Source organism: Manacus candei, unplaced genomic scaffold (assembly GCF_025592945.1).
Source record: "Manacus candei isolate 608988 ecotype Guabito, Panama unplaced genomic scaffold, ASM2559294v1 h1tg000014l, whole genome shotgun sequence".
Taxonomy (NCBI): domain Eukaryota; kingdom Metazoa; phylum Chordata; class Aves; order Passeriformes; family Pipridae; genus Manacus; species Manacus candei.
The window spans coordinates 37,049,660-37,169,026 of NW_026138062.1; the positions used below are offsets into that span (position 1 = coordinate 37,049,660).

The 119,367-nt window shown below is 37.7% G+C and overlaps 3 protein-coding genes across 17 annotated transcripts; 2 read left to right on the plus strand and 1 right to left on the minus strand.

The window, feature by feature from the left end:
- Window positions 1-1,187: 1,187 nt before the first annotated feature.
- PSPC1 (paraspeckle component 1) lies at window positions 1,188-63,035 on the plus strand. Of its 10 annotated transcripts, XR_007903057.1 has the most exons (12): window positions 1,188-1,689; window positions 3,254-3,555; window positions 5,682-5,777; window positions 6,814-7,010; window positions 12,097-12,181; window positions 13,097-13,205; window positions 31,204-31,261; window positions 35,251-35,420; window positions 57,661-57,763; window positions 59,472-59,516; window positions 60,654-60,770; window positions 61,040-63,035. XR_007903057.1 is itself a non-coding variant. In XM_051779128.1 (9 exons), exons 1-9 carry the CDS (start codon window positions 1,303-1,305, stop codon window positions 45,912-45,914), a joined length of 1,434 nt encoding a protein of 477 aa, XP_051635088.1. In that variant the 5' UTR covers window positions 1,188-1,302; the 3' UTR covers window positions 45,915-54,417. The 10 variants fall into 10 exon arrangements, 6 of the variants coding, with proteins under 6 accessions (XP_051635088.1, XP_051635089.1, XP_051635090.1 ...); XR_007903056.1 differs by lacking the exon at window positions 59,472-59,516; XR_007903058.1 differs by lacking the exons at window positions 31,204-31,261; window positions 35,251-35,420 and having other exon boundaries at window positions 1,190-1,689.
- Window positions 63,036-63,776: 741 nt separating this feature from the next.
- On the minus strand, window positions 63,777-86,736 carry MPHOSPH8 (M-phase phosphoprotein 8). Its single transcript, XM_051779119.1, has 13 exons — window positions 86,422-86,736; window positions 82,567-82,722; window positions 80,820-81,662; window positions 77,858-77,954; window positions 77,262-77,387; window positions 77,087-77,175; window positions 75,806-75,946; window positions 74,911-74,997; window positions 72,871-73,025; window positions 68,850-69,004; window positions 67,697-67,824; window positions 66,951-67,034; window positions 63,777-66,106 (listed from the first exon to the last, which is right to left on the minus strand). The coding sequence occupies exons 1-13, from the start codon at window positions 86,677-86,679 to the stop codon at window positions 66,065-66,067; spliced, it is 2,361 nt and encodes a 786-aa protein (XP_051635079.1). The 5' UTR covers window positions 86,680-86,736; the 3' UTR covers window positions 63,777-66,064.
- Window positions 86,737-100,160: 13,424 nt separating this feature from the next.
- CENPJ (centromere protein J) lies at window positions 100,161-118,840 on the plus strand. 6 transcript variants are annotated; one of them, XM_051779103.1, is made up of 17 exons: window positions 100,161-100,270; window positions 101,780-102,286; window positions 104,079-104,202; window positions 104,969-105,265; window positions 105,852-105,996; window positions 107,372-107,477; window positions 107,768-109,385; window positions 112,050-112,182; window positions 112,969-113,134; window positions 114,173-114,412; window positions 115,017-115,116; window positions 116,269-116,366; window positions 117,036-117,134; window positions 117,247-117,387; window positions 117,522-117,606; window positions 117,700-117,820; window positions 118,370-118,840. In XM_051779103.1, exons 2-17 carry the CDS (start codon window positions 101,909-101,911, stop codon window positions 118,560-118,562), a joined length of 4,044 nt encoding a protein of 1,347 aa, XP_051635063.1. In that variant the 5' UTR covers window positions 100,161-100,270; window positions 101,780-101,908; the 3' UTR covers window positions 118,563-118,840. The 6 variants fall into 6 exon arrangements, with proteins under 6 accessions (XP_051635063.1, XP_051635066.1, XP_051635065.1 ...); XM_051779106.1 differs by having other exon boundaries at window positions 105,942-105,996; window positions 116,269-116,363; window positions 118,370-118,839; XM_051779105.1 differs by having other exon boundaries at window positions 105,942-105,996; window positions 118,370-118,838.
- The last annotated feature ends 527 nt before the right edge of the window (window positions 118,841-119,367 follow it).

Consider the following 119,367-nt stretch of genomic DNA (forward strand, 5'->3'; position numbering starts at 1 on the left):
TCAGAAGAAAGTCATCCCCTTTATAATGAAAGCTGTTGCCCTGTAAGAAATTGTTCCAGAAGCAGCAGACATAACAAGGCCTCTCTTCACTGAGATTCGTCTCCTACATCTGCCTCAGTGTACATTTTTCCTGTCCTGTCCATCCTCAGGTCCTCCCATGCTCCACTGCAGTGCCCGGGTGGTCCTTCCTGCCCTGCATCAGAAATAGTGTGGCCAGCAGGACTAGGGAAGTGATTGTCCCCCTGTACTTGGCACTGGTGAGGCCACACCTTGAGTCTTGTGTCCAGTTTTGGGCTTCTCATTACAAGAAAGACATTGAGGTGCTGGAGCATGTCCAGAGGAGGGCAACAGAGCTGGTGAAGACTCTGGAGTGCATGTCCTATAAGGAGCAGCTGAGGGAGGTGGGGGTGTTTAGCCTGGAGAAAAAGGAGACTCAGGGGTGACATTATGGTTCTCTATGACTATCTGAAAGGAGTCTGTAGCCAGGTGAGAGTCAGTCTCTTCTCCCGTGCAGCTAATGACAGGATGAGAGGACACAGTCTTAAGCTGTGCCAGGGGGGGTTTAGTTTGGACATTAGGAGGAATTTCTTCACAGAAAGGATGATTAGACATTGGAATGGACTGCCCAGGGATGTGTTGGAGTCATCGTTCTTGGAGGTGCTTAAGAAAAGACTGGACATGCACTTAGTGCCATGACCTAGTTGGCATGTTGGTGTTGGGTAAGAGGTTGGACTCCACGATCTCAGAGGTGTTTTCCAACCTAAGTGATTCCGTAACTCTGTGATTCCCAGGGCTGTCCCTCCAGCCGCCTCAGCGTCTCTCGTGTCACGCCTGCCTCCCTCCCAGACACCCCACCAGGGCATCTCACCTCCCTGCCTTTCCCTCGGGACAGACCCCGTCGAGGGGCTCCTCTGCCTGGGGACCGGCTGAAGAGACCATCGCTCTAATATAACATGGCTGCGCCGGCGTCTGCTCTCCGTGCGGGCGAGTCACGCACCGAGGGAACCTCCGGGCGGGTTATCCCCCTCAGGCAGCGCAGCCGCTGCCACGCACTTGCCTCTGCGGAGCCGAAGACGGACCGCCGTGAGCCGTGGGCGGACCGCCGTGAGCCGCGGGCGGCAGCCGTAGGCGCAGCCACGGCCGTGAGCGGGAGCGCTGCCTCTGGGCGGGGCTTCTGCGGGGACGTTACAACTCGCCGGGGCTGGCGGCGGCGCCATTTTGAATCGGCCGAGGGTCGGAGGCGGCGGCCGTGGAGCTGGGATCCGCGTCACCCGAGCGAGAACCGGCGAGGAAGGAGCGGATATGGCCGCGAATAGGAACTTGAAGCAAGTGCGGATCGAGAATAGCTCCCCAGCGGCGCCGCTGGGCATGGTGGGGGGTGGCGGCGGCGGCGGCGGCAACCTGAAAGGATTGCGGGGCCTAGAAACGGAGAGTGAGGCGGCGGCGGCCATGGCGCTGGCGCCGAGCAAAGAAGGTGGCGGAGATGAGGAGCAGGAGGGTGGCTTCACCATCGATATCAAGAGCTTTCTCAAACCTGGAGAGAAGAGCTACACTCAGCGCTGCCGGCTGTTCGTGGGGAATCTGCCTACGGATATCACCGAGGAGGATTTCAAGCGCCTCTTCGAGCGCTACGGGGAGCCCAGCGAGGTCTTCATCAATCGGGACCGTGGCTTCGGCTTCATCCGCCTGGTGAGGAGCCGGGCGAGCCCCTGTGGCTGCCCCGTGACCCAGGGGCTGCTTCTGCAAGCGGGACGCTTCGGTCCATTGCCCCCCGCCCCCTTCCCTTCTTTTTCGACGGGTGTAAAAAATGGCAATGTCTGCCTCTCATTCTCTCCGCTCGCTGCTAGCGCTGGTCCCTCCCCCTCCTCTTCTTTCTCCCCCTTCCCCTGTTACATGCAAGCCAAAGCCTTTCGTTCTGAGTAGCCCTCCCGGCCCCTGGCGTTTCGGACCCCGCCTCACCCATCGGTGCTGGGCAGAATTATTTCGAAATACCGCTGCTCACACATCGTGAAAACAGAACATACAATCATGGAATTGCAAAGAACGGGGGACCTTGGTTTGTTTAAATCACTTGTGCCCAGATAAGACGGGATTTTTAGGGGTAATACAGTATTTGATCAAACATGCTCGAGTTGAGCATGCAAAAAAAGGAATCATCCGGAAAGTTTATGATATTATATTTAAATGTCAATTTAGTATGCAGTTTTGGTTTTCATGACTGCCGTGTCTAGAATGCTCCTATTTATATCATTCTCAGAATAGGTTTAGGGTTCCTTGGGTGTCTCTAAATATGATTTTTTCATATATTTTACTGGCTAGCAATTTTTTTCTTTTTGGTTGTCATCTTTAAATGCTTGTGGCATTCTGCCATACATCTTTTACCCTGAGAGTTCCCTAGCCTGAAATAGCAATTTTCTGGAGGAAGTGTGATGTATTTACATGCCATTATTCAGTTTTGTATGTAATGTAGATCAGATAGAGCTTTTATGTGAACTTCCCTTTTCCATTATGTTCAGGAAATGTTTATATATATATATCTATTAGCTTACCTAGTCAGTTGAACTGTGGAGAAAGATCTTAAGAATAATTTCTTTAAGGGATTGCAGGTATCAAACTCGGTGAAGTGAGGAAAAAAAGCAGTTGTTCATGCACACTCTCTCATGGATGTGGGTGCAGAAAGCCTGTAAATGTGAGAAGATATGAGCAGAGAAGGTGATTTCATCATTTGTTGATGAAATTTGAATTGGACATCCATTGAGGGCAAGTGTGGTATTTTCACTTATGAAAAAGCAAAACAAGAAGCCAAACCAAAACGTCTTAGGTGCTGTAGTGTAGTCTTTGAAAATACTGTTCCTGCTATGTGGAGCTAGGAATGCAGAATATAAACATCTGAGTAGGTAAATATGAAAAAGCATCAAGTTTTCAACTCTACTCAAAGCCTTTATGGGGCAGCACTGTCATAATGGAAATTTGTTAAGTCCTCAAATGTGCAACAAAGATTAGTGTGTGTGTAATTTTTTAGAATAAATCATAGGGGATGACAGATGCCTTTTTTTTTTTTTTCTTCAATCAAAGGACAGGAACTTCGGTGTTTTTTTTTTATAATTGGTGAGGGAAAAGGTTGAATGACCCTGATGCTAGTGTGGTCAAGTCAAAGAAAGCAACTTTGCTGCTTCTTGTGGGGGGACACATGAAAGTGGCATCTGTTGTCTTTGAAAATAAAATCTATGAAATATTTTATATCTTGATAAAGGAATCTAGGACCCTGGCTGAAATAGCGAAGGCAGAACTTGATGGTACTATTTTGAAGAGCAGACCACTTCGAATTCGATTTGCTACACACGGAGCTGCCTTAACTGTCAAGAATCTTTCACCTGTGGTTTCTAATGAGCTGCTGGAACAAGCATTCTCTCAATTCGGGCCAGTGGAAAGAGCGGTTGTTGTAGTAGATGATCGTGGCAGAGCTACAGGAAAAGGTTTCGTAGAGTTTGCAGCAAAACCTCCAGCACGAAAAGCTCTAGAAAGATGCAGTGATGGGGCATTCTTGCTAACAACGTAAGTTCCCCGGCTTTTGTTTGAATTTGTGTGAGTGTATCTTTCTGCTGTGAACAAAAGCTGTATTCGTGGGCATTTCCTAGTTCTTAAGAAGACTGAGATTCTGCCGAGGTTTATAACAATAATCTCTGGAAAACTTCTATTTCTAGGGCAAGCAAACTTACAAATTGCAGACCTTCTCCTACATCTCTTATTTCTGTAAGTGCTGAAGAGAGCTGTTCAGTGCTGTACTTGACCACATTCACAAGTGACATTTTCAAATGCTTTCTGAAAGACTATTCGAAATGATGAATAGTCATGTTTTTTTTAATTTTTATTTTTCTGATTCTCATCTGGGAAAATAAGACTGTGCTTTCACAGTCTGGAAACTTGCTGCCATTGAATTGGGGAAGGTGTAGTTCTTTTCTTACCTTGGCTGTGCTGTTGATCTTTTTGTCTGCTTGAGAACTTCATGATATTTCCGTAAGCCTCTTGTGCTTGCTAAAACAACAGAAAAGCATTCAGTTTTTCTTGGGCTCTTTTTGGTCTGTTTAAACACATGATGGTGCTTGCTAATGTCAGGTGCAGGAGAAAATGTTATCAGAAGGAGATTGCAGGTGGGTAAGGGGTCTGGAACTCCTATTTCTTGAGATAATCTCATAAATCTCGTGTGCCGCTGAGCTGATTTGGTTGCTACATAGTGAATTCATTCTGAATAGGTCTTTACTGTTATCAGGAGGTGCCAGCAATTTATTCTTATCCCCTGGGTTTTCTTGGCATTAGTATTTGAATGGAAGCGTGGTGAGCCAAACAAGGGAACTAATCTATTCCAGTGTTACATGAGTGTTATTTTTGGCGTGAGAGATGTGGCGGGGGGAAGAAGCCAGGATATGAGGGGTAGTAGTCTTGTTTTACCAGCTGGATAGATTAGTTGAATTGACCATCTAACTGTGGCCTCGGTGAATAAAAAGCACTTGATCTTTGTCTTGCTTAGGTGGCTGACATGTTCCCTAAAGCACAATTGCAAAGATAATTAACATGAATCTGGTGCCATGATATTTTTAAGTTTTGCTTCAGAGTCTAAATCACATTTATTAGCTGAAAACTCTTTGCCTGATGAGAAGAAAATCTTTAAATTCATGGGTTAAATGTATCAAACTAGACATGTGAAACAAGGATCTATAGATTTAAAATTGTTTTGAATCATAACTTGTTAGCACCAACAGTTCAGTTGCGTTTAAAAAGCAACTGTCATCAATTGCCACGCAGATACCATCAGAAGAAACAGTTGCTGGGTTGTGCCCTGTGATTCCAGACTTCATCTTTTTAATCTAGACTGGATGCACCAAGCGGTGGGTGATGATCTGCAAGGTGAAATAAAGGTGTGGAACATAATAAATGAGTGCTGGTGTTTCTAGCGGTTTAAAGTATGTTTCGTAGGCTCTGCTCCCAAGACTGATGCAGAGAGTTTTTTACACAGTTCAGGATTCTTATACTGCTATCTCTGGCAGTACTGGCTAGTACTTGCCTCTAGTTACTACATTTCAAGGATGTGATTTTCAAAGATAAATTAGGATTCTGATTTGTGAGTGTATGGTTGTTCAAAGAATGGGTTTTAAACAACTTAAGCAGAAATGTCTTTCTCATTATCACTGGAATATTAATGCCAAATTACCAAGGTGTTTTCAATTGTAGAAAAACTTTCAATAATAAGTTCTAAAAGTCTGTAGAAATATCAAATTAGGTTGTGTTATTCTGTTTTGAATTTGAGGCTTTCTCAGTATAATCATGGCCCCGGTGTTGCCTCACTGATAAAAACCAAAAAGTACAACATACTTAGTTCCTTCCTAAGTATGTTGTAATTGTTGGTAGATGGTTTTGATATTTTAAAAAATCTTTCTTTCATAGCAAACAGAACTATGTGAAGTAAGTTGTGGTTTCTGGGCTGAACAGCTGGTTTTGGGCATAGAAACAATTATTTTCAAAGGTAATTCTTAAAATCAGGATTCATTGACATTCTATGATTTAAGGCAAGATACAGGAATTATAGAGTACGTTTTAGCTTTCTGGAATGTTTCCTCAGAATGCTAAAATAACTGTAACTGCTTGATCTATGATTCAGTTATTAAATTGGAAATGTTTTCCAGAACACCTCGACCTGTTGTTGTAGAACCAATGGAGCAATTTGATGATGAAGATGGACTCCCAGAGAAGCTAATGCAAAAAACACAACAGTACCACAAGTAAGTTGTGGTTAGCTTTATTTTATAAAACATGATTTATGTACTTAGTTACCTTGATAAATATACACAGATTTATTTTTGGATTTGAGTAACAGGAAGTACTGTGTTGTATGTCATGCTGTTTTGTGTCAAAGGATTAAGCACAGCCTTCCCAGAATTTTTTAATCATAGTAAAATTCTGATTTGGCTTGTTGGTTTTACATTCTGTGTGTTTTTTAAAGTAGAGAGATTCTTGACCTACACTGCAGTCAGTGGGAGCCTGTTGCCAGACAAGCTGTAGTCTTTTATGGATTAGGGGTGTGGTCTAATCCTGCAGAGATTTGTGTACCCTCAGATTTTTATGTTCTCTGAACAGTCCCTTAACTGTTTGCAAACTCAGTGGATGGTACATCTTTGCAGCTTCCACTGTTCGGATAAAACTTTGAGCGTGACGTGAAAAAGTGAGTCTTGATCGTGAGGTAGAGAAGTCACCTAATCTGAAAATACTTATTTTTAGTATTGTAGTTTGCCATTAAAAATCATATTGCTTGAAACTAAAATGTGTATTCTGGTAAGGCTGTAGAATAGCACTTCCTAAAAATTGGTGACTGTTAGGTACAGTATTAGTGTTAGAACAGGAAATAAAATGTTGACACCTTTTAATGTGTACAGATTCTGGTTAATATTCTGAGCTGTCTAGTAAGCTTTGATAGTTATCTAAATAACTGGTTTTATGAATTGACTACTTGCTTTAGAAGGCTGAACACAGTTAATCTGGTGTTGTACCTTGGCATTTTGTACTGGTGTAAATATGAATTTTTATCTTAAATAAATTGGGCAGATCTTTATTGGACAGTTTTTGGAAAACTGTCTCTGTTACTTTGTTACTTGACTTAACAGCTGAATTAAGCTTTGTCTGGTTTGGAATATAGTCATCTGGCAGGTTGATGTAAGGTCAGATCTGCACTTGAAGTTATTGTTTATACATGCTCTGGCTGTTGCAGCTGTTGATCTAAACGTGTCCTTCTGTACATTTTAACTGCAAAATTTTTATTAGGGAAAGAGAACAACCTCCACGTTTTGCTCAGCCTGGAACGTTTGAGTTTGAGTATGCTTCACGGTGGAAGGCTCTTGATGAGATGGAAAAGCAACAGCGTGAGCAGGTCGACAGGAACATTAGAGAAGCCAAAGAGAAACTAGAGGCAGAAATGGAAGCAGCTAGGCATGAGCATCAGTTAATGCTGATGAGGCAAGGTAATACTGGATAATCTACTAGTATTAAATTTGTTTTGTCACAGATTTTTTTTTGTGTAGCATATCATGCTGTATGTTATACTTAAAGATTTTGCCAGCCACTATTCAATGAAATGCATTTAACTGAGAAAAAGGAGGTAATATTTCTCCTTACACATGTTTCTCAATGATTTGCAGAAATGAATTAAGAAACTGAGAAAGGGGCAATTGTCTAGGTCTGTTTTCTTCATTTAAATTTGTCTAGTTACATAGTTTGTGTAAAATAATTGAATAGTAGCTTCACACTCATCAGTAAAGATTATTTTCCACTTTTGATGTTCCTTATGGTACTAGATAGGACTGAGTACTATTTGCCGGTCATGTGCAGGGAAAAATAAAATGATAGCTTGTACTTGTAGCTGTTTTGCACACCTCTAGTATGATATTAAATGTTCCAGTAGCTAATGTTACATTTTTTCCTTTGAAACCCAGCTGAGAAGTCTGATATGTGCCTAGTATTATATGTGTGTAACAACTCAAAATAGCACACAGTTGCCGTGAATTTCTGTTGTTGTTCAAATTTTAAGATTATTTATCCCTTTTTTGTGATTATTTGAACATCTTGTCTTTCCTAATTGGGGCAAAAGATTCTTTAGCAATTGCTTTCAAACCTTATCTTTATGAATGGAGCAGGGTGAAGCTTGTGTTTCTTGGGCAGAGAGAACAGTAGCGGGGCAAGTACTAAAGGTTTTTGTTTTTTAAATCTAAAGGGAGATCATGGCTGCCTAAAAAAATTTTTATCCCTCAGAGTGTTAGATCATAAGACAGTACAACGAGTAGTTTGATAGACTGAATAAGAATGCCTTGTCATTTTGAAGTGATGTGAACTTGATGAGATTTTAAGTAGTGGATGCATTTCGAAACCTAAACCCAATTAACTGGCAGAAGTTGTTTGCTGCAGTTACTTGGCTTTACTTAAAGCTTACACTTACAAAGGGACATTTTTGTTAACAGTATGACCTCCCTGTGTGGGACTGGTCTAATTTTTTTCCTGCTTACTTGGAGGGAACGTTGAAAGTATATGGGGTAGATTAGGTTAGTCACTAGACTGGTGGAATTAGAGAACCTAAATGCTTGAATATATTGCATGTAAATGCAGAGTCTTCTAAAATAAGCTTTAAAACATTTTCGTAATTGGGAAGGAGTTTTAAAGGAACGTACTTCATTTTTTATATAGTATTTTTAAAACTACTGCAACTGAAAGTTGTCATTAGGAAAAAGTTTATTTAGCCTTTTTTTCCTGACTAGGCACAAATGCTTTCAGTGTGAAGCCATGCTGTTTTTATAAGGTCTTATATAGAGCATAATTACTAAAAACATAATTTATATATATAATAACATATAAAGCGTAAGATCTAATACAGAGCGCAGTAACATCATAAACTGTTTTGCAGCACCTGAAATGACAACTGTCATGTTGTTTCTTGGTTTACTTTCCAAGAAAAAATGTTAAAGTGTTTACTTTGTGTGTAAGCATAGCTGTATCTTACAGGTGAGGAATGTACATGTTAATGGGATATAACAGCAATGCCTATAATACACCATACAGCCCTCCCTTTTCAATTAGACATATATTTTTAATTCTGTGTGTATATGTGATAGATATTTCCTAAGATGGTTCCATGCTGAAGATACAGGTTGGATAAATTTACCATTGACTTACCTAATTGCTAATATTTAACAGTGTTAATGGTCCAGTTCTAGAACTCGTGCTCTTATATTTTCTCAGAATTCATTCACCTGTTGCCTGTATTTGAGGGCAAGATTAGGGATTACTTTTTCTTAAATTATCATACCTTAATTATGTTGAGTGAGACAATATGACAGTAGCCTATTTATTAAGATAGAAAAGCTCTGGATGGTAAAACATGGGAAAGCAGCTTAGATGTGTTTTGTAGATACTGAGGTTTCTTTTAAGTACAGTGTGAAGGAAAAGATATTCCTCTTTTGAAATAGCTGTTAAGCCCTGCTTTTATATGGAAAAGGAAGAGAATTACTGCTCCCATTAAAGGGTCACTAGAACATAAATGCATTTGGTGCTAATATTCCAGTGAGGAAATGTGTTTTCTGTTAGTGTGGGAGGAGGATTTGTTTTCCCCTCACAGTTCAGTTAGCAGAGTACTTTCTTGGTACCAGATAACTTGGAATTTTGTTCAGCTAATTAGATTTCTGCTGATTCACCCGCAGATGTTTTCCAAGATCTAGGGGTTAGTAAGTATTCCTTCTGTTTTAAACCCAATTCTCCAGCTTCAATATGTATAAAAATAAGGTTATGTTTTTGTTTTTGTTTTTTTCTTTTTAGAGATTAGCTGCCTCTAAATGTTATTGGTCTAAACAGTGTCTGTGGGTCTAAGTTTATACCATGCTGAGAATATTAGTTTTATTAATGAGATTGCATCACAGGGTTTTTAAGAAAGATGCAATGAAACTTCTAAGGCATCAGAACCTAGAATTAATATTTTTGTATACCTGATGCACTAAGTCAGATTTAAAGATGCATTAGTAATTATAAAATATGAAATGCAATATTTTAATTATGTAGGAGCTAAAAAGAAGATGAAATAATGAGCTTACTGGTCCCATATACTCCCGCAAGTGAAGGTTTTGTAGAAACTGCTTTGTGAGAGTTGGTAGGACTTGAACTCTAGAATGTGTTGGTTTAAGTACTCAGATTTTTGTGGTGTGGTATTAATACTGAAGGTAGATTTCATTCTTTTGATATGTGTAATTTTTCACTTTTAAGTGTCATGTTTTGACAGACTGAGTCAGAAGTAATTTGTAAAGCAGAATACGTGTTTCCATGTGTAAGTAAATTACATGATATTTCTGGTCTACATACTGTGGTATGTGTCAAGCTTTTATAAATATTCTCTCATAATGATGGTTAAATAGATTATGAAAATATTGGGAAGCGTGACTGAATTTAAGCAGAAGCTTAATTTTTATATCAATTAGTGGAAGCTTGGCATTTATTTTCCATTTTTAGAGCCTGAAAAATCAGCAGGTAAAACTGCTTAAAAGTCTTTGTGGAGTTGGTATTCCAACTTGTAGGATTAACTTCTGAGATAAGAGTACACTTTTACCTTCTTCCATCTGCTGTGTGGAAGGATGAGGATAAAATGAAGATGTTGTCCTTTTAGAAGCACAAGAAAGTGCAGAGGCTTTTTGGTTTTTTTTCCACAGTTGGTTTACTGCAGATTTTTTCAGTTCGGAGGAAGAGCCCGTGTCCAACATATGTCAGTAAAGAATTACCATAATTGCAGAGCTTTTAATACAAATGGCTCTTGTGCACAGCCCAAACCTGTATATCAGTATTTTCCCTTGGCTTGTAAGGCTTTGTGCCAAGATTCTGCTGTTGTCAAATGCTACTGAATCATGAATTGCTATGTTGAACTTTAAAATACTAACAATTTCAGCAAAGGCAATAATCACAGCTATACAATGGAAAAAAAATTAAGAGAACAGTGGGAAAAGTAGTGTGCTACACCTTAAGAGCAAAGGACAGTAGATGATAAATTTGTAGCAATTACTAATGGAGAGAAAGTAGGAAATCCTGTGCCGGTGTGCACGAGAAATAGGGAATGCTACATAAAATTGAAAGAACAAAGAACTGAAAAGGAAACATCTTGTCCCGCAGTGGACAGTGTTGAGTATAGAGTGGGTCAGTTCTTAATCTCTGATACCCTGAAGCAACCTAAAGGTTCATTTTAAAAGAAGAGTACACTTGCACTCTGAAATATTCTGAAGATTATTTAAAAGGAAAAATAGTGCGCTTGTGACATTCCTGAAGTATCAGGATAACAGTGGCCAGGCCTTTTATGGCAAGCACTGTTGGAAAGAAGTGGCTCTCAGACTTTGTGATTTGAGTGAATCTTTGATGTAGTCATATTCTGTTCAAGTGTGAAGTGTGTTAGTTTTGCAGAAGAGATTGGAAAAGCAATCCTGCAAAATGTGCTTGAGAAAAGACTTCTAATGTCAATAAGGATGTTGTGAGAGTAAAAATCTGATAATCTTTGTTAGAAATGAAAACAAATACATGATATTTGGACAAAATATACTGGTCATTGTAGTTTCGGGATATCAAAGTAAAATTTTAAGTTATGATAATTTATGTTGATGCAATTTTGAGGAAAGTGATTTGCATAGCTAAAAAGATTTTTTAATTAGTATAGTGAAGAAACACATAGAGAAACGTGCAGAATAGTTGAACTAAAACATAAAAGGCATATAATAGTTTGTATGGGTGGAATGTTCCTGGTGGTGTCTATAAATAATGTCTTGTGACCAATGTACTCTGAAGATAGAAAAGACAAAGAACTACTTCCTAACAAAAGGTGGAATTAGTATTCTTTGAAGAAAGGATAAATTTCCAGGCAGGAATCAATAATATGGCTGGTCAGCAAAAGTAATAACTATGAGTTGTGCCCTGCTATTTAAGAGCATTTTAAGTGCTTCTAAAGAGGCTATGGCTCTTCCTTTGTGGTGGGGTTAAAATACGAGTAATTTCTAAGTTACTATAGAGTCATGTGATAAATCTCCATGGAGGTTTGAATTTCATGCACAGAAATTAATATAATTTTTTTTTTCTGATGTATGCCATTATAGTGGTCTGCAATAGATAGTGGAGAGTATGAGTAAGTCCATATATATTGTACTAGTAGTGTACTAGGTGTAGTGTACTTCATAATTGGTAGTATGACTTTAGCAGTATACGGCATTGTGAGAACACTGATGCCCTGCCCCAGATGTAAAACCAGGATGTGATTTAAGGGATTGTGAGGTTTTTCTCCTTTTCTTTGAGGACTTCAGATTTCTGTTGTCATAACCTGCTGTGGAGACTTTGCCCATCCTGTACCTTTCTGCCTTTGTGAGCCATAGATCCAGTGTGTTTTTTCATAGCTTTATGGGAAGAAATGAGTTAAATGCATTGATGAATTTGTTTAAAATTAGAATATTATAACTGTAACCCTACAATAATAACAATTTTTATGTTGCCACACTATTAATTGACAGCTTTTATATTTAAATACACTTTTGATCCCGGTAGATCTTATGCGTCGTCAGGAAGAATTGAGGCGTTTGGAAGAACTTCGAAATCAAGAACTTCAAAAACGCAAGCAGATACAATTGAGGTATTTTGTCTTCTACTGTGCAAAAGTGTGGTGTGCAGCTGCTCTAGGCCTGTGTGAATTTAGATACTTCAGCTTGTCGAGCTTGCTATTTATACCAAATAGAAGTGTTTCTGCTGTTAAAAATTTGCTTTTCAAAAGCATAATATGTGCTGTTTCTGATAATGTTAATATAATGCTAAAGTAAAAGAATGGTTTCAAGTTTTCCTTGAATTTTTTCATTTGTATCAGCTCTACTAGTTCTGTTGTAAATTTCTGAGATTTCTAAATAGTGTAGAAATGTCTTAACATAGTTTTTTTATTTCATATTTATTTTAACCTTGTCACTGCAGCATAGCTGTGATAGATGTGAACATGCTTCTAAGATTTATGGGCAGGGGATCTGCATATAGAACTGTAGCATTGCAATTTTATAGTCTGACATGGGATTTTGGAGGGTGATTTCACTTTATGTTCTGGTATATTGCAAATACTGGTTTTCGTGTCTCTGCTAGAATTTAAGAAAATAGACATAGTATCATCATGCTGATTAAGTTTATACTTTTTGTGTTAAATATCACAATAAATGTTAAGAAAAAAGAACAACACAAACTCAGAGTTAAAAATGTGTTGGCAGTATTGAAATGTTTTAATCCATACTGACTTGTTAAAAAGTTTTAACCTGCTTACCAGTATGTACCTGAAAGACTACATAGTATATACTGGTATTGCAATTACCTGGATTCCAGTTTAAAAAAATTTAAAAATACTTCAATAATATTCCAACTCATCAAGTGGAGTAGATTAGTGCCTTACACTGTGTAAAAAAATAAGTAATGACCAGTTTTGTTCATACACTCGATCTTATGTCCCGAGACTGAGTAGCAGACTGAACAGGTGAAGATACTAAGTTGACATAATTTTTGAAAAATATTCTAGACATGAAGAAGAACACAGACGTCGTGAAGAAGAGATGCTACGTCAGAGGGAACAGGAGGAATTACGACGTCAGCAGGAAGGAGGATTTAAGCCAAATTTCATGGACAATGTAAGTCAAAATCTATGATGAAAGTCCAAATTGCAAAATAATTTTTTTATTGTATTATTTGTTGTATTAGCTATTGAATTGCCATCTTCATGTTTACTGTTTTTAATTTAGAATTCCGTCATTCTCCTGAGAGAAGTGGTGCATATTCAGTAGTGTAGTTATTCTCTTGTATGATGACATCACTGTTATTTTTCCTACGAGCTGGTGATGTAACACTTCAGTTACCTTAAGGTGTTTAGATAATTTGTCTTTTTTTATTTGGGAAAGGGGATGGGAATCAATGATGTTTCCATGAGGAGGTGCCTTAGTCTACTTGAAGGTTTAAATTTGAAACCAGTTTATGGTGTTAAGCTTGTTTGAATTGCTTGTTTTGGTTTATGCTTACCTTGAGAATAATATACTCCAGAAACAAAATGGGCAGTGTTAATTTCATATGGAGCCTGAAATCACTCTTCTTTTTGACTCTACTGTAAAACTAGATGAAGAAAATATAAAAATCTTTACTAAAGGAGACTGAAAGATTATAAAGGTGGGGAAAAATTGTCCTCTTCTATAATTTCTACATTATTTATATTAGTAATTTAAATATGCTCTGCCTCTGCAGGACTAGCAAAATGGTGGTATCAGAGGAGTCAGCTTCTAAATTTTCATGATGATCTGTTTTGGTAAAGGAATATGGCTCTCTCTACCAACCAATTCAGTTAAATGAATGCAACCTGTGTTGTAAATGCTTTAGTTTCATATGAGTAGGCTGTCTTTTACTGTTACAGCTATTCCTGGTGAGGAAGCAATGAATAAGCGATTCACACAATGCTCTTTTATGTTATTATAACAACTGTAGTCTGCAGGAGGGAAATTTGCTCCCCTTCACAGATACAACTTGATACATGAATCAGAAATGAACTGCTGATTTCTCAGCTACTTTCTGTTTTTGTGAAAGAAATACCTATTTTACATTCTATACCTTAAAATTTTCTGTGTGGTTGCAAAGAATTTATTACATATGTTCTGGGACATCCTAAGAGATGCTAGAAAATAAATGATTTCCTGCTCTTGGCAGGACATTTTTCCCATCCTCTGCCACTTAGTGTTTTTAGTAAAGATTGGGAGAAAGCAAAATAGTTCTTTTGGTTTTACTAACAGCTATCAGTTGATTTTTCACTCAGTGTTTTGAGGGACTTGGATCAGAAAGCAGTTAGTCTTTTATTTCTTTAAGTGCTCACACTGTAAAAGAAAATTGCTTTCAGCATGTCTTTTTTTTGGGCTGATGAAGACCAGGAGTTCAAAACTCATACTGTCCTTTAGTGTGTTCCAAATATTATTAAACAGACTTTGGTAAATCGCATATAACAGTTGCCTGACGTAATTTAGAAATAGTACTTACTGATTGTGACTTCTGTACTGCCAAATGTGAAATTTCATTTCACCTTAATATCTTAATGTAGCATCTTTTAGGGTCACCTGACTTTCTGACCCTGTAAGCTACCTGTCAGAATGCTCCTTTGCCTGTTGTGTGAGGCCCGTGCTTCTTGCTGCAGAGAACTGCACCGGCTGGAAACTGGGGAGCCAACCCACAGGCTTGGGGTAGCAGTAGCTCCCGCAGATTCCATTCCTGTTAGGAGGTTGTGGCCTATATTCTGCAGCTTGGAGTGCTGGGGAAAACCAGATAACGTTGGCCACCACAGCCATTAACTTGCTTTTCTTCTTACATCTGTCTTGAGAAAATGTTATTTAGTCTCTGTGCTTGAATTGCTTGCCACAGTTTGGCCATCCTCATTGCTTATCTACGTTTTAAAATTCCAAACTCTGTGTAAATAGAAACTATTCCAAGTTGCTGTGCTGGACTTGGCAAAAATGTCGGGTAAGAAGGGAAGAGGAGTGGTTCGAATGGAAAGCACTTCAATCACTATGCACAATTTTTGTGACTTTTATACGTTGAATTTTTTTGGAGGGGAAAGGCAAAGGTGGAAGAATGGTTTGGAAGAATGTAGCCTCCCCACTGTGTTGGGTTCATCTAGAACTAATTATGCACTACTAGAATATATATTTGTAGCTGTGCAGTAACAGCCCTACTGAAAGTGCAGAAAGTTATATGTAAAGGAATATGTAGTACAGGTGTATTTTTAAATGTCATATGAAGTGGCATATACAATAATATATGACAAAAATCTTTTATCTAGACTAGTCTTTAGTATTCTGGTCATGTTTTGACGTGTGTTTTACTTCTGATGTTCTTTGAGCCTTAAAAAAAGGGTAGAATGAAACAAAATTGAAAGTTACGTGTTTACTTACTTTCTTTAGCAGCAGTTTCTAATCAGGGCAGCTCTGTGACTAAGCTCGCCTGTCATTTTGTAGGTGTTTGTTACAACATTTTTTTAGATAACTGTACTTAGGTAGTGTGAATGGGAATTGAAAAAACCTTTGCATTTTGCAGCAGACAAAAATTGTGAACTATGTCTGGAGATTGCAAAATGATACATCAAATCTGTTTTCAACTTAGAATTTCTTATACAACTGATTTGTTTTTATTTGTTCTTACTAATACTTGTTTACTGGGAACAGATTCCTTCTGGTACTTACTTCTAGTCTCAGATTACCATTGTACATATACTGAAAAAGTTATTCTCTATTTTAAGAGTTTAAAAGTTGACTGTTTGTAAGAATTGCATTTTTTTATACTGGTGGATAGTTTTTTACCATATCAGGTCTTGATAAACTCTTTCGGCATAATCCTTATAACATATTAAATTCTCTTGCCAACCATTTAGAAGGACAATAATAATTGTTTCTAATCCTTGTTTTTGTTTCTTAAAAGCTTTGAAAAGTAAGCTTTCTTCGCTTATATCCTATCCCTTTTTACTGTTCAGTCTAAAAGAGGAAGATAAATGGTAAGTGCGACAACCAGAAATGGAATCTCTCATATAGGGCTGCAGCGTTACACTTTCCTGTTGAAAGTTTCTATCTCTATCTTTTCCCTAAGTCATTAAACTTTGATTCTTTTAAGTATAACTGCTTTTGAAAAGCATCTTGTAATCAAGTTTAATGCAGTGTCCAGTTACTTTGTTTAGTTACAGATGATAAAAATATTTTCTGTGGGGGGATTTCTTTTCCTGAAGCATTCTTGTTTCTGTTGATGTACACTAGAAATTTGATTGCATTGATTGTTAGTCTAATGGGCAGCCTAGTGATGCCTAAAGAATTTACTAATCTGGTTCTAGATAAGTTATTGATAAACACTTCCATATTGCTTAGAGATTTTCCCTTGCTTTCTAAAAGTCGGTTAGTTAAAATCTGTTGTTATATCTCAATATATATGCGTTCTAATTTCCTGGTATCTTAATTGGGAAATTTGTTTTCCTGTAGTATTTTGGTAATTTTTATTTTGTGTACATTCCTCTGTCTGAAAGAGGATCTTGCTGATGGTGATTGAAAACAATATTGTATTTTTCAACAGCACAAGTACTTTTTTAAAAAAAGTACTTCTGAGTGCTGGTTAATACATTAATTGTTCAAACATGCAGTGGTTACTATCCAGTTGCGAATCACTTGCTTAGATTTACACTGTTAAATCTCAGTTGGAACCTTTTTACCAAATAATTCCAGTGTCAGGAAATACTTTTATTCATGTCACCAGCTTAGAGTGATTTGGATTTAGTATATTAAAATAGTTTTCATGTATCTACGATATGTAGGAGTTGTAGTCTTAGTTTTATGGTGTACAGATTTAATTCTGTAGTAACAGTGTGAAATAGGTGATTATTGTAGTTGATGAAACAATAGTTGCAATAAAAACTTACAGGTCATCTTCCTGATAGTTTAAAGATTTTTGGATGTCCTTGCCCTCTTCCCTCCGTGGAAATTCCTCTTTTTCAAAGTGTAACTTGCATATGTAAGGAACTGATTCCTGTGAAATGAGTTTCAACTTCTGAATGCTTCGTGTTCTTTCATGTAAGACTTCGTATATTAAATACTTTTCTTTTTAATCTCATAGTCTTTTCAGGAATTATTTGTAGATGTTTTGCTTTTCTTCAGTTTTTCTTACAGGAGCACTGCTGCTCAAATATGTTGTGTAAGTATCGGCATAAAGTGGCAGCCACGAAAGCAGTGGAGATTGCTTCAGCAGTGGAGATTGTAGTGGACTTGTATCAAAAGCTGTAAGACAGATGAGAGGAAGGGAGCAAAAAAACACATTGCAAAACAAGAGTGAAGTTCATAGCTTCATATTCCCACCATATTTAGTTTTTCTTCTAAGAGTTTTGTCCTTCTTTGGAGCATTTATAAATGTAGCTTTCCATTTCTTACTGTTTGGAGCCTACTGAGGCGTGTCTTATCCCTCACCTCTACGTTAACTTGCAAGTTAAGCCATTAGACTTGTTTGAAACAAGACTGTCAGATTTCCTTGGACTTCTCTAATTCAGGAGTAGTTTTTTGCACTTTGTGCCTCTCAAGTGAATGGAATTGTATTTTTATCCCATCTTCTGATAGTATTATGCTCAAAAGCTCTAGTAGCGTAAGCAGTTTGAATTGTTCACAGAATCATTTCCTACCTTACTCTAGACTAAGGCAGATGCCCAGTGAAATTAATAAAAAATTTCCAAGGATCTTTTCAAATTTGATCTGTTTTCTAATAATGTTGGTTATTTTATCTTGACAGCTTAGTATACTTAGTGAGGCTGATGCTGGTGAAGTTTTGAGAGGTTGTATAAATAAAGTCTTTGTTTCTTGATGCTTTATAAAAGCTCTTTTTTATAGAGAGAGACATGAATTACCTCCTTACTGCAATCCAGCATACATACTTGTGGAAGCAGTAGCTCATGTTTGACACTTTAAAAGCCTTTTAAGGTAAAACAAGCTTGGAGAAAGGCAGATCATTAAACATGGAACTAAAAAACACCAACCTGACAAAACATTCCTGCTTTTCTTGGCAGTGGTTTTACTTCAGTGATCAAGTTTCTTCCTGTGCCTAAAGCAACTTGCTATAGGCCTTTGAGCAAGCAGTTTATAAATATGCAGTTTGTGGTTTCGTGGGTGGTTCTAGTTTTGGCAGTAGCATTAAATTATTTTTATTTTTGCAGGAGTGCAGTGATATACACCAGTGGAGCGATTCTTAAATCATGCGTTTCTTCTATTCCTTTGTGTTTTGGATACTAAATTTGTTCCTTTAGGCAAGAATAATACTTTCTTAACAGGCCTTAAAATATTCAACTCATATTATTTTCAGAAACTACATACATTATTTTCAGCCTTTAATTACATTGTCAGGTAGGAAAAATTATTTTAACTATCATCTGCTTTTAGTATGCAAAGACACTGCATGAAAACAATGCAGAACTTCAGCCATCTTTTTGTGGCATATTATGAGCTTATATACATAAACTGAAGCTATTTGTGGAATAAGATATCTTTGGGTTGTAAGTATTCTATGACCATTTTAGGATGGTTCATAATTGACTTTCTAGATTAAGTTTTTGTGTCTCAAGGATGCTGCTTAAAGTAATTTTTTCAGTAATTACTTGGAGCAAATTCGAGCAAATAATTGTTACAATGTTTAATTTATAATTTTGTATTTCTGTATGTATGAACTGTGAGTATTTAGGTGATATGATAAATTTTTTGTGCTATATTTAGACTAATCTTTTACTCTGTTGCAGTCGTTTTCTAGTGTTTGCACAAAGTGCTTTAGAAAATACTAATATGTACTTCATGTGAACTTGCAAACAGAACAAGTGACTATTCATAAGTAATTTTTGTACCTTCATGTGCTATCAAATGTGCATAAACCTCTAGCATGAAATTAGGCGTTGCAGTATGCTTTTAAGCATTTCCAGATTTGTTCTCTTCTACAGTAATTGATAAGGAATTTTTCTTCTGTGTTCTCTAGATTATCTAGTTTTGTTTATAATGTTATTTTCCCTGAGTAAGACTGATGATCAAGAAACTAAAGGCCTTTCAGATGTTTCAGATATTTCATATGTAATGGCAAAATGTCATCTGTCTTTGTCAGTCTTGGTGTTTAATGAGGCCTCAGCTTTAGCAGATGCCATTTTTGTTCAATTATTAATAGAAAGACCTCAAATGCATCTGGTATGCTTGTTTGTAAAATACTCTGTTTGCATACTTGGCTTTTCCCTGTTTCATAACAATTTTATCATAAAATGATAAAATCTCTTAAAGCGCAGATTTACTAAGTCTATATTCTATATTTTAATATTATTTCCAAAAATTATTACTGCTCACAATTTAAAAAAAATTGCCTATCCAACTTAAGTTCCTCAGATATGGAGTTCTTCAGTTTTTTATATTCTGACAAGTAAGAATGAGGCTTTTGTAATTTGTTTGATAAATGCCATAGATATTTTGAAGAAGCTAAAATTAATGTTTGCCTTAATAATTTTCATTTTTTCTTCCTCAGCTACTGCAGTTAAGTTTGACTTGGAGTTTGTACACGTATTTACCCAGACTAAGAAGAAACTAACTCTCAGTTTCAGTTGTCTACTTGGTACCTATTTTGGACTCACCCACCTGTCTGAATCCTGAGATCTTACTTGGTGGCATTGAGAATTGCAGCCAAAATAAGTTCCTCCAGTTAGAAAAGTCTGTCTTTATTCAAAGGGTCTATGTTTAAAGAAAGAGGAAAACACCCAAGAAGCAATAAGTGAAATAGTATTTTTTGGTGTGAGGAAACCTTTTAAAGGGTCTGTTGCGTAGTGTGAGGAAAGCTTGTTTATAGATCTGGTTTGTCTCTTACAGATAGTACCTTCTGAGTATTTTTTTTTGTGTGACCTTTTGCTTCACCTCTCACGTTTTGCTTCAGTAGCTCTCATAGAGCAGAAAATTTTAATAATGATAATGAAGTAAACTGAGACATAGAAATTAACTTGTCTTAGTGCAGTTGCTTGTCTATTGATACCAGCTAAAGGTTTTTTTAATTAAAATATTTATAATTTTTCTCCTGAATATTTCATAGGCCTTTTTGTGAGAGTAAGTTCATCTCATTACCAGAACTAGTGCTCTTCTTGTGTCTTCCCTGAAGAAAATGGATTTTAAATCTGATACTTCTGTCTTCCATCAAGTACACTTTAATTTTCCAGAGATTAGGTGTTAGATTTATTAGCATTTTTAATATGTAGTGATTTTTGGTAAAAAGATCGGTTTTGGTAGAGCTGTTTTGTAACTGTTCAGATGGGGAGTTCTATAGAAACTAACACTTAAAGAGTCAATTACATATATTTAAAGTTTGCCATTTAAAGATGAGTTTTCCTGAACGTTATCTTAGAAACATAGGTTTGGTTTGGAAGAGACCTTTAAAGGCCATCTAGTCCAACCCACTTGCAATGAGGAGCGACATCTTCAACTGCATCAGGTTGCTCAGAGCCATGTCCAACCTGATCTTTAATGTTTCCAGGGATGGAGCATCCACTGTCTGTCTGGGCAACCTGTTCCAGTGTTTCATCACCCTCATTGTAAAAAAAATTCTTCCTTACATCTCTAGTGTGAATATACTCACTTTTAGTTTAAAGCCATTACCCCTTGTCATGTCACAACAGGCCCTACTAAAAAAATTTGTCGCCATTATAATTTCCTAAAATGGCTACTGGCTCACTAATTTAGGCCTAGAATTGTGTAGGATGAAAAAGTGTTTGTGTTAGTTTTGTTTTATATGTGGCACAAAGCACACTGCTTTTAGTAGAGTTCCTGAATGCAGTTTTGTGTATCTTTTTTTTGGCACAATAGCTTCTAGTTGTCTCTTCTAAACATATTAACATAAAAGATCCAAAAAAGACATGGAATTAGATTCTTCAGGCTTTGTTTCTCTTCTGTACATGGTGCTGGTTTTTATAACTTTCTAAGTATTATTTACTTATCGAGTCTTCTCATTCATTTCCCCCACTCTTTCTGAATTATTAAACATTTGTTTAACTATAGGGGAACTTTTATGTTTAGGTAAGATCCAGCTGTTTTTGTTTGTCCCTAATGATTGTGATCCCCATTGTGTCCCTAACATGATTCTGACCTTTGGGTCTATACTACATAAATAAAATACTAGTCTTTGTTGGATATCTTTTGATGAAAGCAGACACTGTAGCTGAAGAGTTACTGTGTGTGGACTTGGGTTAGGGTATTTAACTAGAAAGCAATGTTTCTTAATCTTTTTGGATTTGTTTAGATTACCAATTCCTTAAACTTCGCAAATACTAGAATTGCCTGGTACAGTGTATTGTTTTCCTCAGTCAGATCTTCATTTATTCAAATGAATAAATGAATGAAGATCTATCTTTATTCAAGTCTACCTCATGTTGCTTCAGTTTTACAGTAACTGGCCTACAGGTTGTAAAAACTACTAGCTGGAAAATTATGGAGCCTGGTTTCATGCCAGAAAGTTTCATTTATGCTTCTCTGTTCATGTTTTTCTATGTTTTATGTGCTGTATTTGTGGACAGGCCAAAAGTTTATTGGAAAAATCTTAAACTGAACTATTCTGGTTGTAAGCAACGTATGTAACTATATAAAAGAGAGTGTTTGCTTGTTAGAAGTTTCTCCTACAGGACCTCTTTGTAGCATTGAAAAACTTCGGCTTTCAGCTTCCTTTTGGCAAATACTTGCATGTTCTCTTACTTGGGAACTCAGATGAGTTACAGGATAGCAACTACAAGTGGACTGGATTTTTTGTTATAATTTAGTCAGCGTATCTAGTATCTGCTTGGTGAGGAGAAATTGTTAATACAGAAGTCTGGCAAAGAGTCAGATTTAGTGCACTGTGACTATAAGTAGTGCTACTTTTAAAGTGTTTTAAGTTGATTTTGCTGTGTTATCACTGACACTTCAATTAAAAAGTAGGTAAGATTTTTACAGAAATACTTCATGATAAAGGATATTCTTAGGTGATTAATTTTTCTTCTAAGTAAACATTGAGGACTTTCACTACATCTCATCTTTGAATCATTTGGGGAAGGTGGTTGTTTTGAACCAATCCAGTGTTCACTCTTTTTTAATATTTGTATGGATTTGTTTTTTGTGCAAGGAAAACTTAACATTTGGGAAATCTAAAATGCAGCATTCTTTTATGACACCTGATTTTCATTTAAGTATTTTAGTGCATTTGTGCATGATGGTACAGTTAGCCCAGTCTTTGTTATCAGTTAAGCAGCCCTTCAAATCCACACCCACCAGGGGAAATTATGGAGTGCATCTTAAATCATTTGCAGTCTATTCTGTGAAAGTAAGAAATGCTCCCATGGAAGTCTGTTTTGATACTTACCTGTTCTCATGACATTTCTTTAGCTCAAATAAAACCAGAATAATTCTAAGATGCAGCATAAAATTCTCTAATATGCCCGTGAAGTTGTGAATATATTGTGAATGTAGCGTAAGTGTATTACATGTCTGAGTTGTGAACTTGGTGATATGATGGACATTTCTTCCAGAGAGTAGTTTTGTGGGTAAGTAAACAGTAAAATGCCTTTGAAAAAATACTTGTGTTATGTTCAGTTCTTGATCTGTATTTAATTTCTTTACTGTCATTGAAAAAAATAAAGCTAACAGAAATGGGAGAAATCGTTTTCATATGTTGGTTCCATGGATCTAAGGTGGCTCTTAGCTCCAGCAGAACCACATTAATTGACAGAATGTTGTAATGAGAAAGTTGCTATTAAGAGAATTAATATATTCTTCTCTCTTATTTTTCAAAGGATTTCCAGATCTGTTAAAAGTGGTTACCTTCTAAGCACGTTTGTCTTGTGAAAAATTATTTCTGAATTTTGCCTTAAAATATTTGACAAGAAGATTTTGACCTTTCTTGTGACTGTTAGCTGTTATATCAAGCGTAAAATTTGACAGAATATGTGTTTCTGTTTTTCTCTCAAATAATCAACAGCAAAGGCATTTGGAAAAAGCATCCTTCTTCGCAGTTACATCCTCTGAGAGTGCTTCATAAACAGTGAGGGGACATGGTAGGATTTTCCTTTACCTGGATGTAAATGATTTAGAGGTGATTAAATAGAGGCATGGAATTAAAATACTTGGATTTTTTTTCTTAGTTACTGAATATATGCAGTTTGTTTGGGGCCTGATTCTACCTTCTGTATACAGTCAATCTTTTTGTGTGGTGGATAACATTTTTCACAGGTTCTGAGAAAGTGAGATACTTTTTTAGTCAGCTTTATTTTGTAGACACTGTATATACAATATTTTACTGTATTACAGCAAATGGAAATGGGAGAGGTGGGAGAAAAGCTCAGAAATAATGATATATTAATGCAGTGGTTTAAATGCAGTATTAAAGTTCAGAGAAGGAGCAAGTAACTGCAAGACAAAATAATGAAGCAGGAAAGACACAAATTTCAATATGGGACCAAGTTCTATAATCAACAAACTAGGTTCTGTGGTAAATCTTGACTTATTTTAGACTATTTTCTTTTTATTAACAAGTTAGATTGTAATTTGAATTTTTGACCTGTAATACAGCATTCTGAAAGTATGAGTTCTGTAAAAACAAAGCTGCTGCAGCTTATGTTATAAAAAGTCTTTAAAAGGCACATAAGCTTTTGAATGAAAATAGAGTTATTTGTGCTTTTATTCTAGTTAATGGCTTTTGTCTATTTACTGTACAAGATTGCAATTCTAATGTTTAACAGTTTGAGAGTTGCAGATATTTTGGACTGTTTTCCCAATCTAGTTTACTTTCTTAAAGTAAACCTAACTTAAACTTAGAAAAAAACAACAAACAAACCTCACAGTTTTTGAACAGTTTTATGAAAGTGACTTTTTACTGCAGATGGATTTCACTCTAAGGTATTAACCACTTGCAGTTGACTGAAACTTTTGAGTTGTACTTGGCCCTAGTGAGGCCACTTTGGAGTGTTGTGCTCAATTCTGGTCTCAGAAAGACAAGATGCTACTGGACAGTTCAAGAAAGACAAGTTGCTACTGGAAAGGGTCCAGCAGAGGCCACAAGGGGTCTGGAGCACCTCTTACGAAGAGAGACTTGGCTGTCCTTCAGTTTAGATTTTGAGGAAAAGTTAAGAATTTTACAAATCACATTGAAACTAATCTTAAGAAAAAATATTTCTTGCAGTAACATATTTTGAGAATAATAGTAATGTAATGATTGTTCATTCTTTAACATTTTCAACACTTGTAATCAGATTGTGTTAATAGGACTTGGCACCTGCTATAGATGAGTGCCAATGTGTACAATGAGATTTACATTATACTGTTCAGTAAAAATGTGTTTCAGTTTCTGGAATCCTTCAGTCGCCTTGATGCTTACAAATTTGAGGGGCCTCTAGGTGGGCTTACCGCTTTAAAATATTAGCCTAGTGGCTAATATTGTATTAAATAGTATTTTATTAAATAGTATTGTATTAAATAGTATTTTCTTTCAGGAGATTGTTAAATGTTGCTATTAGTGAGGTATCCCCTAAAAGTCTTTGTAATGTGAGTAGTATTAGTGCAGTTAAACTGCTTCCTTTTCCAAAACTGTCAGTGTAGACCTGACTGAAACATCACGTGAGGATTAATGTATTGAAAAGAAGTCAGCTTTACTTCAGATTGGGTTTTACATCCAGCTGTAGGAGAATGGCAAAACCAAAGCTTACTGGGAAGTTCACAGTTGTTCAGCACCATACTGTCAAAAAAAAATAAAAACCCAGCAAGTTGTGTGTTTTGGGAAGTAGAAACTAGCTTTGCCTAAACAAAGATCCTGAACCGTCTTCCATTTTCTAAAGATCAGAAATGGCTGGTCTTAAGGTGAATGTGAGAGAAAATGTAACTTTTTGAAAATGATTTCTTCTAAATCTGTAAAATAGGAGTGTTGAGTGTGTGTGTGCTCTCTATCACACACAAAACTGCAATCCATTTCTGTCTTTTACAGTGTTAGTGTCAGGTGATATGCTGAGAGGCTTTTCAGTAGTTAATGAAGTTATATAATGGAGTACTCTCCTACCCAATTCTTTATTAATCTGTGTAAAATACACTAGTATATGTTACAGGGTATATTGACTGATGTTTTTAATATGTTGTGGTGGCTGTTTTGCACATTAATACGAATTTAGTATTAGTTTTTATTAAAATACACCTGTGATTTCAAAACATGGTTCAAGGTATAATATTTTTTTGTATTTTTAAAGAATAACTTCAGCTTAGAATAGTCAATATTTTGAGTAGTTTAATGACATTTGTTTGGTTAGGAGTTTTTTTTTCTGTGGGATTTAGATGCTGAGGACTATCCTCAGCAACTGATGCAGGAGGAAAATGAGGCCTCACAGAAGTAGAAGACTTTCTGTACTCAGAACTAAAAGCAGAAAGTGAAGATGTAATGCATGGAGGTTTTTCTCAAATACATTCCTATACTTTTGCTGTTAATTAGTTTTAAGAGAAATTTCCCTGTCTTAATAAAATTGATGCTTCCTTTGCAATCTTATTGAAATAATGGAAATAATTGATACACTGGACTAATATATTTTTTTTTTCTGTAAGGGAAAATCAGATTTTTTTTTTCTTATTGTCAACAACTCTAATTATAATTGTTACTACCATTAGGGATCTCTTTCCAATTTGCAGCATTTACTGGAATATATGTATCTGTGTGTATGTCATGTAGTGTGTATTCGTGGATTTATCAATGTGATAGATTTTTTTATGCTTATGTTGTAACTTAGTGAGTCGTCTCCATCAGTTCTTTTGATGACTTGAGTCACTAAGGAGTAAATTTCCTTTATCTCCTTAGCCCTCCTAGGATGTTTTTCTTGGAGGTTGAGTCCTGATTGAATAGTTGACAGCTATTAAACCTAGTGAAGATTCTTTTCATTAGGCTTCCTATTTCAAAACAGAGCTCTGTAGTTTACTGTATGCTATATGTTTTACAGCTACGTTTACTTTAGTTGTTACCTAGTTTAATATATTTGTTCTGCTTTCTGCGAGGTAAGAGAGCTTATGTTTTTCCAAACTCCTGGGTGGGAGCTATCACTCAGTTCATAGAGTTTTTGAGTCCTTAAGGCTGGAAGACATCTCTGGAATCATCTCATATGATGCCCAGCTCAGAGGAGGGATTAGCTCTGCGTATAGACTGCAGTGCTCAGGATTACACAGAAATCTTGGATTTTGAAAGATCAGTGGTTTTAATTTAAAATTACTGTTACTGTACGTGATGGAATAAACTGAACTGTTTGGGGATATTGTAACTTTTGGATCTTGCATACAAATCTTAATTGAAGGACAAGTTAAAGAGGGAAAGGTGACAAGAAGGGTGGATGGAAGAGGAGATGCCACTACTTTAACTTCTTGGTGGCAGCTTAGCTTCCAGTGAACTAGTCACTGGAGTGAAATAGACATTCTGAGGAAAAGACAAATAAGCACCATCAAAACTATCCTCCAAATTCTAGTTTTGATTGCCAACTAGCAATTCTAATAACTTTTATGATTTCTGTCATTAAAATATAGGTATCTTTCAGTAAATTACAATTTGTGTAAGGTTTATGGGCATTTTACCTCCTGAAGAGGTCTTCAGAAATAATTTTTCTTTTCTAGAAAGAACTTAATAAAATAAACCACACTAGAAGGGAGTAAGGAATTCTAGTAAGAGGTACAGAAATGTCATACCTGTTTCGACAGATATGAAGTCTGATAGAGACTCAAATTTCGTTTCCATGTTAATGAAAACAAGTGAGAATCAGCAGCACTGTGAATTACATTTTGCTCTAAATACTCAACCTAGATAAAGTGCTAATTAAACTACTGCGTGCAAGTTTATAGGGTAAGTGGTTTTTTTTGCTAAGGCATTTTTTGAATGCCATGTCTTGGCAGTACCATGGTCACCATTCCTTAGCTGAAAGGTGAGTAAATAGTCCTGTATTAATTGAGAAGTGTATCTCATGGCTACAAACACTTGTAAACTGTGTGATCTGTTATCTTAATATTTCATTGGTATCTTGCTTTTTGCTGTTCTAAAATATTCCATACTATATTTATTTCATACCATAATTTTTGGATAGCTTTGTTACCATGACTGTTGCATCATTTGGAGACAAGATTTTTAATTTTCTCTGGGGTGCTGCAATTGCAAAGCCTGTTTCTCAGGAAAAAAAGTAGTATTGCTTTGTCTATTAAAAAAGGTCAGTTTTATGACTATTTGTATTTTTACTTTTGGTGTGAGAAGGGATTTGCATCTGATACATTCTCTTGTATCAATTCTTAGGTTTCTTTTCAAAACATTTGGTTTCATGGTTTTGTAGAATGAATTTAGCAAAAAACTAATACATTTAAAAAACTGAGAAGAATCATCTTGGCAGTTCTCTGTGTACTTACACTGCTGTATCAGTGGTGTTTAAGGTATAAGAGCATTGTGCATGATACACCTCAAATACTAGAGAGACCTGGTTTCTAATACTTGTAAAAGGGGGAGAATCCATACTGTATGAAATGTAAAATGTATAATTTGAAAACTGAATTCAGTATTTTTGTATAGATCTACTTTTTACAATTGACATTAAAATGAGTTGGAATTGTGAGGAAATACAATTTTTCATGCTTGTATCTAAAGCAATTAGCAAGTATAATTCTGTATTTGCCATCATAGCAATTTTTCTAAAAGCAAATTGCTCAGATAAATCGGAGGATTGTTTGCATTAATGAGTTCTGAAGTATTATATAAGAATCCTGCAACAGAAGTAATTTGGAAAGCTTTCTTCTGAGTTGTGTAAACAGTGCTTTTACTATAGGACATTTTTTGGTGTTTTTTTGTTTGGGTTTTTTTTTTGTTTGTTTGTTTGTTTGTTTGTTTTTTCCTGACCTTCTCAAAAATTACCACACACTTTCCTACATGTTCTTTGTCTTATGGCTTTCTTTTCCCCCTGTATTGCATATCATCCGTTTTTCTTGTTCTCTTCCAATTTAAGTTGTTTTCCCAGGTACCAGGTGACTTCAGAGGTTCTTAATCGCCACATATTTCTCTATTAAGAGTTTAAGCCCTGCTCTCTTGCTGCTCAGTTTTAACTCCCTCTTATGGGTAGTTATGGGTGGCTTTTGGGAAGGGACTGATACAGCTACTACTCAACTGAAGAAAGGGCAGTCATATAGTGAGGAAAAGAAGCTCTGAGAAGGTAACACTCTCATTGTTGAGTTCTGCAAAGGGCTTGATTATCCAAAAGTGAAGCTCTCAGGTGGGCTGTAATTACCAGCCAGTACTGGTTCAGCTATTCTGTCAAACTGCCTGTTGGTACTTCTTTCTCTGTCATCTTTTGGGCAAAACCCATGGACTAGTTGACCTAACTTACTTGCAATAACATGTTTATGCTCACATAGTAAAGAGTTGTCTAGGACATGATTTGTGTGTGATAGGACTAAATTTTTGTTATCATCTGGACTCCTGCAAATACAAGTTGCTAGTATGTCGAGCATTTAATGACATAATGATACATACTATCAGTTAACATTTGAAATTGGGTATTTTCTCTGACAGAAAATTTGTGAATTCTGTGTTTAACAGTACAGAAGAGTTTTCCTGTGCTGAAAATTCAAGGAACCATGATAAGTTATGAACATGCAACAGTAGGAATAATAATAATAATTCTTGCAGGCACATTGATAAGCTAATGGGCAGCAGAGATCATAAGGTACATTTATTTGATTCTGTTGCTGAAATACTTTTTATACTGTACTAATTCAACACCAAAGTTAAAGCTACAAAAATGACAAATAATTAATTCATGGGTTTTGTTACAAATGTTAGACTAGACAAAAAAAAAGTAAAAATTGCAAGTTCTACCTGTCTTGTTGTACTTGTGGTTAACTGAAGACTGGTAACATTTCAGGCTGAGAAAAAATGGTTTATTGCTGGGAGGTAATGTGCTTTTTAAGGAAAGTGTACATTAAAGCTTTACAGAGCAAGCTGATGCAGCTTTATAGCTCGGTACTTAACATCCTTAGCTAGCCAGTGTTGTACTTGGCCCTGCCTTATATGGCACTTGTCATATTAAAGAAAGACCAAACACTAAGCAACTTGCGGTTGAACCTGACGTGAATCAAGTAAATTATGTGCACTAATGCAAAATCTGATACTTTGCCTTGTAGCTAAAGAGTATCTCACAACTGTTTGTGGCATGTCCTGTCGCATGTGCACATATGCCTGTATGTGTGCACACACAATCTAACGAATATAAATTGATAGCCATGGTGGTTTTCTGTCAGTTTGGGCTAGGGATTGTCATTAGGGATGATATACCACTTTCCTTTTTGCTTCCTCATGTCAGGGCTGAGGTGTACAAGCAGACTAATATCAACAAAGTTGTATCTGATTTCATGACGTTGCTATCACTTTATGGTTTGATCGATCCTAGTGGGGGTGCTGATTTTACTTAAAATGCCAATGGATGTTACTGTGAAAGGTCTGTCCAAGTAGTTGCATGCTCTGTTACAAATTTTTAACATGGGTTCTAGGGTCAAAAGAAGAGATCCTCTTTAGTGTTCCATCAATGGCCTTTCGTAGCTGGACCTTAATATCTGCATCTATCTCTTAGTTACCAGGCCTTATTTTTCCTCTCCACACTAAGTCATATTCTTTTGAAAATAGTGTGTAATCTTCTTATGTTAAGTACATTTTCTAGGTTAATATGAGCTACTAGAAACAAAGTTGTTAACTTGAGAGCTTTTTGTCGTATATCTTATGGCAATTTCCCATAACAGGATATTTTTACAAAATTATTGATTCTGTTCTGTCAAACAATGATGTCTGCCACTTGAAGTGTGTGGAGATAGAAGACTCACGTTTGGTATCCCAAATATGATTGACCAAAGTGGAGTTTTGTGAACCTGTAAAAATCCTGTGAATGTATTTTGGTTTTATTAATATTTCCATGTAAAAGTTGATTATAAACTGATTAGTTGCCTAGTATATGGATTTGTTTTCAAAGTGCATCTGTACTTATGCTCTTAAATCGTAAGTGGAATGATGTTCAAAATGAGGTAAATTGTTTTGCATATGCTTATTCTTAGCACACGTGTGTTTGCTCAAGCAGAATACGTTACCATTCTTGTAAAAAATTAAGGAGAAAATTTTCAATTAAGGAGAAGATTTTTAATTAAGGAGAAGAGTTTCTTTAGCTTTTGTTTTGAACTGTGAATTTGTTTCTATTTAATCCTTTTGATGTAATGAGTAATACTGCAATCCTTGAAATTATCTCTGATAGTATAATTTGTTTTCCTTTAAGTGATCATTTTTTGCCACTCTGGGTACTATCCTTTGAGTATTGTTTCACAGCAGGCCGTGGTTCATGGTTAGCAGTGTCAGAACTCTTCTGCTGTTGGGTGACTGAGCGTCAATTGAATCTGGATCACTTTGACTTACTTGTCCGTTTAGTATAAATGCATGTTATAGTTTCTGCTAATATACTACAGTTTTATGCTGGTTTCAAAAGCATGGTCAGTATCTGAACTAGCATATCAATAGCATAGTATCATTTATCAGAACATGTTCTGCCACCAGGTTAAGTCAAAACTATTGGAAAAAAGATGATCTGGCAGATTGAGTTTATATGCCATAATATAACACATCAGAGCTTGGTTTCCAGTCAACACAAACATTTTTGAATCATGAAGCCAGATTGACTATTATTGAACCACGGCCTTTAGGCAATACTGTAATAAGACTTTTTTATTTACAGTTAAATTGTAAATATACTTATTAGTGAAAAACACTGCGTGAAGATGGATTATTTAAAGTTGATCGCATAACTATTTGGGAGCTTTAGACTGCTGCATATGATGAATTAAACTTGTGATATTTAATCTTTAACACACAAAAATGTACAGCATTGCTATATTGAACTTCCTAATCCATTTGATATTATAAAAACAAGAGAGTATAGTTAACTTCGTTCCTTGTACTATTTTTAATCGATGGAAACTTTTGAAAATTTTAACGTTTTTATTTTTATGGAGTAAATGGGAATGTTTTAAGTTCTAAGAATGATAGGTTGATCATGAAAACTATGTTTACTTTCAGAGAGAACAGGAAATGAGAATGGGTGATATGGGTCCTCGTGGAGCAATTAACATGGGAGGTAGGGATCTGAAGGAAAAAGGCTTCTGTAATGTAATTTTTTTTCTTTGGGACTGTACATGTTACTCAAGCACTATTAATCAGTGACAACTGCTGGTAAAAAGGAGTAAGCAATATTAGGAAGTAAAAAATCCCACATATTTTGCTTCCGAACAGCTTTCCCTGCCCCCCCGCCAAGGTGTATCTTTATTTTATTACTTTGTCTGTACATGGGAAAAAAAATAAGATGTACAAGTTAAGAAAAACAAAAATCAGGGAAAGATGATACTTTGGAAATTATCTGATACAAAAGAGGAATTTTATGTTCAAAAAATATTTGGCATTCTTTTGGAGGGACTGTCTATTCAGAGAAGTGATTACATGCAGTGAAATGATGGAGCGGTCAAAATTGGCAAGTTCTTGATGAGATTAATGAATAACGTGGTTGGTGTTCTACTAATTTACTGCAAATTTGTATTTGCACATATTCTCAGTTTGCTCTTGTGACTTTAAGTATTGTCACTGCTAAGAACTGTTCCTGTGAAATCTGGAGAAGTATGATAATTAGTGCTTGCTCCATATATGCAGACCAAAACAGTTTGAAATCTTACGTATCCAGTATATCTGCTTTTAAACAAGACTGAAACTTAGAGTATTTCTCCAAAAACACCAAATCTTTCTAAACTTTATTAACTGTCAATATATATCTATCAGAAACTTCCTAGTGTTAATTTAAAATAAATTAAGATGGTAATTTAAGGAAAAGTAGTAGAACTATTTTTCTGTATTTTAAACTTGAAATTACATATAAAACTTAGTAAACATTGTTGCTTGACCTTTTTGAGTAATGAGAGTTTATAGACTAATGAATAGACTAACAAATCTGCTTGGTTCAGCTTTTAAAATATATTATTCACTATTTCCTTGCATTTATTAATTGAGACACATTTATAACTGCAATATAGAAATAGGTTTTTTCTTTCGGGGATGATGAAAAGCTTTAAAAATAATTCTAAAGGAAGACATTGTGAAGTTATCTATAAGTAATGAAATGAAGCATAAATTGTGACTAAATTTTTTATTTTATAGTTGTACTTTTGCGTATCGTTGCCGTATACTTGAAAACTTCATTTAACTAAGAGACTTTGTTGTGCAGATCCACAAGATACACTTTTTACATCCAGATTTTAAGTGTGTATTTACTGCAATTCTTGCCAGGTTTTAATGCTTAACAGTGATGTTCATGGTCTTGTTTTCTAGCTTTTAAACCTAATACTTTTAGAAATAAATTGCATAGTTCCAAAAGAAGTTATAGTAGCACTGAACAGCTATTTTAAAATAGCCATAGCAAATAGTCTAGATTTTAGGTTAGCTGACTATAGAGATTTTGGTTTTTCTCCAGTATTTTAGCAACTCCACAAGTACAACCAAAATAATCTGACCCCGAAACCTTACAGTAGACCTTTACGTAGTAGATCTTTAGTTACTGACCTTTGCATCCATTCTCAACATTGCTGTCAGAATTGTAACTTTATTTTTAACTGACCTTTGCCTGTGCCATTTGCAACATTTCATCATGTGAGACAGTAGAGAGCTGGAGTATCTTCACTAATGGAAACATCTGTATTATATTAATAGAAGGCAGAGTACCTCTGTGACAGATTTAATAAGTGTTGGGCTGACTTGTGCAGAACTGCTCCTTTTTGTAGTTTTCAGTGAGAAGTTCTGGGAGAATCTGTATGCCTCATCATAGCACTTAGCTGAATCTGTAATGCTAAGTGCAGCTTATAAACTTCAATATGGAAAAAAGGAACTTTTTTTGGGAACTGTCTCTGCATTGATGAGGATTGTTGACTGGCATGTTGCCAACTGTGGCAGACTTTGGTATGTGCAGTTCAGACATTTATAGTGTACTTTTTCAGCCCTCCAGTTTGCAGAAAAAGACTTTTTTTTTAGTGTCTGTGCATTGTTGCATGAACACCTGTGATGGCTTTCCATCTGTTACTAAACCTGGTCCTGTAAATTAACTGCTAACATCAGTGTCCCACCAAAAAGAACGGGCAATCAAGTTGTTAGGTTTTAGCGTCTTTTGGGCGACCTCTGAATTAAAGCTAAAATACTGTAGTGGCCTCTTGCTGAAAGTGTGCAGGGCCCCACTCTCTCCTTGTATTGCACTGTGTAATTTTCCTCCTGTTAGAGCTGACTCTGCCTGAAACAGGATTAATATTACAAATGTCATAGTATAGGTTGCTATATGTCACCCTAGAAGCACTGTGGGTGCATTTGTATGATATGGAGCATGAGAACTTTGTTGTAGTTGACAGCAAAGTAATGCTACCTGTGTGTGGCCAGCTGGCTCAGTTTAATTAGCCTGAAAAGCCAATAACAAGTAATTTAGCATTTAGGTAATGGCGCTGCTGCCCGCACTGATCGCTGCCAACGTGATAGTCCTGCAGAGTAGGAAGAGCATCTGAAAAGAAAAGGTTCCTTCTTATATTGGCAGTTTAGGCTTCTCCTTTTCCTTCTCTACTTAGCCACAGAATAGATGATACTAAAAGACAATTTAGGGGTAATTCTGTTTAATTGTAGCATGATCTTCTACCCACTTCCTGAACTAATCGTGTGGGTAGGTAAGAAGCATCCAGCTTGAGCATATCTTTGCTTTCAGTTAGTGTCATAGGGAGAGGTCTGGGAATTTCTCATTACTATGCTCAAAAGAGTTCTGCTTTTCAAAATTACAGGATTTTTATCTCTTCTGGTAAACTTGTTTAGCACTTTACAGGTGCTGCTGTGTTGCATGGATTGTTTTTGCTAAACAGTTTGCAGTTGACATAATGATCAAACCCAGCTCTTCAGTTTCAGCAGCAATATCTTGGATACCATGGTTTCACTGACTGTTTTGATATGTGTAATCAAGGCAGGTAATACAGATGTAATTTTGCATACTTGCAGATAGTAATAGTACTCTGTCTGTACTGAATGGCCTGCTTACAATGATGTACATTTATATATTCGTTACTGAAGAAGTACAGTTGTGATGAGAAGTGAGAGGGTTTATTTTTAAAATAACAAGCTTATTGGTCTAGCAACATATCCGACTTCTTTGTATTCTTATAGTGTATACTTTTAAGTGTAGGCTAGGTTCTGAAGGTATTTTCATTGAAAAGAATGGATTATTTGGGGCTGGGGGAGGATCACCAGTCTTGATGATATTTCATAATGGCAGATGTGAGCTATATAATCAGACTTTTTTCTTTCTTACCACAACAGGAGAAAATGTTATGAAGGCATTTTTACCTACATGTTGAGTATGTTAATGAGTACTGGCAGAGTGGTGTGTCCTAGTGCAATATTATAGCTAAATGATCTCCTCAAAATATGTTTTCAAACTTTTTTCTACCTCTTACTTTGAATCAGAATTTTGGAGGAGACTGTTCTGTCACTTTGAGTTCTAGCAAAATTTCCCATAGTTTTCTGGTACTTTTCCCATAATAAATTACAGCTGTATTACAAATAATTTATTGTGAAGCTAAGTACCATCTCTGGTATTGCTTTTACTGTGCACTATATACAATTAACATAATATTGATAGAAGAGTACTTGTGAATGTACATTTCATGTGTTAGGATCCCCAAAGAGCCAAGTTGCCTTATAGCTGGCAATATCTGTAAAATGACCTGAGATTTTTTGCTAATTTGTGCTGTGTATACTGCATATATATGCTGTATGAATGCTTCAGTTCCTGCACAGAAACAGTATACCTGTAAAGCTATAAAGGTTGGGATTTTCAAACACATGAGGCAAATTATGTAATGCAAAATACTAGGGATTATTGAGAATCTGTTTAAAAGCAGATGATTGAGATAAATGTACAGTCTCAAAGAATATATATTTTTTTTTATTTCAAGTATTTGAAGTCTTGTACATTTGGCTTTTTAAATATTGTAAATTGTTTGTTTGTTCTTGTAAAATTAAGCTAGGACAGCTCTAAGTATAGATTGTTTTGCATAGATGCGTTTAGCCCAGCACCTGCTGGTAACCAAGGCCCTCCTCCAATGATGGGTATGAATATGAACAACAGAGGAACTTTACCTGGCCCTGCAATGGGTCCTGGTCCTTCCATGGGACCAGAAGGAGCTGCAAATATGGGAACACCAATGATGCCAGATAATGGAACTGTGGTAACGTATCACAAATTTAATTACTTTGAATAGCTGTCATGTCTCATGGCCCATTTTTGTTACCAAAGGTATTTTCACGCTGAATAAGAACGTTATAGATTTTGAATCTGTTAAAAGTAATTGATAAAACTTGTTCATACAAATAATGTACAGCACAGAAGGGCAGTGGTTTTTTGACATTACTATGAAAATCCTACTTCCCGTAGGAATGGTAATCTGTAAATTTAGACTTTTGCTGTTCTTTTCTTTTGTAAAACTAAATTCTATGAATTAGCTTGTCAGAGGTTTTGAAGAGCTAAATGTTGGAAGCTATGTAGTGTGAAGATATCTTTGTGTAAACTATTTAATTTTTTGAAGCAACTTTAGTGTTCTATTTCTTTTCTAACACTGTAAAATGCATGAGAATTGTGACAGTAATTACACCACTTAGAAAACCAGTATGCCAACAGCTGTTGAGCATAACTCTCATATCAATACAGGAAAACTAGTATTGCCGAATTGCCACGGGTGGTAGGGAGTATCTTGTATATATCTGGAATTTTTAATCAGAAGCGATAGGCCATTGGGATGCAGTTAAAGCACTAGCCATTTTTGGTTTGTTCTCATAGCCAGATGGTTACTTTTCCTAGCTGTAATGTCTTATGTAGAGAAACAACTATATCATTTTAAAATCTGATTTTTACATATTTTTTCAATCCTATTCTGCTAATAGATATTTGGGTTACTGGTGGTATGATATAAAGTGATTCTGTTATAGTTTTATTGGAACACGGAAGCATTTTGTAGCTGCACCTTTTTATATATGCCTTCTCAACAGTAGCTGTCTGTGACTGAGCAATCTGTATAATGAAGTTTGAACAAAAAATTTTGTTCCTTAGAGGAAAAATGAGATTTTGATTTTGCACTAAATATATGATGAGTCTGGTCTTTACAAATTAAAAAGGAGAGGATCTCACTTCATGTTGTAGGAGCCGGCTCATTTTATCAGTTGTATAATTTCTCATGAAGGAGGGAAGATGCTATTCACAAAATACTGGTTTGGGAGATGCTTTTGCTGTAGACCACTGTGTTATTGGTCACCTCTAGAACATTCTCTTGTGATTATACAGACATAGAAAAAGAGGGGTATGGAAAAGAACACGGTATCGTAAATCATGGTATTTAACTTAAACTGTTGTTTTTCTACAAAAAGTCATTCCAGGTATGAAAATGTAGGGAATGTACTGACACTTCAAAATGCATGTTTTAAAAAATGTTTCTTTACTTCCATTTTCTTCTGCATGCTTCTGAAGGACAAATTAGGTTTTATTTTTTGCTTCATTTTGGACTTTGAGTGTTTTCAGTTTGGAGGACAGGCCCCTACAGAAAGGCGTAGCCTTATTGTATTGTTGCTGTTGGAAAGACACTTTAAAGATCCTGTGAAAGGTCTCTACTAAAACACTGTAACAGTTAATTTCCAGTGAGGGATATGGAGACCATGTTTTATAGACCAGAAATAAAAATTTAATTTTTTTAATTTAATGTTTTTCTGAAGTCTTAAGAGGAAAGTTGTAGTAATCTTCTTTTTGTTCCGCTGCAGTCTTTTGAACGACAGATTGTCTTTGAACATAACATTTTCAAAGTAGCTTCCCCCATGTGCTTTATTGGAGGTTGTTAATTACTGAAGTTTTCTCATTAGCTGGAGAGAGGTTTCCTTATTGGAAAGAGGACTTTACTTTTTGGCCAAAAGTCAAATGGTAAAAATTATCAGGAGTACATGATAAATTATTTGTTGAAATTCAAATCCATTGCTGACAAGCTGGCGTGAGTTAAAGATAATTTTTAAACAGATTTATCCAGTGCTGCAGATTTAAAGGTTCTTTGGCTCAGTAATAGTTCTTTATGCAGCTCTTGAAGTAACATTTCTCTTATTCAATGTCAAACACATATATACAACCATGATCTAAGTTGCATATATTTTTATATTTATAGATTTAATGCTGTTTTTTAGCAAAATATATGTGAACCAGCAGACTTGAGAACTGCAGAGCTCTGCTGCCTTTTCTGGAGTTAGGCTTTCAGAAGAATTCTTTTCTGATTCAGGCATACAAGTGAAGTGCTGGTCTTGAATGTCCTTGTCGAACTCTGAATACCTGGGCAGTTAACGTAGATCTCTATGCAGAAGGAATTTCTTCTGAAAGCATAACTGTCCTCACCAGCTGAATAATGAGTTATTTCCAGATCTGATTGTACCATGTATCTGTGCTTTTAATGGTTTATGTTATGTTGAGTTTAAATTTCACCATGTGGGGTTCTATTTTTAAACACTTACATAAATACTGAACTGTAAGTGCTCAGATGCACGTTTTCTGTTTTAGGTCTTAATTGCTAAGCAAATAAATTTGTGTAAGGATATATAACATTAGGCACAGAGCTAAGGAAAATAAATGTGGAATATTAACTGGATTTTTATCCTAGATTGATATTTCAGAATAAGCTTTAGATACATATGAAGTTTTTTTAAACTAAGCATAGTCTAGTTATGCATTTTGTGACTAATGTAATTTTCTTTGGATAGGGTTTTAAAAGTCTTAACTAAAGATTTCTTAAGTGCGATGTAAAAGACTGACTCCAGGTAGCATGGACTTGAAGTATCCACAGATATATGGATATAGAAGTCTTCATGTTATATTACTATTAAAAGAATAAATGTGCTCTATCTGGAAATAAAAAAGCTGATCCTCCCCAGCCCCCAGTTTGACAATGTTTCTGTGTCTAATTTTTTTAAGGGAGGAGCATTGTAGTTGGTATTTAAGGCAGAATAGCGCTCAGGTATAAAACTGTTTGCTGTCTCCTCTGTTACATAGAGAATATATATTGCTATAGATGTGCTTGTAAAGATGAAGTTACTTTTAGCACCAGAGTTGATCTTAAGTATTGCTTTTAATTTTTAATTTACTTTACAAAGTTGGAGCATAACATTAGCACTCTTTAATTTCCAGCTCTTTTCCCATAATAACTAATTGAATTGCTCCTTTCTTCCTTCTATGTGTGATCCTGATTCTGCTGGACTATCTGCTGAACTCCATGACAACATCACTTGTGGTTTTTGTTGTAACTCATATTTGGCATGTTCCAAATGGACTTGTATTAGCATAATGAGAGATTCCCTCAAGGAGGTCCATCACAGATGGGTTCACCTCTGGTTAGTAGGACGGGCTCTGAAACTCCTCAGCCGCCAATGAGTGGTGTAGGTGCCGTCAGTGGTGGACCTGGTGGCTTTGGTAGAGGAAACCCGGGGGGCAACTTTGAAGGACCTAACAAGCGTCGCAGATACTAAATCTGAATTCATTCCTTACTGTTTTAGAAATTCCAGTAAAACTATACAGTATATGCCTTTATAATTTTAGCTGTTATCTGGAAACGGTTCTATTGTTATTGTAGTCTTTAAAACAGTTTCTTTTGTAAAACTTTTTTTTGTATTCAGTCATAGGCTTTGTAGTATAGAGCAGAAATGATGCGGATCATTATGTAAGGCAATGTGTTTGTGACTAGCAAAATACAATGTGTGACTATGCTGTAAAACGTGCAGTTATCTGATAACAATAAAAAAATCACTGGAAAGTATTTTGAGAATGTTATTACTAATACTGAGTGAGAATAATTTTATGCTTAATTATAAGTGGCATCATTTTCATTCTTACGTAGTTCCTACTATGTGTCAAAAAAGTTCCATTCTTAATAGTGAATCTGTTTAGCTAAACTGCGTGGTGCAGTACCTACTATGAAAAACTTATAACACAGCTGCTTTTGTTTTGACTTTGGAAGAGCATAAAATTTTATACTAAGTGTTCTCAAGGCTACTGTGTCCTTGCATCTCAGTGTACCATTGCAAACTTAGTCACAATAGGTTTATCAACAGAGTATATCTGTTAAACACATTTTTAGAAAATTTAACCTGGGAAAGAAAAAACTTTGGAAAGGAATCTGTATGTATGCTTTACTCATAACAAATGAATGAATTTGCCTAAACCATACTTATGCAGAAGAAAATTTGTTGTGACATCTGTGTTCTGGTGATGGTTAAAGTATCTTGCCATTGTGAGGAAGGAGACATTTCTGCAAGCTAGTTTGAAGCCTTGCACTGTGTAGTGCATCATTATTAAAAAGTATACATTTTCCCCAGAAGTTGTTTTGAATAGAAACACATCTGTTATCAATGTGTAACTATTTAATAAGGAAGCAAATATATGTTTTCTAGTGAAAATAAGTGTTTGTTTATAGTTGAGTAATATGCATTTAGAAGGATTGCACTAGTGTTCTTCATAAAGGTTTTACAGAATGACGAATTTGAAAAATACCCAACTCAGGATAGACTTGCTGATTGAGCTGTAAGATAAAACTGATGGTAAAGCTGTTAGGAAGCTTACTGTGATTCTGATTTTGTCAGTCATGGAAGATGATGGAAAAGACCTATTGGTTCTATTCCTGTAATGGCAAATAAGTAGGGATGTAAGAACTGTTTTTATCAGTTCGCTCACATTTTCAGAGATAGAAATGACTTAATTTTATCTGCATGAATACTGATACTAAATTGATTAAAAACTGATTTGAGATAACCTGGTGCCCTAGTTATATCAAAACGGTATATACACAGCTGAACATGGAATGCACATAGCAGAGAGGGCATGTATGTGTTACTTGTTAATGTAGCAGCAATAGTCTTGGTGGCTTTAATATTGAGCAAATGGGTAACAAGAAAATTGCAGCATTGCTGGAATTTTAGGAGTACCCTGTTACTTAAATTGCCAGTGTGATAGGACTTAAGATAGCTATCGTTTTCATAGAATGCAGGAGCTATATGTAGGTCCTTACTTGTGATATCTATAACTGATAAGTGTTTTGCTCTAGACTGTCTTTAGTGTTACCATTTTTTGCTTGATTTGAGATACATGCTACACTTCATAGTTTGTAATACAACAGCAAATTATGCTCAGAGTGTGAAATACTCTTTCCCCTACTTGATCTATGTATCACATTATGGCAGTCATTCTTAAAATAAACCACAACCAAAACTGCAACTGGTTTTGCTTAGCAAGCTAGTCCTAAAACTCAGCTTTTGGAAAATTTCTGTTTTTTCACTAGTGTAAACCAGTGTTTGCATGTAGCAACTACTTAAGCTCTCTGCTTTGGTATCCTGCATTCAGTTGAAAATGCAGTTTACATTGATGTCAAGTAAGGTTTCTAAATATGAGATTACTTTTTTCTCATCTTTCTGGCCATGTCCATGACATTTTTTAGGGGATTGAGAAAGCATCGGTGTGAATTGGTAGTTCTAAACTGTAAAGCTGTACAAGGAACATGTTTTAAATATAACTTGACTAGATTCAAGAGATTTGTTCTTTTTTTTTTTTTAATGCAAAAGAAACTGTGTCATTCAGGCCTTTTAGCTAACTTCTGTGTATTTGTTTATGATATATAACCTCCTCCTTGTAGTGTCTTGAGTATGTTTCAGAAATACATTAAACATACCAAATCTGCAAAAGTGGTTCATTCTTTCCTTGCAGCTTCATACTATTTTAAATGCATGTTTATTGCACTGCATTTTTGCTAGCAAGTGGAGGTATGTATGTGTTTGAAAGTTACTGTACATTTTAATTAATATTAATGGTTCCACAGTTGTGAGCTACCCTTCCTGTAAACCTCTGCATGGTAGCAGTGGATTTGTCATCTGTCCTTACTGCATGAAATCATCTAATCTCTTACGTATCCTTGAACCAAGTGCTAACAAATAAATACTGAAGTGTTGACTTTGGGCACACTAAAGATTTCATGAAGAATGCCTTTTGTAGCTGATGACACACTGCCAAATTCAGCTCTTAATAAAAGCTTTCTTAGGACTGCCTGGCTGTGTTGATTGCACACAGCTCAACTCTCAAGGGAGGGCTTCTTGTTTTGCTGAATGTGCTAGTAACTGATTCTAGCTATACAATAAACACCTAATTTCCTTAAAAAAGGAATGGTCTCAGTTTGTTTCCTAAGCAGTGTTGTTTCTTAAAGGTTCTACCTTTGCACTGAAGTGATTGATTTTTCTTGCTTCGCATCTGGCTGATGGGTTTATAATTTTTTCTGTGTACACATGTACTTAAGTTGAGTACCTTTGCTCTGTTTGAGTAGAAAGCACAGTGGAGTCCTGACTCTCTTTGCTGTGTGCTGTGCTAAAACAAATAGGTTTGGAATGGATATGAAATTGATAACTACAACACACTTGCTTTTGTAACGTACTTACTGAGCTTTTACATTATTCCTGAAATTTCCATCTAAACTGCTTAATTTTCATGTGGGATACAATTTTAATACTGAAAAATAACAAAGCTTTATGATTCCATTTAAGTTAAAGAAAACATGTCGCAACCAGACTCTGGCTTGTCTAACTGCATTTGCATTTGTCACTGCAGTCATTTGAAAGGGAGCTATTGGGCACTTAAGAAATAAAAAATTCATTTTGGTTTTGAGTTACTATCTTTGTAGTTCTGTCCAGTGTGCTCATTAGATAGAGCATGTTGATATCTTAGGAAACTTTGTGGTGATTCAAATATACTTTACTGTATTTATTTCCTAAGAAAAATACCAATTACTATGGATTACCTAGGAAGAAAATTCCTGTCCTTAAGTTGTTTCGTTTATTGTCCATTTATATTTTACCTAGTTGTACATAAAGGCACTTATAAACTGGAGATTCGTACTGAAAAGAAGTCAAGAAAACTATGAACTAAATATTGCATTAATTTAATTCTAACCATAATCCGTTAGGATTTTATAGCACACCACCTTTGAGGAGCATTCTGATCTAAAATATCTTGTCATATTTTAAAATGTTATACCAAAATAATTTTCTCCCTTTTCCACTTTTGATGTCAGGTGTAGAATAATCTTTAATTGCAAATCTTTGAAAACGCAGTGACATCAATGAACTACACACTGCTAAACGGTCACAATCTGCCTTGAGATAACTTTGCTCAAAAATGCTGAAATAACCCATCTAAAGGCAGATTCTCAAGTGAAAACTAAAACCCATTAGGCCTTTTAAAGAGAATAAAATGCGCTTGGAGGTGAGATGTTCAGCAGATGAGTGGTGTGCTCTGATGGCATGAAGTTCGTTTTACTTAAGCATGTTGCAGAAACTAATTTTTTTCATACTTCATATATATTTATAACAAGTTGGATCATAATTTTTCCCTTCGCAAGTCAAACTGTAATTGAACTATTTAAATGGCAAGGAAAGCTGGGTAGCGACTGGAGTCAGTTTACATTGAAGACAAATGTGAAGGGATTATTCTAAATCCCATTCCCAAGACTCGAAGTGGTGCATATCCGTAGGTGGTTTTAAAGTCTGCATCCAGCATCTTTTGTTAGCTTGTGCTTGTGCCCAAGGCTGGGGGACTTTAGGGAGCACATACTTCAAATGAAATTTGTCTTCTCAGGAGCCCTGAAATTATTAATATTGGCACTGTGCTGTCATTCAGATGTAAAATTATCTTGGGATTTGGTGCTTTCTTTGGACTGTTAGCTCGCTTCTGTAGCATGAGGGAATATCCGTCCAAACTTCCCTGATTCATGAACAGTAAGGAGGGAGTGAGTGTGATCTGTGGGAAATGGAGAGGCTGGACGTTACTACTCCAGATGATTCCATTCAGTGCTAATTTAGTGGAAAATGTTGGACTGTAGTAACCCAAAAGTATTTGCTTTCTTAAAAATTCACGTATTGAACTGTGAGGACTTAATAACAACAGGGGTCGACTAAAAAGTAGAAATACCCAATGTTAGGTATAATTTTCCCCATTGAATTGGGGTTTTATTGCCTTTTGGGATATACTGCGAAATAGTCTTAGTAGGTAGTCTCACTAGTTTGGTGTTTTGTTGATAGTTTTGTGGTTTTCCCCATAAAGTATTTTTTAAAAATCATAGTTGTAGGCATTTCAGGTGTGTTTTCACAGTACTCCATAGAATACTGAAGTTTATAAAAATTAAGTTATCTATGTCTAAAATGTTACTTGTAGAATAGATAAAACAGAACATTTTCATGAAAACAGTACTTTTGATGATTTTAAATGCATGGAAACAAACCCTTAATTGTTCACTTTTAGTGGGATAGATTTAATAGGTCTTTTCCATCTTTAACTTCCTTAAAATACTATGAAAATTTATATAAGATTGTAATTTGGAGGTATTCTTATTAATGACCTCAACCTGACTCTTAAAAGCAATGAGAGATGGGTTTCTTCAGAAAAGAGTTTGGAACAGCAACCATTTTTCCCTAATTAAAGGAACTACTCAAAAAAGTTTAAATTCAGAGATGAGCGTAGCGTACTTGCAGGTAAAACCATTAGAAGAACCCCTGCTTTCATATAACAATTATTATATACCCAAATCACATTAAAAGAAAAAACCCAATTTTGTAAATGCAAGTAAAAACTTAACTGATTTGTATGTGGTCCCTCGAGTAGAGAACAAAATGCTCATAATGAGAGGTATGGGATTCAAAAGGAACTTGACTGTGTTACTACATACATGTGTTGATAAGGTTTTTCCATTTGTTTTGGTAAATGGTTTGTCTAGCGTTTCCATTGTTCCTAGTTTTACTAGTGTGCTTTTTTATCTCAATTTCTGTAGAGTAAAGCATAGCTGTATAATTTGATTGAATTTACATGCTAATTGTATGTGGGACATTAAGTGCTTGACTTAAAAGAATTGCAGTGAGAATAAAGATACTGTTCTTGCCTTTAAGTGAAAAAACCTGTGTAGATCCTGGAACAGGAATAAGTGTGAAGGGTCCTGTATGTAAATTGAAAAAAAAAATGGGAGAGAGGGAATAAAGTAATGTAATAAAATGGGAGAAGTGTGGTTCAATTTTATATCTACAGCAGATTCACAAAAGTAACTTGAAATCTTGTTCTACATGAAAACCACAAACCAACTAATTTTTAATGTAAAAGATGGAAATACCAGGTACATTCATGCTTGGATTTTTTTAAACTGAGTTTAGTGTTGTGGAGATGGCCAAGGAATAGCAGAAAAACTGAAATTAATTATTATTCTAAAAATACTTAATATTTTTTGGGCGAGCAGTGGGGTCACTGCAGTTGGCTGTGTTTCTTCTATGTTGTTATGAAGTTGTTCTGTAGGGCTTGCTTTTGCGGCTGAATACAGCAACTGTATACAGCACACACACATGATGTTGTCGTAAGTATGAAACAGCTGATTTTAAGATTGATAGCCTCTCATCAAACCAGTGAAACTCCAGTCTTACATCTGTGTCAGACAGAGAAGCACCAAACAGAAGACCGTGGTAAAGAAAAATAAAATAGTACATATTTGTTAGTAATGATGGGATGGGATTAAGGTATTTTCATTGATTTTTTTTTGCCTTGCAATCAATTTTTTATTTGTGTGACAGGGAATGTAATTTTATTATCAGTGAATATTTGAAAGAAAAAAATCTTTTCCTAAACAAAACACCTCTCTCAAAAAAAACCCCAAACCCAAAAAATCTCGGTGCAAATCCCACCCATGAGCAAAACAGGTCTTCCCTCTTTAAATGCTTAAGCAGGGTGGAAGAGAAAATGTAATAAATGTAAAAATATGTAAAAACCACAAGGATTTGTTGTAATTCTCTTTGCATCTGTTTGCTCTTGATGTTCTGGGCATTTTAATGTGTTTCTTTTTTAAAAAAATGTTCTATTACTGTTCATTCTTAGCTCTAAAAGGATTTATTTTGCAGTGCTGTTACTAAGCATTAAGTATTTTATCTAGTGTAAAATTGCATGAAAAACCACTGCTGCATAAACCAGCTCCCACAGTACTGTAGAATGCAGTCTTTGAATTACCAGCTGGAATTAGTCTTTCAAACTGCTTCCAAATGTTTTAAATATTTGTTTGCTAATGGGAAATTGGAAATATTTTTGTGCATATTTAAAATAATTCAGTACATGCATTGCTGCAGATATGAATAAGCCCTTTGCCCTCCTTGCTGCTCGGTCCTGCTTCTTGCCTACCCTGAGTCCCCCTTGCATCCCTGTGCCCAGGCAGTGAGCAGGGTAAAGGAGACCCAGTGGGAGTTACAATTCTTCTCATTTCAGTGTGGAAGGAAAAAAGAGCAAGGAACGGGCAGTAGAGCAGGACTCTTCATAACTGTGCAGAAATAGCTTAGTTTGTGCTGTAGACACAGAATGTAATTTTATATATGTTCTCATTAAGTGACTTTGGTAGGATCTTCAGTACTTCTAAGAAATATATATCTTAGAACAAATAGATAAGAAGCATGTTGAGGACTTTAGATATATGAATAACATGGTTATGTTTTATATTCTGAGTGATAATTGGTCTAAGAAGGAAAGTATTTGAAGTAATGAAGAAAAAAATGTGCACTAAAATGTTGAGCCAAATTTTTTGTGTGAGCTTGACCTGTCTGTTCACTTTCTGCAGTTACCAAGAAGGTTACATGCAAGCCAGTAAAATATGGAAAATAGTGTTCTCCGTGATTTCTCCAGAAAAGATGCTATACACAGTTGCTTTAAAGAAGCAAGACTATTCACATGTACTTTTTCTTGGAAGAAAATATGTAAACTGCAATTAAAAAGATGGAAATACTGTCTTTTAAAATGCTAACGGTCTTCATTCTTTGACACAATAGCACTGTGTTGTTCCATATATTATGTTTCGCTTTTAAGGGAAAGAGCATGTGAAAGGTAAGCCACAGCTCCAGTTCTAATCAACTTCAAATCAAAAGCCTTTTCCAGAAGGCACAGAAGGAGAACTGTAATAATGAAACAGTAGTTCATTTTCAGTTTTGTTCCAGTTTGGAACATTGTGCTTCTAGAACTTCCAGCATTGTATCAGTAGCAGTTCCACATTTTCAGAACCAGAGCCGTGCCAAATAATGTAAATAAAGTTTCTGCCTTAGTGTGTGAAGAGTGCAATTACTGCATTTCAAAAACTGAATGTTTATAGAGTTTTTAAAGAAAATGTATAAAAACATTGTTGTATATTGAATTGCTGGTTTAAAAGTGAAAATTATGTCAATTTGCCGGTTGGGATGGCTGTGCTTTTAGAACCATTTTTGGATATGTGTCGGGTTATCGTTGCCATGTTAGTCTTTGTGCAGTTTTTGTAATACCACTTCATGCGAGTTCACCATCATTCTTGCATCACAATTGTGTAGTTTCATATTTTAGTCGCATTGATGAATGCAAGTGACTGTAGAACGGGGGTTCTAGAGCATTTGTTTTGTAATATGTAAGTTGTTTAGGAGAATTTTTCATTGCTAAGCTTGCTTTCTGTTTGGTGTTCACTCTGCATGTTTTGAGCAAAATACATTTTTTCTATTGCATAGGGGGAAAAAGTAACAAGTAATGAAAAAGTATTTATTAGGACAGTAAATGGAAATCCTGTATGCCTCTTACAGCTTCTAAAATGGCAGCTGATTCAGGAGAATAAAATCACTTGGTATACTTCCTGCATCATTACTCTAGACTTTTTCCTGCTTAGGGCACACTTCAGTATTTATATTAAAGATAAAAAAATAAATCTGTTTAGTTTCCGTCTGCTTTTAATCCCAAGTATGTGTACAAGACAGTAAATTAAGTCCAAATGTCTTGATGTTTGCTCTGAATAGTACTCCAACACCCCAAGTTGCATAAAACATGAAAAAAAATCAGTTTGAGTTTCATAGTTTTTAAAACAAAACTTTTTAACTAATAAGTTAGAGTAAGCCAGTCCTCTGGGGCCCTGAGAAAGCACAAATCTATGGAGAAATCATGCTCTTGTTTTGAGTTGCATTATGTTACTGAGCATGCATTTTTTATTCTTTGGGACTATTGTGTGAAACTGTGTTACAAAGATTTAATAAGAAATATAATTTGTCTTATTTTATCCAGTTATAAGTATTAATTCATTACTAGCATCCTAAAAATAGAATTGGTAATTTAGCTACATATACTTTACTGCAGATGATGGCATGTAGTGTGAGTATCAGAAACAGGGTAATTCAAGTGTTGTTAGTTACTAGTAGTATGTTGTGCTTTTAGGCCTAGGTGGATAAAAGCTGATCTCGAGCATAGCAGTGTTTTGCCCAGAACCTTGAAACTATATTTATATTTCTGCTTTATTGCCGTGGTAGTCATGGAAGTACTCACAGGTTTGAAAGTGTATGTCTAGATATTTGAGGGAGAAGGAGATAAAGGATTGATTAATGTATGTTGCTTAATTCTTGAGGCATTGGTTGGGAGAACTGGTATTGTAGAATCTTCTTTGTATGATAATTTTTTTAAAAATCAAAATTTTTTAAACAGTCTTGTCTATTCAAAACTGCCAATGTGGAGGTGTATCATTAAAGAGGTGGAAAAACTGTATTTTACTAAAAGTCTTATTTGAGTTCTTGATCTTTCACTGATTAGACATTGAGGATATTGTGCCTCGACCCTAACCTTCTGTTACGATTATGGTGAAAATTCTGCAAACTTCTGCAAGGCTTTAAAAGGAGTGTGAGGATGTAAGGTGACATACTGACTACAGGATTGGGCCAAATCATTAGTCTTTGAAGCTTGTTACTGGCCTGCTCTGGTTATCCTAACCCATTCCATTTAAGACGCTGTTTTCTATTGTGTATTCCAGGTTTTCTTCTGTTGTAAAAGCATTAAATTTTCTTTATGATGTGGAAGATATGAGCTGTATGAAGTTTTATTTGAGGATTCTAACACTGAACTTGATGGAAATGGGTTAAAGAAAAGCATCAGATGTCAGATGCACAGTAAAAACAGTTCTTTATACAATTTGGCAGGTTGTTACGTATCTCTCCATGTGTGTTTTATAAGTATATGAATATCATTTATGTATTCATAATCTGTTGTGTCGTTAAAAAGAATTTGTCTCTTCCTAAGGGGGCAAAAAAAAAAAAGGACTTTGTTCTGGATTAATTAAATTTCAAAGTTTCTCTTTTGTGTAAATAAATACACAATAAGTAACAGAATACATGAGAACTTAATAGTTATCCTTTCTAAACTCACAGGTGTGTGGAAATACTAATATGGAAAAGTAAAAGTAGATAAGTGCTCTTCATAGATTTACAGATGGGGAGATAATATTGTGGAAAAACAGGAAGATGTGGTTTGACCTCATCTTTCACTTTACTGCATCTAAAAATTTAGAAACTCATAGAATTAAAAACCCCAAGTAATGACTCTTAGAAACTTCATCTAAAATTCTTAAATGTTGTTTCAAAATTCTGCTATAAATAAAACTAGTTCAGCGTAAACATAAATAAAACTAGTTCAGTGAGAACATTCAAATAAAATACATGTTTTAATGGACAAAGTAAGTCTGAAAGCCTGTGTTTCATTAAGATGTGGAGAAGAGTTAACGTTATTAGGGAGTTGGCTATATTTTCTTATATTTTTAGTTTTTATCTACATAACCTTAAAGGAAAAGAGGTGAAACTACATTAGTGACATGCAGGGAAAGGTCTAAATATACAAGACAAAACTGTGCTGGGAAAGGGCTGAAGTCCAAATATGTATAACTTATGTACCAATGCATCCAATAGAGGACTTCAAGTTCAGAGAGCTCCTGTGTAAAATCAGGTGCTACCCAAATCTGGTCCTGCTCTTACTGCAGGAAAATGTCATCTTTGCCTTGGTTGTGACAAAACAAGAATAGGGTTATCAGGATTCAGGTTTATGAAGAACATAATTATCTTGCCATAGTGATAAATCTGAATGGTTGAAGAGTTAGCATCTTAGGTAGCTTGTCTGATTAGTGGGTGTGTGTACAGCTGCATGATGGTCACAGCCTTCCCACTACTTGGAATATGGTAGTGCCTCTGGTTGTTTCAGCAGTTGCTTCATGTGCCTCAGTTAATGAAGCTCCTTTATGGCTACAAGGATGCTTTTCAAAGTCTTCATCTTTTCTGCTAAGCAAATATCAGTTACACAGTAACAGCCACCACAGATGGGGGTTTGGAGTGGTATAGTCAGGAGGTGCTTAAATCAGCATTTAGCTCTTGCCAGCTACAGTTGTCTTAGTTTACACCTTTTCAGTCATTGCAGTGCACTTCCAAATACTACTTTTCTTTAATTAGAAATGTGGTATTCTCAATTAGGCATTGATCTGAGCAAGCTTGAGTAGAGACTTAAGAAATATCATAGAAAATTTTCAAAAAATACAAACTGTTTATATTTTTACTGTCAGTGATACAAATTCCTTTAATAATTCAAGGTTTGGTACAGAAACTGAATCGTTGAATGACTCTGATTCCCTAATTTTGTAATAAAGATATGAAAACTTCATTCTCTCTCCATTTTCTAAGGATCGCCTTTAAACTGTGTGCATATCTGCTTTTATTTTAGCTTACATAGCTTGGTGTAAACTACAATCGCTCAAACTTTATGAATAAGCAAATCCTGTCAGAGCATACCAAGTAGTTAGATGCTGATCAGATGCGAGATTTTGCAGAGCTCAGAATGAAAGTAAGTTGACCAAAATAAGTTGTTAAATAAGATGGAAATAAAGTTACAAGAAGGCAAGAACAAAGTTGAGCAGAGTGTGGAAACAGAGTTCTGAAGGTGGTCTGTGAGAAGTAGTGTGAAAGAATCTGATAATGGGTAGCTATTCTGTTAACCTATCAAAGAAATGGATGCATCGGTATGCAGAACTTCAGTTTGAAATGTGGACTGCTTTGGAGAAGCTGCTTCTTGCTTACGTGGAGTTTCTTTTTCAAGACATTGCAAATAATGTTTGTTGTGTGTTGGAATGGATGTTTGTTCATTATGTACTTCAAAAGTCACAAACAGGTAACTGAAGTAAAAGCTTTTATGTTTTAGTCTATTTGTAACCGTTGTCTTATTAATGTTGATACTTACAAATTTGTCATTTGAAATAATTTTGATAATTTAGTTTTAAATTAATATTTTTAATGTAAGAATTATAGTATGAGCTTCCATCTTGAAATCTGAATGAGCCATTATGAAAAATAGTACCAAGAATCAATCTCTTTGATTAAAAATATTTAGTCTTGAATATGATGCCAACTGACTGCCTTTGCGTGTGAGATGATAACAGAAGGAAATTACCTGTTTTTTACCATGTGGTCTTGGCTTAGTCCTGTGCAAAGGGGTTTCATCACTGAGGCCTTTGTACTCTGCTCTGAAGTGAAAAAAATGGTACCCAACTGGAGTGTCTTTTAAGGGGGGTATATGGCAGAAGGGTTAATAGTATTCTTAACACTCACTGAAATGCCTGATCCATTATTCAAACTTGAAATTATTGCTAATACAGTCCTTTTCAGTCCTCTTTGTTACATGTTAGTAGGTGCTTCCTCTGCTCTGTGTATGAGACCTAAGGTTTAATGCTTTTTAAAAAATATTTGATGTTCACTTAGGAAGCTACTTCATTTTGGGTAGGAAGAATAACTTTATCTTGCAGGTGGTAGTGACTTCCACTAAAATAAGGAATGTGAAATGGTACTAGGAAGCTGGGATAAATCCTGCTTTAGTGCAGCATCAGCAGTATGTCCAGTTGTGCAAGGAAAGGACAAAAAACTAAGTTCAAGTCACAGCTTACCAGAAGATGGAGCTTGTACAGTAGTAGCAAGTAGAGAATCTTTGCTCTTCAGTTTTAAGCAGTTGAGTTCGCCACTTACCCTGTTTTGAAAATTTTCACAGGTTCCTTGTTGGCATTATGCTCAACTTTTAGCCCTGGTCTGAACTGTCATCTGCTAGACTAGGCAAGTGCAGGCTTGGTTTGTTGCAAGGTCTAGTTATGTCATGTTGAAACAGATCTGTAAATGCTTTCTTCTCCCCAAGACAAATTTTTGTGAGAAATGGTTCTCTATTCAACATTGCTGTGTGGTTTTGTTTGTAAACAGGTAAGTCAGTGGGCCAGTATGTGATAGAACATTTGCAGGATGCTCTGCAGTTTGTTATGGTTACTGCTGTTCCCTTGTCTTTGTCTTGAAATAAGATTCCATTTCCTGTATATTTCATATCTAATGTAACACTTTGTTTCCTACCAAATACAGCTTTATTGTGGTGGAAGCTAGAAATTGGTGTTCTGCTCTTGTTATGAAGTAATCTGAGTTAGAATTTGTCACCCGTTACAGTTAGCACAGGAAAGATGTTACTTAATTCCCACAATGAAGTACCAAATCTTTTAGGTACAAACAGAAACACAGGGGGTTCCTTCTGAGCATCAGAAAACACATCTTTACTGCAAGGGTGACGGAGCACTGGCACAGGCTGCCCAGAGAGGTTGTGGAGTCCCCACTCTTGGAGACATGGTTCTGGGCATTGGTTCTAGGTGGCCTTGCATGAGCCAAGATCAGAGGATCTCTAGAGGTCCCAGCTGTAACCCTTCTGTGATTCTGTCATCTAAATAAAATTTTGACTGTTAAACTTTATATGCTAAACCCTATTACATGCCTAGGTATTTGAATGCTTCCTTACTAGGTTTCATTTCAATACAGATGTACGTATTGAGTAGTGTTGTTAAATTTCACATTTTCAAATGAAGCACATCAAAGATGAAAGCTCTTTGAGTAAATCTTGAGTTGTTGATAATAAGGACTGTGTGACCACATCTTGCCCTACCCTTCCCCCAGCACAGTCTTATGGCTTCAGAGATTTTAGCCCCACAAAGTTAATCAGTTCTGCTGTCATTATTTTGGAAGAGGAGGTTAGGACACTGGCCTGACTTGGCACCTTCTGCAAAACTGACAGGTAAGGAACCCTACAGGAGGGAATGGGGAGCATTGTGTGAAATTGTGCCAAGCAGTATTGCTAACACTTCAGAGGCTGTGTATCAATATGTTTCACAATTCCTGAGGAATAGTGATCTTTTAAATTAGAGAAAATGGGATTATACACAGGCTAGGAAGTTTCCTGTGAAACTAGATTCCCCCTTAGTTTTTGGAAGATGCAAAATGTCCTCAAACTAGTGAGGTCATCACATCCCAACTATATCTAAGTATTTTTCTATAATACAAATATATGCTGGTTTTTTGTAGTCTTAAAACTGTAAAATCTGAGAAAACTATATCAGGCTTTGCCTATACTAATTTTTGATACTTTAAAACAAAAAACATTTTGAAATTAAATTGATATTAATAGAACCATGCATATTTAAATGTCTCTAAAATCTTAGTGGTTCTCTTATCTCAGATTGCATAATTGTAAACTTGTTTACTCAGTGTGTACCACAATGGTATCCTGACTTATGTTAAAGTAATAGACCTGTACTGATACTACTGAATTCTTTGCTAGCTGTGCTGGCTTAACTTGTTTACAAGCAGACTTTTCTAAATTTGTTTCAAATTCTATAAGTTTCTGTGATAGGTGACCTCAGAGTTTACAGAAGTTGGCAAAACAAGCTCATGAAATTTTAACTGTAGCTTCCAAAGCCGAGTGATGCAGCAGTTTCAGATGCTTTTGATCTGAGTTTCTTGAGTTTTCTTTGTTCGTGAAGTCGCATCTATACATCATTATTTTTAGGTGAAAGATGATGAGGGTTAAGGGTTAATCTCTTGCTTCCTTAACAATTTTGTACTTTTTAGCTGTTTGTGACAATGTAAAGCATCACAAAATGCTCAGAACTTCACATCCATGTAACAGGGCATGTGAGTACTGAATGGAGAAATTTATACCGTTCCTTGGAGGTTTTTCCAAACTGCTCAGCATGGACGCAGTCATTGAAAGTAGAAATCTGAACATTTGAAGATATTTCTGCTGTATTAATAACAACATAGGTAGAATGGATAATTATGAAAATCAGTGATTAGCCAGCTATTCTGGTGCTGAAGTTTCTTCAATATGGGAATGTCAGCAGTATAGGGGAGGGGGCCATTTTAAAAAATACAGGATTGAGTCGCTGTTTTATATAGGATTGTCTTAGTGACTTTGACTACAGCTTGGCAGTGCACAAGATTTTGCAAAAAATATAATTTATACATTTATATATATAATACTTAAATTATAGTGTGTGATAGGAGCCTGAGTGATGTTAAGAAGTTAAAGACTTCATTCCCTTCTGCTGATCAAACCCAAACTTCTTAGAAATCATGAGGAATCTTTTTTACAAAAAAAAAAGGGATCCTCCTTTTGTTTTAAATGCATGGCATCTAGGAACATAATGACTTGTAAATGAACAATTTTTATTAATTTTACGAAGTACTTACAAATGCCAGTATCTTTGAATTCAGACCTCACTTAAGCTGCTCAGTTGAAATCTTTGTCCTATATGTTTAAATACTTTCAGACATGGTCATCATTCCCTAAATACTGAAGTCCAGCTTCTGTATGGTGAAATATTGCAGTCCAGGCAAAACAAAAACAAATGTCCCTTAATTACAGTATTGCCACTGGCATGGGTTTATTGACTGGCTGCTAGAAAATGCCACTGTTCGTTCTTTTTTGAAATCTAATTCCAGAAGAGGAATATCACTACATTCACATTCCTCATTCTGTGTAACATGCTAACTTCAGGTACCCTACACCTTATAATTGAAAGTTGTGAAATAGATGTAAAATATTTTTAATAATCTTGTCAAGGGAATTGAATGCCTTGCTGGCTTGGTTGAAGTAGTCTTTGCCCTTTTGTTTCTAGGAACTTAATACTCCTTTTGGTAATGTTAATTTTTTTCCCTTAAATGCTTACTTGCTTCTCCTACTTTTCTGCAAATATATGCTCCTACAGGGAGAATTTGGCAAACATGAAATTGGGGAAAATTACATTGCAGTTTGTCTCCTATAATCCCTGGCAGCCATGCAGTGATGCCAGGTGATGACGTATTCTCTGATTGATCTATTGTCCTCAGCAGGGGCTACTCACAATTGAGGTGAGCAGGTTTGGCCAGACTTAAGTTAAAACTAGATGAATGGGGAGGATAAGATTGCTTGACCATTTAAGAATGTCTGTAGCAATGTATCTTTTGTTAGTATGTCAGCAGCAAAAATTGTTATCTGTTACCTTTTGATAGGTAAACCTGAACAAAAGGAAACACGAACACAGCTCTGCGGATCATCTCGGGTTCCCTTTGGAAACCCCAAATAAGTGGCCACAAGGGATTGTGTGTTTTCCTGAGAACAGCTCAGCATTGGAGTTCTTCCTTTCTGTGTCATGAATAGTGGTTCTGCTACTCTCAAAATGATACCTTATGCCCGCTGGTGCAAAATGCCATATGGTCACTTGAGGGGAAGTCAGAATTTACCCACGCTGCTGTTGTGTGTTGCTAGGTAATTTTTAAAGCAGACCTAAAATAAAGGGGGAAATGCAGGGTAATTTAGGGGGGAAGCCCTTTGTTATAGTGGCCACCAAAAATCCTGTTAATTAAAGAAACAATATCCAAAAAAACCCTAACCAAACAAATCTCAAAGCCTGTTGTGTCAGTCAAGCCAGTGAAGCTGCCCAACATGAACGTGCAAGGTAAATGTAAACTGTCCTTGGGTGTTGCACTGTCACAGCTGTTCCTGCTCAGTATGCAGCGCTGGCAGCTTGGAGCTCGTCCTGCACAGCTGTTCTCTATTGGAAAGACAGTAGTGCAGATACCCTGTTATGCTGAATATGTGTTATTACTTGAGATAGGAGAACTTAGGAGTGGGTTTTCAATTTTCCTTGATGATGGCACAGTATATGCACAGTATCACTCAGTTCATGTGTGATGCATCTGTTTTCTTCAGAATAGCCATGTGTATCATGCTGTTAGCCTTTTAGACTATTTCAGATTCATTTTGCTTGGCACCATATGCAGTTTGAGCTTTAATTTAAAGAAAAGCTTTATCACATGAATTAAAATTCAGAGTCTGTTACTTTGTAAATAACTTTTTGCTGTGTTCCTGCTCACTCTTAGAAATCCGCTTTTCATCACTGGCTGCGAAGATACGTTCAGGTCTAACAAAGTCATTGCTGTTAATCATAAACAGTAGGGTTTATATTGGTCAATACAGGGTAGAGAGTTTGGAATAATCTTAATTTTTTGTAGAGAGAGAATTCTGAAGAAACGGCATAGAGGCACAGACCCGGTAAAACCCACACATACTGTAGCACTACCAGCAGTCTTACTGGCTGGTTTCAGGGCCTGTCTTCAAAAACATACCAGATTTATGTGCCTACAACTTTTACTGATATCTACTAGTTGCCAAGAATATGGTTCACTGCTTTCTCTTCAGTAAATCTAGGTGGCCAAGAGCAGGTAGTATACACTGGCTGTTACAGAAACTGGAGAGACTGTGTTAGGCCTATGGTTGCCTGTTGTTAATAGGGGGGGAAAACTAATTATTGTGTTTTTTTCATATTAAAATAGAGACTGAAAGATGTGCAGTTTGTAATTATAGCTTCCCTTTAAGATGGGTACATAGCTATCAATAGCTGCATTAATTTCACCATGTGAAGGTAATGTCCCAGGACACTAAATGCTTGTCCAGATGGCAATTACAGCCTGGACCCTGTGACTGACAATTTATCACTGTGGCCATTATTGCATTTGACTTGCCAAGTGATTTTAATCCTGTTACTTGCAAAATTATAGCTGTAGTTAGAAAGGGTTAGTGAGCTATACTGTGTCATTTTTGCTTTAGGAATAAGGTAACAATCTTGATTAATGTACAGGACAGAATAGATAATGGAACTTTTGAAAAATGATAGATAGCAAGCTGCAGCATGGAAGCTGGAGGGTGCAGTAGATGAAAAGAATCAAATGGGAGAATTGATAAATTGACAGCACTTATATAGGACTCACAAGTTGTGCCAGCTTTGTATTTATTCTGAGCTGCAAGTCTCAGCCTGTTTTCAGCTGTGTCTGATAAGGTAAATGTTACTTTTATTGTAAATGTTTGTGGCTGTGTGCTGTAATTTACACGTATGTCACTTCTGAGTTGCTTTTTGGGGGCTGTTCTTGAAGCTAGCCTGAAAGGTGCTACCTGTGTGTGGCTTTCCAAAGGAATTCTTTCTGTAACAAATACTTTGCAGGGTGTGCTAAGTTTTATGATCAAACAGGACCTCAGGATGTTGGTAAATTAAGAAGTCTTTATCTGAGAACATACAAAGTTCTTCACTTCTTTGCGCTGCTGTAATTTGGATCTTTCCAGGCACCTTTCTGCAGGAATTTCATTAGGGCTCCTGGGCTCCACAACACATTCCTATGCTTGAGTAGTGGATTGTGTTAAGCCTGTCAAACATTGCAGTGGTCACATGTTCTTTTAAGTTGGAGGTATTTATGGAGAAGAGGTGATTTTAGCTGGGGGAGGAGGGAATGAATGTGTGTGTATAGGTGAGAGCTGTTTTGAAGCCTGGCTGGGGCATGGAGCTGTTGAATTTTAAACACTTTGGATAATTATTTGCACATGACTCTGTGAGGAGGCACACAGAGTTCAAGATGCATACCCTTATTAACACTTTTATTTTGGCATTTTTAATAGAATTACAGTAATTTTAATTATGATTTATTAAATGTAATAGGAATAAAATAATATTCTGACTAGCTGTTTGTTCTTCCAACTGTACTTACTGCAAATACAAGCAGATCTATTGCAGAAGTTGTAAATTTACAAAAGTCTTAAACTTTTGTATCAAATGCTTGTAGTATTAAAATGTATTTTAATGATACTTGTATGCAGTTCTCTTCTGAGATGTTATTATATAGTGGGACATTTCACTCCAGTTTAGTTTAGTTGTATTATTATTTTGATATACAGCTTTGCCCCTTATAAATGTCAGTAACTAAACCGACAGGAGGCTGTGGAACAAGGAGGCGGCTGCAATGAGAGCAGTTAGTTCTCAATGACTCTGTGTTGTGGGCAGGGATCCTGATTATTGTAGTGGCACTAATATGACAAAGATGGAATGTCACTTTGGCCAAGTGCATTGGCAGGCCTAGAAGACAACATGTGGTATGTCTTCTGTCACGTGAAGTATGTGTGGTTTAGAAAACTTCCAAAAAGAAAAGACTCGGGACTCTTTGGAGCAGAACTGCACTTAATCTACTCCAAGCAGAAGTATGAGAATCTAGGAACTTGTTAATACTCTTGGAACAGCTGTTGTTTAACTGCTAAGGCAGTAAAAATAAAATTGGGGGACAAATCTGTGTAGTAACAAGTGGTAAGAGTGGGTAGAGAATAAATGGATTTTTCTATAATTCTATAATTTACGGGTGTTTGAGAAGAGTATTTTCTAGTTTGTTTGAAGTGTCATAGTTATTTACTGTCTCCTTATTTTTTAGGTTACTATTAAAATCTTAAAATGCCAATGAAGACTGCCTTGTGCAGAATCCTCGTGTATCTTAAGCACACGAAAGAGAATCATAAACCAAGTTTTAGTACAAGGTATGTATTAGGATACATGGCTTTATTCAGCAGTTACTGAAATTAGGAGCCCACTTTTTGTTCAGATTGTGATTTGACATAGAGTAATTCTGCTTCCACACTTCAGCTAATACTTTATTTGAAATAATGTAGTTCCTTGCATAATTCCTGCCACGTGTTAACATGTTTTTAAAGGACTCGAAGTACATGTACACAGCCTCTAGCAGTCAACTCAAGCTCTGGCTAGCCATAATGTGTCTTACATCCAAAACTCATAGTGCCACATTAATAGGATGCCAAGTCTGAGCTACTGGATGTTACTGATACACTGCACTCAGAATCCAGTTTGCTTGTATGACCAATATAGTACTTGTGGATTTTGAACAGTCTTTGGCATGAGCCAGTAGGCTTGATCTGGAAGGCTGTATCCACGTGCTCTGTAAAACCTGGAGTAGAGTTCAGAGTGTGGTGCCATCTGCCCTGGCTGTTGGCAGCATCTCAGTGGGACTGACAGATAAGAAGGCTTTAAAGGGAGTTTTATGCAGCTTGGTTCAGTAGTTCTAAAATACCAGTTTTAAACACTGATGGGATTTGACCAAGATGTGCAAGTTCTACCGGTAAAGCAAGACAAATTTGGGTTAGTTCTCCTCTCTGTTTGTTTAGCCTAGTAAAAGGACTCAGATCTATTTTTTAATTATGTGTAAAATGTCCATGGCAGGGCAGTCAAACTATGTGATCATCTCTCTGTAAGCTGGCATCTGTCTCTGTAGTGCAGTGCAGGATGCCACTGACCACCTTTGTGGCCAGGTCATGTTCTTTGCTCTGGTGGTTCTTGGAGTTGGTGTTCATCAGGACCACCAAATCCTTACCTGCAAAGCTACCTTCCAGCTAGTTGGCCTTCAGCCTGTCCTGGTGCCTGAGATTATTCCTCCACAGGTGCAGGATTTTGCATTTCCCTCTGTTGAATTTCATGAGATCCTGAGGGCCCATTTCTCCAGCCTGTTGAGGTATCGCTGGATGACAGCGTGACACTCTGGCCTTAGCAGTCACTCCTCTTGGCTTTGTATAACCTGCAAGTCTGCTGAGGAAGTGCTCTGTCCCATCACCCAGGTCATAAGTGAAGATGTTGAAAACAACTGGCCCCAGTACGGGGATACTCTGCTACTCACTGGCCCCCAGCAGGATGTTGTGCCATTGACCACAACCTTCTGGGTCTGGCTGTTCAGCCAGTTTTCAGTCCACCTCACAGTCCACTTACTGAGCCTGTAGTTCTTATCTGTTTGTCAGTGGAGATATCAGGGCAGTGTCAAAAGCTTTCCTGAAGTCAAGGCAGACAATATCCACTGCTCTCCACATGTCCAAGGAACTGGTCACGTCATCACAGAGGCTAGCAGGTTAGGATCCTTAAGAGTTTACAAATTAACTCTTTGTAAGTCCATGCTGACTGCTGCCACCTTCTTGTCCTTCTTGGTCTGGAAATGGTTTTCTGGAATAGCTGGTCCATCACCTTCCCAGGGCCTGTAGTTTCCTGGGTCCCTTTTCCTGCCCTTCTCAAAGACAGGAGTGACACTTGCTTTCCCCTGGTCCTCGCACACCTCTCCCAGTTACCATGCCCGGTCAGCAATGGAGTGGCCTCACAATGCCAACAGCCAGGTCCCTTGGCATTTGTGGTTGTATCACATCAGGCCTAACACACGTGACTCATGTCTAGTCTTTGTTCCCTAATTAGGCTGGACTCCGTTACCTTTCTGATACTGGAAGGGGCACTGAGGAGGTAAGAAAACTGTTATGCACCTCAGTTTGTAGTTTACCTTGCCCTTTACTAAGGAGTCCCCTATTATTTTCTAGTTGTAGTAAAATCAGTATAAAAATAATCACACAATAATGTGTAATATAAGCCAGGCTATGGAAATAAGCAAGCTACAAGCATTTACTAACAAAATCTAAAAAAGATAAGCAGCTAAAACTCTTAATCAGAAAAGTAGTAGTAACAGGAAAAAACACTTATTTTTTTCAAAGTCTGACTCAAAAATTTTTTTTATTCAGGGGACATTTTGTTTTGGACATTTTGTCTTGACCATGTAGCCATTGGGAATTCAGTCTTGCTTATTCCTATGTATCAAGTGTTCCTGTGCAAGAGAAACATTTGGGAGCCTCTGTGTTTGGCAGGTTTCCCAGGCATCTCAGAATTTTTCTGTCCTCAACTTCCAGTTTCCTTCCTGTGAAGGGAAAAGCAGATGGCCAAGGTTCCTTGGAGATACAAGTGTTTCTTTGACTGGCTAAATAACAACTCCTTGTCTCAATGGAGTGATAAAATCCTTTCTTCCTCTTTCCCCATTATTCACTTGTGTGTGTGCACCTCAGACTTCAGTGTGAACCTGGCTGACAAAGCCTAATGGCCTCATGAAATTGTGTTAAAAATTGAAGGTAGATTAGATAAAAATGTGAGTGGATTACATTGTATTTGGGGCAGAGCATGCAAAGCAAACTGTGAAAAAGATGCACAAGACTGGAAGGGTGAGCCAAGTCAGTGACCTCAGTTGGATCTTCCTGAACTTGTAGAGACAGGAGCTGGCTTCCATGCATTACTGCAGTCTCTTCTTCAGCTCTGAAATAGATGTGTGCACAGTCCTGTTATACCAGGATATGCACCCCAGCCTGCTGCTGGGGTCCCTGAACAGAGAGAATTCCAAGTAACTTCTGGGGAGAGCTGTCTGGGAAAGTTATGGCATTTCTCAGCTCCTTATCCAATTGTATTTGTTAATGATTGCTCTATTATTTGCTGTCTCCTATGCTGTACTTTGATTACAAAAGTGCATTTTCAAGGAAGTTATCACTTAAGTTCTCTCATAACTCCTCAGCGTGAATCGTACTTAATTCCTGAAATGTTCCTCTCCATTGATTGCATTAGGTTTCAATGAAAGCTGCTGGTGGCTGCACACCCTGAGAAGTGAAGGTGGCTTTCTGCTATACAGTGATGATGTGGAAAATGCTGCTCTTCACCTTAGAGTTACAAGGACCGTCAGCGGTGAGAATTGTGGTGTTACCTGCTAGAGCACTTAACAGTGGCTGTGACTTTTGTGATGGTACCCATTTCCTTTGTGTTCGATTATTGGGCTCTTGGTATTATTTTTGTGCTTAACATGTAGTTTATTCTTCGTTGCTCTCTGTGCTCTTGGGCACACAAATAGTGCTGTTATCTAATAAAATAGTAATTAAATCTGTCACACATGCCTGAATGGTGGAGAGGGGTGAACTGATCACTCTCACTTAAAGCTGTTTTCCTTTTGCTTACAGACTGGGCTGTCCTGTGAGACCTGAGGAAAAAGGGCTGTTTGAAACGATAGGAAGGGACTCAGCCTGGAGGTGGTGCATCCTCACCGATGTCCCAGCTTGGAAAAGACACACTGGAAGAACGTGAATACAATGTCTGTTTGTGGGGGTCCAGAGACTTCTTCCTGTATGAGGATAGGAATTATGACTTGTGTGACATTACTGTCTTCAGCCTCTGGCAGAGACGGTGGTACCCAGGGAGAAGCCAAGTCCAGCATTTCATAGGAAAGCTGATGTTGGCCAAGTTTGATGTGTAACTGAGGTACCGACACCCTATCTAAACTGCACTGGAAGCACATTCTCTTTCTAGAAATAGTGCTAAGGAAACAGTGTTTGATAAAAGGATTAAAGGTTGTACATGCTACAGAAAGAATCAGAGTAAATGATATATTAAAAGACTGCTGCTTGGTTTCAGTTATTGCTTTTGGACTAAAAAAAGCCTTAAGAGTTAAATGAATAAGAAAATACTTTCAGGCCCTAAAATATATGACAAAAAATAGGAAAGGGGTGGGAGTTAAAAAAAAAAACGGTAGTGTGGATTGGATTTATGCTGCAGTAGTTTTGAAGAACACAGAAGTATTAATTACCAAGAGAAAAATGATCTGAGCCAGTGACAGCTGAAAAGAACTGGAAGGAAATAACATTGGGGTTATTAAGCATAGGGGAGACCACAGCTGCAGTAAGCTTTCCGTTGAGGTCTGTCCAGTTGAGGTGGAAGTTATGCTACAACTGCCTGCTGTCTTAATGTAGCCCAATAAAAAGATGAAAACCCATGAATGAATAATGAAAAATTAATTTTTATGTGATGCGATTAACATTGGCCTGTAATGTATCACCAGGGGTTTTTCAGTGTTCCTGTAGCTATTGTTAAAATTGTTTCAAATTAAATAACAGGATGTTTACTTTCTGTTTATTGAAATCAACAAGGCAGTGAACATGAATTGAAGGCTGGAGAGGAACCTCACCCAGTTCAAAAAGGCAAATGCAAAGTCTGCAGTGGGAACTGAATTAATGCAGTTTTTTATCCTGAGCACAGACTGTTTGCGAAGTAGCTTTGCAGAGGCTGATCTGGGGCCCTAAAGGACGAGTGAAGATGAAGGTGTCCAACCACATTCTAGCTCCCATTAGAAGAGCACAGCTGAGCAAGGGCCAGGAGAGCAGTCTGTCCTCTCTGTTCAGCAGGTCTGAGACTGCAGCTGGAACACTGTACACTGTGACCAGTTCTGGGCTCCTGAAGACAAGATATATTGGGAAAAAGTCCTGTGGAGGCCACTGGGATGACCAGAAGTTTGGAGCACAGGAGCTACGGGGCTGGACAGCAGGGTTTGTTCTGGCAGGAGAACAGGAGGTGGCAGGGCCTAGGAGATATTTTTAATCCAGCTGTGTAACAGAAGAGGGTAGGGACGACGGAGCCAGACTCATCTTAGTGGTGCACAGTAGTGTTTCAGTGCATGGAAGTGTTGCATCACACTGCTTATAGAAACAGTGCAGGTCAGTACTGTGTTGCTGTACTTACTTGGACTCCCTGCACTGTGGAACCATTGGGGGTTTTCTGGGAATCATTTTGTTTCAGGAAGGGTGCATGCAAGGGACCTGGTCTGTGAGGTTCTCTTGTGGTTTTAGGGATCTTGATTATGCTCTTCATAGAAAGAACTATTCCAATATTGACACAACAGATGTGACAGATGCAGGAAAGTAAGGGACCTTTCAAAGCTTTTAAATGTCCTGTGCAAGCTTTTCCAGAGGGATTGTCTCATCCAGCTTTGTAAAGCCTTTTTGAAAAAAAAACTCTGTATGTCAGCACAGCCTTCAGGCTGGGGCTCTGCTGTTACTGCTTGGGGCTGGGAGAGCAGCTTTTCTCCCATATGGATGATTGTGTTCAGTGTAAGACATGCAACTGCTGTAACAGACCTAACTGGGCTTTTCTTCCCCAAAATTAAAGATCCTTTTTAAACCTTAATTTTTCCTGCTGCCTCAGTCCTCCTCAAATTTGTAGTCTGTGGTGTCTTTTGGGTATTTTTAGGATTTTTTCCAAACTTTTATTTGTCCTTCACTTACTCAAACATTTAAGACATGCACAAGGTGAAAAATATCTTCCCCAGTGCATGCCCATGGCTGCACCAGTAGCCATGGGGCCTCTATAGTTCTCTTGCCTTGGAAAGGGCAAGACTTCATTACGGACTCCAGCAAAACTGAACAGCGCTATAGGAATGCACATGCAGGGTCATCACTGCTCCTGTGCTCTTGGGCTGCCACCACTCTGACACACTGACCTACGGAGAAAGACGTTACAACAGCTGTTTTCCAGTACTGTAAGGGAAGGCAAATGGCACTAATAGAATTAGAGCAAGTACAGACAGGCAGAACATTTTGGGACAGTCCTCATGCACTTGGAGCAATCCTAGCTGGCTAGGATGGCAGCTGCATTCTGTGCTGTCTCCTCCACATGCTGGAACAGCTTTCTTAAATTCAGAGTGATCAAAACCCATCTCATTTTTGAAAAATGGGTGCAGAAAGCACAGAAGACCTGTGATACAGTCAGCTGCATCACCCACCAATCCTCAGGACCTGAGAGAAGCCAGGAACACAAGTGCTGGTGATGAAGCAGGGGAATGATCCCGAGCATTCAGAACCATTTACTGCCATTGCAATTCATAGGAACTGCAGCTGCTGATGCAGAAAGAAGAAACTGAGCAAGTACTTAGAAGTATTTCTCCACATGGCCTAAAAAACTGGTTTTTATTGTAGCTACCTTTTCTTCAGCCTTTGTCCACTGAAACATTTTTTAGCCATTGGATTAAAAAAAAACCAGACAAAAACATGCTTCAAACAGCTTTTCATATGCCTTTTATGCATCTTCAGTAACGATTCTGGATTTATATTGCCAACTAAAAGAGAAAGCTGCAAAATATCCATCCTTTAAAAGCATCCCGAACCCAAATTTCATTCCCATGTCCTGTAGAACTCCCTCCCTTCCTCTCCTGTGCCTCAAGAGGAAGGACAAAGCAAACCCCCCAACTCTACAGCCTTTGAAAAACTGCTTGCTATATCAACTCTTGGAGCATTACTAGACATTTTTAGGTTACACTGTACAACAGTTTCTAAATAGCATCTATATCATATGGACATTTGTTCAGAAACCTCTTATCCCCGCCTTGAAGGGCTCCACCATTTCCCCAACAGAGGAGCACACACACACTGTGCTATTCTTTGTGGAGTGCCACAGTAACCGAGGGAGGGGAGCCACGACCACGAAAACTGTCACTCCAGCGTAAGGGAACACGAGTGTCCCCTTTCCTTATTCATCATCCAGAGTTATGCACAGTGACTAACATTACAGCTACACAAAGTCCCAAGTGCTGGCAGTGACACACCTGATTCTCAAACAGAGCTTTTCATGCATTTCAGGTGTTCACACTTGGCAAAGTGAGGTATCTAATGTATTTCACAGAGGTGGAGATACTAAGTCTGTACAGAACCCAAACTTGTTATCATCTCATCAATACTGTTTGCAAAAAGATACGCAACTATTCCAAATCAAAACAGAAATGAGTATTTCTATGTCATGTTGCTGTTCTAGTTTTATATAGCTTGATGTGAAATTCCACAAAATTGTAAGTGTCCTTTTTTCCTTACTCATTTGGCATCTCCTAAATAGGAAAGATTAAAACTTTCAAAACCAAAAATTAAAAACTCGTTAATTGAACCTTATATTAAAGAGTCACAGTTCTTTGAAGGATAATTCATACATCTGCATCATTGTGATGATGAGCACTCAAATACATTAAGAATTTATGCACAATAGTTTTGCTAATAATATAGGCACATAGTGGCATGTAAACTACACATGGCAACTAGAACAGCAAAGGCACGATCTGGTTTGGTTTCTTTTTTTTTTCTTTTTTTCCTACTTTTCAAGATGTTGGTTAATTAATTTACAAAGAAAAATATTCTATACTCCATGCAGAAGTATTACATTTGTATTTTACAGCACAAGACCATTACAAAACTGCTGTCATCTGATAAAATGAGTCATTTAAATAAAATAATAATAATTAAAAAAAATAGCAGCTCTTTGCACTGAGGAACTGAATTTCTGAATTAAAGGACAATACATGCTCTCATCTGTCAGGCTGAGAACATGTGAAATTCTCTATGTATCTTCTTGTCTACAAAAAGCACTGCCTCCACACTGAAGGCCGTTACACATTTTCTGGTTTGCTATTTTCAGTTTTGTTTTTCCAGATGTCACCTAAGACCTCAAAAGTTAAGATGTCTGTAAAACTACGAGCTGCTCCTCTAATACAAAAATAGCTTTAAACACTGATACAACCAGTAACCTGACTGCAACTCTCTCTGACTTGAGCCTATTCAGATGTCTTTGTTCACGCCTGCAGTTAACTGTGTTAGTTCAAAGGGAATCACTAAGCACAACTGCTGTCTAATTGGGAGGCAGGAACAGTTTTAAAACAGAACACAGCCCTCAGCAATTTGAAGTTAAATCTAATGCAGTCATTTTAAAGTGTAATTTCCAAGAATATGACAGTTCTGCATTTCACATAGAAACATTAGGGTAAGTAGAAAACTTTAGTTTACAAATGAAAAAGATCTTTCTATTAAAAAAGACATTTCATGTAGTTACCTTAAATAGTTCTTATATGCACCATTCCACATTGTGGAAAAGCTGAAATATGCAGTCTGGACTTCACAAGTAAAGAAAAACAAAATTATATGTATGGGCACAAATACTTACATCTACATCTGTACAAAGTACAAAAGCTGACAACCCTGTCCCACTACTGCAGCACATTCAGCTGCTCTCCAACACACTTTCCTACATGACTGCAGCGAGCAACAGTGAGCTGAGAACTAAGTCTCAAGAGAGTGGTGCTAAAAAGTTCCAAACTGCTTTGTCAGTCTCTGAACAGAAGAATCAGAAGTATATCCAAAAGTGTCAGTCCACTCAACACGCTCACAGCTGGGAAGTCATCACTGCAACTGCACTCTGTATGCTCCTATTAGCAGCTTCACCTGCAAAAGCAAACAAAGGTTTCATTTCAGCATTGTTCATGTCTAACTACTGTGTTAAGCACTTATAATGTAAGAACATCACAATTGCTAGTGACTGAGAAGGAAAAAAAATTTACTAAGTCTTTAATAAAATCAGTTTATAGTAGCCCTGCTGAGCTAACAATGGCTTGTAAATAGACTCCAGTAGAACAGAAGTGCATCAGGTGGTGTCTGAACAAGTCATCCCCAAATCTGAACTAGACAGAGACATATACTTCCATCTGAATACACCTTTTTCCCCTTAAGAAAAGAAAACCCAAAAAGCACAATAAAATTTAAGAGTGTAACTTTTAAATCTGAAAATGTGGAAAATTTACTGATGTATCTTCCAACGATGCATCTTGCAACATGTAGTAGGGAGTATTGCCCAAGCCACCTGTAAATGCAACAGACTGTACAGACTATTTAAAAGCAGAGTGCATACCCTGGTAAATACTTCCAACACACAAGCAAAAACATCTCCATGCAAAAAAAAAAAAAAAGGGACACTCCATGTATCCTTTAATTATTAAATTCACAATATAGATGGGGAAAATGTTTAGCTGTAACATTAGTTTATCCTGGTGCATGAATTATTCTGACTGCAGCATAAAACATTTAATTACAACAGAGCTAACCCTTGGCAATGTTCCTGAGTTCTGGCAATGTCCCAGGATGGAACTGTAACTGATGGGAACTGGGATGAGGAGGCAGTGGAAAATCCTTAGTTTTACATTTGCAACATACAACTATAAGGATTTAGACTATGGGAGAGTTACTGTACAACTAAGTAACATGCACATTTAATTTTGAGAACATTTTGTACCTTGGCAGTAGGAGCGTCTGCCAACCGTATGAAAAGCTTGTTAGGACCTACAGTAGGACTGAAGGAATAAATAAAGTGACTATCCTAAAAGGAAGAAGAAAATGGACAAAGTTAATGGCAGGATATGGTTAAAAGAACATTGCGAGAGGACTCATAGAACACAACATTTTCACCATGCATTTTTTTTGAAAGAACATTGTGTATACTGCAAAGAACCTTTGGTGCAACCACTGAGAAAACAAAGAGGACTTCAAATTGTGCATTTAATAGATTAAAAAAACCTCATAAATTAAGCATTAGAACTATGAGGTAGGTTGTTAAAAAAATATTTAAGAACTTATTTGGGTCAAAAGAACGAGAGACTTAGGTGAATTTGAGAGTGACACAGCTTTAAATTCAGAACTCTCACCAGCCTGTTCAAACCTGCAGTTCTGAAGTTCTGGAACACATGGGTTGAGGTTGGAGGAGACCTCTCAAGGGCATCTAATCCAACCCACTGCTCAAACCTAGAAGGAGGCTGTCCAGCCTTTTAAGTCATAAATTTTTACGGAATCTAGTATGAGCAAGGTTTGTAGTCCTCTCCACATACAAAGAAAATTAAGTTTTATTTAAAAAAAAAACATATGACCATAAAAAAATGCTTCATCCCAGTACTTGAAATCCAAATTACAGCACTGAGACTTCCCAGGCTGCTCCATGAAGAATTTATGAAGTAGTTTTACAGTCAGTTATACAAAAAGATTTACCAAAAATACAGGGAGCTGGAATTTGTCATTTAAAACCACAGCTTGCACACTGCATGGTCCACAAAGCCGAGCGCTGACTTCTTTACCACAGAAATTTGCATGGAAAACAAAGAGAAGAAGTCCAGATCCTGAAAGGGAAAAGCAATTCAGTCACACCAATTTGAAATGAGATCTATTATTTAGAACTGCCTACACTGAACCTTTCTAGACAGTCTGGTACAAATATATGTATATATTAAAAAATACTAGAAAAACCCTATTATATAGTATATACAAAACCCCAATGGATTTTCAAAGCAACATGCAAAAATCCCATTTCCCGAGCCAGTGGATCCAGAAAACAACTGACTTGGTCACCAAGTTAAGGTCTTTTGGCAGCAGAAATGATTTGATGTGGCTACTAGAAAGGAATGCAGAATTGAAACAGCAATCCTCAGCACAGTTCACCTCTGTGGCTTCAGGTTTTCCTACAGAGAGTTATGGAATTTAATGCAGTTTGGGTCTGGTCAAAGCGAACTGAGCCCAGTCAATTATAGATCCTTATGAACTGCACCAAAACTCAATAAGCAGCAACTTTAAATACCCGCAAATGCCTAATTTTAATACATAAAAATTCTATAAAATACGATACTTATAATCCAAAACTGGAAGACTTACACTACAGCTCTGAACTACCAGAAAACTGGGTCGACACTCCACTTTCAGTCTTCATTTAGGTGGAATCTAACAGTCACACTAATGTATTACTTTGTGAAAAATCGGTATCAGTATATATTTCCCTGATATACTCAATAAAAATGACTCAACTAAGCCAAGCAAGAGAGTATAGTATCTGAATTCCTGAAAGAATGAAGGTAAACCACTCCTTTCCTATAATGCCTGTCACTTAGCTAATGTAAGCCATGAACAGAAAGAAGCTGTGTATGGGGCAATTAAAAAAAAAACGCTTAAAAAAAAGATACACACAAACCCTACCCATGATACAAAGTATAATTGCTCTCCCTATGCTCCATGATCAGAGCATCTTTCCTGTAATTTACTGCAATGTCATACAAAAATAATTTTGCATAGTAGACTCTAAGACATACTTAGAATACATTGTTTTACCTTTTTTAAACAAACAAAAACCCCACCACAACAAGAAGTCTCCTACCTTCTGGTACATTTTGTGGGGGTCTATAGTGAAAATCCATGGAGAAGTCTGGCCCTTCACAGAGACGATGACAGGCAATTGGAAAGACTGGCTCCAGCAAAGCAAGGCGAGCTTCGAAGTACTTCCTGATGGTATCTTCTGCTACTTTTGAGAGCCTGGAAGACCAAACAAGTGAGGTCTCTACTTCACACAGTAAACTCTTTCACCAGGCATAGACATAGTGAGAGATTCTAGACCACCTTTTTAGATTCCTGATTTTCAGGAGTGAATTCCTTCATCATTAGCATTTATGCATGGACGAACCCCAGATTCCAATGCTTTGTTACTAAAATATCAGCAATCTGTTTGTGAAATGCATTTATTAGGTCCACAAAAATAAAATGGTAATACAAATGCATTGCAGCAGATTAAAAAAATTCCAACTAGCCACATATTTTGAAGGCTTTTTATGTAGAAAGATATCCCTTAAACATCAGTTTCTACCTGGTGGCTAAACAGAAACCAACCTGGCTGACTTATCAACCTGACTGTAAGTACGATGTAAAAATAAACAAGTCCTTGTATAATTTTACTGGCAATACTACTGGAAAAATGCAGTTCCCAGTTAAACTCTACGAATATCACAGTGAAAAAGTAGCAAGAAAATAGCCAAGTTAGGCTTTCTTGTTAGTTTTTTTTGGGAGGTTGGGGAGGTGGGGGCAGTGAGCAGCCTAGACTTCAGAGGAACCACATTAACCAACAGCATTTGGCACCTTTGCTCACAGGTTACTCAGTGATCCCCTTCAGAAAGCTGTTTGTCAGAAATGGGTTTTAAATCCTTGTGCACAGCAAAGGTCCCGACTATTGCAGCTTTATAGCTTTTATTCAGTTATTATTCAGAGCACAGTTTCCTGCCTTGCTAGCCAAGATTATCACCTGCAGAAACTAAAACTTAAGCGTTTACCTGGAAAGAAACCCCGGGAATTGCCATGCCAAAGCGAGCCTGGAAGTGCATGTAGCCTAGTTTCCAGTTGCTTGACAAAGTTGTATTAAACAGTCATCTTTTTTTTGGTACACTGTCCTATTTTCCAGCAACCTGATTTAGAGGTATCCAAAACTAGAGACTACAGCCAAATCACGTCTCCTTAGATCTACGTAAGCCATTCTAAAATCTCGTGCATTTGTGACCACAGCATTCTGCAACGAGATCCATAATTCAGTTTTTCTGTGCAAAAATATTCCTAAACTTCAAAGCTATCACTGAATCATTTACTAGGAGGGCCTGCAGAACCTGTCTCATGATTTTGGGTTATTGTCTGCTGTTGTTTTCAGATTTTAAGCTTTCAATCATTTTATTTTCAGCTCCACTACTACTGCATTATCCTCCTTTTTGACTGACAAAACCCACTGAACTGGTATTTTCAGGTAATGAGTCTAGAAGCTTCCTCAATTGGCAAGAGCTGCGTTACTCCTTGTATAGTTCACATTACCACAGTAACACCCCATGGACATCGCTTTGCAATTATCAATATTTAATTTCAACTGTCACTTCACCGGCAAAATTACACAGTCAAGGTCTTGCAAAACTCATTATTCAGATTAGATGAAATGGAAGGTGGCAGATGTTAAATGGGAAACAAACTGAAAAAAGCATCAAATAGCAAATGAGTGACAAAGTGTCAATGAAGTGAACAGCAGGTACCAGATCACTTCTCTGCATGCTTGCTGTTGCCTTCAAAACCTTAACTCACAAGTCACAATTTTCTTCCCTAGGGAAAAACCAGCATACTCTATTTATCCACTTCAGCTGCCCCTGCTCCCTTTAACAAGCTTTCTATGCTTGAAAAATTATTATTAGTTTTTATGCTTTTAGCACTTTTTTTCCATTTAGCCTCGTACAAGAAGAAAACATTTCCTATAGTGTTCACCTGCTCAGGACAAAAATTTGATGCAGTGATTTACAATACCTCAGACAACCTTTACATGGCATAAAAAACTTTCACAATGCTTTCCTCCCAGTATGAAACTGGATCAGAACACATTACTTCAGTAAAAATCATGAGCACAAAATCTAGCTGGAAACGAGTCACTACTGATGCACCCCTGAAGTCAATACTGGGTCCAGTCCCATTTAAAATCTTCATTAATGACCTGGATGAGGGGGCAGGGCACCTCAGCATGTCTGCAGATGAGACAGACCTGGCACTCCTGGGACCTTCAGTGTATCTCTGTCATCCACAGGAGACCTCAACAGGTTGGACAAATGGGCTGACAGGAACCTCATTATGTTCATCACGGAGCAGTGCAAAGTCCTGCCCCAGGTACCAGGACATGCTGGGAATCACCCAGCTGGAAAGCAGCCTGGCAATAAATGACCTGGTGGACACAAGGCTGAACTTGAGCCAGCAATCTGCTCTTGCTGTAAAGGCAGCCAACAGCATCCTGGGCTGCATTAGGCAGAGCACTGTCACAGGTCACAGGACGGGATCCTTTCCCCTAACTCGGCACCGGGGAGATCACACCTGGAGTACTGTGTCCAGTTCCAGGTTCCTCACCACATGAGAGATGTACTGGAGAGAGACCAACAAAAGGTCAAAGAGATGATGAAGGGACTGGAGCATCTCTCCTAACAGTAAAGACTGAGAAAGTTGGGACTGTTCAGCCTGAAGAAGAGAAGGCTCAAGGGATCTTAGGAACTCCTTTATGAAATTACAGAATCATAACAACACAGAATGGCTGAGGCTCGAAGGGACCTCTGGAAGTCATCTAGTCCACTATCTCTGGTCAATCAGGGCCACCTAGAGCTGATTGCCCAGGACCCTGCCTAGATGGCTTTTGAAAGTTTCCAAGCATGAAGACCTGATAACCCCTCTGGGCAGCCTGTGACAGTGCTCTATCACACTCAACAGTAAAAATGTGTTTCCTGATGCTCAGAGGAAGCCTCCTGTGTTTCAGTTTGTGCCCCTAGCCCCTTGTCCAGTCACTGGGCACTACTGATAAGTGCCCGACTCTGTCCCATTTGCCCTGTCACTTCAGGTGTTTTTTGATAGACACACATTGATCATTACAAGGCAGTTTCTGTCCAGATAGATTTAAGACATCAGCTGATGGGAAACACAAGAGATCAGAGCCAGAAAACAGCCAGGGCTCTCTAAACACTAAAAGAGAATGAGCTTGAACTACAAACTACTTGATACATTATTTCATACTATGTCGATGAATCACTAGGATTAAATCACTATGAAACAAGAGAAGAATCTTGCACTGAAATGGTGTTCTTCTAGCACTAACTATGCATTCATGGCAAAATCTCACCTGCTGCAGAAGTCCTGAGACCCTGCCTGAGTCTTCTCCAAGTTTGTAGATTGTTGGTTTTGATTTTCTGCCCTGATACAGTAACTATCAGTATTCCTCCAAACTGATATTTAAAGAGCATCCTCCTTCTCTTTGTCTCAGTTTAGCTCAGTATATTTTTACATGACCACACGACATCAACACTTCACGGATCACATACACTGCACTGCTCTTCAGTCATTCTGCTGCATGACAAAAGATTTTTATTTCCATCATCTACTGGCATGAAAGCTTTATCCCTGGCACTCTCAGTGCATAGCTGATTTTGAAAGGTCCAACATTACCCCAACTATCTGCACTGATTTTTCAGTGGTTTTGTTTGGTGTTTGTTTGATTTTTTCCTATGCTTTCTAGCAAGGTATTTTATTTGGCATGCCCTACTAAGAGTTTACATTCAACTGTCCAGTGCTTACACACTTTTTAGTTTCCATGATTGATGTATTTCTAGTTTAAGGAATCTTTTACTTCTAGTAATTACCTTTTCCTCCTTTCCATCTTTTTACTCAGTGTTTGAGCAAGTGTATGCTGATTCTGGTAGTTCACATAATTTTAATTTCATGTGATTTATTAGTTAGCTTTCTGCCCAAATCAGATCTGTTTTCTTTCCTGAAATTTTCCCCTCTTCCTCGTAACTTCAACCAAAACTATGACATGTCTAGTGTTACAAACTTCAAAGTAGTTTACTCACGTTTCCAAATGGCTCCTGAGCTGTTCATACACCAGTATGTTATTACACTGTTTAGCATAATGCATCGCATTGTTCTGATGCTTTGACAAAATGTTACAATCTGCTCCGCTTTCAATCATAAGCCGCACGATATCAGAATTCCCTCTTTTACAAGCCTGTGTAGAAAGGGAGAAGGTGGAAGGAGAGAAAACGACAAATCCCTGTCAGAACACAGCATAATGTGATGATAAGCAGAACCACAGAAATTAATTAAAATCCAAAATTAGTTACAATCCAGAAGACAAGTTTAGGTAGTTGGTCTCTGAATGGTAACAGAACTAGAAACTCAGGAACACACTCCATAATTATTTTATCTTTATCCAGACAATAGGACACACCTGATCCACAGAAGCAGCAATGATCAGGACTACCAGTGGACATAATTGGAAAAAAAAAAATAAATAGATAAAGCAAGCCCCAAAACTTCTGTGAAAACATGCAATCTGCTGGAGTTCAGCAACTGTTAATTTCGTTGCAATTGTTTACCTGAATAAATATGTTTCTGCAGAACTATTCAGAATGACTAAAGTAACATTTCCAAGTGCCTGTTTCTAGACACCTCAGTTCAAATGGTATTTTGGGTGTGCAGTAAATTAACAGAATTTGCCCCAGATCATTATTTAGCTACGTTAGACAGTCACTGTTATCCACTGCATTAGTGTCCAAGGCTGTTCACTGTGATTTACACCAAGAATTTCAGGGTATGTCAACCAAAGACTTAACAAAAGCACAAGGAAATCTAAAAAAGTGTTACTTAGAAGAATGCAAACACATGCTCTTGGTCTCTTGCTTTCAAACGCTTCACTCAGACAAATTAGGGAAAGTCACAAGTGATACAACTTTCTATCTCTGTAAGGCCTTTCAGAAGTTAACTTCTGAAATTTGTTTCCACTCTGAACTTTTATTTGTGCCTTCAATCCATAATCTTCCATTAATAAACCAACCCACTTACCTCCCTCAAACCAAAAAAACCACAAAAATCCCACACCACCTCACAGAAAGAAATTAAGTGCCAAGACTTCCCCCCTCCTCTTAAAAAGTATGATCCAACTCCTAACATTAGAGTGTAATAAACACATTGATATGTTTATCCACACAGGGCTAAACTTGTTCCATAAATTACTGGAAATGAAGATCCTATTCCTTGTGTAGCAAAACAAATATCCACAGTAAGCGGCTGCCAATTACAAAGTATGTACAGCTGTGCATCAAATCCTAACAAAACCTTTAAAAACAATGAAGGTCAAAACTGAGGTTCATGGAGGTAGCCAAATTATGAAGAGATTTTGGACTGAAGTGGCTGAGGAGACCACAAGTGTGATGTTGTTTTCTTTAGAGCAAATGTGAAATCCCCACAGTTCTTAAGCCTCGCAGAGAGTAGAAGAGAAACAATACCACATTGTCTGGACAGAAAAGCTTTTGTAACTCATCTGCAAACAAACTGCATAAATAACCTACATATAAATACAGCAAGTTTATCCAAAGGGGAACTTCGGTGAAATTATTTGATATAAGAAAAAATTATTAAGAGAACAGGCTGTTTTAAGAGTCTTAGAATTTTCCCATTACAACAAAACAAAAAAAAATTCCTTTGTGACCGGGGGAAGGAGACTGAAAACCAGCTATTTTATTTCTGGCTTGCAATGAAACGACAAATGTCAATCACAGCAACACCCAAGGGAAAGATTTTCCTTTCTGGAATTTTTCTCTTCCTGCTGACAATCTGATTATCTCAGTTTAAAGACCACATCTGCACTTCTTTGAGCCAAACAACAGAAGAAGAAGATGAGCCACAGCACTGCATGCTTGACAGCATCTACATTTATTGTTTAGATATTACACTACATGTAAAAAAAAAGGATTAAAAAAACACTGCTTGGAGTATTGTTATTTCAAATGTAGTATGTTCCCTAATTGAACTCTACAAATATGTTTTTATGTTTTATTAGTTTGCCAAAAGTATTTACAATTAAACTGTGTCAAGACAAACACTGACTTTACCTTCATTAAGGCAGTTTCACCACTGCTCTGCCGTGTGTTCACATACGCCCCAGCTTCCAGAAGAATAGCTACTGTTGTTAAAAAATTCTGAAAAGAAAACCAACCCAAAACCAAAAGACAAGTAAGTAAAAAATATTCTGGTTTTATTTCAGAGTATAAAATGACATTTACTTAAAATCCACCCCTAAAATTCAAAACATGAGTCATTATACAATTAACACTTTTCTCTCCCATGGCTAATAAAGAACAATTTAGAGTCAGGCAAGTAGGATAACTGTAAATATTCACAATTCTTACTTTTTTCTAAACCCTGCAGTAATGAACATTATAGGAAGAAAGCAGTGTGTTTGCATTAGTCACCAAACTGGAATCAAGCTTCCTTCTGGCCTTCTATATACTGTACGTGGGAAAGCACAGAAACCAACCTGAACAGAGGAGGACACCTGTGAACCTCTAACTTACTATGATTTTACTAGTTTAGCTGGTCTTAGTTTGAGAAGACCTTGCCACTGTGTCCATTGCCCAACTTTTAAACAGTAAACCCTACTTAATCAGAAATCTTCTCTCTAAGACTTCCCAGTTTGGATCCCGTGTAGCCAGAGAACATAACAAGCAATTCTAACACAAGGACTTCAACTCCCATGACAGACTAAAGTTCAAAGAGATCCTTTGCCTCCACTTTTCCTCCTGTGATATTCTCTACTCAGGGTAGGGTTTGTGATCAGAACTTATTTACACTACAGTAACCACAGCTGTTGAAATCATGCATTTAAGGTCACCCCGCTGTATCTTGCTAACTAGTTCTAGGCATCATCAAAAGGAAATAAATTGTGTCCCACCTTTAAACATAAGTAAAAGAGCTAAGAACCACAAATATGACAACAACCAGGCCAACCTTTTCAACTGCATGTATCAATGCTGTTGTTCCATTTTTCTGTCTGCCATTAACTTTAGCTCCTTTCCTGATTAGGATCCGCAGAAGGTCATCATGCCCACCAGCAGCAGCAAGCATTACTAGGGTCATTCCATTTGAGTCCTGTAACAAGAATCATTCCCATTAAAAAAAAAAATTATAAAAATCAAATACTTCAAGAAAAACCAAAGCTGCAAGACAAGAACTGCAAGCGTGCCAACAGGTTTCCCAAAGATTTCCCTCCCTGGCAGAAGAATTCACACATGCATGGCTGCCAGACACTGACAAACTATCACCTCTCACTTCTCTGGTCCAGAGGTCTCAGTCTGAGCTCCATCATCTGCAAAATTTATAACATTCTGGGGACCAGAACAAGAAGGAGGAAAACCAGAACGAACCAGGAAGTCAGGCAGTAAGGTATTTGAGGGTGGGCATGACAGACAGTGGGGAATAAAAATCAGCAGTCACTGGAAAAAAACCCCACTATGGCTCAAATCGGTTGCTACCACTACAGAGTTTCTTGATTTTATTAGAGTATAAGTATAAAGACACTTCTGTGAGTGGCCAGCCTCCTCACTCCTTCCTGCATTTTCCACCAGACACTGCAATTCAAAGAACACATGCTTGCCTCAGTAGTTCATTTGGCATCTTTTCTACTATACTACAGAAGCCTTAGCATAATGTAGAGCTCTCAAAACGCTACACAATACAACTACACGAGATCACCAGTGAAAATACTGCTATCAGAGATTTTAATACTAAAAAATGGAACTACAGTACTATTTCACAGGAAAATAGATCATTGAAAAGAAAATCCAGTAAGAACACAGATGATGCGATGGCAAACTGGAAGAAAATTAATTATGGAGTAAAGTGGTCCCAGTGTGCCAGACAGAACTTTCAGGTTTTCAGGGGGGTTTTTTTAGAATTTTTTTTCCTCCACATATAACGTTTCACATATTTTAGCCACTTGACCTAATGGTTATCATTCCTTATAGCATGCAAAGTTTCACATTTAATATTCAGTTAAACACAGTGGGCAAATTGGTCACAAATCCAGTTATTGTGACAGTTCTATCAAACTTGATTTTTTCCTTTGGAAGACATGGATAACAAATACTGAAGCCTCTAAGTCTGTACTCCCTTTTGTCAGCTTGTGCTTTTATCAAGGTGAGATACAACACCAAAGGGGAAAGCTTTTCAAACAAATCAAAATTTGTACTCTTCCCTCCCGCTCCAATACTTCTATTGCTGAAAAATTACCTCCTGATCCAGATTATATTCTTCATTTGAAGAAAGTGCCATTTTCACTGTCATGTAATCTCCACTTTTAACAGCATCCCTCAGGAGAGCTAGAAAATAAATTCAATGCACTTATAGGATATTTCCCTTTGAAATGTCAGCTAAGAAACACTCCTTTCTCCCGGCAAATACTCACTGCTTGATATTGGTTCCGTTAATACGTGATTCTCATCTTCTCCATCAAGATGCTTCTGGAATTCTTCTAGTGTCAGCCATTCTAACTGCATGTCCATACCCAAACTCAGGACTTGTTGCTTGCCATCTGTCATGTATTTGATTTTATGGATGAAAAAAAAAAGTAAAATAAGTAACATAACTTGTAAATTTCCAAACCATTGCTTGCCATTGCTTCAGTGATCAGCAGCTTAACCTGCTATTACTGCTTTTCATTCAATCATGATTATCAAAGGCGGAGTTACCTAGTTTTCCTCAGTTCATCCTCACCAGAGTAGTGAAGGAATTTATCCTGAATAAAGTAATCTAGTTTTTCTGAGATCAAGAGCAGTAACACTTATGTTCCATTATACTATTAAGAATACAAATACAATCTAGACATTTTTCTGTGTGTATCAAATAATTCAGTTCTGGAGAAAAGACTTTTGCTTCATAAAATAAAAGCAGAATTCCTTGTTTCTGGTGTGTGTGTTAGAAAACTATACAATATCCACCCTCATAGAAGTAAGAGGAGAATGTCCTGAAGTGTTGTTACTTTCTCTCTTTTAAAGCACTTACTTTTTAGGCTCTTCTGTTCTTTTCTGCTTTTTTCTTCTTTTTCAGACTCTTTTCTTTGAGATTTTTCTTTACTTTCCATTTTCTTTACTTCTTTCTCCTGATATTGAGAACAGACATCAAATTTCAGTGGTAGAAAAAAAATGGAAAATAAACTTTCACCACTCCAACAATAAAATATATTTACAATTAATACTACTGAAACCTGTATGCAACAGACTTGTGGACATTCCTAAGAAAATAATTAAATAGGTGAGTGAGGAATTAAGTCTGTGAAGGCTTCCTCCCTAAGAGAAGAGGTGTTATATCCAGCACAAAACAACTTCAATTAATATTTTTACAGAGCTGTGCAAGGTTGCTCTATGGCATGAGGTGCAGGTATGGCAAAAACAGCATTTTGAAGGAAATTCAAAATTATGAACTTTTCATTTGTTTCAAATACTGAACCTGAATACAATGTAATTATTTCAAACTATTTAACAATTTTGTATCACCCAATTCCAAAGCAATTATGACAACACTGACTTGAACCTCAACTGAGAAAACTTGAAATCTGGACACAAAAGGTGCTAAATTTTCCAATTTACACATACAGAATGTAATAGCAACAGTAATTTGTGAAAACGACACTCAGAAAAATCCACTCAAACTCATCCACACAGAAGTTCAAGCTTAGCAATACCTAATATCACAGAAAAAAAATTATTGTAGATACATAATCAAATTTGCCAAAATAGGGTTCAAGTGCCTCTACCAAAGTTTGCCTTTCTCCTCCTGTAATCATCTCTCTCCATTCAGACAGAAAATTCAACTGCAGAGTAGGCAGGACAAGTCTCCTTGGCATGGCTTTGTATCGGCCTCCAACCCTAACCTGGAATAACACTGGCATTCTGAAAAACTGCCCCAAAAGAAGTCCACACAAGAACTACAGACTGTATTCATCATTAAATGCTACCATTTCTCTGACATAGGAAAAAACCTTAATCAAAATACATTAGTTTCATGTATCATAATGTATTAGCAGAGCTGAGACATTTAATTGTCTTTCTTGCCACCTCCCTTTCCTCCACAAAACCTCAGCTTCTGATCCCTCACATGATTAACTAGTAACACAGAGAGCCGCTAATCCTGGCAAATGCTAAGTATTTAGGAGGAAACCTGTAACTTACTAAAGGGACTACTGGATATTCACTACAGTGGGGTTGGTAAAATCAGTAATCCTGAATTGTAGTCCAAATTTCTAATAATGATCAGATGCACAACATACACATTTATTTTTGGAGGTAAATCAAATTAAAAGAAGGGTTCAGCACGCAAACTGATTCTAAACAGAGAATACTGTGCTATAAATTGACATGATGGTGGTTCTACAAGCAGAGTTACACAAGGAAAGGCAGGTAGCTGAAACATACACGATGCTTTTACTTGAAAAGAATAATCTGCTTGAACCAACAATGTAGTGAACAAAAAAACGTCCAGAACACTCCACCAAACCTACCCATATAAGTCCACAGCTGCCCCAGAGAGTAACTAACCAGTTACAAAAACAGTGTTTAAGCTTCCTAAACTCAAAAAAAGCAAAAGAGTAGAATGCCTTCCCTGCTTCCTTGGTACCTTGGAGCATGACCTTCCGTGGAGCGTGACCACGTGAAAAGCACACAGACAACCCACTGAGAGTGCTGGTTGAAGAGCCATAAGTAAACCCACTTTCATCTGCTGTTATGTTCAGGGTGACAGGATTTTTATACCACTGGTAAATAGAACAGAACAGAATTCTAAAGACTGATCTGATTATCTTCTCTGATACAAATGCTATAGCCTTGAACAATGAGTAAAATACTTGGGTAATAAAGGGCCATACCATTTCAGGTAATTAAATTACCTTCTGAAACTGGGCTATACCTCATAGTACTTGCTTGTTTTCAAGAGCTTTCACCACTAAGACCCTGCAAAAACACTCTTCTGTGTAGCTCTACTCTGAGATTATGCCATGGAATTCTCTATCCCCAAATGAACTTACTTAGGTTCAAGGTGGCCTACTCCATACACACAATCATAAGCAGAGGACTGCTGTTGAACCCACAGAAGAAACTTCCCACCACAGAATCATGGCCTCAGAAGAGGGATATAATCCATTACGTATCAAGAAGTTTTGGCTGCAATCCTCTTAAATCAGAACAAGTTTTCTCTGAGCTGCCAATGTTTTATGAACTGCAAACTGTATTAGAACAGTCTGAAGCAGCTGAAAGGAGTTATATTCCCTGTATTAAATAAGGAAAAACAAACAGTATGGTATTTGCTTACCTCATTTCTTACAACAGGTAAAGCATTTCTAATTCTTATGAAACTGTGTCATGAAACTAAGCATTTTCTACAAGCACTCCAGGAATTCTGACACAAGACTGCTGCACAATTATCTGGAGTCTTGGTTTTAGAAGCGATTTCAGCACTCCAGTTCTCAGCTAGGTACTGTTGCATAAGGTACAATGGAATGGCCAGTGTCTGAGAGAGATCAAATGTGTGTTTCAGCTCAAAAGTGCACTTTGTGCGGTGCTGAATGGACTGTTGCTCAAGACTGTATCTTTTACTACACAAGCAGAAAAAAGTGAAACTGAGGCAACTGTTGAAGGTGGGCAGGAACAAAGCTAAAAACAACAGCATGCTTTGGAAGAACACTAGATTTCATTCTAAGAATGCATAACAAACAGGAGAAATTTATCCCTTCCTATTTAAATACACCCTTCTTTCCTAAAGCATTCCCCTTTTATAGCATTCCAAATCCAGAAATTCTCTGGTCTCTCATGCATTGTGCAGTGGGCATTTCTTTAGCTTCATGCAGCTCAATACCCTTCCAATTTGTACTTCTGTCTTTGCCATCCTGAACAGTCACTGTTTGAGGTATCTGTACCTCAAAGTTGACTGATTTTATCCTCAACACCCACCCTAATACCTTAATATTGCTTACCTCCCCAGGTGAATCAATGGTCTTGCACACCCTTTCATCAGCACTTAATTTCACACCCTTCCGCACTGGTGAAGGAGCAGGTGACACTTTCTCCAACTCTCCCGGTACTTTTTCTTGACTTGTTTGTTTTTTGTGCATGCTTTTTTTCTCTGAATAAGTATCCTGAATTTCCACTTTTCCACCTTCCTCTCTAGAGTCTTCTTTCTGATTTTTTTTCTTCTTTGTTTTAACCTTAACATCAATACTATCATCTTCATTACTTGCTGATCCATCAAGCTGCCTATCAGCAATGGCATCTTTTTCATCACTTTCTTGTTCCAATCTCTCTTCCCTGCTTATCACCTTTTGCTTCTCATCTTTATTTTCAGAATTTAAGTCTGAGTTTTCATTATCAGTTCCTTGAGAAAATGTATCATCTAGAGTACCTGATTCTGAGTCAAACTGAACATCTCCATGCTTTTCCCTTGGTGATCTTTTATTTTCTTTATAATCTTCTTTAGCTTTTATTTTTAAATCTTTAACTTCACCTTTTTTTTTCTTGGTTTCTTTAGTATCTTCTTTCCTTTGCTTCTTTGGGTCCTTTGAGTCCTCCTTGGTTTCTAAAGTCCTTTTTTTTGGTTTTGAATCAAAAACCAAAGCATCTGAGGAATTTTCACATTCTGTTCTGGGTTTTTCTTTGAGTTTTGCTGACTTTGATTTTTTCTTCTTCAGGTCATCTGGACTTCTATCCTCTACATCTTTTGATTTCTTCTTTTTCTTCTTTGGTGAAACATCATCTTTTGTTTCACTTTGCCGGTCACTGTCAGATTCTGCTTCAAATATATCATCGTTTAGAGACAGTTTCTAAAAGGTAAAGAAAAAAATATTTCTTTTCCCAATAAAGTATCATTTTGGTGCAAAGTCTACAAAACTGGTAGCGGTCATGTTTGGGAAAAGTAAATTTTTAAGCACTTTAATCTTTCGGTCACTGCCACGATCATTCCTCATTGCCAAATTGCAAAGTTCATAAATACAATTCTAGCTTACTTAACCAAGTTACATTACTAACTGCTTGGATGAGAATGAACACATAAACAAGTCAAGTACAATCAATTATACATCCAATAACCAGATTCCAGAAGACAACTAAATCTGACCCATTTTACACCAAAAATATTTAATACGATCCTGTAAAATTTACCTCTAAGTTTCCCAGAAGCAGGGTATCATTTTTCAAAAAAGATCCTTACGCTTCTTTTTCAAGTCGACTGAGCAGTTAAAAATGAGAAAAGAAAAAAGCCATATATTGCTTTCTTGCAACTAATTTTTCTGTATTCCTTTCTTACCAAACTTAAATGATAAGATGTAAAAATTCATCTATCTGCTACAGAAAGCAGGAGGGTGACGGGAGCAGTGCACTCAGCTTCACTGACAAGACAATATCCTTGTGGGTAGGGAAAAGGGGTTATTCACAATGTCAAAAACAAACTAGAATTGCCACACATCCTTTATATAGTCCCATTAAAAACAGAAGTAAAGTTTGGATGGATTCAGAGTCTACAAGCAAACTTGTCAGCTAAGAAAAATCCCAACCAGAGAACAGCAATAACATTAAGTTTCACAAGAAACAAAATCGTTTCAGATGAAAGAGAATCCTTAAGTCTTCTTAATTCCACATTTCAAATGTCTTCCCTTTTCCATCCTCCCATTAGCAGAGCCTAGACAGTGAATACATCTTCAGTGTAAGATACTGAAAGGTGAAACACACCTGTATGTCTTTTTTAGCAGGTTTAGGCTTATTGTCCACAAATTTTTTTCTGAATTCAAGCAGCACTTCTTTGCAGTCTTCCAGATGAACCTCTGGTTCCCAAGTATCATCATCAGAGGTATAACCTTTCCACCGTACTTTATAGAGAACTTTACCCTGTAAGAAAAAACCACAACATTTAATACAATGCAGCATAGTATTGCATCAGCTACTTAATTCTTGGGGATCTTTGTGGATATATCATTTTGTGTATATGGAAAGCCATGTGATGGGAGTTCAACCCAATGCTGAGATAAGAATTCCCAGAATTATTTCCACCTGCACCACATACTGAACTAAGAAGGCTGTAAAGTGTTTCTGTAGTTGGAGCAGTTTTATCCAAAATACTTGTAATATCTAACATTTGTTTAGAACCATAGCTATAATGTACATCACAAATTCCCGGTCATTTTATCAAAATGGACTGTCTGACACTTACAAAACTATTCTTTTTAAAGTTTTAATATGTATTCTATTTATATTTCAAGCTTGAATTGCTCTTCTTTGCTGAAGAACTTGATATAAAACAATAAGATTTCTAATGAATTAACACCATTCACTTAGTTCTATATTGGAACTCATAATTTATACTTGTAATCAATTCCATTTTTTATAAACTGAAACACCAACAATTCGGAAAAAGAACAAACCACCAATAAGATCAAATTAAACATAGACAAAAATCTGAGTGTGTGCATCTCAGAGGAGTTAATTACAAAGATTTTGGTAAAAGATTACATACAAAAAGCCGAGACCAATTGTTTCAACAGTATTTAACTTCACTGAGGAATAAAATTGCACCTTTTAGTCTCTCTGTACTTTTTTCTCCTAGATTAGAAAGTATTTTACTGTTAAAAATAAATTTATTAGCAAATGTACTGAAAAAAGCGCTTTTGGAGAGGCAAAACAGTAGTACTGCTTTCTTTCAAACATGGAGTGATAATGCTCTGAAAGACCTTACACTGCTAACCAAGTCTGGAAAAAGAAAGACTCAAAAGAACTGCCATTTGGCACTTACTGTTAAATGTATATCCATATACCCATACATTTTTTGCCTGAGCATCAATAACCTTTGACCAAGTGTATATACAAGTCATTAAACTTCAGCAATCCACTTCCAATCTTCTGTATTTTGTTTCACAGACATATAAATAAATAGCCTATATTCAGACACATTAGTTAAATACTTGAAATTTAGCAAAATGCCCTCTCAAAGCAGGACTAACTAGATCAGGCTGCTCAGAAATCTGCCCAGTCAGCGTATCTATTCAGGTTTCCCCATATTCCAGCTTGTGTCCACCGTCTCTCTCATCCTTTCACTCTGTGCCTCTGACAAGGATCTGACTCTGTCCTCTCTACATCCTCCCATCAAATAGATACAGATACCCCATGATCTCCCTTGATTCTTCTCTTCTTATGGCAAAGCAAACCCAGCTTTTAGCTCCCTAACTGTTTTCATAATCCTCCTCTCGAGCATGCCCATGTCTCTTCTGTCCTGGGGTGCTCAGAACTTGACACAGTAAACCAGGTGCTTTGATTGGAGAGGAAGCATCATCTCCCTCAATCTTCTGGCTACATTCTTGGATGCTGCCGGCCTTCTTTGCTGCAAGAACTGCTGACTCATGTTCAGCTTACTTGTCTGTTGGTACTCCCAGCTCCTTTCCTTCAAATCTTCTTCCTAGCCAGCTGGACTCTCACCTCTAGCCCTGGGGCACAGGGTTATTCATTTCAGATGCAGGACTTCTGTTAGCTGCAGAGTTAATGTTACACCCTTGCAATTCAGGTACAAAATGAGGTAGAAGTTCCTTTTCAATTAATTGAGAAAGCTGGATAAAATGAAGTCTAATAGAAACATAACACTGTTTGGCTGCTTAATGACTCTACATTCCATACATGGAGAGTGATACAAAAATGCAGCTTAAATGAAGACAGGATATTAATTATCACACTAAAGATACATAGGCAGCCTTACACTCGCCTATCAACATTATTTTACTCAATATTGTTATTTTTACCCTCTATTTCACATAGAAATAATAGAACACTTCCAAGTATTTCTATACTGCTGTAGCTTCTGTGTGAACTAGTGATGGGCTAGAACCAACTCCTATGGAAAGGGGTACCACCATGCCATTAAACAGCAGAGTTAAGGTTACCCATTTCCACTGGAGAATATCACAATTTGCTCTGGAGCCTGTTGTTTTAGTGTAACTGTGGTGCAGTATGAAGAGTTTTCTAGATATACTAAGAAAATACATTTTCAAACTTTCATTGCTTGTTCTCTTAAGTGGGACATGTTAATGTTTCATTTACCCACAGGTCTAACTCCCCAGCCCAATCCCAACCCAGGAGTGCAGTCTCTCATCCTACCACTACCACAAGGTCCAGCAAAACCAGGACTGTGCCTGAAAAGTGTATCTCCATACAGTGCTCTGTATGGAGCTCCTGTCACTGTGACACAGGGAACACACTGATGCTGCACTGGACAATGGCCAACCCAGTCTACCTGCTTGGACTTCATGTCAGATTTGGGAATCTGCAAGCTGGGAACCACTACTCTAAAGCAGGTTATGTGATACATACTCCACCGAAGGGTAACACACAGCTTTCCCCAGCCATTTTGGAAGTTAGAACGGGCGTGAGTTACTGCCTTGTCCTGTACTTCTGATGCACAGTAACACAGGACCCACTGCAGAGCAATGGAGAGAGGACCTGATGCATTTGGAGCTCAAACCACAAAACCACAATCAACACATGCTGAGCGAACCTTGTTGCACTGAACCAGCTCGGAAACTTTCGCTTGGAAGAGCATGGAAGCAAGACACCCTTTCACCAGCAAATGCCAAAGACATCTTCAAGAGATGGCACTTGATGTATTCTGGTACTCTTTAAAAAGTCTGTGGAATCATATGCCTCACCACCACCTAAACCTACAGATTTTAGGTTCCATCGCTGGGAGGGGGGCAAAGGAAAAGAAAAAAGGAATCCTCTTATTTTCAAGCCTGACTTATGCTGACCAACACTTCATACAGGTAAAGCTATAAATATTGTATTACCCCAGAAGCATAACATTCTTAAGCCATCAACATATTTCAGCCAAGGTACATCACATAACTCATAATAACACCACAAACATCTCAGAAATTACTGATCCGAAGATTCTCCAACCTAAGGGTTTCAAAACTCTGATGTTTTAGACAAAATAGGCAGAATTTTATAGCATCGTGTACCTGACTGAACCCTAAAATAAAAATAATAAATTAGTTAAAATAAAAATTTTTCAGACACAAAATCTTAAAAAAACCCTCTATATTAATTATTTTTTCTATTTAAGGTTTAGGAAATTTTTTAAGAACTTCAACCAGTCTAGGTTGCTTTCAAAGAAAGAAATGAAGGTCTGGTATTTCTGTTTAAACAATGCAAAGATACTACAACCAGTTATTTTAATTGATAGAAGTCTCTCTTATTTTAGGAGGTCTTCACGCGTTTTGTAACCCAATGAACACGGTCTCACTGAACATCTTGAAACTATCTCTAAATTCTCCTTTATATTCAATCTTGTCCATGTCTGCTCTCAAACATTTCACATCAAAACACTACTGCAGTTCAGCCGTAAAAGCCAAGAGCAATTTAACAATGGAAACAAAAATAAAAAACAAAAATAGTACAGGTACAGCTTTGGCCGAGGAGACAATCTGGAGTAAGGGGCAAAGAGCTTCTTTGCAAAAGCTGTGCACAACGAGTTTTAGATTACAATTGTAACGGGTTACTTTTTTCGCCTGGTTTCCGCCCAGTGTCAGAGATCCGCGCACTCACCCCCTCGGTCTTCACGTCAAGGATCTTCTCCACCTCGAACACGTCCTCGTCCTCGACGTCCTCCTCCTCCTCCTCTTCGCTCACTCCGCCGCCAGCCTCCCCGCCGGCACCCGCCGCTTTGCCCACCCCGCTGCCGTCTTCCTCCCCGTCCTCCTCATCCTCGGCCGCCGCGGCCGCTGCCGTCTCCTCCTCTCCGTCCGCCCCCTCCATCCTGGCCGCCGCCTGGGCTCCGCTCCCGCCCGCCGCCGCCGCCGCCATTTTGGGCCGCGTTTCAAGCGACAACGACGCAGAGCAGCTGCGACATCCCCGGCCGCGCGGGGGGAGGGCGGGGCCTCGGCCGCCGCAGCCAATCGTCGCGCCGACAGCCCGTGACGCACGGGGGCGGGGCCCCGCGCCCAGAGGCCCTGGCGCCCCCTGCGCTGCGGCAGACGGGCGGGACGGGAACGGGAGAGCCTGAGGGGCGGGGCTGGGCGGGACCCGAGGGATCTTGCAGTTCCAACGGCTCCTGCTGTGGGAGAGGGGAGAACTTCCGGTACACCGGGTTGCTCAGAGCTCCATCCTGGCCTTGAATACTTCCAGGAGTGGGGCATCCACAGCTTTCCTGGGCAGCCTGTTCCAGTGCCTCACCACCTTCACAGCAAAGAATTTCTTCCTAATGTCTAATTTAAATCTCTCCTCTTTAGTTTAAAACCATTCCCCTTTGCCCTATCTACCCGTGTAAAAACGTCACTCTTCTCTTTTCTATGCTCCCCCTTTAGGTACTGGAAGGTGCTGTGAGCTCTGCCCGGAGCCCTCTTTTCTCCAGGCTGAACAGCCTCAGCTCTCTCAGCCTGTCTTCGTAGGGGAGGTGCTCCAGACCTCTGAGCATCTTTGTGACGGCCTCTGGCCTCACTCCAACAGGTCCATGTCCTTCCTGTGCTGAGGACCCGGAGCTGAACCCATCACTCCAGGTGGGGTCTCATTAAGGCAGAATCCCCTTCCTCAACCTGCTGGCCATGCTGCTTATGATGCAGCCCCAGAACACCGTTGGCCATGCAAAGACTAAACAGCAGATTTACAAGTTGTATCATTGTCTATATTAAGAAGTCTTTCTAATTCTTAAGAAGTGCATATCCTAGCTCTTCTCAAATAGAAAGTGTAGTACAAATATTTCCTTGGTATTTTTACTAAAAAGACCCAGTATCTTACACATATGAAAACAACAATTCAGAACACCTTGGAAACAGAAGGATGTCAGGATATCCCTCTTGGCAACTTCCTCTACAAGATCAAGTTTATCTACTCCACCCTTAGCGGATGTTTGCTTCAATTCTCATGAAGACATCTATGAAAGAAATTCCACAGTTTTCCCTAGTAACCTCTTAAAACACTTCTCTATTACTGCTAGGTGCATTCTCCATTTGCAAGGGCAGTATAATGCACTACCTATGGTACTGTGGAATCTCCTACTTCTGAGTATTTTCAAAGGACGGACAAACAAGTGTAGACTGTGTTCTGTACACATTGATCCTGCCTCAGTGCAAGCCATTGCGCTGTCTCCAACTACATTTCCTCAGATCACCAAGTACAAAGTTCTTTACCTTAATTTAGAAGACGTAATGTGTTCACTAAACACCTGTGAAAAGCCCATTAAATCAAAATAAATCATCCTTAGTCTGGTTTTGTTATTAGGCTTGAGTGTTTGGTCCAGTATAAAATAAAATAAACAAGTCAGTTTTTCATCAGCATAAAATGAGAATGCAGAGTAACAGCAGGAAAAAAAGAGAGAACTCATTCCTCCTAACAAAACTGACCTATGTATTCACAGATTGACCTATGATCAATAAGAAAAGCAGTGCAGGAGAAAAATAACTGTTCTGCTGTCTGCATTTCAAGGCATGCTGTAGGAACTACAAAACCATCTGATTGAAAACTGATATGTTATGAAGATGTTTATTACTTCTTTGTTAATTATACTCTTGTATCTGCCAAAACATCTGCCATATTTAACTGGATTGCTACATTACACTTTATTTACTGTGCCATTAAAGTACATAAGATTTTAGCAGAAATCAAAATGAAGATATCATAAAAGTGCTTTATAATGTGCAATGAACCTGAAATTAATGTAAAAAATGAAGTATTAAGGTATTTTAAACAGTTACAGGCAAAGAAAATACTACATATATGTAAAATCAAGACTTACTAACTGCAAGACCCTTTGTTTTCATACCTTAAATTCTGTGACTGTGAAAATTATTATTTAGTAATAATGTAAGATCAAATGTCCTCAATTTAAGCACTGTATGTAAAACTGCAAGGAAAGATAACTCTGCAATTATCCTAAAGAATTATAAGGTTAAATATTTTATGTAGAAAGGTAATTGATGTTAGATAAACTTGATACCTTGTATCTTCTTCGTAGCATACTCCCAGTCTTTCCCAAGTTCAAGTTGAGAGCAAATAGACGGAAACTGCCTTCTTATGGACTCTATTGCTTTATTTGTAATCACAAAAGCCCAGTGAACACCACTGTGTGTAGAAATGAAGTTTTATTATAATAAAATCTTGTAAATCCACCAAAGAAGCAGAAAGAAAATAATTTCTTCTAATGATAATTATTCTGCAAACGGCACTGGATTCTCTTCAAGTTAAAAAAGTAATCACAGATATAATCTTTTACAATCATCACTGCCACCATCAGTTTGTGAGAAGTATTAGAATTAAAAAAATATGTAAACCAGAAGTGCATACAAGTTTCCAACAGGGAAGGAAAGGTTCACACAAATAAGAATCTCTTTCTTTCTCCTTTCCTTGGGGGAATTGCTCTATTAATGCAGTCCTCAGAAAGAAATCCCTAAACTAATACATTTAAACTAAGCAACTCTGAAAAAAAGGAAGAATAAGAAAGGACATCATTGTCAGAAAGAAAATCTTACCTGTCATTTTATTTACTTTAATCAATTCCAACACTGGATGGACAGAATAGTAATGTGAAGACTCTGCATATAGCCTCTGCAGCATTTTATCTTCTTTAAGAGAGGAAAAAAAAAAGGAGCTGAAAATAACAGATTGCCAGGGATTTGACAAAATGTGGAAGAATAATAACCTGGAATCACATATTTTAATGTATTCTCTTGAGTTTTAAATGTATTTCTCGGTCAAAGAGTTCCTGTGAGTGAAAGCACATACTCCTTTCCTACCTAATGTTTTATTAATGTTTTCCAGTGGTGGTAATGACATAGCCACAGATGGATTCTGTTTGTGGGTGCTCCAGAGCATTAGAAGTGCCAGCTGAGTCTTTTTCACCTATTAGTGAAAAAAGATTCAAATACTTTTGAGAAAAATCACTGCAGCAGCAATAACTACAGCAGAATGCAAAATCATCTAAGAAGGCCAGATGCCTTAGAATAAAATACTGACAGATTCTATAAATATTTGTGTGTAAATTCTAAATACAGTCCTACAAATTTAATAGTTTAATAAATTGCTTATTTTTAATTAGTATAGCAATAGCATGCCTCTGTAACAATTTAGTTCCAGTCTCAGCCATGACTTGTTCGTTCAGGTCCACTGCTGCAAATGCAACATCTGTATCAAACACTGTAGTCACATTTCTAGGAAATACAAACAGCAGCACAATAGTTAGAAAACCCCCATGATTTAACAGAAATGACTGGACAATGTGTTGAAACATTTACTTGTATGAGGCAAAAGATAAAACAAACTCCTCAAGATTCGATGCAACTGAAAAGAAAATTAATTTCTGGAGAATACTCAGCTTAATGAAGCTGATTAAATTGTCCACAGCGTGAAATTGTTCTTTATTTTTTACTCATCAAAACTAAACTGTTCCTGTTTATTTTGTTTTAGCATATTCAATATTGCCTCATGAACAGCACAAGTTATGCATCATGTCAGTCATCTTGTTGGGATGCTTCTCTACCCACTTCTGAAGGAGGCAGACCTGAGAAATCTAGATATCTAGAACAAAGCCTTGTTTTGCAGTCTGTTTTCTAGAAGGGGGGAAAAAAAGGCACTTAAATATTTAATTAATAACAATACAGTGAATATTATTTATTTGGTGAGGACAGGGAATGACAACAGCAGATTTAATAGAGGTAGTCCTAAAGCTTATTCCCAAAAAGGTTCTAGGAAGTTTACAAGATACACTTTCTATTTACATATTACATTCTTCAAAATATCACTTTCCTGAATGCATTTTTAGATAAGACGATAGCAAAACCAGAAAGACTTCAAGCACAACAGAAATTTTCATCTGAGAGAAACAGAGAACCAAGCTGTTTGCAGAATGAATGGTGCATAAAGCTAAAGAGATGAGGCATAAGTATTTCCTAGGATAAATTTTTAGGATGTATTTTTAAATACATGGCATCTGTTCAGCAGACACTCAGCTTCTGTTTCACAAAGGAGATAATATAATGTCTCTGCAAGCCAAAGGAGAAACATCAGCACAGATACAGCAGATAACTCCAAATATGAGATCTAATGTGCCAACTCAAGACAACTTTCCAAGTCCTGCAGGAGCAAATACACCCTCAGAGATAGTTAGGAGGCTTTTTACCCTACCACAGCACGCCTGAGTTTGTGTTTAGGTTGCTTTATGACAAGAATGATTACAATTATCTTCTAACAAAAGACAAGAAATTAAAAGAAAAACAATCATAAACTTACTGAGTTTAACAATGTAACTCTAGTGTAACTCCATTCCTGTAGGCACAGAACTTTTGCTTCAAAATAAGATGTTATTTTATGACTATGTTTTAACAATGTGTCTTCATTTAGTTCGTTGTTCTATTGCCATGGCGACGCAGAAGCAGACCAATGAAAGGTGACACAGCCATTCTAAAAACTCAGTTCAGTGATGTAGGTGTTTTCGATCACAACTGTAGAATTTGAAGATTAGGTTCCAACACTTATTACAAAAATATCCTAAGAAAACCCCAAAACAAAACCACAAACTAGCTTTAATGACATCATTAAAGCCTATGTTGCACCTTAGAAATGAAGGTATAATATTCATCAGTGCTTGACAAATAGATATCTCCAGAATTATATAGGGAGACGTAGAACTTTTGCTACCTAAATAATTAATCAAATCTCTTCCAGAAGAAGAGTAAAAAATTACCTTCTAAAAGTTATTTGATATACTGGCAGAACTGGAGGTGTCAAGCTATTACCTACAAAAGAAGTCAGCATTGCAATATGTCTATAATAGTAAAATAATATTATTTGCTTTTATGAAGCTACTTTGACACTGAAATCCCTGAATACAGATTACTGTGCAGAGATACAAGTGACAGAAATTAGTAAAGCCATATCTTCAGCACGATTGAGTCTACTCCAGGTAGAATGCAGTTGAAAGGGGAGGAGACTGTGGAATTATGCCCTGTGATTGGGAAAGACTTGTGGCTTGACAGAAAGTGTTCTTAGAGCACATGTACTAAAAAACAAGCTGGGCCTTATTTTAGCCTGCTAGGGTAACTTTTATTAACTTACTTTCAGGTTAGAATAGCAAGTTCTTCTGTATTGATTGATATTTCACTTGTGACAACTAATTTAGGTTGTCTAACCAAAGTCAAAACCAAAAGGGACAGAATGAGTACACTACTGCAGGAAGTTTCTCTACAATAGTCACTTGCTTACACGTAGGCAGAAACAGACTTAAAAATAAAGCCAAACCCTTCGCTGACCAAAGAACTTTAGGCACTTCTTTGACTCTACATCTCTAAGAATAAAAAATGTTTCCACTCAGTTTCCAGACTTGCCTTCATTTAGAGATTGAATTGCCTTTTTTTTCCAATTAACTAAACACTAAATAGCATTTTGACTGAAAGACTATTTAACAAATGGATTATTTTTTCAGGGCTGAGTTATGAAAAAGGACAATAAATAGCATACTCCATCTGTGCTACAAAGCCTATTATCCTTGCCTTGAGATAAACACCTTCCAGAGGGACAGGGTTTCCCAATCTGTCCTGAAGACCAGTTTTTACAGGATTCAAAAGATCTGCATTTGGTAATGCATAGTCTAAACAAAGAGCTTATGAAAGATTTAGAAGAATTTTTTTGAAATACATATTTGGGAAGGATGATTGAAACTAGTCCTGTATCAATGACCCACATTTATTTATTCAATTCAAAAGACAAAAGTAACACTCAGTTGCTGTTATAAAAACCTGTGTAGTATTGCTGAGCTGTAGGCTGTTTGTCTAAGGGATCATGAGTTCATGATAGCTCTTTAAGCTCTTACAAGGTCTTTGTTTAGAACCTTGCATTTTAATTAAAGACCATCTGATGATTTATGCAAAAGTACTTTCTTCTCTTGAGACACACACTGTGACAGAAGGAGTTGCAACTGCTGTTGCTAATTATGCCTGTAGTAAATATGTTAAACAGATGCTACACAGATGCCAGATGGTAATCACTAATCTAGTAACATTCACAAACAAACTACAAATTATTTTTTATTACATCATCTTCATACAAGTACTCAAAAAAGGGTTCTGATAAGTACTTAGGATACTCGAGGAGCAAGTCAATATACAAACAGAAAAATCTCTTACTTTCATGCTGTAAATGACATTGTAACTGTCTCATTGCTCTCTTGATTTCCACTCCAATTGCAGGCTGAAATGGTTTTAGTTGATCTCCAGCAAGGCAAAACTTCTGGATATCCTTTGCAAAAAGAAAGAGGTATCTCTGGCAGAATCTATGGAATATACATTATAATTGCAGTAAAATAAGGAAATTTGAGTTTGCTCTATAGTTACAAGAATCACGTAGCTGTCAGAGCCCTGCCTGCCTCTCACTTCTCCAGAGGTGCTTGGGCTCAGTGCCTGCAGGTATTAAGAAGCCAGACTGTAGGTATACACTCAGATGGAAAAGTGGAAAATCAATTTCCAAGGCAAATGGTAAAGGTTAAAAAAAAAAAAAAGGCAGCATTGTAAATTCATACATGCAGAATACAGAAAATTAAGAAAGAATAATTTTATTATTTTATCTTCCACTACATAAATAAGATAATGAGAGTAATCTCCAGAAGTCACTGAAACAGACTGGGAAATGGGCTACTTTTTTTTTTTTTTTAATTTACAGAAATATTAACATAGATGTATCAAAATACATCTTTAATTTTTATTTTATTTTACCTAAGTCCCTACTTTGGACTCAGTTTTTTTCTCATTGCCTTCAATAACAATAATGTTGGAATTGCTGTTTTAATTTTTCTTTGTGGCATTTTTACTTTCTGAAGATGACAAGCCTTCCACATATGCAACCAAAACATTATTTACTCAGCATAATAACTGTTTTATCTAACTTATGAATAGGTAATAAAAACATTACCATCTCCCCAAGGTGGATTAGAGGTAAGTGCTCTAATGTTATATTTAAGAGCTTGCCACAATTGTTAGCTATGGGAAGGAGTAAATAAATGCCACTTTTGAGTGGCAGAAGTAACAAGGTGTTATGCCTCCACTGTTAAGTTAGATAATGTTAGATAACTCCCAGTCACTGGCATGTGAATGCTCATAGTGTTAAAGTATTAGCATGTTCCTCGTCATACTTCAAACTTCTGCCAATTCACATCCTCCCAGTTTCTGGGTATGGTTTGGGAGACAGAACATCATGATGACCATTCCCATTAGGCAGGTTGGATATAAACACTCAGGCCTGAGGATGAAGGGGGTTCACTTGTTCAGGTGTGGGCCAAGCCACACCAGCCAGCCACAGTCTCTACCAGCATTCCTAGACATGTAATGTGCCAGTGTTGATGCAACCCACTGATTGCTGTGTATATCGTGCAAACAGGCTTGTTGACCTACCCATGCTGCATTTTCAGTGTATATTCAAAATAAAAATCCATATTTAAATTAAAAAAACCCTGCAATATCACAGACTTCTGACTCTAGAAACATCTTTTCCTCACTCTGTAATCAAATGCTGGCATTAACAATAACAAAACCAAAATCCAAATCAGTGATGCATTTTCTTATTCAGAATTTCCCCTCTCCGATAATGAGAGAAGAAAAACAGCATGGCAATTTTAGCCAGGGAAAAAACCTCATGGGTTCTTTTGTGGAGGGAGAATATAGCTCTTCATTTTCTATATGACATTTCAGTGCTGCAGAGTCACATGCATTAAAAATGTAAATGGAATATGTAGATGTAATCTCTACAGTTCTTATTTCTCTACATGAAGACAAGATTAACAGTACAACACCTGCACCACCTGGTATTTTCCTACTGAGATCTCAGAAATAAATCTGGTCCTCACCTCGTGATTAAGCACAAAATGAACTACTGCACTCTTTTTTTCGTGGATGCTTTCAGCCTGCTCTTCTCCTAAATGTGTAAGGATTTCACTTTAATAATGAACACACATTTTTGTTCCCACTATCTACCTGACTAGTCTCTCGTATTCTTTGCAAATCTAGGAAGTTCCAAAACAAATTCCATTTTATCAGCATGCTAATCAAATCCACACAGAACATCTCTTAATCAGATCTATTAATTTTGTTTAATTATGTGGAAAATTTAGTGTGACCTACATTTTCAGTAAAATTATGGCTTGAACTAAGTGCAAACTCTTGTCTTGATCTTTTGCTGCTAATACCTGCTGTTAGTAATGTGGAATTACCTTAATTCTGACTGGAACAACCTCTCCTTCAGTCCCCCTTTCACACTGAACCATTATAAAATAATTCTCCTTTTCAAGAACGTAAACTGCTTTTCACGTTTCCACTCACTGACTGCAAATACTAAAAAAAAAAAACTGTTGCAGCACAACATTTAAAAACAATGGAAAAGTAATCCAGACTAAACCAATGCAGCAAACACACCCTACACCCTCAACAACAAAACCTCCAAAACTGAGAGGCTAGTATTAATCCAGATCTGTTTTCAGATAGAATTCACCCTCTAATCTACAGCAAAAATTTACACAAAGAAGTACTGTAGCAGTGGAAGTGATGGGGAGGCAGGGGGGAGATGAAAGCAGGTGGAATGCTGCTCTTCTCAGCAGAGTCAATCTAAATTGTCTGTAAAACAACTTGAATGAAAATCATCTTCATGTCATTTGTGACAAACTATGCTAAGATATGAGAAGCTGGGAAAGTTTCATTTAAACATGAGTAGAATTTGTGACAAGAAAATGACAGCATCTGGTTTAAGTGATTAAAATATATTATCAATATATTTGTTTTCCTGGATGCTTAGGAGTGTAAAGTTATTTTAAAAGCTGGTTAGAATGATAATCATTGGGTAAATGAGCACACTGCATAGAGCACTGACTTCTTAATATAGTATATGAGCTCCTCACCATGTCATGGGGCTTTCTTGGGTTTCGGAGCTCGGCAGCTGTAAATGAGTGTTAAATGCAAGCTGGCGGGTCTTGTGACTGGGTGGGTTCAGACAGAACAAAGCCAAAAACAATGCCCCCGTTAAACTTATTTGAAGCACAGTACCCAGTTTAGTTTTCTCTGAAAGGCAAACTTCAAAACCACTTTGAGAACTTAACATAAGGCAGCTCTTGATTTGGCTTAAAATTGCATCACTCCTCCAACCCAAACTGCTAATGCAGATGCACTGCTAGTAACTAGCGTGAAGAGAACATATGCTTGTAAATCAAAACATTCAGGTCATAAATTCTTTTTACTAATGAAAGTTTGGATCCCAGTACACCATGTCCATATCTCATCCAGAGGGTTTGTATCAGTGTCACTGGTAAAGACTTTTACTCTGTTTATATATCTGAAAAACCTACTTGATGATGTAAATTTTCCACAGTGACTTAAGGCCTAGTAATTTTATCTGTGAGATAACTGGACAGAGCTGACCCTCTAGAATACTTGACCTCTCCAAATTCATCCTGGACTCACAGGATGAGGCAGAACAAATCAGAAACTGCTTGTTCAAAGCTAATGTGAAAGGAAAGCACTTCTTGTGTTAGGCAAAAACATCTGATATGAAACTGCCCTCTCTCTTGGGGAGGCCTTTTGGAGCAAAAATGACCTTTCTCTAGCTTAATGAGAGTTCCACATAGACTGCAAATTCTGATTAAGCTTCTGTCCTCCTACTTCTATTAATAAACAACATCTACAATAAAGAGTGAAAAAAAAAAGGAAAGCAGATGCTGTTTGAAGTACTTGCGTTCATCTACTAATTCACATTTTTCTGCTGTATGTATGTACAGATGAGGAAACATTTATGAGAACGGCTTCTTTACTAGTTTCTTAGTACTAAACCCAAAGAACTTAATTACCCAGTAGGTCCTTCTGGCTTTAAAATTAGTATTGGTCAAATAGCATCAAAGCCTTTACAAGTCAACACAACCTTTGCATCAACCCTGCAGAGAGATTCCCCTGTAGTGTGGACATGGAATAAACCAAGAGACAGTAACAATGCAGAAGAAACGTTTAAACGGCACTGACATCAGCATTTCAAAATCTAAGATAAGATTATGGTTTGATTAATTTATCAAGGACCCAAGCTGAGAGGAGATTATTAGGATAAGGTTTCAGAAAAAAAACCCCTCCAACAAAACACAGTAGCCTAAAGTAATTTTAGGGTGAGATTTAGAGCATGTTACCTATACTTCATTTAAGGAATATGTTTATTTTCTTACTCTATGACCTATTTGATTTTCAATGTATGCACTGTTTCTTCAGTGCAGTAAAAAAGGAATCAGATGGCCAGCTACTGTGGAATAACATAAGTTACTAGCTAAAAAATAAGAAATAGTTGGTCAAGGAGAGAGAGCAACATAATCCATTTGAATTTGGTGTTTCAGTAAACCTGGAAAATCAACACTATCAGACACAATTTTATCTATGTCTGTATACACTATATACCTGATAGAACTGGCAACTCTATAACAGTAATAATATGTGCATTTAGGTCAGGTAGATAGTACATCAAAGGGCATTTGTTTTGGTTTGGGTTCTTTCTTTTTCATTAGTAGCACTTTTAGCATAAAGTACTCTCTGCTAACACAAAAGAAACCAGGACAATGCAGTCATCAGTCACAGCCAGTATGGGTTCCATAGGGGAAAGTCTTGCTTGACAAACTTCATTTCTTTTTACAACAAGGTAACCCACCTAGTTGATCAAAGGAAGCCAGTTGATGCACTCTTTTTGGGTTTCAGTAAAGCTTATGAAACTGTCTCTCGCAGTGTCCTCCAGTTGAGGGAGGGGGTTGTCCAGCTCTGCTCTGCACTGGTGTGGCCTCACCTTGAATATTGTGTGCAGTTTTGGGCACTGTAATGTAAGAAAGATATTAAGCTATTAGACAGCATCCAAAGGAGAGCCACGAGGATGGGGAAAGGTCTGGAGGTGAAGCCACAAGGAGCTGCTGGGTTAATTGGCTTGTTCAGCCCTGAGGAGACTGAGGTGGGACCTCACAGAGTCTACAACTTCCTCATGAGGGGAAGAGGAGGGGCAGGCATTGATGTCTTCTCTGTGGTGATCAGGGACAGGACCCAAGGGAATGGCCTAAAGCTGTGTCAGAGGAGGTTTAGGTTGGACACCTGGGAAATGTTCTTCACCCAGAGGGTGGCTGGGCACTGGAACAGGCTCCCCAAGGAAGTGGTCACAGCACCAAGCCTGACAGAGTTCAAGAAGTGTTTGAGTGATACTCTCAGATACATGGTGTGATTCTTGGCATTGTCCTGTGCAGCTGGACTTTGAGGATCCTTGTGGGTCTCTTCCAACTCAGAATACTCTGTGATTCTATGAACTGTGAAATACCTGACAGAGAGCAGGAATCTGAGTTAAAACCTGTTCAAAGCCTGTCCCCAGAAGCTCTTCTCTCCCTTTGGTAAGGGATTCTCCCATTCTCTTTTAGTGTTGATTAATGCCATTACTAGATAGTAGCCTCTCTTCTGTTTCCCTGGAGAACACTTCTTAAGAGAATATCCTAGAGAAACTTCTTAAGGAATTTTAGCAGTGTTTTGTTGACAGTGTTTTTGAGTGGCAAAATTTCCAAAATTCAAAATCAGAATAAAAACCTACTGTATTTAATCTATGTATTTAGAATTGATTAACTGCTAATAAACACTTTTATAATTGGAATACTGTGTTGTTGCAGCATCAAATAAGGAAGTTACGCAAATTGGAACTGCTGAAGATTATCACTGGTTTAATTCTTACAATTTTAATTTATGTTGGTGGAGATCCATGAGTAGCCTCAAAAGGATTTCACACAACCACACAAGCTTGTACTTCATGATCAAACCACAAACTCAACATCACTGTTAGCAATGGATTATATTTTTAGCACAGAGAGGGAGCCAAAAATAAATTTTTATCATCCAACAATAGACTATGAAAAATCTGTAGTCCTGAAAGGTAAATTGAAAAAAACCCCAAAAACCAAACCACCCCCTACTGTATTTTCCTACTAGAGATGTCAAAGAGACTGAATGTGATGCTGTGCTTTAGAAAGCCAGGAGTACAAATCCTTCTATAGTCTAGCACAGTAACTTATCACTCTTAATGCAGAAACCAGTCTGAGTACAATCATGTATGTGATAAACTGAGAAAATGATTCGAGCTAATTAAGAGGAAACAGTGTAAGTTCAATATGACCTGGAGAGAGAAAGGAAAAACAAATCGTAAAACTTAATTGGGCCCCTATAAAGAGATAAAACAAGTTACCTCCCTTTTACCTGGTGTAGGATTTATAGTGAGAGAATTTTGTTTAGTTAGCTAGATAATAGCACTTTCTTAAAATTTATAACTTTGTATAGATAACAAGCAAACATCTGCTGAATGTCTGATTTGGCAATATATTATGGATGCTTATAGATAACATTCTTGTTAAGAAAAACATCTGTTAAAAGTCTGACTTAACAATGTGTAATGTTTATGCTTATGTATAATGAATATTCACGAAGTAGCTAAAAATAAATGTAGAACAACTGTCTTACTTTGAGTTGGGCGTTGGGAGTTGTTGAACCCCCTCCCTGATCACCCAGCGCTGAATTTGCTTTCATTATATAATAAATTCTGATTGGAAATCACCCGATTGGGTTTCTATTTTTCACATGTAGACAGTATATTCCATAACTTGCCAAGCAAAAGTCCAGGAAAAATGATAGGAGGTATGGCAGAAAGAGCCGTATGGGACTGTTGAAAGAAACAGCAGAAATTAAAACTCGTAGTACGCACCTGAAAGGGCTGCTCTGGGCTTGTACAACCCAGAGGTCGGTTTTGTACCTGCCCACAACAGCTGCGGAACCAGGACACAGCCGGCGACACACCCCACGGTTTTGGAGCGTGATGCTCTATCCTTGTCTGGAGTTTAGAGGAAAACATTAATTTCGCTCAGTAAAAGCATGCCTAAAGCACAAAACGTTGGGGAGCCGGGGGTTGCTTTTTGCCCACTTATCTTTGCCTTCCTGCCGCTATTTCAAGTTTAAAATGTGTGAGTGGCCGCAGGAACAGCACGCTGGAAGTCTCACTCCGGCAGCTTCACCCCAGCAGCAGAGCGGCGCTGACCCAAGATACATTCCGCTCCGCCCCCCGAAGGGCTGTCATCGGGGAGGACCCGAGAGTCACCTGGACCCGCGGAACGCCTTCGGGAGCCAGGAGCAGTCCCAGCTCCGGAGCGAATCCCGCCGCCACTTCCCGCCCCGATATCTCCGGACAGGAGCCGGGCAGAGCTTTCGCTCCTGATGCCTATTAACGGCCTCTTCTCCGCGGGGCTCTCGGGAGCTGTAGTCCCAAACCCCTGCCTTCCCGGCCCGGCCGCCGGGCGGATCCACGGCCTTCGAACTACAGCTCCCAGCGTGCCGCGCGCCGGGGCGGTGCCCGCCTGTGGCGCCGGGAGGCTGTGCGATGGCGGCAGGTTTGTAATCGAAGGAGAGGGCTGGCTGCCGGGACGGCGCGGCGGCGGGACCACCGTGAGGAGCGGCGCCGGGGATGGGGCTGCCGCCCCGCTACCTGCGAGGGGCCGCGGGTCGGAGCTGTCGCGGTGCGGGTGCTTCGGGGCCGGGGGAGCAGCGGGCGCTGTGGGAGCACTTAAGGCGTCCTGTGTGAGGGCGGTATCCGTGTCCGTGAGGGAAGGAGGGCGCCGGGCCCGACCCCTCGGCTCGGCTGAGGAACGTGGCTGTGCTCGTCTCCCCACTGTCGACCTTTGCGGGGATTCCTTTGTCCCTCCTCTCCTTCCCGGTACGGGTCGGCCTGATCCCTGCCAGCTCCTGCGGTTGGCACCTCTGCCGTGAACTTCCTGGGAAGGTTCAGACCAGAGGGTGTCCGAAAGGTGACAGGTAAAACAGACCGTGGACCTTGAGGGCTTGAATTTGCCTCTGCAGGAATCTGCACCTCACTGGGAAACTTCCCGTAGCGTCACAAAACAGAAGGCAGTCGGAAAACATCTCAATAAGGGAATTGCGCTGTTTCTCCCAGTCGTGCTTTCAAACTCTGCTTGGAAGCATAAGCCTTTTTACAGTAGGAAATTTAAGTGAGAGCTGACATGAACTGATCCCTTGGGAACAAGGAAGCTTTATGAAGTTATTTCATGATCACCAGGACTGTTGAGCCTGGGCTGCTGTAGTTGCCTGTCCATTGTCCCCTGCCCCTTCTTTCCTCTGTGTTTCCCCTGACACACCATAGGCACAAGCAGAGGGTTACTTGCCCTGCGGCTAGTTTAAGATAGCAGGGCTGAGTGGCCCGGCTCCTGCTGCCACACTGTCATCGGCAGCAGTTCTGTCTCTTTTTCTTCCTAAGTGAGGAAGTCACTTTGGGTCTCCTCCCTACCTGAATTCGTTCATGGTTTATGGTACTTTTAGGATATGTTGCAGTCTTCAAAATTTCTTTTGGATGGATTACAAAAAAAAAAAAAAAGTAAGTTTTTGGGATAAAGAAGCTAACAGGCTTCTTTTGGGATAAAGAAGCTAAGAGGCTTGGTGGTAGAGTTTCCATAAGAAACAAAGGAATACAAAAAAAAGATAGAGTTGAATTGAAATATAGGTAGTAAAATGTTTGTATTTAGACGGGCATATTTGAAACTTTGCATTAATATGAATGTCCTGTGGGGGAAATCTTTCAACTCATCACCTGCCTTCTTTTGTTGCAAGTGTTTAAAGGAAATTCTGAATCCTTCTCTGTACTACTGAAGAGAATATTATACACAGCATTGTAGTATTTGAAATTATATCAACTGCACTCAAATAAAACGATTAAGAGTTGGATTATGTTTATATTCTGTACAGAAAGTGTTTGTTACTTCTTGTCCAAATGCTTTCTGTTGATTGTGATGTATTTTTATAAATACACCAGATTGGTTAAAAGAGGGTAGCTTACTGGGAATCTGTTATTGTAGATTTCTTATTTTGTTTATCTGCTTAATTTTCAGGTGCTAAAAGTAGATAACTGTCCATACCAAGTACCTGGAACTTTGAAATTTATATTGTCCTAACCCTACATAACGTAACATTGTTATGTTAATGCTAATCAGCAAAGAAAGTGGAGTACCATTTACAAGATGCCAACTGTTGAAAATCCGAGTGGTGAACAGAACTTCATTGCACATTGGATGTTCAATAGTTCCCGTGCTGGAGTCTTGTTAGATCCTAGTTTTACAGGTTTGAACTTCAAGAAAGAAAATTTGTTACCTGGACCTGAAAATATCACAGCTTTACCTGCCGAAGTGTTGCATCTTTCAGACGCCTGTTCTGTAAGTGATGACTCCCTGTGTGAAGAGTCTGGCAGCTCTCATACACTTCAGCAATACAGCACTGGAACATCTTTTCCAGCAGCAGCATGTAATGTGGAAAGCTCTAAACCAGACTTTGTCTGTGGTGAAGTGGATGGTCAGAAAAAATCCGGTTGCAGTGACCCACTCTTAAAAAGGCTTGAACAGGTAAAAGTCCTAGAATTCCTTGACGTACACCCATTAAGATTTAGTTTTTTCCTGCAGATGATTTGTCATGTCTGGAAGTAAGCAAACCCCTTGCAATGTATAGACCACAGCAAGCTTAAAGAGCAAGTCCTAAGTTACGGTTACGTGCACATAAAAGTTGTTGTCCTCCTCATGATGTGCAGTTACAGAGAGTCCAACTGCCATTGTTTCCAGGTGGAAACTGCGGGTTCCAGTTTAAAGCTAAATTGTTCTCAAAATCATTTTACCTTTAAAGGTGCACACAGTTTTACAATGTCCCATTGTTTCTTCACTTGAAGCTGTGGAAATGGGGTGCTGGTCATTACAGTGGTAGTATTTCACCACAAGTAGTGAAGTTGTATGTTCTTGTTGTATTTTCTTGTATCTATAGCAACATCTTTTGTTGGTTCTCAAAGTAGGTGTGAACACTGGTTCTGTTTAGATGAAGAGTTGTTAGTGTTGAATGTGCTAAAGTATCCAAGACATCAGGACAAAAAGATCTGGAATTATAATGCTGTGATGTTACTTACCTTTTTTTTTCTAATGCAAGAATGTCAGGTAATCCACTGTAAGTGTCTGTATGTCTGCTTATAGCTCTTCCCAATTACAGAGAGAGAGAGAGAGAGAGAGTGTCTCTAGAGTAGAATTCCACAACTTTCCTGGTGCTATAAAAGTTTTGTCCTGTATTTTACATGATAGGAAAATATTTATTCACTTTTTAAATATTGTCAGCAGTATCAGTCAGTGGCTAAATGACAAATATTAGCTGGTTAATTGGTATCTTAAGTTATTGTCAATCTCTAACAAAAAAATAATCTGATGCTTGTCACAGCATGAGTTTTTTTCAGTGGTTTTCTGAGGATATTATTATCAGAACAGGTATGATTAATTTAGTAAGTGAAGGGGTTGGAGATGAGACTCGGGTGATCTTTGGATCTTGATCACTAGCTCACAACTTCTACTTGCATAGTGCCTTCTGTTTATACTGGGACTACAAGGGAAATTCAAGGGAAATTTTTGTCTTACCTGTTGAATGACAGTTGTGGCCCAGTTGTTGATCTGTGGAAGGAATTCATCAGACCTTTCCTTTGGAGGAGCTGGAACTAGCACATATGTATGCGTGGGAGATGCAAAGATGGACACAGAGACTCACCACCCATTGCTGTGGTTTGGTAGCGTACAGAATGCCCTGCCTTCATATGACCCTCAAAGTTGGTATTGAGGCAGGGCCAGGGACTCCTGCTGCACAAGAAAACGAAGATTGGATTACTGAATTTAATCAGCATTTTAATTCTTTTTTTTTTCAAGTAGCTTCATGAGTCTTAATGTTGCTCAGTGCTCTTTCCCCTCTCTTGTTCCTTTGCATCAGTATTGTTCACTGTAACTGAGACCTTGGAGAGAGGAAAGAAAAAAATCCACTTTTTCTAAAGCTTTAATTATTATGAAGTATTTAATACTTTAATAAAAACACAGCATAGTAGAAGTTGACATTGAAAGAGCAGGATTGAAATGTTTTTCCCATGCAGTAGAAATGAATGTTCTGATTTCTATTTTTTGCAGATTGGTCAATTAAAGACTAGTGGAACTGTTAATCATGCAAAGTGGAAATAGCATGTGTATTCTTAGATAGAAAAATTCTTAATTTTCTCTATATTACACTGGCCTAATGGAGCATCTTTAAAACAATAAATACCTGCTGTCTTGATGCTGCTAATCCTGTGGCACATTCTAAATAAACCTAGCCTCTAATACATTTATTTTTTTGTTTGAAAAGCTGAAGGAATTGCAACGACAGAAACAGGAACAGCTAAAGAAACAACAGATGGAGCAACTTCAATGGCTAATGGAAGAGCAGCAGAAGCTACTTAGCATGGTGTCTGGCCAGACAGCAGCTCTTGGTAAGTTGAGAAAAAAAGCATGATGTACTTCGAATAAACTGAAAAATTTAATCTCATTTTCCAGTTAAAATCTTAAAGTGTATTCTGTGTTCTTCATCTTAAGATTTGATTAGTCTTCATCTTTGACTTGATTAGTCAAAGATAAATGTTGCATTGCTTCAGTGCCTGAAAAATTGAGTGCTGCTGTCGAAGGAATACTGTCCTGTTTTTATAAAGTGCCAACTGTAATTGTAACTTGATCAATATGCACTATGATGTGTAAAACAAAGTTACTTTCCTTTCTGATTAGCTGTTTCTCATAGTACTTTTGATTGCTTTAAACCTGCAGTGTAGCCAAATGAAGTTCCCCAGTGTTTGTGTTCATGCACATCGTGTTCAGGTAATGATCTGAACTAGACTAGAAAGCTGATCTGTATTTAAAAACAAACACTTGTAACTTGTATCAGTTTTCCAGTCTTGTTTGCTGTGTGCACAGAGAGGGGACAGTTCTTGGCTGGAAAAAGCTTTTAGAGTTGAGCAGTGGTATTTTCTTCTCTTGGCAGTATCAGTTCAACCTGATTTAAATGATTTTCTGTGACAATTCATTTAGGGCTTATCTTAGGACAACAAAAGCAAGATTGCCTAATCACTTATTCTTGATCAGTAATGTAAGATTGGAGGCTGGGTGATCAGTCTTGTTCCTCAGTGCCATTTCTTTTCTCCTGTGGAACAGTAGTGTTGTAATACAAATACAATGACACAGCCATTTTCTTCTTCTAATTTCAAGGCTATACTCTAACAGCTGAAAGTCAAAAGCTAAGACCTGGGCATTCTTCAGGCTTAACAACTTTACACCAATTGCCATCATCTGCATATCAGAATATCTTTGAAGACAGAACTCATGCTCCGATTGTTGCTTCATATACACAAGACAATGATTCTTTACCAACGTTAAACAACAAAGAATGCACCTCATCTTTGAAGAACAGTCTTTCAGAAGTTTCTGCCTGTGAAAAGCCAGGTCCATGTGTGCCTATGAAAAGGCCAAATTGTTTGAACAACACGGAAGACAAATACATTACTGGTTAGTCATTTATAGAAAGATAAATTGGTGGTGGGTTATTTTCCCCTTATAGTTACTGAGCATAATTTTATACTGCTTATTTTGAAGATCTTCTGATTTTTTTGGTTTACTTGATTTATTGGTTGGTTTACTGACAGCTTACAAACCTCAGAGTGTTCCTGTTGTTGTCCATGGAAGCTTTGTTAAACGCAGTATGAGACAAAAATCAAATTCTTCTCAATTTATACATACATATGTGGGAAACAGAAGCTTGATAAGAGAGCTCTTCAGTAGAGCAGACATCAAAATTTGTTCACTTATTTTTTTAAGCCATACATTAACAACAGCAAAGAAGATAAACAATCAGAATGGATTATTTAAAGTCTGTGGAATTTTTTTAATGCATAATTGGATGTTCCCGTAAAAAGAAAGTGCAAATTCAAATAAAAATTAATTTGGGGAAATCTTAGGACTATTTTGTGTAGGAATTAAGATGACGTTGCCATGAAGCTCCCTTCTGGTTTTAATCTGACCTGAATGCTGTTAAAGTATGTGCTGAAAACTGATTTGTTGTTGGGACAAAAAGAAAATTCTGTTACTTTCATAGGAAAAAACATGTGGTGTCCAGAAAAAAAGATGGAACTATTAATGGAGAGTGAAGATAATCCCATTGATTCTTTATGTGTGGGAATTGCAGATCTCTCTGAAAATTCCAGCGGAGGTGAACATTTGCGGACTAATACAGAGGAAAGGTAATTCAGACCATGCTTACCCAGTTCTTATCAAATAACACAAGTTTGGTTGGATTCTGAGTCCTGATTAGAAGAGTCTGATACTTGCAATTTATGTAGCTTTCTCAACCAAGGATTCAATTTTTCTGGATACTGTGGTGACCTGTAATAAGAAAGGCTCTTGCTTGAAATTGCTTGTGCTGTAAAAGATGTGATGTTGTGTATTGGAGGAAGAGGTGTGTGTGCAACCTGGGGTAATGCCAGCTTAGAAGCATGTTTTAGTATAGCTCAGTATATAAGCAGTTATCATTATTGTTCCCAGTTTATTACAACCTCCTATCCACGGTTAGGTGCTGAAAGTAGTAACATGAAGGAGGAGTGTGACTGTGACTTTTTAGTCAGGAGTTAAGATTATTTAAAATGTTAAATGCCAGTTTGGATGGAGCCCTGAGCAACCTGGTGTAGTGAAAAGTGTCTCTGCCCGTGGCAGGGGGGTTGGAACTGAATGATCTCTAAGGTCCTTTCCAACTCAAACCATTTTGTGATTCTGTGAAATGTCTGTATATGGCTAAGAACTAATGACAGTGCTTGTGGCAGAAGCCTTCTCATGTACGTGGCCAGGTTTTGGTAGTGGGGGGCTAAGGGGTGGCTTCTGTGAGAAGCTGCTGGAAGCTTTCCCTATGTCTGGTAGAACCAATGCCAGCTGGCTCCAGGATGGACCTGCCACTGGCCAAGGCTGAGCCCATCAAGGATGACAGTGACACCTCTGTGATAACATACTTAGGAAGAAATAAAAACTTACTGTGCAAATGAAATTGCAGCCAGAGTGGAGAACATGTGAACAACAGTATAAACACCAGGGCCAGTGGAGAAGGAGGGGCAGGAGGTGCTCCAGGCACCAGAGCTGAGGTTCCCCTGCAGCCCGTGGTGCAGACCGTGGTGCAGCAGCCGTGCCCCTGCAGCCCATGGAGGTCTACAGGGGTGCAGAGATCCACCTGCAGCCTGTGGAGGAGACCCATGCCGGAGCAGGTGGATACCTGGAGGAGGCTGTGACCCCGTGGGAGGCCCGTGCTGGAGCAGGGTCCTGACAGGGACCTGCAGACCTGTAGAGAGAGGAAAAGTGAAAGAAACCCAAAACCTGCATACAATATATTTTATATATGTGTATTAACTGCTGCAGGGGTTTGATAAACTGTTTCTCAAAAGATAAACATGTAGTGTTAAAATGCATTTCTCAGATTAACCTAATGACTGAAACACCTCATGATTTGTCATCTTTTATACAATTACACCTTAAGTCTTTGAATAGCAGTGATGTTAAACATATTTATTTTATAGAGAATTATAAGAGTTGTTATAGGCTTATTTTATATATTTTTTTCTTTAATTACACTAGACCTATTAAAGCTGCAATACATGAGAAGAAACAGACCTTTGAAGAATTCTTGGAAGAACAGATACAACTAGAAGAGCAGCGTCTGGAGCAAAACCAGAAGTTGCAGGTTATTTATTAATATTTTTAAAAACTTTATTCTTCTTTCTGTTTTGTGTCAAGATGTGATAGGTGCTTAAAAATGTACAGGGTACATGCTGGTATTGAAAGCTAACATGTTGCATTCCTAAAAATAAAACAGTAAGTGTCAAATACTCCACTTGTTTAAGTCTTTAGAAATCCAGTAGAAATGTACCATCTAAATTCCTGCTCTAATGTGAGGTTTATTTGAAGAAATCTTCATACTGTGTGAGGAGCTTTTTAACATTTTGTGGTTTACTTTTCTTTACTCATTTTCAGGAGACAAATGGATCAGCTGTTCAAAGACCAGTGACCAAAAGACCCTTCCTGAAAAGAGGAGAAGGCTTAACAAGATTCACTAATGCCAAATCTAAAATTACAAAACTCGGAGAAAACACCTCAAAACTTCAACAAAGGGCTTCAGATGACAGAAATGTTATTAAAGTGGACAGATCACAAACACAGAAGAAAACTATGCCTCCTGGCAAAGAACTGGTTTCTGAAAATCCTTTTGCACCATGTAAAAAATACAACCACCCTAATAAAGCAAAACATTGCCCTATTCAGAAGACGGTGGTACTCAGGAATCACAGTGGAGAAAATATCTTGCCATTAGAAACAAAAATGCAATCAGGAAAAAATTATGATGGACAGATGAGAGATTATTACGCATCAGAAATTAATAACAAAACAGAAAATAAAGAGAACAGAGTAGAATTTGCTAAGTCTAATACTGGCAAAATCAAAGACAAATTGCCTGGCACAGAAAAGTCTCAGTTGTCTCAAGAGCTGGCCAGTGCCTTCTCTAATTCTAAACATACTATAGGTCACCCTGTAAAAGATTCAGAACTATCTTTTGAAATTTCATTTCAGAATAAGCTGGAGAACTGGGAAAAAGAAAAAGAAAAAGAGACTCTAGAATTAGATGAGTTTTTGTTTCTAGAACAAGCTGCAGATGAATTATCTTTCTCAAGTAATTCCTCATTTGTGCAAAGGGTCTTGGATCGAGATCTGCAAACTTTAAAAGGCCGTAGAATGTCTTCTACCCCTATAAAGGCAAAACAGCAGCAAGTAAAGGTGCTGGCTGTTGAACTCACAAATGAGAAAAATGAAAGGGCAGACTGCATAGCACAGGAAAATATACCTAATAGCCCAGTTATGCACTCAGTCTCAAATTCAGGAGCAGATTCTAGAATGAAGGATCCATTGAATAAAACAGACAATGTAATATTTTCAGCTTCTTCTGTGAAAACAGCTCCTGCTTTAAAAAGTAATCACTGGATTGTAAATGAAGATGAGGGCAGCGGTGATACTACTACAGATTCTGAGAGTAGATTTGAGGCCACACTGAAGCATGACAACAAGGATGCTAAGACATCCTTTGTGAGCCATAGGGAAAGTGATCCGGAATTTTTTGATTGTGGAAGTTCTGTTACAGACATCAGCAAAGAAAGCATAAATGGAGATGCTGACCTTGGCTTGTCAGACAAAGATTGCAGTGCACTGTCAAAGCAAAAGATTAGAAGAGCTACAGACGATCACAGAAGTGTGTCATGTTTAAGGAGGAGTAAGTTTGAATTTGATGATGAAAGAACATGGAGTGATCTTGATGAAAATTATGTTAGCAGTGATTTACCTGAAAAATACACTAGAATACCTTCGCAGATGGACTTTCCCAGACAAAATGATTCACCTGTCCCAGATAAAGCAATAAAGAGAAAAGTTGCCTCAAAGAAAGCAGATGAAATGTCCAAAGAGTCTGCAGTGGACAGTGATTCAAATGGACCTCCTGCATCAAACCTGATGATGAAACTGTTTCCTTCACTGAAACCGAAACAGAAGGCAGGCTGTCACTTGGAACGTGAAACCAAATCGAATGTGGAACAGGATCCAGGAGGTGAGAGAACAGCAACTGGTAGGAAATGTTGAAAAGGACATATATTACAAGTCTTTCCTTCTAGCTCTTAAGCTGCAACCTGACATTGCACCAAAGGGTGTAAGTACAGACTTCTGCCACAGGGAATGGCCCTATTCTCCCCTTACATCTCTGGTTGCGTGTCTGATGCCAGGTCTGATGATTATGCAGATTACAGAATGACTATAATTGGTGAAAACATTTTATTTTATTATTTAGTTTTTCTTTTTTTCCCCTCTGGAGGCTAGTTTTTGTCAGATCAGCTCATTGAAGTAGCTTGATCACTGTTTCTGAATCAAGGAAAGTATCAAAGGCAAGCCAAAAATGAAGTGGTACCTCCCTTTACACTACAGTAGGTTAATGCTATGCACTGCTAGGTTAGCTTGTTCCTCTTAAAAAATACAAGAAAGTGGCAGCCCTGTCCATATTATCAAAGTGTAGTATAGTATCTAGAGAATTCATGTGGAATGTGGGAAATGTGGATTCATTTCTTTGCTTTGCCCAAGTTGATTTCATCTATATGGTTACAGTCTGTGGAGGACTGCCTCTAAAACTTCCTGTTGAAGCTGTTGTGTTTCTGCTATCATAAAACATGGAGTTGTTCAGTGAAAGCATGAAGGCGCAGCCTCCCATTTAAATCTTCGGTCTGTAAGGTTGTGATCTTGGTTTCAAATGCTGCTCCAGTGAATGTTTAGGATTTTGTTTAGGTTTTTATGATAAGCCAGTTGATGTAATCTTTTTGGATTTCAGAAAAGCTTTTGATACCATCTCTCCCAGTATCCTTCTGGACAAAATGTCCAGCACACAGCTGGATAAACATGTCATGTGGTAGGTGAGCAATTGGCTCATGGGACAGGCACAAAGGGTAATAGTGAATGGGGTGACATCAGACTGGAGACCTCTCACCAATGGGGTTCTACAGGGCTCCATCTTAGGTGCTGTGCTCTTCAACATCTTCATAAATTACTTGGACATAGGACTTGCAGGTACACTGAGTAAATTTGCCAATGATACTAAATTGGCAGGAACTGTTGATTCCCTTGAAGGCAGGGAGGCCCTGAGGAGAGACCTCAACAAATTAGAGGACTGGGCAATCACCAACTGTATGAAGTTTAACAAGGGCAAGTGCCGGATTCTGTACCTGGGATGGGGCAACCCTGGACATTTGTACAGACTGGGGAGTGAGATGCTGGAAAGCAGTGCTGCAAAAAGGGACCTGGGGGTGCTGGTTGACAGCAAGCTGACTATGAGTGAGCAGTGCCCTGGCAGCCAGGAGGGCCAACCCTGTCCTGGGGGGCATCAGGCAAAGCATCGCCAGCTGATCGAGGGAGGGGATTGTCCCGCTCTGCTCTGCACTGGTGCAGCCTCACCTTGAATATTGTGTGCAGTTTTGGGTGCCACAACACAAGCTATTAGAGAGTGTCCAAAGGAGGGCAACAAAGATGGTGAAGGGCCTTGAGGGGAAGCCGTATGAGGAGTGGCTGAGGTCACTTGGTCTGTTCAGCCTGGAGGAGACTGGGGAGAGACCTCATTGTTGTCCACAGTGAGAGGCACTGATATCTTCTCTGTGGTGACCAGTGATAGAACCCAAGGGAATGGCCTTGAAGTTGTGTCAGGGGAGGTTTAGGTTGGATACTGGGAATAGGTTCTTCACCCAGAGGGTTGTGGGGCAGTGGAACAGGCTCCGCATGGAAATGGTCACAGCACCAAGCCTGACAAAGTTCAAGAAATGTTTGGACAGTGCTCTCAGGCACATGGTGTGATTTTTTGGATTGTCCTGTGCAGGGCCAGGAGTTGGACTCAGTGATCCTTGTGAGTCCCTTCCAACTCAGAATATTCTGTGATTCATAGGAAAGCTGCTACTTTTACTTATTGTTTTCTGGAGAATGGATTGTGTTGTTTAAAGGTTGTGTTGTTTAAAGGTACCTGCTAGATGTTTGCAGGAAGAGGGGTAGGGGTTTTTTTACAGAATTTGAGAGTATTTAAGGATGAATGAGGCAAGTATCTACACTGCAACATCAATATTTAGGCTCTTATGTTGCATACTCAGACTATTAAAACCCTGGGATTGTTAAGTAGGGACTGAACAGCAAACTGGGATGGCAAAAAAGCCCACAAAAAACCTTCCTATTATCAGCCTCTGCAAGAGATTTCACATCAGTGTTGAGTGTGAGCAGACACTGTTGTAAGTAAAACTTGAAAAAACTTATAACCGTAAACTTTCCTATTTGATATGCCTTCATACTGATGCATATATATAGTATGTACATGTACATACACATTTACCATGTACATTCATTATACCCTTATGCCTTCATTTTATCTCTGGTTTGATGTGAAGCCCTTCACATCCAGTTCCAAATATGTGTTAGTTCTATGAAGATGACCAATGTATTCAATACTTAAAAGTACTACAGGGGTGATAGATCTACTCAATATTTGAGGTACTTCAGTAAATAGTACAGAATGCTTTAAAACGTTAACTTCTGTGTTATTTGAATAGTAGAAGAGTTTACAATGTTACTACTGTCTCTAAAATATTTTTTTTTTTTTTTTTTTACAATTTTTAAGCTGGTATGTAATAATTGTTTTCTTCAGTCTTATGGATGCTGCTTAGATAACATGTATCTGGCTGTGCTTTGACAGGAAATACTGTTCCATCCCAGCTACTGAGAGAGAGACTCACTGAACTGGAAACTGAAATAGAGAGATTCCGAGCTGAAAACACAACTCTAAGTAAACTCCGTGAAGAAAGAGAGCAGGCCTTGGCAAATATCAGGTAATTCTTAAATGAAACATTTTGGTTGCATTCACTTACATAGTATGTTGCAGACTACCACGATGTCCAGTTAGTTACCAACAGCACAGGTAAACAATTCATGTGTATCAGTTACAGTGGAGATTGGTCAAGAGACTTAGACAGAAATTATAGTATTAAGAATCTCTGCTAGGTTAATATGTTACCATTAAAAGTTATACTTGAGAGAATTTGTGTACTTTTGTTCTGAGGGATAACACAGTCCTAAATTGGTCTTGCAGAACTGATCTTCACACTAACATGACTGATGCTTTTGCTTTGGATTGGATGTTTGTACAAACTGAGAATCTTTTAATTTGTACTGGGGCATTTATAAGCAACATACAGAGCAGAATAATTGCCTCTGATGACTTAAATGTGGCACACCTGTTCCTAACACAGCCACTTTTGTTTGGAAACAGTATTGTGTCTTTGGCTGATGTTTGATTTGTGACCTTCTGCTATTGGCAGATTCTTTTCCCTGGTACTTTTAGAGGAATGGAATATTTAGCCAAATCTTTTCTAAATTCAGGATAACTTTTGTGACTAGAAGATATAAAAATATAAATTGTTGGACTCCAAACGCTAACTGTGTGATAATTCTTACTCCTTAAATAAGTAATACCATTTATAGGTAAGTCTTCCTGGAGGTAATAGATGTTGGGTTGGAATCAATGACCACAAAATACTGAGTCTTCATTTTTTTTCTTAAAATCCAGATTTGAAGTAGATTTGGGCTAAAACAACAACTTTGTTTCATAATTATAGGAAAGAAATTGCAGACTTTGAGCAGCAGAAAGCCCAAGAACTGGCTGAAATAGAAGAATATAAAAAAAAGGAAATGAAAAAACTGCAAAAGGAGCGCAAAGTTTTTGAAAAATATACTGCAGAAGCTAGAGCAATTCCAGATAAAAAAGAACGTGATGAAATTCAGGTATAAGAACGTATTATTCTTCTAGTCCACACAGGAACATGGAAATTCAATTAAAGGCAGTCAACAACTATGTTATAACTTAGTTGAAAGTTTACAAGTGATTCCAAGATGGGAACTGGTAGCAGACATGGGTTAGTGGTGGACTTGGCAGTGCTGGGTTTACAGTTGGATTCCATGATCTTGAAGGTTTTTTCCAATCTAAATCATTCTAATTGAGGAAGAAAACTACAGTCTTCACAAGGTTGTTTGATGGTTTTTAAGGCAAAAACTCCTAACAAGCAAATCTTTTTGTCACATTTCCATAGTAAAAACTGCTCGTGACTGTGATAGAATGATCTTCAACTTTGAAACAAAATTACCAGAGTTAAAATATTAAGTTGTAAGTTTTTATTCATGGTAGTGGATCAAAATGCAAAGTAGAACTGCACAGTTTTATTCTAACTGTTGTACAGTCAATGTAGTAATCTTCTACAATTTTCAGAGTTACATTTTTTATCTTCTGGTATCAGAGATTGTTTGTTCCTTCCTTGTCAGGATGTATCGTGTATGAGATGTACAGACAAGTCACATTAAGCACCACACAGGGATTTCCCTCGTCCTTCCCTACACATTTTCCTTACTTCAAAAGACTGAGCTGGCTGTGCAGATTTATGTGTGTTTTGTGTGACTGTGTCCTCCCTTGTTTTTCCTGTGCCAAGATTTTTGAAGGGCCCTGTCAAGGGTAGCCTTAATGATTTAATGTTTGTCTCAAGTGTATTTGTACTGGCCAATCTATTAAGTGTAAAGGATGCCAAGAGAGCAATAAAAACAATTACTGTGATAGAAGTTGAGCTTATAAAGTTGGTAGTCTAAAGTAAATCTCTTTCAGGGAAGAAAACTTCTCCTGTCTTTCACCCTCTGCACTACTAAGTTAACCTTACTTTTTTGCCACTCTTGTGCCTTTTTTGTGTGCTTGTATTTCTATTAGAAATTAAAAAAATATTTTGATATATTAAAAAAATGAAAGCTCTTTAATTTTTAAATGTGCATTTTTCTAAGGCTTTAAAACAACAGATTGCAGAGTTACAGGAAGATTTAAAACGAAAAGAGGCAAAATGGTCAACTACCCATCGGCGCCTGAAAGATCAAATAGAAGCTTTAGTAAATGAGAATTTGGAGCTAAAAGAAGAAGTCAAAATTATGGAGAAGTTCCGTCTAGAAGCCTGGAAGAAAACAGAAGCTGCTGGAAGCAAGAGGAAAATAGAAAACTCTGCGATGGCTTTAAAAAGAGCAGAATCTGTACGTTATTAATTTTGGTGTTTTACATATATCTGTGTGAATACTCATGGATTTTGTGTCATATACTTGGATTCCAATAGCTACAACTTAGCTGTTTAATTTACTAATCTGGGGACTACAGTAGTGGTGACAGAGAATTTTGTTAATGTCACATTCTTTCCAGATGTGAATGTTCACAATGTGCAACATCCCTTTTGTTGAGGAACTCATCTTAGAAATTCAAAATGATGCAGTTATAAGAGAAAAATCATTGGTGGGGTCTAGCCTGTGACCTTCTGCCCCTTAAGGATCAACCACAAAAAGCAGGGAGTTCACAACTGTCTAAAGCAGTTATGTTAAGTTTTGAAACTGTAACTATTATTCTGGATTGCTTGCACCAAATTAACATTCCGTAGTTGTTGGTAGTGAGGGAGCAGATGGAGGAAGAGCTCTGAAGTGCAGCTTGGGCTACATGAGATAAGCCTTTCTGCTGACCAAGTCTCAAAAATGTATAGTTGGTGAAAAAAGCTTCCACTAACTTTCATGTCATATGGTCAATAAATTTTGTTGATGTTGTATGAACAGTTTTATGTCACATAAACCACAGATACTCCCTTTCTTTTAGTGTCTACCAAATAGAGGCTCCAAAAGTCAAACTGCATCTCTGCTTCTTCCAGTACAGAAGGGCAGCAAAATGAATGGCAAAAGTTATTCACAGGCAAAAGGTAAAAATGTTTTTCTGATCAGAGAATTCTGTTAAGTCTTTAAAACTAATGTGAATTTTTGCTTTGTGGAGTGCATCACCACCTCAAAAGTAGTAATGGGCTTGAGCATAGGGTAGGATTCTGGAGAAAGCTGTGATGAGACCAATCTCAGAGTGAGAATGCTTCTGGTCATATTTGGTAGTCTGGAGCATAGCAGAAAGTGTTTTCTGTAATCCAAAATTACAGAAAATTACATTCATCATTTGTGTTCTCCAAGCTGTTGATTAGATCACAGAATCATAGAACAGTTTGGGTTGGAAGGGACCTCAAAGATCATTTAGTTCCACTGTCTGGCCATGGGCAGGGACACCTTCCACTAGACCAGGTTGCTCAAAGCCCCATCCAACCTGGCCTTGAACACTTCCAGGGTAGGGCATCCACAGCTTCTCTGGGCAACCTGTTCCAGTGTCTCACCACCCTCCCAGTGAAGAATTTCTTCCTAACTTCTACATGACTGTGTTGAGAGCATCGGAACTGCTGTGTCTCTTCTGAATCTTCTGTTATCAGGATCTATAATCATATGGGCAATGCTGTAGCAGGTATTCCTTGTTCACATTTAGGAGTAAAGCCTGTTTGCCTTCCTAATGAATAATCAATGGAAAGTAACTGCAGGGTATTTTTTGACACTTCTGACAGCTCAACCAACCATCGTGTTACATGTTAGAGGAGTATGTTCCAGAATTGGGGGTGTTTTTATTTTGGTAATTTGACAGGAGAGACATGGGAAAAGTATGCTGATCAGTTCCTGTTAAAAAGGTTGTATTAATCTTATTTTATTCATTACAAGGCGTAACTAAAAATATTGTCTAAATTCCTGGGGAGAGGGGAGGGAATCCTTTGTAAATCTACAGAGATGAAATAGGAGAAGAAAGTGTGTTTATGCCTATTGCAATGATTCTTCAGTTGTAGATTCTTGCTGACACAAGAAGCAATGGTAGTGACTGATTCTTTTATTGGCACATGCTGATTCTTTTAATAAATATGCTGCTTTCAGTTACTACTGCACTTAAGAAATGTAGGTGTCCTGTACAACTTGACCTCATATATAACTGTAACACTTAAACCATACTTTAATTTCAGTGTCCAATTTAACTGTTACATGTATCTGAGTAGGAAAACTTTCTAGAACACCTGCATCCGGACCTGCTAAGGACAGAAGCAACTCTGAGACAGTAACAGCACTAGAAGATTCTTCTAAGACTTTTATGGTAGTAAGTCCTGATTTTTAAGGGGGAGGAAAAAGCCTAAAAGAAAATGTTATTTGTATTTAATTGAGTATATGGAGGGTGACGGATAAGGCTGTTGACTCACCTTCTTATGTTCAACTTTTACGGTCATACCAGAAAATGGCTAGTCAATGAAGAGTGTTTTACCCATATCTAGTAGATGCATTATTCTTTCGCTCAGGAAAGAAAATAAACTAATAATTTCTTGCTCTTTTGAATTTTGCAAAATGTTTTACCGTTTAAGAAAGTTAAAAAAGATGGGTGTTTATATGCTCCATGTAGGGTAACTGTGCAAGGATCTTGTAAGTAGTTGAATTAATTCTTACATTAATTGCTGTAGGTAACATTCAGGCTTTATGGAACTTCATCATTTCATACCTTAATGTGGATCTCTTAAGGAAACTGAGCACCATGCTACAACACACCATTGAATTCCACTTTAGTTCAGACTACAGCTGACCAGGGTCAACCAATTATTGTTGAGTCTGAGTCTGTTTTACCATTTGAATTATACTAGGAGTTGCTTAAACTCCAGGTTGTGGTTATGCCTTCCCACACTTGTCTTCCTCCCACAATGCTCCTTGTTTCCTAAAATACCTGTCAGCCTGGGAAAAAATGTATACAAAGCTTGATTTAGTTTTTTTGTCATCTTAGGACATCTCTCCTAACGAAGCTCATGTGTCACTACCATCTGGTCCTGCATATATGGGCAGTGAAGAGATAGAGAGAGAAACTACTTATCCTGATGGAAAGGTAAAATAAGAGCTTAGCACTCTGAAATTCAGGAAGACAGCTGTTATGAACGATGAATGGCAACATAAAGTATGACGGCTCAATACTAACCTCTCTGCAACGTTTTCATTAGGTTGAGCAAGTTTTGAAAAATGGCTGTCACCTCGTATTTTTTCCCAATGGAACATGGAAAAAAGTGGGTTCTGATGGAAAAACTGTAACTATAACCTTCTTCAATGGGGATGTGAAGCAGGTTATGCCTGATCAAACAGTGGTATGTATCATGCATCTTCAGGCTTTTTCAATAAATATTTATTAAACATATATAAAGAAACACTTATTAAATACATGTGCACACGTACTTAAAATTTCTTACTAGTTATGTTAAATCTGAACTGTTTTCTGCAGATTTATTATTATGCTGATGCTAAGACTACACATACTACATACTCTGATGGCTTAGAGGTCTTGCAGTTTTCAAATGGACAAATAGGTAAAGAAAACATCCAACCCACCTGTCAGAATTAGTGCCCATAGATATCTATGTATTTGTGTAATAAGCATCTTGTCTCAAAATACATTTCAGAGAAGCATTATCCTGATGGCAAGAAGGAAATTACCTTCCCTGATCAAACTATTAAGAACTTATTTACAGATGGACAAGAAGAAAGTATCCTTCCAGACGGTACCATTGTTCGTGTTCAGCCGTAAGCTTTCCCTTCTTGGGTCCCGTGGCCTGGGGATGGGAGAGGGGCACTATATGGTGACAGATCTAGTTCTACCAGTTTACATTTGAATGTACTGTATTGTGAACATGTATTTACTGCTTGAGTTTTGGGCTTTTCTTCTGGTAGCCTGGAGGAGACAAAGCCTGAATGCCTGAGCGTATTGTCCCGACCTGGGAGACTTTTCTAATTTGTATGTAATTCTAGAAAACACAGGAGAACAGGACTAGGAAGTGGGTCTGACTGACAGTGCCCAAAACATCCAGTTTTAATCTTTTCTTGGACTGTTGCAGCAATGGATTTAGTGCAGAGAAAGAGCATTAGAGGCTCACAAGAAGCCATGTCAGTTTTGCAGAAACAGGTTTTTGAATATGACCAGCTGCGACGATATTTAACAGATTTTTCCACAAATACTGTATTTCTTAAAATTCTTACTTCATTTAGGCTTGCACAGTTGCTGTTCTGAGATTCATCTTAAGCCTATGTATGATCTTACAAAGGATTGGTTGTTTTTTTTCCCCTTTAATGCAGAGACGGAAGCAAAACTATAGAGTTCAATAATGGCCAGAGGGAACTACACACATCACAGTTCAAGAGACGGGAATACCCAGATGGTTCTGTCAAGACTGTGTACATGAATGGACAGCAGGAGACGAAGTATGGCTCTGGAAGAGTCAGAGTAAAGGACAAGGATGGAAATATTATCATGGACACTAAGTTGTAGGCAGTGTCAAAACTGCTGAAGTGTTAAGACACCAGCAAAAATAATGTACATTTCTGTAAACAAGAAGCAAAAACCCTTTAAGCTTGTTGTGTATATATAGTGTTTATAGTTTTTACAAAATAAATTTATTTTTAAGTGAGTGCTACATCAGAGTTTTGCCAGTTTTTTTTTCCCCACTCCAACTTTTAAGGAGCAGTTTATTGATTCAGTATTCTGGCATGTGTGGTTTAAAGGCTGTTTTTTAAAATCAGCTGTCAGAGGAAATCTAACAGCTGTAGATTACCTTATTTTAGACATCTAAGAGAAGATTCCTCAATCCAAGTCATGCTGTTTTAACTCCTGCTGTGGTGAAATACAGCAGATGGCCAGAATTAAGAGCCTGGGTGTCAGTTTACTTACTGCTTGACTTAAAAGAGTAAATGAATGGCAGCACTCCTGTTCAGTCAGCCTTAGGCTATTCGTTTTCCTTCGTAATATTTTTTTTTCATCTCTCAGTTAGGAGGCAACAGCATTGACAGACCACAAAATCTGTTCTATAAACTGCTCATCTATATTCATAAGGCTAGGACAGGTTGAGACTGGGGGACAAGTTAATTCTCCAAGCTACTCAGAAACACCAGAAGATTAACAAAGGTCATCTCATCCAGTCCTCCCACCTCACAGATGTTTTTAAGGTGACTTGTCTTTTAAAATTCTGCAGTACTTACTCTAGAAAAGGGTTGCTACCAGGCTGGCTGCTCCAATTCCATTTCTGTGGATGGTGAAAACTTCATTTCATTCTCTTGCACAGTAGAAGGTATTCACT

Excerpts from the sequence above, each read along its gene's own strand:
- PSPC1 (XM_051779127.1), top strand. The coding sequence starts at position 1,303 with ATGGCCGCGAATAGGAACTTGAAGCAAGTGCGGATCGAGAATAGCTCC. Across the intron at positions 3,556-5,681 it reads GGGGCATTCTTGCTAACAAC|AACACCTCGACCTGTTGTTG; the intron begins GTAAGTTCCCCG and ends AATGTTTTCCAG. Across the intron at positions 31,262-35,250 it reads TGGAGCAATTAACATGGGAG|ATGCGTTTAGCCCAGCACCT; the intron begins GTAGGGATCTGA and ends TGTTTTGCATAG.
- CENPJ (XM_051779103.1), top strand. The coding sequence starts at position 101,909 with ATGCCAACTGTTGAAAATCCGAGTGGTGAACAGAACTTCATTGCACAT. Across the intron at positions 109,386-112,049 it reads TGTGGAACAGGATCCAGGAG|GAAATACTGTTCCATCCCAG; the intron begins GTGAGAGAACAG and ends GTGCTTTGACAG. Across the intron at positions 114,413-115,016 it reads CTTTAAAAAGAGCAGAATCT|TGTCTACCAAATAGAGGCTC; the intron begins GTACGTTATTAA and ends CCTTTCTTTTAG.
- MPHOSPH8 (XM_051779119.1), bottom strand. The coding sequence starts at position 86,679 with ATGGCGGCGGCGGCGGCGGGCGGGAGCGGAGCCCAGGCGGCGGCCAGG. Across the intron at positions 77,176-77,261 it reads AACGGAACCAATATCAAGCA|CTCTCCTGAGGGATGCTGTT; the intron begins GTGAGTATTTGC and ends TTTATTTTCTAG. Across the intron at positions 74,998-75,805 it reads TGATACATGCAGTTGAAAAG|AATTTTTTAACAACAGTAGC; the intron begins GTTGGCCTGGTT and ends TTTTCTTTTCAG.